The sequence below is a fragment of the Indicator indicator genome, chromosome 15, assembly GCF_027791375.1.
Source record: "Indicator indicator isolate 239-I01 chromosome 15, UM_Iind_1.1, whole genome shotgun sequence".
Lineage (NCBI taxonomy): Eukaryota > Metazoa > Chordata > Aves > Piciformes > Indicatoridae > Indicator > Indicator indicator.
This window is the reverse complement of record NC_072024.1, coordinates 13869008-14008695: the sequence shown is the minus strand read 5'-3', so window position 1 is coordinate 14008695 and position 139688 is coordinate 13869008. Positions and strand designations below refer to the sequence as shown.

Genomic DNA, 139688 nt, shown 5'->3' with positions numbered 1-139688 from the left:
TCCACCAAATGGGTCTCTCCTGAAATGCAGCTCAATGACACCACCAGTGTCCCACAGACGTAGCCCCGTGACAAAAATATCTTCAGCACGGCTGGGAGGTGGGGAACAGGATGAAGGCACTAGCAGAGCCCACAGCCCTGCATAGATGGCAGTCAGAGTCAGCAGGGCTAATGGGGACCTTCAGCCTTCTCCATCAAAATACAGGTCTGGGAAATTGTGGACACTGAAAATCCTGGCAGAGCCTGAGATGGCCCTGATCAGGAGCCCTTCAGTGCCAGGGATGTTCACTGGGTTAGCAACTTCTGCAGACTTAGAGGTTCAGGGGCTGTGATGCAGCTCCTATCCCCAAGGTGCAGTGAAGTCAGTCATATACTTGGAAATTACTCTCAGCAGAAGGCAGGTGAGGTAAATTGCAAATGAAAGTCAAATATTTACAGCTTTCAGATTAATGTTGTAATCTGCTGGGCTGGGAACCTTGTGTCCAATTGATTCCTACCTCACACAGAAACGCTGACAGGCTGGCAGCTTTGCCACACCCTGGTCCTGCCACCAGAGTGTGGGTGGACCCAGCTGGCCTTGCTTCCCACTGCTGCCCTCGAGGAATACCACTTCTCTTGTGTGTTTTTGGTGCCAGTTCACCATGGGTGAAGGTGCTGTGGTGCACAGCCAGGTTTTTAAGGCCAGGAAGAACAATGACCTCCATTTAATGGATCCACTACATAATAGGGACTATGTCCACCCTCACATTCCTCGGTCACCATTTGGGTGGTTAATTACCCTTGCTCTTAAGTAAACAGATAATTGTGCCTTACTGAAGGGTTGCTGTTGGAAGAGACAAAAGATGGGGTGTGGGCTCTCAGACACATTGCTGGTGCCAAGTCTCTTGCACGGGGCTGTATCTCCAGCCCCTGGGCCATTGCTGCAGCTTTGCCCTCAACCTTCTCTGACACTTTGAGGAGTCTGTCTCCATGGATCTGGAGTGATTTTTTTGGTGAATTTACATGACTCAGTGAACAGGGAATTGGTCACTTGCCAGCAAAGCTGGCATCACAGGCCAGTATAAGTGAGATATGATAGGCACAACAAGTATTTATTAAGGAGCTGGCACTGAATGGGAAGGAGCCCTGGGGAAGAGGATGGGACTGGAGTGGCTGGGTTTTGTGGCAGATTTAGGCAGCAGGATCTAGGAAGCCTCAAGCTGGTGGAAGCAGAAAACCTCGTTTTCATGACTACTACCATGCTGTGTTCTCTAGTTTTTCTTTGCATTGATGGTCAGAGACTTAATGGTTTTAACATAAGAGGTGAGAAGCTGGAAACTGCTTCAGCAATAAGGAACCTGTCAGGCGAGGGATGTGTGAGCACACACTGTGATGTCCTTAGTTCTCCGTTTCCAAAGCCCTCAGTGACAAGAAAGGAAGGAAAATGAAAGAGCCACAACTTGCACCTTGAAGAGCTTCTTTATTCACCTAAAACAAAAGAGGAAAAGAGCCTAAACACATTTTTCACCTTCCTTGGAGCAACCCACACCAGTGAGGCCATCTTGAAAATGTACAGGTAGAGATACAGGATTTAGGACTCTGCAGGTGTGTCAGGAAAACTCTTCTGGACTGGATACCTGCACATCATACTAATGCAGCTTGGCTCTGCTTGAGAGGTCAGTGAAATGTGGCTCTCCTGCATGGCATTGGTCATAGCAGGGTGGCATGAGCTCTGCCCTGAAAGCAACAGGGCAAGAAAGGCTGGAACTGCTCTGAGGGAGCTGCAGCCCTCACTGAGCAGCACAAAGCACGTTCCCACAGGGTGGCAGTGGTAGCAGGTAACAACAATCCCTGCCAGCTGTCAATGGAGGTGCTCTGAGGACTTCACAAGCAAGCATGAAGTGTGCTTCTTGAAACCTCTGTGAGGTTGGGAAACTCAGCACGAGCCCTGGTCAGCTCCTCATGGTTCACAGCACGTGTACTCAGCACTGGCCTCGTGCCCCTGCTTCAGCACGGTGCCAAGCTGCCTGTGATGAGGGAACCAAAATGCTGTGGCCAGGAGGATTTTGCAGGGTCTTTCATTAACCTTGGCCCAGATACAGTTTGATTTAATAATCCCTACACAGATTGCCCAGATCAGGGCACTGTTTGCCTCATCTCTGGGATGAAAGACAATGATTGGGAATGTTTTTTCAGATAACTTCATCAGCTCTAACCCCACTGACAGGTTTGGCCTAGGAAGGGGGGACAGAAGCCTTTACTCTGTGCCAGACAGAGGTCACATTTCTCCCATCTCTAGCATGGCTGCTGCACCCACTCTGCTTGTGAGCCTGCCCTGCTTCAGATCAGCTCACAACATCTTCGATTTTGAGGTCAGTGACAGCTGCTGGCAATCCTAGCCTCACGCTGTGTTTACTTCTTAAGCAGCTTGATGCAAACAAAATGAACAGCTTCCTTGGGCTGCTTTAACTGTTTCCTTATTCCTGCTGGAAAGCTGAGAATGAATTATCACGGGGCTCTTGGTCTCCACACAGCTGAAGCTGTTTGCACCAGATGAGGCTTTGGTCCTTCTACTTAATCCTGGGTTTGGTTATTGAGCCTTCACAAATAACTGCTTTGCACTGGGCTCACATATAATCTGCAGCATAACTCTTGTTACTCCTTTTCCCTTGGAGAATGGAGGCGAACTCTGCAGCTCTCTAGTGACCTTTTGCTCCCTCTTCCCTCCCAGAGATGCACCCCCTGCCAGCCCTTCCCCAGCCAGAGGCATCAGGAATATACTCTTCAGTCCTCCACCGGCCAAACCCTCCCACTGCCTCACTGGGAGAGCCTTGGCCCTTTGGTGACAGGCAGCTGAGGAGTGGCGGGAGGCCAGCAAGACGTCATCTCTGTGCTGGGAGCACATGCTGTTCCCTTCTGCAAATGACTTGGGAGGAAGGAATTTAACTCAGAATTTCCTCCTTAAAGCTCCGGCTCTTGTTCTGTGCAGAGTCTTTTGGGAGAGGGATTTTGGCTGGGATTCAGGGGAAGGCAGAGGGTGGCTGTGGGGGCTGCAGTGCCACAGGGCAAGGGTGCTCAGCCAGCTTGCCTCATTTCTGCTAATGGCTTCTCAAAGGTTTCTGTAGCCCCTCTACCAGGGAGACTCAGAGATGGAGATGTGGGGAGGAGAGAGGTTAGAACTTCATAGTGGCAGTGTCATTGAGCTTAGGGAGGCACGTGTAGCATTTGCAGCCTCACAGGCATGCCAAGCATGTCGAGAGCTCCCTTCAGAGATCCCCTGCCTCTCCTTGCTGCCTTGGGGCTGCACAGCTGGACTTGTGCTAGCTGCCTGAAGCTCTCCAGCCAGGGGCTGCCAGGACCATGTGTCTGATGCACAGCATCTTTGGAAAGAGGTGCAAGAAGAACCTTCCTCTTTGCCACGAGGCAGTTCATGCCATCTCACAGCCTGAACGACCCTTCCACGTGGCCAGTCAGCACGTGAATCACTCTTGCCCAAAAGGAAGATCCATAAATAGTGACCTCCCAGCAAGAGCAGCACTCTCTTACTTGCCCCAGAGCTGTGATGTTCAGCTTTGGCTTGCTGCTGTTTCAGCTCTGCAGTGGTCTGGACCCTGGGAACAGCCAGCATAATAGTGTTTTTGCTGTCACTTGCTCTTCATGGACATTGAAGCCCTTTGCAATTTTTTCTGTAAGAAGTAGGTCAGCATAAAGTCTGCCATTGGAAAGAGGAGAAGCACGAAGGATTAATTAACTTGCTTGGTATTGCACAGCCAGGCAATGGTAGTGCTGCTGGAAAGCATCCCTGGCCCTGGAGGAAGCATAGGGCTCTGCTGGTCGGGCCCCCTCCTCCCTGTCAAGCAACTGTAAAATCAGGATGCTCTTTGTATGCTCTCCCAAACCAGGCTCCATCGGGCAGCTGGCAGGTGCAGCCTGCTTGTTTGCTGGCCGAGTGATAAAGTTCCTGGCCTTACAGCCCTGCAGCTTGCAGTTGCTGATGACTGCATGTTTGCAGCCAGTGCCTGTTTCAAAGCAGCAGAAACTGGCAGTGATGTAATCTAGAACTAAAAATAGCCCAAGGAAGAGTTCCTGAAGCAGCGGGAGAAACTGCAGGAAAGGGATAGAAGGGAAGGCTGAATTCACAAGAAATTACATTTCCAATCAATGATGATTCAATTCATCCTTTTGGTATTTCCCTCAGCATTGGTGCTCCAGGGGCAATAGGCCAGGAGCATTTGCCACTGCTGGCTCCCTAGGCCCTGGAGACTTGATGGAGCAGGTTCATCACAACTGAGAGAGAGCACTGCTTCCTGACTCTTGTGTGGGTCTTCTAGTTTGCACCCTTAGCCATGGAGAGCTGATGAGGAAAACTATAGTCAGGTGGTGGGCAGGATGGTGTGAGTCCCTGCCATGGATGCACAGGGTACAGCATTTTGTGGCAGAGGACATGTCTGCTACTGAGGGGAACAATCTGCTCAGGAAGTCCTTCATGAAATAACTGTGAAAACCACAAAGGCTGAGCCCATTCTTCCATGGCTCCCATCACAGGAGGCTGAGCTTCCCCCTCATGGCCATAGCCCCAGGGGAATATCTGCAGCACAAGCCTGTAGCTATTTGGTTGCTGCAGGCAGGGGACAGAGTGTGGATGAGTCTGTGCTGTCACAAGCTGGAGACATGTTTGGTGTCTGTGATACTTCCTTCCTCACAGAAAGAGCCTGCCCATCTGCAGTGAGATAGGTGACGGTGAATGAAGCATCACAAGCCCTTTCCTTCCTGCACAAGAGGCACCCTCTGATGTGTGAAAGACGCTCCCCTCCCAATCACTGTTTTTGCCAGGATTTGACTTTATTGGTGCAAATTCTTGCAAGCATTAAGTTTCAACAAACGAGAAGTTTTCTATAACCAGTTCTTCACCCGGGGGGCCTTGATTAAGGATGTCTGCAGCTGCCAAGCCAAAGTTTCTGACCTTCTCTCACCCACAAATGCCTCCCAAAGGATATGCTGGGACTGGCTCTGATCCCACAGATATGCAATGGGAGCAGGACTTGTGGTGTATCCCTGGGCAAAACCAGGCTGGGCAAAGCGGCCACAAAACAAAAGTGGAAATAGAAATCTGGGGGTGGCAGGTTTAAAGCAGCTGAAGGACAAGCTGACTTATTTTGATTGGTATTTTTATCTGAACTGGCTTTTCCCCGCCCTAAATACTCCGTGCTGCACTGACCAGTACCAGAGACGTTTTGGCAGTGCCAGGCAGGTGGGTGTGGCAGGGTGTGTGCCCATGGGATGCCAGCCAAAACCCAGTATCACCTGGCTTGAGAGGTTCCCAAAAGGTTCTGCAGAGGAGTTTCAGTTCTGAGTAGTGCTTCTCTCTGCATGCTAGGGAGTTGGAGCCGTTTTGCTGAAAGCAAAGCCATGAAATTGTGACTGTATAGAGAGCAGAGCAGTGCCTTGGGATAAGCAGATGAGCCGCTTCATGATGAGGTCTGGGTGCACCAACAAAGACTGAGGGTCTTAGGGCGAAGCCTGGAGTGGAAAGTGCAACTCCAGACATGGTAGCCTGGCCCTAAGCACCACCATGATAAATAGAACTATTCCACAAATAACAATACAAATAGAGATAATGACTTCAGCCTACTAGAATGGCCCTTGTGCCACTGTGCCACCCTGCGGGATGGGAAAAGGAGCAAGGCAATTTGTTCACCAAGGAGTGCCTGAAGGAGGCTCAGAAATAGGAGAAGCAGATTGTGAAGCTGCAGGAGGGCAGGTGCTGGGGAACTGAGGTGCCACAGCCTAAGAGCACAAGAGGAAACTGAACCTGCCAGCCCTTTCCAGCTTCAGCTGTGGTGGGATGTTTGCCCACAGAGCATGGCAGAACTGACATGGAAAGCAGGAGCAACAGGCTGACCCAAACCTGTGGATTTGGATCTTCACTCTGGCTGTAAAATCTGCAGCAGGACTAACAGCTGCCCCAAACACTCCCCCCAGATTCCCAGCACGCTCTCCCAGAAGAGCTGGAAAACCATGTGTGGGTGATGCCACCACACCAAGGCAGCCATGGCTGTACACCATGAGCATTATTGGTGTGCACTGGGAGGTGAGGTCCTGCCTGTGCATTTAAAAGTTTTGCCTTGCCCCTCAGGAAAACTTAGAAAAGATTATATGGAAAAAATCCTTTGGCCTCTCTTAACCTTTGGCACTGGCTATCTATGCATTGTTCTTCTTGTATGTTTTTTGGCAAGTGATTGTTTTAGCCTACAATAGCACACAAATTCTGCTGTGGCAGCAGTTCATTAGGAAAGAGAGAGTCCTGCACCAGAGTTACAGCCTCAGCAGACAGCACTGATGAAGGCAGGAGTGTGAAGGTACACTGCAGTAACTGGTGTTTTGTTATTGGGAGTCGAAGCAGGACCTCTACTAGCAGCCCACGGACCCAGTCTCCAGGGCTCAGTGTGGCCAAGTGGGCAAATAAGGCTTTCTAGGGCTAGGAAGGCTCACCTGGACCCCCAGCAGTGGGTCTGGCAAGAGTCCTTGGTATCTTCAGAGTCTGAAGATCACCCCAGGATGGGCCAGGGAGTCATTTGAATGTGTTGCTGTCTCAGAGGCAGATCTTCATTGCTGCCCTGTTTTTAAACTGTTCTCTTTCATCTTCCCTGGGCAACAGAGCTAGCTGCAGCAAGATGTGAGTACAAACAGACTGTCCAGGGCTTCTGCAGAAACTCAACAAATGTGGGCAGGCTGGCCATGGCATTCAGCCTTTTCCCAGCAGGTAAGCAGACTGCATGGCTGGGCACTGCCTCCATCTCCATTTTCAGCACACTGTAGATCATGTGTGCTCCCCACCTGCCTGAAGCATGGCAAACAAATAAAACCCTGAACCCCAAGCTACAGATTTATTGCTTGTGATTCCTGGGTCCAGTGAGATTAGTTAAAAGGAACTTGGGGTGCAGAAAAATCTTTCTATTAATCAGCCTTTCACAGGAAAGCATGAACCCTTCACCTGTGATCCTTGTGCCCTGGCTTTTCAAGTAGCAGCTGTCAGCTCTCCATCTCTGCAGCTCTTGAGAAACACCAGAGCTGAGCTTCCATCCCAGTAAACAAAGTCCGGTTGTGTTTTATTTCTGTGACTCATCCATCAATTCGTAATTGCTCAGGAGTAGTAGAAAGTGCCTGGCAGGGGAGAGGCCTGCCCAGTGGGTGGCTGAACTGTGGGGCTCAGGCAGCTGGCTTTGCTACACAAAACAACCCATCATTATCCTTCCTCTTCCAGCTCTGTTCTCATAATTATTGTTTTTTGACTCTGAGAGGATTGAGAATAGAGCATGGAATCTATTTCCGTGCAAGACATCTTTAAAGCATGACATTTCCCTGTTACTTCATTAAATTAAGTGCTGTCCTCCTTTAGTGGCCTGGCATTTTGAGTCCTGAATCAGAGACTGTCTGATGAAATGTTTTGCAAGTAAATAATAACTAGAACCATGTGCATTAATTTGAACTACCACAGGCATGGGGAAAATGGCACAGACCACACCATGCAGACAGAGCACAGGATTAAAATTGTGGGTGAGAACTATGCAATTAGAAAAGAGTATTTGGCCCATCTGGTGTGAAGTGGCTGGATTTTGGGGGTTCACATTTTTTTTGATTCAGGGTCTCAGTTTTCATATTAATTAAATTTTGCAACCCTCATTACCACAAGAATAATATTGAAATAAGGGCTTTCATAACAGTCCTCTGCTCTCTGTAAAAGGAACAATTCTTAGCAGGGGAGATTAAAAAAAAAGTTAATATCTGTGAATTTTTATCATCTCAAGGGTGTTTAATTTCCTTTGGATCATGGATATGACACAGTCCAAGACAAAAAAAGTTTGCTCTGTTGCTTTACTATATTGTACCAGTTCCATAAAGTGCTTGTTCCTTTAAACTGTCAGGCTGGCACTTTAAAAATGTGTGTTTATATGCATACATATATAAATAAATATATATATATATATATATATACACACACATGTATATAATGTGCATATTCAATGCACACAAGAGGAGGGTGTTCCTGAAAGCGGATGTTAATAGCCTATTCATTTTGTGAATAATTTTGGCAGTGGGAAAACCAGGCACCTTTCTGACTGCCTACATGAGCAGATCCTCATCAGCCTGAATGCTGAATCTCCTTTGTCTTGTGCGGAGGAGGAGGGTTGAGGAGCGTTGCTATTGTAGTGACTCCTAGAGCTAAGCGTCTTATATTCAGCAGCCTCATGCTATTGCTCAGGGTCAAATGTTCTCAGGAAGTAGTGTGGGGTCAGCTGGAGTGCCAGGCAGCCAAAAGATTAGCCTTGCCTGCATGTCTGGGAGCATGAATAGCTGGAGGTTCTTCCTAGAACTGCTTCAGTGTGGGGCTGGAAGTCTAAGTGACCATAAGCCATGTGAGGGCAAGGGCAGCGAGGGAATGAAAGGCTTGCTAAGCCCAGCACAATGTTGACATCTCATTACAGGCATGAACTGTATCAGAGAAACTGATCTCGGGGGAGGTAGGAGGTGGCTGAGTGACTCCTGTAGCCTGGAATTGCTCACCCAATAACTAAGAGGAATGAAAAGAACAGCAAAGAAAAAGGTCTGAGGAAACCAAATGCTGTTGTGAACACGTGGGAATATTCTCAGCCTCTGGACAGATTGTGCAGCCACCCACTGGGGAAGGATCTCATGAGGTAGCACCTCAGCTTCGCCCTCCCCATGGCTGGGGAATATAAATCGGACATGAGCCCTGGACCAGCTCTGGGATTGCAAATGGAGTTTAAAACTAGTAGCCTATGTCGGTAATATCCAAGTCTCTTGAGTAAATTACAGACCTGCTTTCTCATGACCAGTTTCAGCCCAAAGAGGCATGGATTCAAATTTAAAATCTTTAAATATCCAAGGGAAGTCAGCAGTTTTAAATGGTGAGAGACACACAGAAAAACAGATTTTGAAATTAAGATAATCATGATGGTGTCAGCCAGATAAATGTCTCTCAGTAGGCAGCCCTGCTTGGCTTCAACAGTCAGCCTGATGGACAAGAGAGGCACATTTTAAGCAGTGAAAACCAATGGGTATAACTGTTTTTTACACAAGACTGTATACGTGTTTGTACTTTAGAACAAGGAGAAATCAAAGATCTCTTGCTTTCCAAATCTCTTTGGTGAACTGATGCTCAACTCTCCAAGCTGAGGAGCCATTCCCGAGCCTAGTAAGCCCTGGGACCATGCAGAGGTGGGCAGTCATGGAGGAGAGGTGGGAGGTTTGAAGAGATGCTCTGTGTATGCAGCCCTGCCTTGGCAGATCATGGCCAGAAAGGCTGGGTCCCTTCTGGAAACAAAGAATGCCTTTTGTTGGGTGTGTTATACAGCAAAAGTGTGATGGCTTGTGTGGCTTTTAGCTCTCTGACCTTTATTTAAATGAAATGCAGAATAATTTGTACCTAAGTGGAGTCCATCTCATTAGTGTGATTAAATAGATTGCAGAGCATTATTAAGTTCATTGCCAGAGAGACTGTTGCTTAGTAATTTAAACTGCGTTAATCTCATTATTCAGTCTTTTTCCTTAGAACGAAGGTGGCTCTGTTGTTACTGGCACATTTGTGGGCTTGCATGCAAACCCTGATGACTGCAATGGCATTTAAAAACATAGGCCACAAGGCTCTGGGAAGTCATTCAGGGTAAAGCTGAGCAGGGGGAGCTGCTGGGACTTTGTGCTGTATATGACTCAAAGGGATTTTTGGTGGTATAGAAACGCAGAACAAATGGGTGAACTCAGGTATAAGGCCCTCTGTGACCCTCCTCTGCCTCAAAGACTAGACAGATGCTCTTCCTCTACCTCTTCAGTGGGGCACACAGCCAAAGGCCCCTGTAGTCCCAGTCACATCAAAACTAACAGCACTCATTGCACACAGAGGTAAGCTGTTTTCGAGCAGGTACTGAGGCAACATTAGCAAGAGCCCTATCATACGTGGAAGCTGCAGTCTGCCAAGTTAAGGAGGTGTAACTCTAAAGACTGTTCAGGTCACAGGAAGAGGAAATCCAACCTGCCCTGCATCAGGCTGGGGGTGCTTGGGTTGCAGTTTGAAGCCTGAAGACAGGGTCAGCTAAGGCAGAGACATTCATCTCACAAAGGCGAAGACCATGTCCTTCGTGTGCCTCACAAAGGGGGGGGCGATGTCTTTCGTATGCCTTTTAAAGCTGAGGCAGGTCCTGTGCTGAGACTGGGAGCCACAGAGGGACAGCTTCTCCCCGTGGTCCATCCCCACCTCCTCGAGGCTTTCGTGGAAGGGGTGTGCAGAGACGCTCAGGTGTACACCGTAACGAGGAGACTGTGCCGGACCAAGCGTCGCCCAGGCCTGGAGCACATCAGTTATCCTCCCCTCCTCCCTAGCAACAGCGGCGCGGGCGGCCGCCCAATCAACGCGCGGCGGTGCGGACCGAGCCAATAGAGAGGCGGGCGGGAGGGCGGAGCGTGCTGGGGTGGGGGAGGACCGGCTCCGAGCCGCCATTTTGACTTCTGACGAACAAAAGAAGCGAAGCTGCAGCCGCTGCTGCCCTGACAACAGGTAACGGGCTCGTCCCACCTCTCTCTCCGTCCTGCTGGCTGGCCCGCTTGGCGCCGCGGACTAAGAACCGAGAGCCGCCGACCTTCCATCCCGCCTTGGGGAGGTCGGTTCTGAGGTGGGGGTGTGGGGAGGTCTGATCGGGGGCTGCGGCTTGCATTTGAGGTACGGCGGGGCCCTGCTTCTGCAGGTCCCAGCTCCGTCCGTCGTGAGAGGCCGGTGCCTGGCCTGGAAGAGGCAGAGAGGAGCTGCTGCTCGACTTCTCGCTGAGGATGCTCTGTGGCAGCCGGGGACGTAGGGCGGCGGCAGAGGGAGGGGCATTGCCCAGGCTTCCTCTCGTGGAAGAGGAAGCAGGGCTCTGGCCAGGCATCACCCCGGGGCGATGCGGGTCTGGTGTGGGATGGAGCGGGGACGGCAATGTTCGCGAATCTTCCCTGCTCGCACCCGGTATTCCGCTTTCTGCCGAGCTTTGCTCTCCCCGCGGGGCTGTGCAAGGCGGCGGTGGGGATTACCGGGGCGGGATGCTTTCGGCAGCTCTGGCCTGGCGCAGCGCTGGGGGGGCCGCAGCTATGCCGTCCTACGTAGCTAGGTGACCCCGGAGCAGGTTGTCGCCCCTTGGGGTTACTCTGCAGTTCTCATCTGCTTGAATCATAAGACGATGGTTTTCCATTTTGCTTGAATGATGGATGTGCTGGAGGTTTGGCGGCTGTTGCTTCGGGATGCGTTGCGTAATTGGACGTGCTGCTCACGACTACCCTTCTCTAGTGTAAAACGGAAATACCGGGTGATGCCTTGTCATGAGCTGGTTTCAGCATCACAGATCTTGTAACGTGGATTGAGTACCTTAGGCTCTTAAATAAAAACGCGGCGGAGGCTTTGGACATCGGCATTCAACTTAAGAAAATAAAAGTTATCATTGTTGATAGAATAACAACTAGTTAGACCCCCATATGCCCTTGGCCTTAATTGCACTGTGGAAAGCACATGTATTTACCACTGATACCTTTCCTGATATGTGCTGGAATTTAATTACCTTTGCTTCTGGCCTTTTTTTCTTGACACAGTGCTATATGTGTTCCATATACTCAGGTGTTTAATAAAGGCATCCAGTGCCCACAGGCTTGTTTAGACTCAAGCATCTAAAGGAGTAGTTCTGCGTCAAATACTGTAATTAGAATTTTGCTTTAATATTTAGTTCTCAGACATTAAAACTTACGTTTGTTTTAACTTTTCAGTCAGATGAGATATGTTGGTCATCATTCAACATGTAACAATGAAGTGAGAGTAGAACAGTTCAAATTGGACACTTGAGAACAACAAGGTCAGAGTTCTTTTGACTTAAATTCTTAAGAATTGTCATCTTTGCCCATAACTACATTTATATGAGATAAAAGGTATATGTAAAATGGAAAATTGTCTTTAAGTAAAAATGAATTTGTATATTTTCAGGATTTATGATAACATTAAGGAACAGAAGCTGGGTTTTTATATGTATGCATCCACATACAAGTTTTTGTATGTGGAGGCATACAATTTTTGTGCAAATTGTTATAGTGGATTTATTAATTTGTTTACATTTGGCCTGTTGAGCATCTTCCAGCTTGCATTTTTTCCTTCATCAAAGTATATTACTAAATAAGGAAGAACTCAATGATTTAACTGCCAGAATTCAGGAAAATTTCTTCAGAAAAGAATAATCAGAAGCGATTGCCGGTTACAGGAAGGATTTCAGGAAAGATTTTAGTCTTTTATATGTACTTGTTTGTGAAAATCTGGCCAGGTAGCTTTTCACAAGTGTATATTAATTCATTTAACTGAAAAACTGTTTTCCTACTTTTTCTACCTTTGCACTGCTTTTACACTTCTGAAGTAATCATCTGTTGTCTTGCCTGTGGTACTTTGGTCATACAAGTAATGTAATCATCATGTGGCAGTTTCTTCTTGAGGAAAGGTGGGTTACAGCTGTCATAACCATAAGGTATGGTATCTTGGGAAGGAGCTGGAAGAACAGATTGTGGCCAGTCATATGAATGCTGGCCTTTGTGCTCTTAAAAATTCTTTCCCTATCAGTTGCTTGTGAGGAAGACTTCAGACTTGTCAGGCATGTGGTTTTGAAAAAAAACCCAACAAAACAGGATGACAAAAGTTGTTAAAGAAAAAAACTTTGCTGCCTGTCAGTGAATAGATTTCCAGCTATGTCATTGGTATGGTGATACTTTAATCAATCTCTGATCAGCTGAGGAATATGGGAAGATATTTGGGGATTTTTTTTTTTTTTAAGGGTATGGGAAGGGTGTAAACCTTGAGGCATTAAAAGTATCTCAGTCTGTCAGCTGTGACACTAAGGACACAAATGTCTGCCCTTATGATTTAGGAATAGGTGGAGGCAGGGAAGTGTATGCTGTCATATTGATGGTGGAAGACCTGCTAGACTAGTGACAAATTCCGCAAGGATCTTGTATCTAAAGGAGTAAATTCAATGAAACTCATTTTAAAAGCTTTGATTCTTTACTATCTAAAGACTTCCAGTGAACTGAATTGGATAAGGTCTGGGGAAATTCTGGAGCCACTAGGATTAAGTGTCATTTACTTTTCATGATTCTTTTCTGAAGGTGTTTGGAAATTGGAAGACAGCTGAGGTGTTTCTCTGAGAAGTCAGGTCTGGCAGCCAAGTTGGTGCCTGCCTGAGGCTGGGAGCTGTTCTGGGTCTGGAATAGGCAAAACAAGTCTCTCCTCAGTAATGCTTCTGGTGCTGTCTTGCTCAGAAAGATGGGCTTCAAGTAGGAAGGGGTAGGGGCAAAGGCAGTTTTTTGAAGTGAAGCGTGATTTAATGTGATTTTTAATCCTAAAATGAGGTGTAGCTGCTTCTTTTTTGATGTAATTCATTGGCTTCCTTAATATTTCTGCACCAGTGTTTAAATACTAAACCTGTTTAATGGGTAGGAACATATTCCAAAAATTCGAATACCACATCAAACGAAATTAAGTTGTGACTAAACATCTTGACTGAAATACAGTCTACTGCTCTAGCTATACCTCAAAGTGTGGAGGTAAAAGCTAAGTACAATGGAGTCTGAGCTTTATTAGGCTGAGGTTTTCCATTCAAAATAATTCTTGTGTATCTAGTCAGCACAGGCTAGAACCATTATCTGAAAGCTATCAGGTTTTTTTTATACTGGTGTGTGGAAAAAACTTGCTGCCTTTAATTCAGTTCATCCGTTTATCAGCTGTTGAATTTGCTGATGCTTAGCTTGTCCCTGTTGGCAAGAAGCTGCAGCTGGTCTCCAGGCAACGCAGGTCCGGCTGAGCATCTCTGTGCTTTGCTTGAAGAGATGAAAATTTTCCATTGCAGGGAAAGGATTTTTCCTCTCACTAATTCTTTCTGTCTGGCTTTCTGTCTTGCCCAAGGTTATTGTATCTTTGAAACAATGTAGGAATAGTTTTCAAATATTAAGAGGCTGCATTTTATATTTTTAAGGTATAATGGCAGGTATGCATTTCTATAGCTTTTGTTAGAAATACATCATTAGAATTTTATTTCGTGGGCTTTGATAATAACTATTCTGTTTCAAAACAATTTTTTCTTCCTTCCTTTTTGCAATAACTGTTTGACATAATATCATGTGCTGTAAGTAGAAATTTCTCCTTCTGCAAAGTCTGAAATATTGGAAGACTGGAAGAAAAATTGTTCAAATGAAGTTCTAACATTGGTTGTGTTTAATTGAGAGTTTAGAAGGTGAAATCTGCATCTTCTTGGTTTGTGTAGCACTAAGTCTTTGAAGTGCTGACTGTCTCAAAGATGGGCTGTGTAATGATAATCTTGGTAATAGTACAGAAAGTACTCGTTCACTGTGCTGGTTATCAGATACTAACCTGCTGTCTTTGATGCCTCTGTGTCTGGATTCTTGGTTCATATGGAGGATTGTCTGTTAGAGGTAATAGGAAGCAGTTAGTGCCCAGTTTTGCATTGTCTTACTGGAAAAACAAGGGCTTGGCCGTAAACTGTTTTTGACCACTGATGAAGACAAACTGTGCTTGTGCCATGATGGTTGGGCAAGAGACAGCACAACCAGTGACCGCTTTGGAGCTGTGTATGAGCTCATCAGCCGATTAATACCCCAAATAGAACACATAAGTACAGAATTCTGACAGTAGCCTGCCAACTGTACAGCCTCTGGTTCCTGTCTTCTGTACTGCTCTGTTAACATCCAAAAAGTTGGCAGGAACTGGAAAAAAATAATTAGATTATTTGCAGAAGCTGGATAATGATGCTGCAGGTTGTTGGGATTTGTAGTGAGCAAGCTTGAGGACAGAACATACGATTACTTAGCAATTTTTCGTCAGGAAATCACACTTAAAAGAAGCAAGGGGCTTGGGGATATTTATGCCAGAATCTGTACTAGAAAGATCACAGCAAAAAATGTTGATTTTATTTCTTGAAGCATGGGGGGCTTTGAGCATATCCAAACTGTTGTTCAGTGCTGTGATGCAGAAATTTTCTACAGTGCCTGAAACCTTATCAGGAATTGTGGGTGCTGCCTAATTTCATGCTTATTGAAGATGACTTTTTTTCTTCTAATATTTGTTCTTTTCTTCATCTATTTATTTTCTAAAAAAAAAAAAAGTCAAAAAAGAAGACTAATTTACTTGTGTTTTGGACATGCAGGGCAATATGAGGGCAGTAGTTGTTTTTTTTTTTTATGGTGTCAATTACGTTAATGTAGTTCCTTGTTACAAAGACGAAAAGTGAAACTGCTGACATGGTGTCTCTAAGGTGTTAGCTCTTTCAGAAGAGTGACTCAGTTTAACTGGAGAGAGGTTAAATTGATGGGTGGATCTGTTTGTACTGATATAACTAGTATTGTAACTAGGAATCTGTTGAAGCTAAACTAAAGTTGTCCCACTACGTTGCTAGTAAAACTAGATAGCTTCTGCATCATTTAATGTATTGCAGCCTGCCAGGGGATGAGAGCTTTGCAGGCATTCCTTTTATATACTGCTAATTTTTTTTTTCATGTGACTTTGTACTACTGTTTGAAGATGTAAATGGTATGAGATTAAAATGGATTAATTCCTTGACAATGATTATTACAGTGAGCCTGTAATTTGCCCCAGATGGTGTGCAATGAGATCACTGAAAGATGAAACATGAAATACATAAATAATAATTAATTTTTTTTAATACAGCATTTTTGAAGTACCATGCAAATGTACCTGTACATTAGGTCCTTGCTAAGTAGAAACTGCGCTGGAAATGAGTTACATTTACCAAGGGAATGTCAATGACTTTCCCCTTGGTTTTGTTGTCCCACATTAAACACTTATCTTGTAAGACTTCTCTCCTGTCTTTACTTGGTCATGTCCAGTCTTCTGCAGTTTAGCAAGAAGCACAGCAGAATTATTTTTTATTTTGGGGGGGTTTGAATTTCTATAACTGCTCAGTCATCCCAGAAGGAGCTATATGTTCAAGGTCTAAGAGTTACGTTATTTCATAACTCTTTTTAGGAAAAGAGTACGTAGAGGTTGTAAAATCTTTCCTTTTAAGATGTGAATATGGGTTGTGTTACTTATGTGAGATGTTTTCCGTAGGTCAAAATGTTTTGAAACAAATAGAGTTTTCAAAGAGATGTTAAATGTCTGATGAAATTTGAGTTCTTGCTCTAAAGCAGCTCATCTTTCATGATAATAAAAAGTAAAATCTTGCAACCTACACTTGAAAAATTATAGTCAAAAGTGTAAGTGGTCATTTCAAGTCTGACTACATTATTCTGGGCTATTTTAGTCCCTTTTTGTAGAAAATGGTTAAAAACTTTATGTGATGTATGCTTATGGTATAGATTAAAATACACATAAATGGGATGCATGAAATATATAACCATGTGTTTTGAGGGCCATTCTTCTTGTAGTGGTTTACTTATAGATGATCTTTGCTTTAGGTTTCTCTGGAAATTTTTGTTCAAGGAGTTACGCTGGATAGTGAGATTTGAGCATCTATGCTTAAATTTAGCAGCCTTGTCGTGAGGGACAATAGTGCTTATTATTTTAAAAAAGTATTAGGGATTGGGATTTCTGAAGGGGGAATACAGAGAGAGAAAAATCTGTGTAGTTAATTGAATGTGACCTTTGAACAGGACTTGACAGTTGTCCTCTTGATCAGTTTACAGCAAATGGGTCAAAACTTGAGCGCTAGTCACAATACCGTGTTCTTTTATTGAGTGGCTAGAAATACAGTTCCCAGACTGCTAAATGCATGGTGGTGAGAAAGGCATAGCCTGCATTTATGTGGTGGGTTTTTTTTTTTTGTTGTTGTTTTTTTGTATCTTGAATAACACTTTCATGTGTGTAATCCACACAATTCAGCTCTTGCTGTCTTTTTTTCAGAAGATTAAAGGCTGGATGCTATTTGGGTTTCTCCATGACAAAGGACAGTGTTGTCTTATTATAGCAACTGGTGGTTTTAGTGACTGGTGCCAGAATACTGTTTTAAGATGGATCAGTTTCTAAATAGGAAGTTTAAGTAGCTTAGGTTTTGTGGTTCAGGTTTCTTAAGTTTCCATAGCATTTTTACTTGAAAAAGAGGCTGGTTCTTAAATTACACAATCCCTGGAAAATCTGCATGGCTCGGAACTGCATGCTCCTTTCTGGCTAAATATGCTTAGTAACCTGTAACTTGGTTTTGGTTTTGTTCTAGGGAGATGAAATAGCTTTACTTGAGAAGTAAAGTTCTGGCATTTCTCCGGAGTTTGGTAATTGTTAACCTCACAGATTTCAAAGGTGTAGTTAACGGTGAAAGCTGTTGCTTTTGGGATCTTGAAATAATTGTTCTACTGAGCACACAAACTCCTTGTGAAGGTTTAAGAAATTGTAGTTCCTGTGCATGCTTCTGTTAAGAAAGAGCTAGAAGCTCTCGGAGACTGCCTTGGTTACTTGCCTTGTTTTTCCAGACAAAAGGATTGGGAAACTGGGTTTCTCCTGGTAATGGTAGAGCTGATTTAAGGAAGATAGGGATAATGATTGTGCATGAAGAACAATAACAGAATGTTATGCAACTTCAGATGTTTTTGATTTATAGTTTGCTCTCTTGTTATGCTTAATGTTCCATAATCCTTAATTTAATTTCTAAAGTTGTATTCCAAAGCCTTTTTGGTATTTGCTACAAGAGGCAGTTTTGCAGCTATGACGTTAAATTTAAAATGTAAACATGTCCTAACCTGTGTGGCAGTGTTTATTTCTGGTAGTAAATGTTTGGGTTATATTTAAAGGAAGACAAAACTAGAACTCCATGTTTAGAGAGTAAAACGAGATTAAAAAAAAATATTGTGCTGAAAGAGTGCATCTTTTTGTACATTTTTTTTTTTTAGCATCTCAGTGCAATGTCTTTCCATAGTCTAGACAGTTCTTAGTGGATAGAAAAGGCTTAATGCTTTTGTTACAAAAAAAGAAGCTCTCTAAGATGCTGGCTTAAACTGTTGTGAAGTTCACAGCAGAACAGGATCTTGAGTGTAGCATTTGAGTCCTTTGCCATTGTAGGCAGTGTTGGACTATCCTTCCACCTTTCAGTGGAGGGGGAAGAGTCTTGAGGTCTGTTACTGTCAGGTGTGAAATACCTGACCTGAGGTCCTCAGAAGAATCTAGGGCATTTCAGGAGGCTTTTCTGTGGTTTTAAATTGACTAAAAATAGTCAATAGTTTTTAAAAATAGTTTAGTGATTTTGAAGATATGGTAAACTGGTAAATGTTTACAAAAATGTTTGAACATTTTTTTAAAAACACCAACTATTTCAGTTGTGTTTTCCTTGTCATGTGCCAGGAACAGATAAGCTCCATCACAGAGCATAATTTTCTTAAAATCTAATGCCAGTGGGTATTCTTTAGTTTTATTGGTAAATTCCTCCAATAATACAGCAGGAAAGATGTATGGGATTTGTTACAGGGAGCTGGTGTAACTTGTGTGGAGGAGAGCAGGGGCTGCTACTTTAATTTATTGACGTGATGAATAGATATTTTCCACCCAATAATAAGCATGCATTCTTTCTTGGTGGGAATCTTTTGTTCACAGTCTGGTGTTAAAAATAGGGTTGCCCCTCTACCTTGATAGGCCAAGACTGCTATCCCTCTGTCACATTCCCAAAGGGTTTTGTAAACATGTTTCGAGGCAGCTTTGTGCATGAGTTCATTTATAACTCTGGATTTCTAGCTTCAGTCTGGTTTGTGTGATTAAGTAAATTAATTAAAGGTAGAGGTTTTTTTTTTGTTTGGTTGGTTCATTTTGTTTGGGTGGGTTGGTTGGTTTGGTTTTTGTTGGGGTTTTTTGTTTGTTTGTTGATTGGTTTGGGGTTTTTTACTGTTTTTATCTGAAGTTCTTTCCTTTTTCCAGACTACGACAATTTGATTGTGCAGTCACCAGCCCTTTAGTAAAAGGCAAAATTACATTGTATCAGCACTTTTAACAAGCAGTTGATTTCTTTTACTGGTCTAGCCCTACATTCAGCAGGAAGAATTTGCTCTTTTTTGGCTTTTTATATCTGTCAGTGGTTATGATATTCATCACTATAGTGCCTGACTCCCATCATCTTCATTCAAGATTTACCGGCAAAGGTTATAGCAAAAGTATTTCTGGTTGGAAAGGAAATGCACATGTGATCTCAATATGTAGGTATAGAGAAGTTGGTATTTCACTCTTGGATTTGCAAATGTTCCTGATGACTATTTTTACAATAGAAAATCATAGGTCACCATCTTGCTGCCTTTTGTCATATTTTTTTTACATTTAGGGAGAACAGAAAATGAGACAACTTAAAAGCAATATGCTTGCCGGTGTGATGTCTTCTTCATCAAGTGACCCCTACTTGATGCTGTGGCACAGCCCCTCTTCCCACTCTGACACTGAAAGCTCTTAAGTCTGCTGTATTAGATTTACATTACTTGCTGTTTAGGAGACAATTTTTTGTTTACATTGATGATGTCAGTGCACTCTTGTATTGAAGATAATATTTTTCCTTAAGATTAGTTACCAGAATAAATGTTTGCTCCCTGTAATCCTGCAGAATTTAAGGCTGCTCCTAAGGCTTTTTCTGGAACCATAGACTCTTAGAAGCACATTATTATGCAAGACTCTGCATAGGCAGTAACCTTAACGAGATCTAAAAGTTCCAAACCATAGCTTTTATTACTTAAAATTAGTTACATTACTGTCTGAGATACAAAAGACTACAAAACATCCGATTGTGGGACTTGCGTTGTTTGGAGAAATCTATTAAACAGTCGTGATAAATGAATGCAAGAGGTCTTCTTGCTGGTAAGAATTAAGAACATCTGTTGCATAGGGTTTGTCCCCAAATTTCTATATAGGTAATCTTTAAAATGTAATTTTCTATTTCAAATATTGTTTTAAGGCAGCTAATTAGAAACGAGCGGATTTGAGTATCTCTATTCTATGCTTAAGAACTTCTGGAGCAGAACACACTTCAATTCATGAGTTAAGCAGCATCTAAAGTGAATGTTAGAAGCAATTTCTCACTGATGATAAACTGGACAAATTTGCTAATAAAATAGTGTTTTGTGTAGAGGAATGGCATGGGGCTTCATTAAAAAAAAAAAAGTCAAAATTGTGCAAGACCTTTAAGCCTTAGCATGTTTAATGTATCTAATGTTGTTAATATTCTGATATTGCATCTTCCGCTTCCTACTATGTGTTCTTGATTCAGGTAACATGCCTTGCTCTTTGTAAAGTATCAAGGTACTAGTAATGGAAAGCGTATTTATTCTGCTTCAGTCATGAAGGATTGTTCTTTTTGCCAGAATGTAATGACTTCAGTTTTGTCCACAGAACAGGTTCTCACAACCAGACCATACGCTTAACGCATTGATACTTGCAATTCCTCTGTCATTTCTCAGCTGATGCTCATTTCCTCCTGAGCAATCTTCACATTGAAGCAGCTTTCTCTTTGGCATCTCTAACAGGTCACTGATGCTACTCTTTTCTTTTTTTTTTTTCCTCTTCCTGTTAGCTGGCTGTGCCATTCCTCCATTTCCTTGGAAGCTAAAGAAAGGGATTAGCTTTGCATGGTTAGGTGGGCTTATAGTGACCTGCAGCAGCTGTACTCTGCAGGTAACTACCCCTTTAGCTTTCTCTTTGAACTACCCAGTGAACTGAGGAAAGGACAAGCACAAAGCTTTGCTGCCTTGCTATTTCTGTCACTGTAAAGCTGATTTACAGCTGTTTGAAGGTGCAGGTACTGACCATGCAAAGTAAAAAGCATGCACTTGAGAGACTAAAATTTTAAGAGATTGGTTAGAGTAGCTCTGCATCAGTAATACTGCTATTGCAGTCTTGGGAAGAGGTGTTATTTCTAAAGATGGTTATGAAGGAAAGAGCTGCTGCTTAATTGGGAGCTGTGCTCTCCAGAGAATGTTTGCTAATGCAATTATATATGGGAAGTAAGAATCTAGTGACATGAAATACCTTCCAAAGATTAATATTAAAGGTGTGAAAAGATGAGCTCATTGTGATACATTTTCAGTGGTCATTGTCACACATGAATGAGAATGTCTGTGTATGTCACTTCTTTCTTTCAGATTTGGGTTTTAAATATCTTTTGTTGCTGACTGTGAGAATGACATTGCTCAAGCTGTTGTTACTGTGCCTAGGCAAGTTTTTATTTGCTTTCTTCAAGTTATGTCAGATTTTTCTCTTAAAATACTTTACATGTGGAGGAACAGTACATCTGCTTTTTTTTGGCTTACGTGTCCTTTGAACAAAAGATCTTAGCCAAAGGCACTGAAAAGCACATTAGGAGGAAAAGGGCAGGGTACACTGAGCCTGTGTTTAGTATCTGGGAAATTTGCCTAAAACCAGCTGTTCTGGGCTCTTTCTTGCCCAAAGAGCATTGAAAACAAACTGGGTGTAGAATCAGAGGAAAGGCGGTAAAGAACTGCATTGTGCTTATGCTGGTCAGCATCAATGCCACTTGAAGCCATTAGCCTTTGGATTTCTGAGGATGTGCCACCAATGTGACGTCCTGATGAGATTGTTATGGAAGTAAAGTATTTATAAACGAATCAGTGCAAAACTTTTCTGGTGGGCGTTACAATTGTGCTCCAGGTCCTGTGGTTAATCCGAGTGGCAAGATTCCCATTGTTAAGTAGAGCCAAACTGACAAACAAATCCTGATGATTGTAGTGGTAATGTTAAAGCATGCAGCAGAAAAAAGATCTTACTCATAAACTGTTTGCAAGGGAGATGAAATTTATTGTATGAAAACAAACTGAGTTTACTAGGTAAACAGTGCTTCTTATCTTGAAAGGCTAAAATACATTAATTGTTCAAAGTGCAAGCTAAAAACCTCTGGTTTCTTTAAAATCTAATTATAAGATTGTGAGGGCTCGCTCTTGCCTTCTTGAGCATAGTTCCTCTGTTCAAATCATATCTGTATTATAGATTTATAAGAAGGCAGTAAATCGCACAAATGAGTTTGTTTGAAGGCTATACAGCAAGGAACTTCTTGCTGACACTGTTCTGCAGTCCTGTTGCACACAGTTTTCTGCTGCATAGCTGTATTAATACAGCTTTTTCAGCAGGGGCACGTTGCCATGAAAGTCTCGTAGAAGCGGAACATGTGGGAGTTACACTGAGGCTTTGGAAGATAAAAACAGGAGGAGAGCTTACTAATAATACAGACACAGGAAACACAACTTGCATGAATTTCTCCCTTTGGTAGATGTACATTTGCCTTGTCACGCAGATGGAGTGCACTGTGTATAACTGGCTTCCTTACATTTTCTGTTTAAAAAAGCCCAACCCTACCTAAATATTTAATGAATGATATTTTTATACTATGAGAGCAATAAAAACCTTGCTCTGCTATCCCTTGGAATGGGAAGTTACACCGTGTGATGTGCTGCCAGATCTTACTTTTCCAGGAAACAGTGAAGTAGCATGAGTAGCCCTGTCTAGTCCTTTGCCTAGCAGTTCCATTGTTGAGTGAATGTGGTGCTCCATGTGCAAGTATTGGCTGGACCACTGGCGTTTGTGAAAGCAAACAAGATGAGCTGCTACTAATGAGCTCCCTGAAGATGTGTTGGATTAACAAGGTGTTGTGACATTGTTCATGTTGAAGGTGCTTCTGCTACAGAGTCATTCCTATAGCATAGGTGTTTACAAGGCTGAAGTCCTGATGCAACTTTGCTCCAATGCAGTAGGACACAGCCCTAACTAGGTGTTTGAAGTTAAGGGATGTTGAAAAGTACTTGCACAGTTTGAACTGCTGCAGCTGCCAATCAATGTGTCTGCGTTAGGGGTAATTAGAAAAGCAGTCACAGAATGGTAATGCTGTCTTGGAAAGAGTGGATCTTGCTGTGGTGCTGTTAAAAGTGCCTCTTCCAGTCTAGGGTACTGTCACCACTGGATCTTTTACATAACTGTGCCTCCCAAGTGAAAGCTGTCACTCTTCTGACTTTCCCTGGGACATCCCAGAACACTGGAGTTGGTGTTGACTCTAGGAAATAATGATGAAAACTCTTGAGACTTGTAAAATCACTGGTGTGTTACACAAACAGACTAATGCTTAACATTTCTAATAGAAAATGGAAACAACTCTCAGTTACAGCTTACTCAGGAACTGATGTGGCTTTGCTAAGCATGTGTTTGGTGAAGGGTTGAAGTATGTTAAACATCTGCTGGTAAGCCAGCTTTGAATCTGAGGTGAAGAGCAGTGTGGCCTTGCATAGAATGGGGTGGTTCTCTGGGGAGCCATCAAGAAAATATGTGGCTGTAGAGCATTGACAGTGCCACCTTCTGATTGCACCAGTTTACAGTGGTGAGTTGGACATCCTGATGTTCGAGGTTAGGCTGAGATAATGCATCTGGGCACCACAGTAGGGATCAGCTTGGCTGTTGTTAAAGAGATTTTTGGAAATAGCTTGTGTCCTCAGTGGAACTTGAGATGCTTTTACCTGTGTGTCTCTGAGTTGCTGACATTGAGGTAGATGAGAAACTTCTCTGGGCAGGCAGTAGCTGTATTATGAAAAGTATAGGAAAGTAGTATAACTAGAGATGGAAAGTTTACTAATTTTTCTCTCATCTTAAAATGTAAACAAACTCTCAGAAGAGAGTATTGTTTCTGGGAAATAATATTCCAGATTAAATTTCACATACTCTTGTCGAGGTGACCTGAGTTTTGTTTCTGTATTACATTGTGTGTGCTTGTTTTGCTTTTAAAAAAATGAACTGGTATGTAGTGAGTAAAACTATTGATCTGTTATCCTTAGGTGCAGTAAACATTCCAGGAGCTGGAGTTCAGTGGATCGATCTGTTGTTTCTTTAAGCAGTTTAGTTGTTTAATTCATTTAACGCCCTCAGGTACAGAGCATGCTGTAGGCGGTTGTAGTTCTGTTAAGTGCCACTACCCTAAGCCCACAGGTCTGTGCGTTTTCAGTTAATGTAAATCTGTTAAATATCTAAGGAGGACAAACAAAAATAGACCTGTGACCTGGAACACTTTGTAGTCTCTTTGTATTAAGTGCATTATTGTTCGTGTAATGATCTTCAGAGAAAATAAGTACGAGGTTGTTTTTAGCTGCAAAAAGTTAATCATTAAAGCTCGGGTCTAAAATTAGAGCAGCTGAACTTAAATTTTTTCTGGAAGGTAGAGCCCAAGACAGTCATGTTTTGTGCTTTACCTTTGCTCCTTTGCATATTGACGTGCAAACTGCGTTAAACTGGAGGCCGCGTGTGTAGCCACAGGGGTGCAGCAGCAGGTCCTTTGGTTGCCGGTGGAACCCCCCCTCTCTGCCTGCCTTCTGCTCTGCTCGCGCAAAAATCAGTTCGTGGGAAATGGCTTATTAGCATTGTGGTTTAAACTGAAAAGTTAGCGTCTGTGTCACATTTTAAATATCTGACACGTCATCATAAATAAACTGGTGAAATAAGTGTCCAGCCTGAACGTCGGCCGGCTTCTGTGGTTGCTGCCCTTGTCTGGAAGGCAGGAGTTGTAAACGCGGTGTTAATTGCGAATTTCTGGGACTGGCCCGGCGTGTGCTAATGCGCCTTCAGCCAGGGCGGGATCGCTGGCAACGCTAGTGCGTCTGGCTTTGGGACGGACGCTGGAAGGCGTTTGGTGTAACTCGTCGGGATTTATCCTCAATATTTTTTTAATTAGAAAAAGAAACCCACCCCGACCCCAGCCAGAGCAGCCTCCAGCGCTCCTCAGCCCCCGCTGTACCTGCCCGCTCCCAGCGCTGCCCGTGCGTACGCGTGACTGGGCGGAGCGAGCGCCCGGAGCTGTACGGCCCGCCTCTCCGGGGCTCCCATTGGCTGCGGCCTGGGGAGGGCGTGGCGCGGCCGACCTGTTTGCCGGCTCCTCGCGCGTACCCCCAGTCGGCCGCGGAGTGAAGCGAGCGGCGGTTGTTCCGCCCCATCCCGCTTCCCTCGGCTCGCTGTAGCCTCCGCCCGCTTTGCCAGCCAGCAAAGCGCTCGACCTTGCTCACCCAGACCCCCGCGTGCGGCGAGACTGACGGCTGGGCACTCTCTTGTGTTTTTTTTTTTAACAGACTTTTGAACCGAAGTAACACACTCATAGCTCGGTGGCTGGCGGCTCTGAACTGCTTCACGACTGTCGCCGCCTTCTGTCTAATGTGCTACAAGGATGAGCCCAGCATTTGGAGCTATGGAAGTGGAGCACTATTCCAAGGGAGTCCTGCTCGAGCCTTTTGTTCATCAGGTTGGAGGACACTCCTGTGTCCTCCGGTTTAATGACAAGACCATCTGTAAACCCCTTATTCAGAGGGAACACCAGTTCTATGAGACTCTCCCAACAGAAATGCGTAAATTCACTCCACAATATGAGGGTAAGTTACCAAACCTTAGAATGGGGTTGGATTTTTTTTTTTGTAAATACAACTGTGCTATGTTCTCTGTCATCTCTGAAATCTCTTCTATGTGGAAGAGATTTTGGGGTTTTCTTTTCATGTATTTTGATGTTGTCTGAGGCAGGCTGTGGAGATGCAGGGTGGAAATGCTTGCCAAGTTGATGTTTGGGCTGACTAACAGCATTAGAGTAGAGCAGCTCTGCTGATGATAGCCCATGTATCTCCCTTAGGCACAGGTAAGTAGCTAACAGCTTGTGAATGCTTTCAGTAGTTCTCTGCTGCCTTTTTTTTGTGTGTGTGTGTATTTCAGCATAGTTTTTTGCCACTTGTTTAATGTCTGTTTACAAGAATTTGGTAAGATTGGTTAACAGTGTTTTGTGCAATCTTAGTTGTGGTTTCTTGGTTTTGGATTTCTCCTCTGGCTCTCATTTTGATCACAATAAATACATGTCGGTAAGGTGTATGGTTCAATATTTGCCATGGTGTTTCTGCCGTTAAGGAAATGAAAATTCATGGCATTTAGGTAGGCAAGGATCTAGTAGCCACGATGAGGCTGAGTCAGATGTTATGTAGGAGTGGAAATTCCAGTTCTCCAAAGAATTGCACTAGTTAACAGAAGCACGTTTCTTTCTCTTTGCTATTCCATCATCTACTGCCTGATGATTAATAAATATGTCTTAAACGCTTTTAAAAATGGAATTGCTTTTTAGAGCACATTAATTTTAACCACCATAAGGGTGATGAGGTTATGTTTAATGTTTGTGAAGCTGGCAGAAGACTTCAGAGGAGATATTTCAGAGTTAATACTCGCTGCACGCTTACAGAGACTTTTTGACATGTCTAGCTGTGACTTCTGTTGGACTGGAAGAAAATGTCTTTGAATGATGCTTCTGAAATTGTAATAGAACAATTGTACTAGTGTATATGGCTTTCTGGGGAGTGTGGGGGAGGGATTTAGGGGTAAGGGGCTTCATTTGGTCCGTCTCTGTTATTTTTTCCAGGATAAAGCCAAAGGCCATTTTCTAGCTGGCTTCCCCCTTTTTTCCCTGTTGTCCTTCCTTTGTGGCAGCAGGACTGTCAGTCAGAGCTTCTGCATATCCTGCCCCAACTACTGTAGGTCTCGGAGCCGCCTACCCAGCTCAGAAGTACCAATCTCTCGCCAAGACCTCTCCCCTCTGGCCTAGTGATGGGCTTCAAGAACTGTGCAAACTGATTTGAGAATAAAGAGAGAGGACTACAAAATGAATTTAAAACCAGTTCAGACAATTGTTATGGTTTCTTCATTAACCATGAAACTTGCTAAGGCAGTACTGAGCGCATCTCTGTCAGAGTGCTCTGCTAAGACACTTAAAACACAATGCAGTGCTCTAGAGACTCTTGAAGGGAGGATGAAAAAAATGCTTTCAGAGTTCACCATGTTTCTGTACCACAAACAGATTTGTTTTGTATCGTATTTTTATCACTTATTTCACAAGATTGCTGCATAACCAGTATCAATAAAATATATTCCAAAAAGGAGAAGAAAATGTATAATTAAACGTGGTGATTCAAAGTGGAAGCTTTTGGACTAGTTTCTGTTGTAATGTGACACTTCTCTCATTTTGATCTACGTGCAAATCTTTTCCCCTGGGGAATCTATTAACCAAATCTTGTTTGGATAAGTGTTTTTTTTTTTTTTGCTGTCATGCAAAACTTAAAGCTTTTGGTGTGATTTTTTTTTTTTTTTTTTTTGTATGCAGGTCACTTTTCACTGCAAGATGTTAACAGATGTTTTACATCTCACTTAGGGTCAGACCAGTTAGGCTTTTTTAAATTAATAAAAGCTTTGATTAATTGAAATTGTCTCCTGTTATTATTTAATTGTTACTTGACTGCATCAGAGAAACAAAAGAACATTTTGTACCATTGTTTTGTCAATATGATCAATTGTCTTTTGCGAGGTGTCGTTTTTGTCTAGATCTTTTGATATTTGTTAGGTTGGCAGATGAGTTTTGGCCTGTGGCAAGATAGAAACTAAGGACCAGGGTAAGAGAAAAAACTAAAAGTTGCTATATTCATAGTGTAATACCATGCATTCTCCAAGGCTTGCTTGTCACTTCAGCAGTTCATAACTGTTTGTGTCTTTTCTCTCTTCAGGTGTGGTGTCAGTGAGCTTCGAAGAGGATGAAGATGGAAATTTATGTCTAATAGCATATCCGTTAAATGGGGACCACGATAACTTAGAAAACTTAGATAATTCTGACTGTGAACCCAAAAGCAAGTTGTTGCGATGGACTAACAAAAAGACAATGTTGTTAGAAAATGAGAAGATATCTAAGGAATGGGTCCGACAGCACAGGAAAGAGGAAAAAATGAAAAGGTAGGTTTGCTAGCTGGACCTGGAATGCAGAATGCTGTAGCATAACATTTTATGCTGTCAAATTAGGATCCGGAGAATTCTCCAGAACTCTATAAACTTTCATTTTCTGTTCTTTTCTTATTTGTTTTTCCTGACATCTTCGGTGCAGACAGGTTCAGTTGTGAAATTAGTATGTGCTCAGCCCAGTAGCCTGTTGAGTCATTGCTTTCTTTTGCTTTGGTCTGTTTGGGTTGTTTTTTGTTGGTTTGTTATGTTTTGTTTTGTTGTGTTTTTTTTTTCTTGTGGTCAGTTGAAAAAGGTTTCCCAATGTTACTTTTGAAGCTTAAAAAAAACCACAAACAAAAAAAAAACCCAAACAAAAGATACTCACAAAACAAGCCAAAGTAAAAAACCCCACACACCATTGCATGAATCCTGCTTTATGCCTATTAGTGACATTTTTCCCCTTGTTCATTTACGTTAATTGTGCCCACTTTGAGCTGTGATGTACTGTGCAAAAAAGTGACCTTAGCAAAATGATAAATCCCAGAGCATATTGCTGCTACTTGCATGACTTCTGTGGAAGTTACACAGGTGAAGAATCTATAAGCAGAATTATTACGTGTTTTGTAATATACTTGACTATGTGCCAGTTCATGTTAATAAGGAAGTGGCTTTATAAAGTTTGAAACTGATGGGCAACTTGAGCACTAAGCAAAATAAAGCTTATACCAGCTCTTAGTGAAGGTGAGCAAAGTAGTTTGTAAAGTTAAATCCACTGACAACCCCTTTAAAGTGTATGTTCTTCTGTTTGATATCTAATTTGCTGTGTTGCTGTTTTGCTAGTCACAAATTGGAGGAAGAATTTGAGTGGTTGAAGAAATCAGAAGTCTTGTATTATACTGTGGAGAAAAAAGGAAATGTCAGTTCACAGTTTAAACACCATAATCCTTGGAGCATGAAATGTCACCAGCAACAGTTGCAGCGGATGAAGGAAAATGCTAAACACCGTAATCAATATAGTATCCTTTCCTGAAAATACTTCATAACAATGGAATGAGTAGTGCTTTGGTTTTTATTTCTTGAAGATGCCAGATAAAAGTACAGAGCAGGCTTAACTGCAGTTCAGAGAGACTCTAAAGCCATGATCTAGTTGGTGTCTTTGAAGGGGTTGCCAGCACTTTCTGGAACACAGGCTTTTACGGCATGTAATAAAGCATTTAGGCTGGGAAATTCGTATACCTAAATTCAAATCTACAAATTGTGGTTTAATGGCAGGTTTTACAGCATACTGTGCTTGGGATCTTCCACAAAAACAGTTTGCTAGTGAAAGCTTTCAAAGGACAAGATTTTTGTCACTTCTAGTCACTGTTTTGGTGTTGGTTATCTTAAAAACTAGCATCATCTTTCTGGTTTCAGAAGCTTTGTAAATATGGAGGATATTCAAATGCCTTCACTTGTCTGGTTCTAGTAGTGTCTTTTTAGTGACCCTTTTTGATAAAGAAAAGATTAATATAAACTGCCATGCAGGATTAGAGCATGAGAAGAAACAACAGTGACCACATTCATGAAAGCTGAACCACATTAGTTTTGTGTTGTGGAACTGTAGACAAAGATCTCTATCCTCCACATTCTGTAGCGAAAAGATCTTGCTGTGCAGGCTTGGATGCAACGATACATCCTGGAAAAATAAATAATGCTATCTATATACTTAGGTAAACATTCCTCTTGTGTGAGTTTTGGTGAATGGATTACTAGAATGTTTCAAATACACTGTTCAAAACAATGGAAAGCATTTAACAGCTGGTATCCTCACCGTCTCACTGTAGATGGTTAAATTACCTAAGTTAGAGAAGTGTGTGGTATTTCTGGAACACTTGCTACAGATGTTTTGAAGTGCTTTTAACTTGTGTTTTAGAGCTGGCGTGAAATTATTCTCTGTTTTTGAATGGTAATTGAAGCACACAGAATCTTCATTTCCTAACCCCAAAAAATCCCTTACTCAATAGGAAATACTTGATAATTCTAAGCCTGCTGCTGGATTATATTTTGATGTGACCTTTGTTTGTTTTTATTTAATGTGGAAATTCACCTGTCTAGAGTTCTCTAGAGACCAGTGAAAAACCAATGAACTAGATACTCACTCTGCTTTATGCCAAGTTTAGATAACTGTAGTTTTGGATAGACTAAGATACACTGGGCATGCTTTGGGTATGCTGAAAGTTAAGACTGTGTCACTGTGAAATCTCTGATAGTGGCTTTAAAACCTGTATGCCTCCTTGTGAAGATTGTTCCTTAACTAATCAGAATTCATTTTGCTGGAAAACCTAACATCTCGATATGAAGTACCATGTGTGTTGGACCTTAAGATGGGAACCCGACAGCACGGAGATGATGCTTCGGAAGAGAAGAAGGCTAATCAGATCCGCAAGTGTCAGCAGAGTACATCAGCTGTCATTGGCGTCCGAGTTTGTGGCATGCAGGTGAGGGGATAATGGATGTGTCAGACTTGCACTGATTCTTCTTACTGGAGGGGGTTAGCTTATGCAGACATCCCACATGTTGCTCCTTGAAATGCTGTGCTTTTGCTTCCTTCAGTGAGGGGAATGAGGCTTTTGGGTATTGCCTATCAGTTGAAGGTGGCAGTATCTGCAGGAGCAACCTGCTGCATGTGCTCTGCATCAGTGAAGGTGTTCTCTGAGCACAAAAATAGTCTCCTGCACAGTAGCAGCAAATTAAAACTGTGTAGTAAAATCATTAATTCAATCAACATTTCAGCATAGCATAGGAAACAGTTGAAAAGGGGGGTCTGGCAGTACATGCATTTTGAATAAAATGTGGAAATTTGCCAGAGTATTAAGAAGCAATCAGTTCTGTCTTGTAGGCCCTGAAAAGCCATAGATCCTTCACTGCTTAAAGTAGACTTACTGCAAAGTACAGACAAGAAGTGGCTTGACAAGACTTGTGGTCAAATAAGGAGATAGAGTTGCGTGGACTTTCACCCGAGTGTTTTGTTTACATGTTTCTGCATTTCTAGAGTGACAAATAGGAAAAAAAACTTGTTTGTTTTTAAGGCTTTTCTGAAGCCTTTCCTCCCATCCAACAGATTCCAGGAATGCCAACAGTGTTTGCTGGGACTTGTTCCACAGTATGATTGTTGGCATGTTTAGTGTTCAGATCACTGTTTAACTTCGGGGAAAAGCACAAGGCAGAAAGGGAAGTGTGGGGGCTGCATTTCTAAGCAGAGCAGTGAGTTGGGCCTTCTCATTGTTCACCTGCCAGACCTGTGCTGGAAAACAAGGAGGAACTTTGGAGGCACCTGCAATTCTCACATGACCCAGATGTTTAGGTATTACTAAGGTGTGTGGTGTATAGACCAATAGGAAAGAATCTTCCTGTAGGAGTACCTCTGGCTTCTTCAGATGCAGGGAATAAGGGAGCACACCTTGGTGTGTTTACTGGTGTGTATAGGAGTGTTTACTGTCACTTAGTGCCCAGCATTCTGGGAATCAGCTGGTAGGCTTGTGAGCAGGGGCAGGGCAGGGGCTGAGCGAGTGGCTGCACTGTAAGCTGTAGCTTGACTTTGGAAATCTTGGATGCAGTTTTCCTAATCTCACTTAAACTCATTCTTACGTTCCTGGTGGAAATCTAAACAGGGATTTTCCATTTCCTCCTTGTATCAGGAGTTCCACAGACACTGCTGGATCTCTTGTTAGCAACTGTAACTATGCAAGAGCAATTTGAGTCTTACATCACCTTATAAAAAGCTTTCTGTAGCATGTTTGTTTTTTTTTCCCTCAAGGCTTTAAGTCACTATCACCAGCCATTTTAACTATTCCTTTTCTTTTGTGTTTCTATACACAGGTCTACCAGGCAGGCACTGGCCAGCTAATGTTCATGAATAAATACCATGGAAGAAAACTCTCAGTCCAAGGATTTAAAGAAGCACTTTACCAGTTCTTTCATAACGGCAAATACCTGCGCAGGGAACTCTTTGAATCTGTTATTAAAAAACTGACTGAACTGAAGTCTGTCCTAGAGAAACAGGAGTCTTACCGTTTCTATTCAAGCTCCTTGCTGATCATTTATGATGGGAAGGAAAGACAGGAAGTTTCTGTTGATTCAGACCCAGAGGACTTGGAGGACCTTTCGGAGGAGTCATCAGATGAGTCAGCAGGAGCCTATGCCTACAAACCAACTGCTAGTACTGTTGATGTCCGTATGATAGACTTTGCCCACACAACCTGCAAGTACTATGGAGAGGATAGTGTGGTGCATGAGGGCCAAGACACGGGTTATGTTTTTGGACTTCAGAATTTAATAGATATTATTAAAGAAATAAGAGACGAAAGCAGTGAATAAACAGTGTGACTGCACATGAGTAGAAAGCACTATTTTGACTCTTGGTATTCCAGAATTATTGGCCACTTTCTGGTGGTAGGAATCTTTACAGGCTCTGGAGGAGTGGACCCATCAGAGTCAAACTTGTTTGGAGGGCATTTACTTACATTGGTGCTGGACCTAGCACTGGCAAATCTTGGTATCCTTATTTATTTTAACTTTCTTAAACATTCCATATTTGATTACTTGGATACCTCTGTTATCCCTGTGTGTATACGTTCCAATAAAATTCTTTTTGTTCATTGTAAGCAATGCTTCTGTTGTTGCTGGTGACAAAGAGGTGACACTCAGAACTTTCAGGTGCTGTAGTGCAGAAGCAGTTTATAAACAGCAAGGCTTCCCTGCCTTGGGATGCTGCCTGTGGAGCAGCAGTTCTGTTCTGGGCCTCCTGTCAAGAGCGATGAGCAAGTCCAACAGAGAGCCACCATGGTGGCCCTTTGAGGAGAAGCTGAGGCAACAAGGCCTGCAGGGGGCTGGAAGCTCCAGAGGTGCCTTCTAGCCACAATGATCAGACTGGTAAGAGAGAACTTAGTCTCTTAAAATCTCCTATTTCCTAAACTGATTTCCTGTTTCAGGGTCTCGTAAACTAGATCTTGTGCTATGTAACCCAGTTCTAGAGAGCTACTGACGTTCTTAATCTACAGGATTAGCTGCAATGGCAGTGACTAGGGGAGAGCTCTCGAGCCTGAAAGGTATCCTTAATCTTCCTTGGGACAAATGGGCAGAAAGGAATTGTCAGAAAGTGAGAGAACAGTGAATAACTGAAACAAAGAGTAACTGCAAACCACTGGTGGCTCTCTTTAAAGAGGAACACTATTTACCTAACAATTTCTGGATAAATTCCTTTCCCCACTTTGTGAAGCTTGAAAGTCATTGTGATCACGGAAAAGAAGTGCTGAGGTAAGTGTGGGGATGTTGTTGCTTGTCACAGTTGCCCAGGATTGAACTTGAAGTTTACGTAGAAATGAAGAGTTTGGGGAGGCAAGTGCTGCTTTCGTCATCCCCCTGGCCCATCTTTGTCTTCAGGTGTGCTTAGCAAAGGAGAAGTGGATTGTGATGGAAAAGCTGAAGATCTGCTGGTGGAAGGTCAGCCTTTCTATCAGCTATAGCCCTGCAGCTTTTAGTTTCATATTCCCCGGCTGTTGCTATCAAATTCTGATCAAAGTCTCTCTGGTGGCTGTCCTGGGCACTTTTGTACTTTTTGAAGAGATTGTTTCACCTTTGCCTCTTACATTAGCTTGTGGTTGGTTGGTTGGTTTTTTTTTTTTAGTTGTTCTACAGTGCTCAGGCACAAACAGATGCCAGTATTAAACAATAATATCTTAAATTCACCTCACTATGCCTGCCTGTGTGGGCTTTCTTCGTGAAGTAGGCCTCAGTCCTTATCTGGCCATTTGTTGCTGCTTCATGAGTCTCTGGTGCTGGGTGCAGATGGTGAGGACCCCATGAGCTGCCCCTAAGCTACTGTAAAATGTCGGGCAGGATGGAGCTATTTATTCCTGGCACTTTCAATTGCAAAACGCTTTGGGCATTGACCAAGGATGCTTCCTGCCACTGTCCCCAGATGTGCCAAAGGTGTGAGTCACAGTGCCTGGCACAGGGAGAGGGGCCATAGCTGCAAGGTGACAATTTTCTCTTTTTCTCTCACTAAGGATGTGGTGCCCTGTATTAAGGAGATGATGATGAGCTCCTTGGCAGGTGCCTATCACTGCTGCTGCATATGAATAAGGCTGCCTGTGCAGACTTATCTGATTGACTATTTGACTTCGAAATTAGCAGGGATAAAGTCCTCTAATGTACTTGTGTTATGTGGGAACTCTGGAGGGAATTCATACAATCCAATGAGAACAATCACATTTGCTGTGATGCAAGCTGCCTCCAGAACAAGTCCTCTTTGTTTTGCTGCCTGCAGACAGGGCCCTGGGTACAGGCAGGGAGCTGCCTTGTCAGTAGTGCTGCCAACGGCATAAGCTTGGGTCTAGATGTGCTCACAGACCAGTGCAGTATCAGCAGCCAGACCTGGAGCAGCTGGGGCTGCATGTGTAATAACAAAGCCCCAGGTGGAATCGGTGCTGCTGCAGGAAGGCAAACCTGGCCCCTACAAACTCCTGCCCTGTGCTGCTACAATCCTTCTGCCAATATTGTCTGAGGATTAGCAGAGGCTATGCCAGCACTGCAAAGCAACAAGGTGGTTGAGAGCTTCCGGGGCTTGCAGCAGTGCAAGGATGGGAGTGGAGAGAGGGGGGGGAACCTTTTTTATTAGTTGCTTTAAAAGCTGGAAGAGTTGAAATGTCAGAAGGAAAAAAATCTCCCTCAAATGTATGTTGAACTAAACTGCAGACATCATGGCCCAGACTCTGTCCTTCAAGGGTTAAAGAGGGGGTGACCTAGATGGCACTTCCCTCTGAATGACACATTATCTCACAAGTTCAAGAGCAGGTTTGTTTTCCTTCCATGGTGTTCTGCACAAATTCCTTGGAGCAGTTCCTTGTGTTTGTGGAAAGGCAATTGTGTAAGTGCTGGCCAGGGACACAGAGGGGTGGGAGCGGGGCTTTGCAGCCCCCACCTGCAAATGGCCATGCCACTTGTCACCTCTGCCCCTGGGCTTCTTGGAGGACAGGACTGGGATGAGCAGGTTATAGGTCTCTGTCGTTGCCATGGGGCCTGTAGGTCTCCTGCATGCTGGAGCAAGGTGAAGGACAGAGTGAATAATAAAAGAAGCAGAGGGCTGGAGAAGGGACTTTTGAGGACTTTTCTGTTACTCTTTTTTTCCTCCATCCATGCTGGGCTACTGCTGGCAGGTGGCACCAAACTGGTGTCCTTCCTGCTTGGAGCTGGCTGGATGATGACAAAGTAGCCTGACCTCTCTACCCCTGTGAGAGAAAACCTGTAGCAAGCTCCAGCATGTGTGCACTCTGGGAACTGGTACTTCTGCAGAAAGCATTTCTGCTGCAGGATTGAGTCCTGCCCTTGCTGGGTGTACTCTGAGTGTGGTTCCCCACGGCTCTGGTCATGCCTAGGCAGTGAGCTCTCTGCCTGCAGTGGTAGGAACACTGGGCTGAGACAGCCAGGCTGGCTCCCTGGTGTGTACTTGGGAGCACTGAGCTGCTGCAGGGACATCCTGTCCTGTGGTGCTGCAGCCTCTGCTTTGGGGAGGATGATGCCGAGTGCACCTCCCTTTTCCTCATGGCTCCCCTCTGTCTAGTCTCCTCCCTGGCCACTTCCTGATGCTTGAGAGGACCCACCTTTTCCTGCCAGCCCAGCCCCAGCAAGGCCATTGCCCAAGGTGGCTGCAGTGTGCCAAGGCTGACCCTTGTCAGCCTTGTGCCAAGGTGTGTCCAGCAGGTCTAGGGAAGGGAAGTTCTTCTATTTCTCTACTCTGCCCTGGTGAGACCACACCTGGAATACTGTGTCCAGTTTTGGGCTCCCCAGTTCCAGAGAGACAAGAGACCTGCTGGAGAGAATCCAACGAAGAGCCACAAGGATTATTAGGGGACTTGAGCACCTCCCCTGTGAAGAGAGACTGAGATCCCTGGGGCTATTTAGTCTTGAGAAGACTGAGAGGGGATCTGATCAATGTCTATAAATATCTGAGGGGTGGGTGTCAAGTGGTGGGGGCCAGGCTCTTTTGGGTGGTGCACAGTGATAAGACAAGGAACAATGGTTTCAAACTAGAATATAGAAGATTTCACCTCAACAGGAGGAGAAACTTCTTTACAGTGAGGGTGACAGAGCACTGGAACAGGATCCCCAGGGGGGTTGTGGAGTCTCCTTCTCTGGAGACTTTCAAAACCCACCTGGATGCATTCCTGTGCAGACTACCCGAAGTGATCCTGCTCTGGCAGGCAGGTTGGACCTGATGATCTCTTGAGGTCCCTTCCAACCTCAGCTGTACTGTGATACTGCGACCCTGTACCCAGTGCTTGGCAGGGGCTGGGAGAGTGGTGGTGTGTGGTCCCCAGGCACCCACAGCTCTGCTTCCCCACAGCTTCCTCTGCATGATGCTGCTTCAGGTGGCTGAGGCTCATAGGGAGGTCATGTTATATAAATAGGTCACTTCTATCCCAAAACTATGTGGCTATTGGGAATCGTCATGAGTCAGCTGGACAGAGATGAAACAGATTCCTGTAGCTGGCACTGGCTTCTCTGTTGAACTGAGCTCTACTTTGACAACAAGGCACTGGGAACCAGGGCAGGTGGCTGCGGACCCACTAGGACACTTGGGGAGGTAGCCTCCCTGTCATTACGGCTGCACAGGGTAGACACGAAGAGGCAAGAGACAGACTGTGGCCCCCCTGGAGGAAAGGCCATCTCTGTCCCTGCACTGTCCACATCCTGTGCTGTCTCTTGAGTAGCTGCTGGATTTCTCCTCCTGAGCTGGGTCCATGCCAGTGAGGGAGTTACATAACGGCATCTATGGAACAAGATATTTCCTTGTGTCTGGGCAGCAGTACCCCTGCAAGGCAGGAGCCTGATAGAAATTACTGTGGCCCCTGCCCAAGGGAGAGTGATGTGTTCCACTCACCCCAAGGCCCTGGGCCTGCAAAATGTTCAGGCTTCAGCAAGTCACAGGACCTATTCTGCTGCCTCAGGTCTTGCTCAGGGTACGGGGGCTCTCAGTGCATGGAGACAGAGGGACTCTGTGTTCTCACAGCTCGTGTGTGGCATTTGTTCTTTCTGATGGTGGTGGGGTCAAGTTTGTGGAACTAAATGCCAATAAAACTGTAAAGCTCATTTTAAGCCACTATGGTGATGCCACAGTGGGGATGGGCATCTGTCTATCCTGCATGCAGGACCATTCAGCACAGGGCACCAAGGGTCCCATACTTCCACTTGGCCAGCTGCAGTACCCCATCCTGGAGCCACACAGGGCAGAGTGCAGGGGACAGGGAAGGACTGGGAGCTACTGGATGCAAAGCTACCTTTCCTGAGTTGTATGGACATTAGCATTGGCTAAGGGGTGCCCCGCAGCCTGCAACTCAGCTGCCTTTGTGAGGGCAGAGCAAACCCTAGTGGGGTGCCCAAAGCGAGCTCCCACCACACAAAGCACCCTGCTTCTCTCCTGCCAGCCAGGGCATCCAGCACCTACTCCCCTGCCCAGGGCTCCCCCTCAGGTGGGGACTGTAAGCAGGGATATGATCCCTCTATCTCCCACCCCAGGAAGAGTTGGGCAACCTCGTGGAACATGGGCTGATGTCCACCATGCCAGGCGTCCAGCTCCACAGGCTCTGTCCTCTTTACTTTCTTGTGTTTGCACCATAACAACGTCCCCGTTGGCTGAGCTGTGACAGGGCGTGCTGGGCCCACCGCTCCTTTGCATCTCTCTTTAAAAGGGAAGTAGGGAGCTCCTTCGAGCCTGCAGGGCCGGGATCTGCCGCTGTGCCTCCCGCAACCCTCCACTTTGCAGCTCTTTCCCAGGCCAACACAAACACAACAGGGTAAGGATGAGAGAATGTGAGGGGTGAAATTGGGCAATGCAGCATTGGATTGCTTAGAGGCATGAACCCCAGAGCGTGTCTCCTTTGCCCTGGCAGTCCAGGGGGAGGAAGGAGGGCATGAAGAGCCTGGGGTGTGGTGCTGCACATCGCGGGGCGCTCTGCAGTGCTCCCCTGAAACAGCTGTTCCTAGGGCACGGTGCTGCAGCCTTGGAGAGCTGGGAAGGGGCCGTACTGGCTGACAGAACATGCGGGTGGGCAAGGGGCTCATCAGATCAGGGTGTAAGCAGGGAGCTTAACAAGAACAGGGTGTCACTGCACGAAGCCCAAGAGCTTGTTTTTCCAAAGCAGAGCTGCAGGGTGGGCTGGGCTGCGTGCTGTACGCCTTGCAACCTCAATCCTTCCCGCAGCATCCCCCCAGTCCCCCCCGCTATCCCTCAACTCTCCCGACCTTCTGTCTTCTCCATTTCCAGGAAACGCAGCTGTTGGCTGCTCCTGGCCGCTCCTTCCTCACGGCCGCGGGAGGGGCCTGGGCCCCCACCAGCCCCGCTATAGGCTTTCTGCAGAATGAGTTGCGCAAGGGGGCGGTGCAGACGCCCGGACCCATGAGCAGGCAGAGCAGAGAGGGTCTCAGAGCTACTCACACACACAGGCACACAGAGACACACACAGACACAGACACACACACACACACGCGCGCGCGCACCCTTCCCCGATGGCTCCAGCTCCGATGTCCATCGAGTTCTGCAGAGGAGCGGCCACCAGCAGAGCAGCCCCTCGCTGGGGGTTTTGGGCACAGTGAGAAGCACTGTGTGCCCACAGCAAGAGACGGTGGCAGGGCTTACTCCTGCTGGCAGAGCTTACTCCTGCTGGCAGAGCACCCTTCCTTGTTGCTGGTAGGCAGTGCTGGTTTGGGGGCTTCTGCCCTAAGGAAGAAGATACGTTTGGAGGGGTGAGATCTTTAAGTGATGCCAGGGCAAGCCAGATACAGGGCTGCACTCCTGCCCTCCAGCTGCTCCAGCTTGCTTAGGGTTGTGCACATGGCACAGAGCTGCCCAAACCTGTCTTTGCCTCCTGTGTAAGAGCTCAGCTCCACATCTTTCTTGAGTACAGGGACAAGCATGTGTTCTGAGTGCAGCCACCATGGCACAGCCACCCAGACCCATGCAGTCACCAGCTGCCATGTGCACTGTGGTCTGAGCTGGCCCAGACATGGGTAAGCAGGCAGAGTGCAGCCCTGTGCCTCGAGCAGTTTGCCCTCCTGTTCTGCTGCAGAGGTGCCTCTGGTCCATGGCAGTCTTGGCAAGCTCTCCCACCCGCAAACCTCCATTCTGAGAGGAGGTGGGCAAAGCAACTTCCAGCAGAGCTGTGGGAGCTGCTGACAGCATCCCTGGAGCAGATAAGGGCACTTGGCACAGCCTGCAGAGGGGCTGTGGCTGCTCCCACCCTTCCAGTTATGCCATGCAATTGCAGGAACGAGACAGGACTGCCCCTCCTGCTTGTGATACAGGCAGGTCACCGTCCCCTCCCCAGGTGGCCTGGCACTGCTCAGCAGGATGGCAAGGCTGAGGCTGGGAGGTGGGCGCTCTCGAGGCATCCAGTTGGGAAGTGCTATCTACTGCTTTTTAGTGGGGTTTTCCAGGAAGGAGGACTGTGCCAGGACATTGGGAAATAGGAGCATGCCCAAGAGACATCTCGATGTCTCTTTGTCCCAGTGATGGAACCCCCATTCCCTGCAGGACCCACTGATGCTGTTGTCCCTAGAGCCATGTGCCCTGGGTCCCCTCAGTGCCTCCCACCTCATACGACTTTTCACCGAGAGAAGGCTGGTGGGAGTACAATAATATTTGTACACCTAAAAGTAGCAGGATTGATCCTGCTGCCGTTTTGCAACGTGTTGACGAGCAGGCAGTGCTGAATTATGTAAGCGTACATGGAGCTGGCAAGTTTGTCCTTCAATCATATGAACGCTGTTGTGCAACGCTCTTCCTCTGCAGCCCCGAAGGAAAGGGAGTGTGTGGAGCTGCTGGTGCTCCAGCAGAGGTTGCCATGCACGCGCTGAGCCTTTCCAGTGCTCGTCATGATCCTGGTCCCCACAGCTCTGAGGGCAAGGAATGCAAGTGTTATTATCTGAGGTCTCAAGTTTGGCTTTAGAAGTTACCCACAAATGACGCAGCACGATCCTCGCTCATTTCCCCTCCCTGCCCAAGATAAATGAATTGCAATTCGGAGCTGATTCCTCAGCAGCAGGAATCCATCCTGGGCTCCCAACACCCTCATAGGCTCTTTGCCCCTGCTGCACTGTACCCAGGTGCAGGAGGGTTTACTTAATCCTTGCAGAGGAAATCCTAGCCACTTCTCAGCCACTGGTTGGCAAAGCTGGCATACCATGCAGAGCAGAGGCTGGGATACTGCTGCTGGCTGTGTGAGAGGTGAGTGCCTGTGTCCCCTGTGGCTGCCTTCACCTCCCAGCACAGCCTGTGCTGCAGAGTTCATGGAAATAAAGCACCATTATCCTAGTGCAAACAGGAGCTGGGCCCATGCCATGGAGCAGGGACATAGCTGTGAGCAGACCCTAATGTAGGGCACACATTGCATCTGAAACTGGAGCAGGCTGGGGTGCCATGGGCAGGGCATGAGCAGGAGGAAGGGGCCCAGCCACACTGGATCCAGGTACTACCATGAGTAGTAACCCCACAACAGGGAAGGTTTGCCCTCCAACAGTGCTGCTCCCTGGCTACCCAGCCCTTGATACCATCACAAAGTGCCCCACCGGACATCTGGAAAGGACTGTGAAATAGCCCAGACCACAGCATGCTCCTGTTGAATCTCACAGCTCCCCTTCGAAGCACCCTGTTGCCTTTCCAACCTGAACATGCCTGGTTTCAGCTCACTTCCCTCAGTGGATTAGCCTAGGCAATCACTCACTCCCAGTCTATTCTCCACCCTCACCACCATAACTGGGCTCTGCCAGAATTACCTTACTGACAGCACTGGGAAAAACAGGAGGGTTGTGCTGTGAGCAAGTGGGGGCCTTGGCTGCTACAAGCCAGGCTCTTATTGTATAATCGCTAGCTGGATTTGGTTGTTGATGGTTTCTGGATGCATTAAATTCCACCATCACTGGAAGCAGAGGTCTGTGGACCATTTCATCTCTGCATCCATCCATCCTTGCATCCTGGCTGGTTGGCAGAGGTGGGCAGGATGGGTGAGGATTGTCTTTGCAGTGGGCTCTGTTGCAGAGTCATGTGTAACACTCACTCCTACTGGGTTGAGGCCTTGTTGCTGTCAGCCCCGTGCTGGGCTCTCAGTGCTAGCTTTGCCAGGAGGAAAACTCTTGTACCTAGGCCAACACAAAGAGGGCCCTGGCTGGGGCTGAGGGAGGGGAGCAATGCTCTGCACGGCTGCCACCTTCCTCCTGAGGCAGCAGTAGGGGCTTGAACCTCCAATAAGGGCAATGGGAGCCTGAAGGAAGCTGTTGATGTCTGGAAAGGCTCAAAAAGGGGCTTGGACTGCTTGGAGTGATGTCCCAAAAGGTTGCTCTCCTGAAATGGGGTGTCAAGGCACAAAGATGCACAGGTCTGGGGGTGGCTGCATCCTCTCTAAGAGTTCCTGGCCTGATGTACAGTGCATCTGTGTCCCCACTGCTCCATGCCAGGTCAGTGTGCCTGCCATGGGGCATGGTGTGGGGCCAGGTGCCTACTCTGACTGTGGCCCATTTTCATGACAGGGGGAAAGGACTGTCCCTAGGGTCCACGGGAGAAGCCTGCTGTGTGCTGGGAGCAGAGCTTGGTGCCCAGGGTAGGAGCTGGCTGGCACATGGGGACTTTGGGGATATAAGAGCACTGCTTGGTGAAATAAGGGATGACCAGAGGAAGGGGCTTCTTCGGGGGTACCCAGCTAGGCAGGGAGGAGTTTGTGGTGAGGGCGTGATGTGCTTGGCCAGGGTGTGGACGGGTCAGCAATAGCAGCTGCTTAACATCTCCGTCTGCAACAGGCCGGTGCTGGAGGGACCTCGGCGCCTAGCAAGGGGACCCATCCCCGGGCTCTGCCCGCCCCGCCCCGCGCAGGCCCGGCCGCTGCTGCCCGGCGGAGCTCCGCGAGCCGCTGCTGCCCCCTGCCGCGCGGAACTCGAGCGCCCGGGCGGCGGCGGGGGGCGGGACCGCCCTGCCAGTACGGCCGGAGACGGCGGTAGGGGCGCCGCCGGGCCGCCAGAGGGCGCTATGGCGCAGGGCTCTGCTGGGGCGTGATGCGGCGGTGACGTCGGGGGCGTGGCCCCGAAGGGGGAGGGCCGGGCCGGGCCGGGCCGTACCGAACCGGGCTGTTAGAGGTGTCGGTGTCGCCATCTCCATCGCCATGTACCGGGCTCTGTACAGCTTCCGTTCGGCTGAGCCCAACTCGCTGCCCTTCGCCGCTGGCGAGACGTTCCTGTTGTTGGAGCGGAGTAACCAGCACTGGTGGCTTGTCACGCGCGCCGGCTCCGGCGAGACGGGCTACGCGCCGGCCTCCTATCTCCAGCGGCTGCAGGTGGGCTGGGCGGCTGCGGGCTGGCGGACAGGCGGCTGTGCTGGCGGACAGGCGGCTGCGGGCTGGCGGACCGGCGGCTGTGCTGGCTGTCCTCTGCTCCGCCGGGAGCTGGGCGGCCCGGAGCCGGGCAGCTGTTCCCTCCGCCCCTCACAGGCGGGTGGCGTGCCGTGGGGTGGGCGGCAGCGCTGTGGGGCAGCTCGGGGCTTTCCTGCTGAGACCGGTCCCAGTCTGGGTTTGTGCTGGGACGGGCGGTGAAGGAGCAGTTGGGCGGTCCGGAGCGACCCAGCGCGCTGCTTTGGGAGCAACACCGCACCTCCCCAGTCCCTTCTGTGGCTCCTCTAGGAGAACTGGGGTCTGTGGTTCTTGTGGATGTGATTACCCACTGCAGGGGACTTTCAGCACACAGGAACCTTCTGGGCATCATGTTCTTTCCGCGGTGAGAATCGAGAGCTTAGAGGGAAGCAGGAGACATCTTTTGTGGGTGACATGTTTGGAGAGCAAGGTCCAGGGAGCTGAGTTTTGTCCAGAGAAGATGGGCTAGGGAAGGACCCCTTGGGTGACGACTGGCAGATTAGGAGCTAAGAGGCTGGTCTAGGTGATAACCCGGGGAGATAGTGATGGGGATCCTCCCTCACAGGAGTATGCATAGCTACTAGATAACCCTGAAATCTCCTAATTAGCAGCCCTAGTTGGCATAAATAAGTGCTTGTGTGTGTATCTCTGTGCCCGTTGTTCAGCCATGGGAGTTTCCATTTTCATGGCACCCCAACACTAAGAGGGCAGAGAGGAGAATCACCTTCTGCTTCTACCAACACACCATGACATCCATAGCAGATCTGTACTGTCTTGAAGGCTGGGGGAAGCCACAGCAGCTGCCTGTGATGCTAGTAGTTACAACCAAGTTGGTGATAATAGCAATTGCAGAAAGTCCAAGCAGGCTGTAACTGGGGTCAGAAGAGGGGGGGCACCTCTGGCAGCTGCAGGTGTGAGCCCTGTGCCTACGTGGGTATCATGGGGAGGAGGTTGCTTATGGCTTGTGCATTGCAGGGGTCTATTTAGTGAAGGCTTCTGAGGTACGACGTGGTTTCTGAAGTTAAAACAGGCCTTCGTATAAGGCTAATTCATGGAAGTTTTATACTTCTGGGTTTCAGGGGATAGCTGTGGAAACTGCGTGCTGAAAGCTCTTTGCATCAGTGAACAGCTAACTGCACACAAATGCATCTGAATGGTACAAATGGATCTTTTAATGTCTGGCTGAAAATGGTGACAAACCCCTTTACTTCAGTGTGCTGCTGAGGCTCCTTGAGATGCCATTGAATTTCTGATTAGTGGTAATTCAGCCTGTACGTAAGCGTGGGTGTGTGCTTTGCAGAATGCTTCAGTGAGACAAGTGTTACCTGGGGAGTGAGTATGTGTGTGTGTGTGTTAGGGCAGTGCCATGTCTCTCTGCCAGCTGCTTGGATCAGGAGCTATCCCACCTGTGAGGCTGGGGCTCCTCTGCAGCCTGACAGGAGGGGACATCTTGTATATCAGTAAGCCCTTAAGCTATTTACAGGAGCTATTTAGTTACAGAGCAAAGACCTTATTAAACTACTAGATTTTAAAACCCCTTGGTGGCATTGCTCCAGGCTGCTGCTCATGAGTTTTCTCTCTGCAGTACCCTACTTCATTTGCTGGTGTGACATGACGTCTTCTCGCTGCTGTGGGTGCGGGAGCCTTCTGCCAAGCTGCCTTCTAGAGCAGTCTTCCTCTATCTCTCCACCTTACTGTGCTAGTTTCAAAATCTTCCAGGGAAAGCATTTCTTTGATGACTTTACATTAATTTCTGAGGGTATATTTTGCTATGGCTCTCCAGGCTGCCTCCTGACAGTCTGCAATGCACTCATGTTTAAGCAGCGTTGCTGGTAACTTCCTGAGCACTCTCCTCTAGTTCAGATGTAACTTTTGCAAATGCCCTTGGGCCTGGTAGCAGGAAACAGTAGAACCTTCCTTGCATCCTCTCATCTTTTTTTTGGCCACTAAGTTTCCGGCACCAGAACTTGCCTGAGGATGCATGAGGCAGCAGGAGCCAATTTGCTGTTCTGCAGTTGCAGTAATGCTCTGTGTCCCTGACTTACTTTCCACTGTTGCATTCTGCCAGCTCCAAACTGCTGATCTGAAGTCTGAATCTTCTTTTATTAATGGGAGAAGGCATCTGCTCACTGAAAGCTTGCTTGAAATTGTTTCCTGAATGTCCAGGATGAGAGTACAAACAATTTGTCACCCCGTTTTGATTTAATAAGGGCACTGATACTAATTTGTAACAGCCATTTGGGAAGCAATTAATGCTGCCTCAATCACAACAGAGAAAAACCACAGCTAATGATTAGTGTTACTGTGCTTAGCAGGGAGACAGAGTGGCCAACAGGAGTCACCATTGTAAAAGTCAGCCTTCGACTTTGCTAGTGCAGTCAGGTTCCAGGTGAGCAATAAGTTGCACAACAGTTGCAAATCTGAAAGCTCCTTGTAGCAGGCTGCTGAGAATATGCTCACAGGAAAGGCTCAGGCTGCTGTTGCTTCTCTGCTATTAGAAACAGTATGTTTCTTCCCAGCTCCTCTTGGTTTTCAGGTTCTTTTGCTCAGTTTTCATAGATATGGGAAATTCATGCCTTGGCCTCTCTAGAAATAATTAAAAAAAATCTGTTTATCATTTAAAGCTTATTCTTGGCTAGTGCCTTCTTGCTGCAAATGCAGCAGAATTTTGTATGAAATCCTTGTGACTCAGTGTTGCTATTAAAAGAGGGTTAGTTGTAGGGGGTGGAAGAAAAACCACAACAAACTCTTCTAAGAAACATGTAATTCCTCTAAGAAACAAGCTAGGGCCAAGCCAGGGCACAGAGGTGCAGTTAATTTGAGTCAGTTAGAAATGCCCAGCTTCATCTGACTTTCCTGCTAATTTTACTGTTCTGTAGCTCTCCTTTAGATCTGTTGTGGGTTATTAAGAGGCAGGTCAAGTTGAGTGCCGCTCTGGGTATACAGAGGCCATCAAGCAGCAACATGGGGCGATTGAGCCACATGCTGCTGCAGGGGGGCAGGTTTTGAGCTGCTTGCCAAAGTGCTGGCCTTGCAGGTGGCTGGACCCCAGCTCTGCACGCCCACGGCAGAGATCTGAGCCGTGGTGCTGGCAGGCATGGCGGTACAGAGCAAAGCCGTAATGAGCTGGGGGCCTGGCAGGTGCTGCTGCCAAGACAAGTGAAAACGTGTGCCCAGCGCTGCGCCAGCCACTAGCAGCACGTAGGATATTTGCCTCCAGCTATTGGTGGAGCAAGAGACAAATGCTCATATCTAATGCCAGGCAAATACTGCTGCAGTGAAGCTGTCGGCATGAGTGCTGTGGCTTCTGATGGAACGGAAAGGTGCCCGTCGGTGTGAGGTTGGGCTTTTGTCTCTGGCTCTGTGCTGATGCTTAAGTGATGTGGCAGAAAAATGCAGAGGTTAAATTGGAGCTTAGGGTGTCCTCTGAAGTCACAGTCACTGCAGAAGGCAGGCCTTTCAAAGCTTTGTATGGAGCAGTGAAAGGTTCAGTTTAGAAAGCTTCCTTAGGTTCAGCTGGCATCAGGAAGGGACAAATATGAAGTCTAGTAAACAATAAGGATCTCTCCTTTGGGTAAAGTAGCCCATAGGTTGCTATTGTGGTGAGGAGACTTGTAATTTCATTACAGGAGCCTGGAGATAGTCCAGGTTTGGCTGAAGGCTTGAGACTGTACCACAGCAACACAAGGAGTGCGATGTGGACTGCTGTCCTTGAGGGTGCTGAGCTGGGGGTGACACTTGGCCTTCTACGAAGGCTTGTCTGCTCCGCTCCCCGCAGGGCACAGGCTGGTTCCAGTGGTCTGCTGCTGGCTATGGGACCCACGTATGGGAGCAGCAGTTTGCTTCAGCTCTTGCCTCACCAGGCCTGGTCTTGCCTCATTTCTTGCACTGATCCAGGCTGTATTCCCCATCAGTTCAAGTGTTAATATTGCACACCAAGGAGGGGAATAGCAGCAATAAAATGCTGTATTGCCAAATGTCGAGGGTGCAAAAATAAACGCTAACGTACATTTCCTGGTGAAGTGGGAATGCTTTAGCATGTTGGCTACTGCAAGTTAGCTGCTTGGCTCTGTTTAGCTGTTAAGAAGTAGCTTTGAAATTACTAATAATAGCCTTTTCAAATTTACTTAACATGTAATTGGAATAATTGAAAAACCTTGTGCAATGTGGATTTAGAATCTCTGCTCAGCTGAGGCCTTCTCTGGTTGGTCTTGCTTTCATGTTTTACCTCTGGAGGAGTAAGAAGGGGGCTGTCTGGGTGTGAAGGGGTATATGCTGATGGCTAAGAAGCTTTGGACTGCTTGCAGAGAAAATGGACTCAGCTGAGAGTACAACAAGCATTTTGAGCATGCCGTGGATTGCTGTTTGCCGTATCTACAAGAATAAGCAAGAATGTCTACACGAATAAACAGGCATGTGATAAAAATGACAGGCTGCTTTGTGCAACCTAGCAACAACAAATTCTTCAGCATGATCAAATCCACAGAGCCAGGGTGCAGTTAGTGTCCTGGTAGTTGCCAGAATTGTTTCATCCCCCAGGCTGCAAAGAGAAGAGAGGTTTCTGTGAAGGAGTGAATTTTGAGCTCTGTTTTCAGGAAACTCCCTTATCCTGGTTCATGTTGTAACTTTGATAAGGGTTCAGGATTGGAGCATGTTGTGCAGTGTGGGAGCTGCCTTTCCTTGCAGTCTGGGGCATGCTGGGGCTCAAAGCATGTGTCTGACAGCTCTTTGAGCCCAATCCCACACCCTACACCTGGCCCCATGCTCCAGCCCTCCCCAGCACTGCCTCTGCCCTTGTAGGCCCTGTTCTCAAAAATTCAGTTCACTGTTTTGCTGGAAAGCTCTTTGTTTCTAATCTGGTTGCTTTTCTGCCTGGATAGCAAACTCATTGGTTCAGTGATGGAGCAGCACATGCCAGCATAGGGCTGCTGGGGAAGCAGTGAGCTGTGGTAGCTCAGGTGCTGTCAAACCTTTCATGCTAGCATGGAGATGATGATGGTTGTGGAGCATGGAGTTGGTTGTATGGTATCAATCAAATTATTAGATCACAGAATCATTCAGGATGTTCTGATAGCAAATCCCCAGTCACTGGGAACTGAGCTTTGGCAATTGTGCTTTGCTGCCAGAGTTTCTCCCTCCATCTACACAAAATCCAGCTTTAAACTTAGTCCTGCAGACCTCTGGCAGAGTTCCTCTTGTTGCTCCTGAACAGAAGGTGATGATCATGCAGACTGTTGGATGGACCATCTCCTGCCCTGAAGCCTGCGTGGTTAACTGTCATCTGCTGCAGATTTGATGGAGCTTTCAATGAGCAGGAGAGCTTAATCGCAGTACTCACACAGATCCTGAGTAAGTGCTGAGGCTAAAAATAAAGTTTTATTTTGGAGAATAAGCAGCTGGTAGCGCTTTGCAGCTGAAGTTGTGTTTCTTGACACATGCAGGAATCTGAAAGAAGGAGGCATTTTTTCTCTGGGTATCACAGTAACAGATTCAGTCATGTCAGAGCTGCTAATGCCTGGAGATGGAGGTTTATTCTTGAGACTAAATGGCACAGCCATGAGAATTGTAACGATTTCTAATTACTGTAGCTACAGACTTGGCATTTTAGCCAGAAGTTCTCAGTCTTTCACAATTCAGAATTATTAAAGTAGAAATACACTAATGATCTTTAGCCTCTGTTTTTGCTCACCTGTGAAGATGTGTTCTTTTCAGTTTTACTCTGATTAAAAATAATTAGGCTTTCTGATATCAGGTGAAATTTGCCTATGTGACCTGGATGCCCATGTATGAGCAATAATCAGCAGCTGGGGCCCAGGGGCTTCACTTTGGATTGGAAACGTTAAGCCTGTTTCAGGGCTGAACACCACAAAGGCTGTCTTGGCCAGAAGTGAGCAAGCAGCAGGGAGACATCCTAGAGCCCATGTCTGCTCTTGAGTGATGTGGCTGCAGTTCTGCTCACCTTGGAGGAAGGGCAAGGTGAGGGGGCAGACTGGAAAGAAGAAACTCCTGCTAGACAGGAGAGACACATCCTTAGAACTGATAGACACACTCTGATTTCCAGCTTCTCTACAAATTTGTAGTATTTACCAAGTCATTTGCACTTCTGCTTTCTAGAGCTGGTCTTGCTATGAGCATTTCACTGTGGTGCACAAGTGAACACCAGCCGGTATCTTGCAACTGTACTGATCAAATTTGTGACTTTTTTTTTTTTTCTTCCTGCTGTATGGTTTTTGAATGCTTTTCATCAGAAGATGACCAGACTTCTTTCCCCGTTTTACATCTGGAAAACGATCAAGTTCTCATTGCAAAGGGAAGAACCACCAGTTTTGATCTAGGAGTTTGAGCAGTTTGTGAACTGTTAAAAATGGCTGGTGAGGTGCTGATGCTGGAGAACAGCAAATGCAGATTGCTCTTGTCCCCCTTGCAGGAAAAAGCCTTCAGTAACAAGTGACTTGTGTATATTTACTGAGCAAGGTGCTTCTGTCATAAACATACAGGAATCTGGAATCTGTTCACACCTGCCACCAGCTCACTGTGGGACTCCATGCAAGTGGCTTTCTTTGCCAGACCTTCTTCCACTGCCCATAAGTGAAAATATGGGTGAGATGCCTCATGGGAGGGTTGTGGCTTAGCTGAATTTTTCATTAACATTGAAATTCAATTGATATAATCTTAAGCTAATTAACACTGCTGTCAGCCTGTGGGAAAGTAAATTGCTGACTGCCCAGCAGCATGGGTACATCTGTCTAAGATAACAGTGCTAACATCAAGTCAAGCTGGTTGATGTGCTGCACAACAGGTCTGCTGAAGGGTGTCCCACCTTCATCTGTCTTCTGAAGTATCAGAAGATCAGTCTTATGCTATCCTCACCTTGAACAGGGCACCAACAGCTTGGCTTAGGCTGTTCTTTCTGAGCTGAAGGGGTTTGGCAGTTGTCTTTGAATGTGAAGTTTGAATGTCTTTGGGTTTGCTAAGCCGCACCTGCTCTATGCTTGTGTTTGTACATCTCTCCTCATGATTCCACTCTTGTGTTTCCCACCAGGATTTCCAGCATCCCATCAAGTGAACTTGTAGTAGAAAAATAGCAGAGGAGGAGAGATTTGTACAGAAACCAATAAATGAGAAAGTTCATGGAAATGGATTTTGTTTGTTTTTTGTTTTATTGTGATTGTTGTTCTGTATGAAGTACAGAGGAAGCAAGACACTGAACAGCAGGGAGGAATTTGTGTTTCTTGTCCTTGGAGAAAAATGTTCTCATGCTAGTGATGATGGGAAAATAATGTGAAGAGTCCTCCTCATTGCAAGAGAAGAATAACCTGCATGCTCAGGGCAGCTTAGGAAAGGCTTTCACAAAAGCAGGTTATGCACCGTTGCTGGCTGACCTAAGAAGATCCCTTGCAAGGTCTGGAGCATATTAATACCCATGGGGCAGGTCAAATCCCATGGTGCAAAATGGGTGTTTACATCTGTCAGTGGGTGAAACATGGGAAACAGCTGAATCTGTCTGGTGAGGTGGTTGTTAGGAAAGCTCTGGTTCTAGAACAGAAGCAGCCTCCTCTTTTTCTTCCCTTATTTGTATAGCTCAGATGTACATAAAAACAAACAGAATTTTTAAGAGCATCCCAGCTTCACTCCCTCATGAAGAATTTAAACTGTGTCATTCCCAGCCAGGATTATGTATTCAGCATATGAGCTGTCAGTCTGGGCTCTGGAAAAAGGATTAATTCCAGAAGAGGCTTATGAGGAGGAACATACAAGCAGCCATAGCATGCAGCTACAGCATTAGATAGTTTGCAAGAAAATTAGACTTTGCAGATGCTGACATCCAGTGCTATAACCAAATTTTACAAGCCACAGGTTGTAGCAGAGTTCCAAGTGCAGAGCTTTTTAAATTAAAAGGCATGTGCACTGCATTTCTTCCAGTGACAAAGCCTTACATTGAGGCTTTCTTCTTGGCCATGGCAGTAACAATTGGCTCAATTTATTTCAATGAAGAAATGCATTTGTATGTGGGCTTGTGAGGGCTGGAAGTGTTTGCTGTTGGGCTGGGAGATCAGCCCAGTTCACAGGCTCTCACAGACCTGCCCCAGTTTCTCATGTCTGATCTCTTTCTGATGTCATGATCCTGGTGCCTTGCTGAGGGAGCTGGGGCAGAGCTACCTGTGCTGCTTGCTGCCTGCACCAGATGGTGCTTGGTGATGAGTGGTGGAGGCTGCTATAGGGCCACTGGAGAGAGATGCTGCTCTGTCTGAGCTGACAATAGAGTGCTGCTCCAGCTTGCTGCTACCTTTGCTGAGGCTGTGTGTGCAGATTACTGTGCCCAAGGGTCCTAACTTCTGGTGGGGAAGGGGGTCCCATTTCCATAACTGGCCTGATAAGTGGAGATAACAAAGCTGTGTCACAAGCCCCAGGAGGAATAATGGAGCTCGGTGCTGAGGCTGTTCCCAAGTGTTCCTGCTAGTGGCCCACAAGAAGTGGTTTGGTCCCTGTGCTGTGGCGGAGAGGAATGGATGCCAGCACTATTGGAGGTTAGCAGTTTGTGTTTTTTCTATGAGTTGGAATCTGGAGCTGCAAAATACTTTTTGTATTTAGAGGAAAAAATATCATTTGAAGTTACAGTCTGTTTAGGTCCACAAGAAACTCTTTCTGTGGATCCTGGCTGCCCTCATTGCCTCTGGTCTTGAGCTGTGGTGCGTCCTGGTCCTGCTTCTGGAGAGCTTCCCAAGCCAGTGGCTCACAAAGAAAGTGTTGACCTTTGCAGGAGGAACTTATCAAGCCTACTATTTTTTTTTTTTTTTAATTTTCAGCACATGGCAAAACCTTGGGTTTTGAAGCTTGTCATGTGAGAGGTGGAACAGAACACAATTCATGACTGCATCTGTTTCTTTCTGCTCCGTTTCATCCCCCACCACTTTTCTCCTGTGGAAAGGGTGACCACCATTCTGGGCAAAGCTCTGTCAATGCTGACAGAAAACCAGAGTTGTTCCAAAGACAAGACCCACCACCCTGCAGCTGGAGTGGAAGGTTAGCTGCATTTCAACTACTCTGTCCACACCCTGCAATGCAGAGCTCACTTGGCAGAGCTATTTGCTTCCCTTGCAAGGGAACAAAGCACTAATACTTGCCCCTTTTTAGCACGGGGCTTAAGCAAGAACAAGTAAAATTGTGGCAGTGTGGACTTTATCTTTTTAGAATGAGGTGTAAAGTTTATGGGTTTGTTTTTCCTGGTTGGTTGTTTGCCTGTTGAAGTTGTTTAGAAGTTGTCACTCCCTTCTTCCTTTGGAGGCTTACTTCTTGATTGCTGGGTTGTGAATGAAGTCTGTGGCCTTTCTGTCCATCTGGTACAGCTGAAGAGGCAGCTGTGAGCACCATGAGCCTATCCCTCCAGCTCTGACTGCCTTTCCTACTAGCAAGATGTGCTTTTTTTTGGATAGTTATCTATCTTTGCTGTCATGCTAATGGGGTCCTATCTACACTGCTTCATCCCTCTTTCCTTCTCAGGCTGGAGTGGTGTGCATGAAGGTGGTCTGCAAGATGTTGACTTTTGTGCCTGTAACCTGGAAATGCCACCAAAGGCTGGTATTTTTGGTTGTTTAGCTGCTCAAGGGGTTTAATTTTTAAAAACCAATCAAGCTGTTGGACTAAGCATGCTAGATAATTCCAGGCTGTGGGTTGTTTCTTGCTAAATCTCTGGTTCCCAGTTCAGATTAGATCTTTTCTAAGGAATAGCTATTAATTATTTCTTGGGTTTTTTTTCCTAGCTCAAGTGGGGACAGTGCCTTGTAGTACGGAAACCAGAGGGCAAGCACCAGCTCCAACCCTTCTGTTATATTGAATAAGAACTAAGGGATGAGGGCGAAGATGAGGCAAGAGCTGCAAAAATAGACACTCGCCCACAAGGAGGAGGGAATGGCCTGGAAGCTGGGATCATGTCTTCATGAAAGGATTTTTGAATGCCTGTCCATGGTGTTTGTGCCTGGGGCGATACCTCCACAGCTGCTAATGTCATTGGGGTGTTACCTTCCACTGTTCCTGCTGCCTGCCCCAGCTCCATTGCCCTTGAGCTCACTGGCTGAGAGGCTGAGCTCAGCCTCTGAGTGGCATCCTCCTCCTCTGGAGGTGGGAAGGAAGCCTTGATGAAGCTCACATGTGGAGGATGGAAATGGTGGTGGACAGGTTTTCAGGGTGAAAGACTCTCTGTCAGTTGAGTTCAGTGCAATGTCTGTGCACTGTGATTGTTGTACTGAGAACTGTGGCAGCTCCTGGAAGAAGCAGATGGCTGCCCAAAGAGATCAAGTTGAAGCTCCCAACTGAGCAGACAAATGCAAACCTCCATGCATTCTCAGTATGATGTGGTGAAAATGCCTTTTTGGGTAAACTCTCTGAATTCTGAGGTTTTCCAGGGTGCTTGAAGTTACTCTTTTTCCCTTTCCTCCTGAGGAAGGGATGTCTGATTGCAAGAGGAATATCAAGGTTTGAACATAGCGCGTGCTGTGCATGGGTCATAAACTGCTGAGCAAAAACCTTCTCCCAACAAAACCACTGTTGGCAATGGTTGGTCTCTTGTGACTCTTCAGATGTGGAGGGACATCCAAACCTCTTGTAGCTGGGCCATGGGGAGCACCAAAGAATGATCAGGTCTGCCCTTGAATTTTGGGGAGAAGGGCAGGGATGAGAGGCATGGGTCGTGCAAGCCATACAATTTCAGAGTTACTATAGCCCCTTCCTTGCTGTCTGGCGGTTTCTTCCACCTTGTCTGTCCTGTGGTGACTTTATATATCAGAGGGGTCCTACTGTGGATCTCCTCTGCACAGTGGCCACCAGCTGGGTGAAGTGCAGGTGAGCTGTCCCCTTTCCTGTGGGATTTGTCCCACTGGAGATGGTCTGTGAGGATTTCACTCTTGCTGATACTATCGAGCGAGGTGGATGCTGACATGGGTGAATGTGGCATGTGAAGAGGTAGGTGCAAGAAATTGATACTGTGGTAAGACACAAGTTGGGTGGAAGTTTTGTGCATGAGAAGTGAACAGTCCAGTAAATGCAGCTTTTTTGCTCACTGCCTCAGGAAGTGAGGAAAACAGGATTATGGCTGTTCTGCTGTCTGTAGCACAATGTCCTGAGACAATATTTCTCTTCTGCCCCCATTTCTTTGTGTTTTCTGGGAAGCCTGTGCTACTCCAAGCTGTGAAAGGAGATGGGATTATAACTTGCAGCTAGAGCAGCAGGCTTTTTTCTTCCCCCTGCAGATAGTGTGGGGCACTAATGAATTGCTTTTCTTCCGTGACCCACCTCTTGCGTCCTTAAGGGTGAAATGTCAGCAAATCCAGTTGAACCCCTTAATCTTTTCTTAAGGTAAAAAAAACCCACCAAACAAACCCAAGAATTTGTTCTTGAACTGAATCTGGTGATACCAGCAAGTTAGCCTCAATCCTCTGCTAAAACATACCTAAACTTGCAGTTCTCAAGTACTTTTGTAGGTCAGTGGAAACTGTCAGTCTGTCTAAGTTTTGCAGCACAGAAAAATCATGTGCTGTCCGTTCCCACTGTCTGCCAGTCAAAAAGCAACTTGGGAGGCTGCAGGGTCTTTAGTTCACAATTTTTCTGGGTGTTTTTTGGCTTATGCTCTGTCTTTATGATCACACCTCTAACAGTTCCAACACACTGCTACAGATCTCAGTCATGTCTTTGTTTATTTTGGGCCATGAGCTTTATCATTGTCCCCACAAGCTGAATTGCGTTGACTCCCCGGATTTGGTGAGTGCCTGGGTGCTGACTGCTGCAGCAGTAACATCCACTTTCCCAGAAATAAATCTGCTTGCACATTGGTATACTTGGCCAATTTTATCTGTGGCCCATTTGCATGATCTACCTCTTGACAGTGCAGCCTGTGTGGAGTATTTCTGCCCCTTTGATGTGATACCCCCTCCCTTGTTGCCATGCACCTGTGCCCTCAACAGATTTCACATGTCTGTAATTAGCTGGCACACCTAACTTCTTGTAACTTCTGTGTGCAGCAGTAATAAGCCAAAAGCCTGAATGGCCCCCTCTGTTCCTGGTGCTACTCTGAATGTATGGAAATGCATAGCTACCAAAACCCATGGCTGGGAGGGAGGCAGATGCCTGCTTGCTTTCTGGAGGAGGTGTTGCTTCTTGTCTGAGCTTTACAATAGCCTGCCTGAAAGGAAATGAGCATTTGAGGGTTATCTTTTACTGGGAACCCAGCAGTCATGCTTCTTCTTTCCATCCCTTAATGAGTGTATTGTACTCAGGTTAAAATCATAAAGGCTGCTGGGAGTAGGAGGCTGTTTGGGTGGAAGTCTTGTTTGGAGTACTTGCCCAGCACCAGGGAGCTGTCTTTCCTCTGCACTGGTGGGAGTTGGTCTGTACGTACTGAAGATGCTGGGGAGGAGCTGGTTGAGTATCCTGGGGTTTCCTAGTACTGGTACTTCAAATGCCTGTGACCTGGGTAGAGTGGGCTGTGGGCAGTGGGGAAGCTTATTGGTGAGATCTGTTATGGAAATGTTGTACAGAAATGAACTTTTTTTTTTTAAGGGGTGCTTGCTTTGGAGAAACTTTGTAGGTGTGCTTGCTCTCTTGGGTCCCTGTCCTGAAACATCATTAGCAGGAGCAGTCTTCAAGGATATCTTGGTCTACCTGATGTGCTTTGGAGTGTGTAGGGAGAGGTGCATCCCTTTACAGCAGAAGAGGTGGTGTTTACTCTGCGTGCTGAGTCCAGGAGGATGTAGGAGAATAATTTTTGAGCCGGACTGTTAACAGATCCTGCAGCAAGCAGGCTGCCTTTGATCATTCTGACTGAAATCATTCTTGTTTGGGGAGAACTTTGCAAGGCCTTTCTCAGGTTTTTCATGGTAATGCAGGGCAGGTTCTCAGCTTTGCAGGAAGGAGCCCTGGCTGTGCTGGGCATGGCAGCTCTGATCTCCCTGCTGCTAAAAAGATCCTGGGGCTTTGTCTGATTTACAGCTTTGTGCAATTTACATCTGTGCAGGAATAAAACTAGCTGATGACTTCCCTGTGTTCCCCACCTGAGGATGGAAGCTCTTTTCCCTCATTAGTGGCTTTAATAAAGTCCATATGGCCATCCATATAGTGGATACCAGAAAGCAGCACTTATTCCCTGCATGGCAGACTTGAATCATTCATGCCCAAGCCAACAAGTTCTGCACTCCCTAGAGTGGTGACCTGTTCACCCTTCTTGCCCCATCTCCTTCATACCTGTTTCATTGGTGTTTCTGGGTTGTGTGCCTGTGCCCACTGCCTAGTCTGCTTTCCCATGTTCACTGGAGTCAGGATTTCAGGTTGATTTTCTTTTCCAGTCTCCCCTTTCCTGTTAAGTCAGTAAGAGATGCTTTACAATCTGTGAGTTGGTTTGGGTCTGGGCAACGTGGTAAATATGCCCAAAGAGAACCATAGCTGCAATTTGCCACCTTCAGTCCCTTGACAGAAGGTTGGTCACAGGAGAGGGAGGATTTTGGAAGAAAAGCTGATAAATCATAAATTCCCTTGCAAGATGAATCACAATTGATTACCTTTCTCAAACATGTAACTACATGCTGTTAGATCAGTGGCAGTCTGTGGCATGCAGGAGGAAAGTCCCTTTTGGTTAACATGTACATACATGTTCTTCTCTTGCATCTGTCTTTGTGCATCAGTTGAATTGTTAACTCACTTGGTAGCTTTTCCTGCCTGACCCCTAGAGACTTTATTATTCAGTCCTCACATTGTGGAAATGCACTCCAGGGTGGAGGTGAATGGGAACAGAGTGAGGTCATTTGGATGTGGCAGAACTTTAAATTTCTTGGTCCTGCCCCTCATGTGGCAACTTTTCCCAGATTTTGCTACAATTTCTGCCACAGACCTTGTTGTTTTGCAGAAAAACAGACCTCCCTTCTTGAATGCCAGAAGAGGAGCCAGAACTTGCACAGTTTCCCAGACTGATTTCTTCCTCTAGGCTCTGTCCTTGTCTCTTGTCCTGGCAACACTTGGCAAACCTGATTAACAATGAGAAGTATTTCTGCAGCTGGGTTTGCAGCCCACATCCATGTTTTTGCCAATTCAGTCAAAGGAAGATGAGCTGATACTAGAACCTTGTAGTCTACCCAGCACTCTGGGAAATTAAAATCCATGGTATTTTTGGTCATACTTAATACAGGGGCTTTCTTAGGCACCTGTGGTAATTCTGTGTGAGTGATGTAGGAGCTGTACTGAATCTCAGTGAGCAATGGGCATCTCTAGTGGGTTTTTTGGGGCTACCAAACTGAAGACTGTGCAAAGACTGACACAACCCCTTCTGTCAGGCTTTTTCTGCAACTTTGAATGCTAATATGTCAAATTTCTAGAACAGCTGCTGGCACTTCACTGCATCATCTTTCCCTCTACCTTGGTACATCCTGGGTCATAATCCTGAGCTTTCATCAAAGAAGAGGCTCTCTGCAGTTTTCTTTTTTGGTTTAGATGGTAGGTCTAATGTATATGTGTATGCATAGCTTTTGTGTGTATATATATATATATAGTTTATATATAGTGTATATATAGTATATATATAGTTTATATATAGTATAGTATATATATAGAGTGTATATATATATATATAGTTTATATATATATATATAATATATATATATGAGTAGAAACATGTTTCCCCTGCACAGATGCAGTTTTGATCAAGTTAGATATTGTCTTGGGTTTACGATTGTGTGCCAAAAGGGTGCCAAACACGTAATCCTGAAGGGAGGGTCAGCTGTGGTGTGTGTTCACCTGAGACAGGCTGAAGGATCAAGAGCAGTCAGAATTAAGGCAGCAGAGAACAGCAAGATATGTAAGTATGTGTTGAATGCTTTATTTTGAAAACTTTGGTCTCTGCTTTTATCTAACTCTTAGAGTGTTTGGGTTTGAGAGATGAGTTCTGGTAACTGGGGGGTGCAGAATTAAGAGAAGGAGGAATCAATGGCCAGTTCTGATCATTGTGGCCAGTAAATGAGGTCTGAGTGTGGCTGGAGACCCAGGATGAAGCATTTCCACCCTGGGAAGTACAAGTGTGCAGTGGTGGTTTGCATGCATTCTGTTGTTCCTCGGTGTTCTTTGACTCTGCAGCTGCCTGCTCCTGGGAGAGAAATCACTTGAAGTTTGGTTGCTGTGCATCCTTCTGCTGCCTTCAGGGTTTTGGTAATTCTGAATGCTACTCGTGCCTGGGCTGTCCCTAGTTAGTGTGTCTCTTTATTGGGAACTCTGGCTTTGCTTTGGCATGATTTGCCTAACCTAAGTCTTTTCCCCGGTTATCCTTTCTCTTCGTTCTCATCCGTGCAGGCTGTCCTCTCCGGCGGCTGCTGTCAGCGCTCGGTGGAAAACCAACACCCACTGCAGCCTAGCAGCAGGGATTCCCGAGCTGCTTCTGGGCTGCCTCTTTGTCAGGAGAGCTCAGCCACGTCTTTCTTTGTGCTCGCTAGCGAGTCAGTGATGCTGCAGGTTTGTTGGGAGCTTTTCTCATCCGATTTGCTCAGTAAGCAGGACAGTTGGCCATTATTTCACTTGTGTTTGTATTGTGCGTTTTTATGTGCTGCAAGGCACAGTATCTCCCTGCTGGCAAGAATAAGCTAATGCATATCTCTTAGTCAACAGCACAGGGACTAAACAATTCTGATTGGGGCTGCAAAAAGGGGAAGAGAAAGGAGCTGAATTTCCCACAGCAATGCAAAAAAACCAAAACTCAGCCCACTCGTTTGAGCCATGTGGTTCAGAAGGGGGAACTCATACCTAGCACGTTGATCTGCTGTGGACAAAGCCGAGCTGCTTTCTGTAAATTGCTGCCGTGGTCATTTACATCTGGAAGGAATCCAGCCCTCAGGCACTCCGGCGGTGCCTGGGAATGAACGGCGTGTGACCGAAGAGGTGGCATTGGTCTTTGACTTGAGTAACAAAGAACCAGCCTGTGCCTGTGTACACTAGTGGGATAAATATCCTAATTTCAGCAGTGGTCCGTGCCAGTGCAGCTGTGTGAAAACTGAGCTGTCACTGGAGACAAAACTTTGTCTGTCTTTTGTTGTGGTGTTGTGAGAGAGGGAGCAATGACACGAGGGTGAAAATCAGCAGCCCTGCCTGGGCATCGCTGTGGCTGCAAAAGCAGGTGCAAAGGAATGAGGGCACCGATTCCTGCATATGCAGAAGAGCAAGCACCCTTGATCACTAAAAACTAGGGAGGCAGGATGAAAAGTAAAGTCATGTTTTCTTGGATCAGCCCCCTGCAGAGGCAAAGAGCAGTCTGCCATACGTTAATGGGCCACTTTTGTAAATGTGGGAGTCTGAAAGACGCAGAGTGGCTCAGCCTGTCTGTGCTGATGCAGCTGTCAGCCTGTTTGTCTAGAAAATGCTTTTCTGAAAGGTGTGATTATTCTAGACTGTTGAGCAAGTTCTTCTGTGTGAGTTCATTTCAACAACACCAGCAGTACATGGGGAAGGACTCAAAACAAAGAGGGAGGAGAGCAACATTTTGGGTAGCTCTGGGAGGGCAGGAAAGGCCCCACTGCCTGTGCAGCAGGGACACCAACAGTGTTTTCTGCAACTCTCAGGTCTCTCTTCAGCCTGTACGTGGGAAAGCAGAGGCGTGCAACACGTCCTGTGCATGTCTGCTCTCTTTGGGGAGACTGCTCGTGGGGCAGTGAAGATGAGAGCCATGTGAGCTGTGGGAGTGGATGCATTCCTGCCTGCACCTAGCCATGCCCTGTGCTGGCTGTGCTTGGGTACTCGTGAGACATCCTTTGAGGGATGCCTCTTTAATGCTTGACTTTGGTGCTGGGGAAAGCATCCTTCCTCACCTGTTTTGGGAGAGAGGGGCACACACAACACCCCAGGGCAGTGCTGAGGTCTGATTCTGTCGCTGTCAGGTGGAAGCTCCCCTCCTTTGGACAAGGGCAAGAGGAAATTGGCAGTGGGCTCTGGGGAAACCCTTTGTTTGCTCCTGTTATTAGCAAGGAGAGAGGAAATAATGATTTATTGATGCTTCTGTGATTCTCCTACACTGGCCTATGAAGGAAGAAATTTCTTTCCTGTCTGATATTCATGGCTCTAATTGAGCTATAACTTATTCCTGCAGGTCAGCTTGCCTGCAGGGTGCTGGCAGTGCCCCTAGTTCTCTGATATGGCACCCCCTCAGCCAGTTTAATCTGTGATTGTCAAGGATCACTGCTCTGCTCTCCCTCATGGTGTAGCCAAGCTGGTCGTGACGGTCTGTTTATAGAGCCCAGCATTTCTCTGCTGCAGTGTTTTATTTGATTAAACCAAAAATATCTGTTAGGAGTGGGTGGCAGCCAGTCCTTTCTGGGGTGAGATGCATGTACATCAACAGCTCACCTACATACTCCTCTATTGTCACAGTACATTGTACAGAAGATGGTGTCCTCTTGGTGCCTCTGGGCTGCAGCCTGGTAGCTGTGCCACCCTATACTGACCCAAGAGATGTCTGCCTTCACCCTGTGAGGGCAGGCACACGTGATCAGTACCTTCCACCACCATCGCTGCCCTGTCCCTGCCACCTTCTCTGCCTTTCTGGAGACACTGTGGCTGTGCCACTGGTGAGCTGGTAACTAGTGAAGAATTTAGTTAACAGCTTGTGTGCTGCAGTGCTAGCTCAGGGCTCTGCCAGCCCCTACCCATGCAGATAGCAGCACAGCTTCAGTAATTCTGCTGAATTCCTGGGCTTTACTGGGTATGTCTCCTCTGACAGCACATGGTACAGCAACGCTCTTTTCATGCCCTCCCCTGCTTCTTTGTGAGCCTTGGCTTAGCCTGCAGTGAGCAGGATTTCATCCCTGTATCCTGGAGCATGGGTGGGGGCAGGGGCAGTGTCCTGGCAGCACAGGTCTAGTGCAGCACTGGTGAGAGCAGACTGAGCACCAACCTTTCCTGCCTGAGCTCCAAGGCTCTGCTCCGTTACCTTGGTGCCAGTCTGTGACCCCTCTCTTGCAGGCCAGCTGTGCATGGCCAGAATTGGCAGTGAGGGTGTGGGAAGGCATGGACACGTGCTGCCTGGCTGTACCGCCCAGGATCTCTGCTGCCTGCATGCCAGCTGTGAACATCCCCAGGGATGGGTGCTGGGCATAGGCAGGAATCCCCTGCCAGTGCTGTGGGGTGACTGGTCCTTCTATGTGGCATGGCAAGAACGGTGAGGGACGTGCATTATCCCAAACTGTTGTGAGCAGGTAACCCCTTGAGTCTGAGGGAGAAGGAGTTTGTAGCAGGGACAGTTGCACGTTTGACTTTTGCCCCCATGCAACCCATGCTCCTTCAAACTGCAATGTGCTTTATATGTCCATCCTCTTCAAACAAAGCAGTTCCATTCTGGTTAACCTGAGGAGCATGTGGATTCCTTCTAATCATGTAATTTATCCAGGAATACTGGTTTCTATTTTTTAGGTTTATGACTATAGTGCAGGGGATCCCCAGTGCTGGGTGTCCTACAAACCCTAAATGTGAGGGAGCCCATGTGCTGAAGATCCTGCTCCCTGACCAGATCAGCTGAGCAAGAGAGGAGGAGATAATTTATGAGCAGCATCAACAACGTCATAAAGTGCAAGTGGCAAGTTAATGCTGCTTTTTTATTCCAACCCTTTTGACAGGGCCCTGCTAATGGAGGGTTGGGGAGCAGAAACAAAGGAAAGAGCACAGCAGCTAAAAGCACTGCTGCATTAGTGTGAAAATACTGTGTTTTGTCAGAAAAGAAATGCCCTCTCCATTGCAAATGGCACTGCACAGTCAGTAGCAGCTCCAGCCCCTGGATTCCTGTGGGCTGTGAATGATGTCAATGTGCCCTCTGGAAGAGGGCAGATAGGCTGAGCTGTTCAGCAGGATTCAGCATGTTCTAATGTGACCTTTTCTGGGAAAAACAGACTGAGAAGGGGTGGGCACCCACGTGGGTGAAAGCCTGGCACCCTGCAAAGACACTGCAAAGGAGTGTGTCTTGCAGAAGGGATGGTATTTGAGGTGGTGGTGAATGTGGAGGGGCTACAAGTGGGTGTGGCAGTTTAGGCTGGGTGCCCCCTGCCACTGCTGCATGAGATACACCTCTGGTGTCCCAGGTGCCCACCCAATAGGGGTGGACACAGGAAATGGCGTATTTCTACCCATAAATCCTGTGCCCTATAAAGCCATCTGCAGAGTCATTCTCTTCCTCTTTCTTCCTTCTCTGCTCCCATGGGAGATGTCCTCTCTTATCGGGTAATGCCGGGGGAGTATCCTCAAGGCCTCTTAGGCCTGACTAGACCTAATGCCAGGAGGAGAATGGAGGGGGGGCAGTCTCAGACCTGGCCAGCCTGAGACTTGCCTAGCAGCAGGAGAAACAGGGGGGAAGAAAGAGCCCTGGGGGTTTTGGGTAGACTCTCAGGTGGGAGGAGGGAAGGATTGGGAAGCCTCTTGGGAAGAAGGGAAGAACTGGGAAGCTTTGGGAATTATGTAACAGGCTTTGGGATGTTCTCTGCCACTGTGCTGTATAATTTGTAGTTCTCTGTAGCTTCACCAATCGCTTTTCCATTTAAACTTTCCATCACTCTCCAATCCATTTGTGTGAGTCTCATTCTTTTGTCCCTTTCGGGACAAGAGACGATTTGTCTGGCCTCAAACCAGCACAGTGGGGAATCAGGGAGCGTGCCATGGTGGCTGTTTGGAGGCTGTAGCAAGAGCTGTGTTGAGTTTTGGGGTGAGGAGCTGACCTGGGAGCAATGTGAGGGTGGGTGGGCTGTGCAGAGGGCAGGGATCTCCAGTGCTTAGAGCAGCACTGCCATTCTTCTAGGGAGAGCAGTGCTGGAGACTTCTGCACTGCTCCCCTTTCCCAGAAAAAGCATGCAGCTTGCTGTGATTTTCTCATCTCTGTCAGAGAATGAATTTCATTTTCATACCTTGCCTTTCCTTCTAACAATCCCTTAAATGTGTTCAAATGTGCTTTGCTCCATTTCCTTCCTTAGAGCTGCGGTTACAGGTGGTGAAATGTTCCTGAGGCCATATGGGGCTGCTTGGAGGCTTCATCCCAGAGCTGGGTTCTGAGCGTTGGTTCTGTGTGGTAGATGTATTTTAACACACCTGGGTTTATTTTAAAGTTTTTCCCAGTTGTTTGCTTCTGTATCTGTCTTTCTTGGGAAAAGAAACCCAACAAAAAACATCCTCCTAAATATTTCTTCTTCAAAGCTGAGTATTGCAGAGAGGGCCTCTCATCTCCACCTTGTTTGGAGGTGGTTTTCCCCCCCCCCCCCCCCACAGTCTGCAGTAGCTGTTAATTCACATTTGATTTAGCAATTAATCAGAATATAAATAATACATAGCACGTTATCAGAAAACCACATGCCGGTGCTATGGAGGCAGCCACTTCGGGGCCTGGCAGGGAGGGCTTGCCTTCTGCTGCTCTGCAGCCCCCAAAGGCCAATTAAGGTGCATCCTTGATGAGATTCCAGACGTTCCTTGGCTGGATAAATGCTTGTTCTGATATGGGAGGTGGGGGGCGGGGGGGTGAAGCAAAGCAAGTGAAGATGAAGGGAGTTTTAGTTTTCAAAGAGCTGCAATGAGCGCTGGAGTCCAAGTGCTCCCCTCCTCCTCTGTGTGTATGGGCTGAAGCCCCCAGTGGTGCTACTGAATGGATGGTGCAGGCATCACTGGCAGGTCATGGAGACCTGTGGGTCTGCTAGATCCAGAGCGAAGACTCAGAGGAGTAGCCTTTGCCTTCAGCCTTAGTTCTGAGAAGGTCTCTTCTTCTGAAGGCATGTCAACTGTTGGTAAAGCCTTGAATGTCCCAGATGTGGGAAACCTGCTTTACCTTCCTGTGCTTCCTCATTATAGCTCTCCCAGTCTCTTGGGTAAGCCCAGAGACTGTTGTCTTTGGTACTTCTTGTTTCAAGGCTGGTGTTTATTTCAGCTGCAGTAATGAGTGCTAAACTGACTGGCAGGAGGAATAAATGTTGCTATGACAGTTTGGGTGGAGATTTGGAAAAGGCACTTCAAGTTGCAAAACAAGTATAAAAACCATCATGAAAAAGACAGCAAAGATGCAAACCCAGAGCCAATGGACTCCGAAGGACCTCAGATTTTGTCTTTGTAACATTCACAGCTGTGTATCTGCTCCGCAGTAGGGCAGCAATAATTGAGTTTGGAGTAAGCTGGATTTTGCAGTGGGATCTCAAAAGCTCCCTGCAGCAGGCTGAATATTCAAGGTTGCTGTGTTGTCCAGAAGCTCTGTCCCTGTTGGATTTTAGTGCTTATAACAGTGACTTTATTTTCCAAACATAAAACTTGACTGGAGAGACTCAGTTTGAAGCACAGCTTCAGAGATGTTTCTTCTGGAGGAAGGAGGGAAAAGTGAAATAGTTGTGAGGTAGGGTTCTGATCTGGGAGCTGTTTATTGGCAATTTGGCTTCTGTAGTGCCTGCTCTGGAGGTTTCCTGTACTGTGATCCATCCTGCCCTGAGCTCTGGTGCACAAGAACTGCAGCTGAAGCAGAGCAGTAACATGTGGGATGTTGCATTTCTCAGGTGCTGGAGCAAGATGTGGTTCTCCAGTCTATTGACCGTGCCATCGAGGCTGTTCACAATGCAGCAATGAAAAATGGGGGAAAGTACAATCTGGAGCAGAGAGATGTCCTCCAGTAAGTATGACGGGCATTGGGAGAGCTGGCAGATGGGGGGTGGTCAGTGTGTGATGTTTGTGTCTTTTCTATTCTTGGGGGTCAAGTTGGAGGTCTTTGATTTGAGTCCCTGTGCTGCAAAGTGCTGATGCAGTCAGAGAGCTTCCCAGTGTCTGAGCTGGTAGCTGATGCTGCTCCTCCTTGTCAGCTGCTTCCAGCAGAGCAGTGCTTTGGTCTTCCCCCTCTACCCTTCTGTATGTAACGAAGAGGAAACTCTAAGTTGCTTTGTAGGCTTGGAGGAGAAATCCAAAACATTTCTGGATGCATTTTCTGCTCTCTATCAGCCAGACATTGTTGGCATGTGGCACAGGGTCCTTAATATGTTCTCAAATAATTGTCTGTGAGAAGAATTTTTGTTGTTCTCTGACACCTCGCACTCAGTGCTAAGGCATGCTGGTTTAATCTCCCTCGAACAGCAATTCTAAAGTGCAGGCAATTTCTGAAGCTTGCAGTGCAATATGTGACTCTCCCCCGAGGAAGAGGCATTTTTCTCCAGCGAGCTGATGAATAAATCATGGGCTCTCACAAAGCCTCTTCCTTCCTCCCCCAGAAGTGCTGCCTTAGTTGTTAATGAAACCGGAGTTGGTGCTGAGAGTAATGTAACCCGTTCTGGTGTGTACGGCCCAAACGCAATAAATCACTTAAAAACATCATTTAAACGTGGTGGCACTGCTGCTCCCTGCCTTTAGCTTTGCTGTTCCTGCTGCTGTCGTTCTGTTTCAGGAAACTGATCCATCACCGCAAGGAGACCGTGTCCCGCAAAAGTCACTCCCCCACCCCGCAGGGGATGGTGATGACGCAGTCCTCCAGTGACCACCACCTGGATGTGGCACGGCAGCCCAACGGGGTGTGCCGGACCGGGTATGAGCGACACCACAGCCTTCCAAACACTGAGTTTGAGGAGGAGGACGAAGGGCTCTATCAGGTAACAGCAGGTGGACACTTTCTAGGTTCCTTCTCGGTTGGTATGCCATCACTTGCCCTGCTTATTAAATGCCATTGCAGCTGAAGCCACAGGTGAGGTGTTTGTACCGCTTGTGGGTTACAGCAGTGGAAATTGATGTGAGAAGTCTAGAACAGTCCCTCTGCCTTTTACACTTGCGATGCATTTTGGGATCCTCAAGGGTCCATGGTTTTATGGTGACACATGAGAATCCACTCTGTGTTGCCTGGCTGTCTCTTGACAATTTTTTAAGAGTTGCAAGCTCCCCAGGGAGCACTTTGAAACACAGTTTTGATGTGAGCAGCAGAACTCCCTCCAAGTGCTCAGCGCTGCTTTGTTTCCCTCTTGTTGAAGCTGCACAACAAAATCTTTGGTCCTTAAACATTTTATCTGCTGCGGCTGCTTATTTTTACTACCCAAAACAACAACAGCAACAACAAAATAAAAATCAAAGATCCTGCTGTGTCTGAATGTTCCTTGTCATGATGAATTAAGAGTAAATTGCAGGAAATGTGATTGGAGCAGATTTTTTTATCTTGGCGGCGCACAGTTCCAAGGCTACTGTGCGGCCCAGAGAGACTTCAAAGAGGTAGCCCCGGACGTATGCAGCGGTTGTTGGAGGTGAGTGATGTGGCTGATTACACTGTGTAGTACAGCCAAGCAAGGATGAGCACAGGGATTTTTTTTTCTCCTACAGATGAACATGTGCACTGTAGTTTTTCTTCATCTCTCTAGGTAAGTGTTTGGAGGCAGTGTTTATGAAGTACTGATGTGCTGTCATTCCTAGCAGATGAGGCTTGTTTTACACTTGAAGAACTGCGAGTCTGCAGAGATGAAAGGTAGCTCTGGCTCATGCAGAACATGGCAATCCCTACAAACCCCATTTTAGTCCTTGGTGTTTGTTTTCTTTTCTGGGCAGCCAAACTGGCTCCCTTCTCAAGCCCCTTGCATTATGACCTAAGTGAATGGAGCACCTTACAGCCCATTCTCCCTCCTGATTTCCTGTCTATATCTGCTCTGTGGTTTAGTCACTTGCCAAAAAGGAGCAAGCCATACTCCTTGACTGACAAAGAACTGTTTCTGTGTGGTGACACTGAGGATGCAGTCAAAGAGTTTCCAGCTTAGCCCTGTTCTGAAAGGGCTCCTTGAGATCTCTCAGCTTGGCTGAGGGATTTCCTATGTGCTTTGAAGTACAAAATGGAGGAAGCAGTATTACTTTCTTCCACTGGTTGTGCAGCTGCCTAAGAGGAGACCTGCTGAAATCCAGACTTTCTCGTTAGCTCCAGAGAAGCAGAGGTCCTGGGATATGCTTTTACCTGCTTGCAATTTTCATGTGCATTCAATGTTTGCATCTGAAAACTTAAGCAAAATTTGAGGTGCAAATTTCCTGTGGGTGTATTTGCTCCCAGAGTTGAACTGGCTGAAGTACTTGGTGATGGCACCTATGCTGAGCCTCTCTTCTGCTCCTCTGTAGTTAGCATAAAGCAGGAAACTGGGGATGGGACTGTTGTGGCTGAGTCAGTCTTAACCAGTGCAGGGAACAGAGCCTCTGCTAGCAGTTGCTGTAAAATGGAGGAGAGGAAACACGTGTAAAATCTGTGGATTTGGGGAAGTTCACAGCCCCCTTGTAGAGGCCTGTGGAAGGGGAGGCTTTCAACAAGTGTTTAGGCACTTCTCTCTAGACCTTTGGTAAAGTCTCTCCTCCCTTCTAGACATGGGGGATCTGAGCTGCAGGGCCTCCTTCATGGTCACTTTCCCTGCAGTAGCCAGACAGAAGATGTCTTATCCCCTTTCCTTGGAGGATGTTTGGTGTTCTACGTTGTCCTCCTGGCCCTACACAGCATCTAGGATACAGGATGGAGGGAAGGGATGGTCATGAGTTACTCCTTGCAACTCCTGACCGTGTGGCAGCTCACATCTTGGGCAGGCACCAGCATGGGGAAATTCATGTGATGCTTCACGTTCTTTGCTGCTTGGACTGTGGTGTGTGGTCATCTAAATGAGGCTGGCAGGGCTCTGAGCTAACATTAGCTCTTCATCCATTAATTTAACCACTAGTCTGTGGTAGCTGTGTTAAACTTGCATAGTAAATTTGGAAGAGATAATGAAGCTATGGAAATACTCTGGAATGACCCAACCCTAGCTGTCTCCAAATAATGTCAGGCAGCTGCTCTGAGCTCTGAGCCTGCCTGTCTGCTAAATCCCACTGCTTTGGTAAGCGTGGCCGTGCCATGTCAAGCAGCTCTGACTCGTGCTGTAGCTCTGTTGCTCTGCAGAGAGGGCTCTGCTCTTAGCACAGCTGAGCTTTCCAGATTTGGGACCAGCCTTCCAATCACACAATGCAGAGAACCCTCCTGATCTGTTTGGCCTCTCTCAGCTGTGCAATCTCTCTTTTGGATTAACGTGGATCATTTCTGAAGCTGTATGCAGGTATCATATAGCATTTTACTGGGAGAACAATGTGGAATGGATTGACAAGAGCAGAAGAGCTCAGGCTGGCAGTCTGCAGCAGGGAGTCTCAGCAGTACCTTGTGCTAATCCACCAGCTGAAGGCAATCCTAAAGAAGTGACTCTTTATGTGACATAGTAAAAGATTGGCTGTATTAGGTGATGGGTGGAGAAAAAGACCAAGAGATCCCTTTTTAAAAGGCTTTGTAAGCCATACAAACTTCTTTGTCTTCACTTGTCTGGTAGGGTGCAGACATGGGCTGTGAGCTCTCTATTGTCAGCTTTTGGCGTTGACTCTTGAACATTTGAGGTGGCTCCTGAAGGCCTCTTATTTACAGGAATTACTTTGCTCACATTTCAGAGGAGGTTTCTTCCCTCCCTGAATCCTGGGGTGGGGGGGAAGTACATTTTTCACTGTTGTTGTGAGGTACTTACGATAGAGACCTCTGAAGAGGTTTCTCTGCCTCAGTTTTGTCTGTGGGGACTGGCAGCGCTCTCTGCCCTGTGTGGCTGTTCAGCACTGACAGGTCACAAAAAAACTTCTCATTCAGGGCTAAGCAAATGTGGAAAATTGACATTGTGTGATGGCCTGAATGTTACTATAGATTCCAGCTGGCTTCAGCCTGTGCTAATGGTGACATTCAGGCCATCACCTCCTTTCTCATGCTGCCCTGGGTGTTTTACTGCAGGCAACGATTGCAATATCCCATAAAAACAGAAGGCTCTGAATCACAGAAGTCCTAAGAGACCCTGAACCAAGTCTCCTGGCCTTGAGCTGCTGGGATGTGAGGATCAGAGTATTGATGCAATGTGCTCCTATCTGGATTGGCTGCTGTGTTCAGCAGTGTCCTGCTGATCAGAGGTTAACCCTGAGGTTACACCTCACTGCAGTAATTCTGGGTGAAAATGATGTCAGTTATCATGTTGTTTGGATCTGATGGGAAAAGGTGAGTGTAGGAATCTGGATCTTGAGCTCATATGCTGCCAGCTTGGTGTTTCCTAGGAGAGGAGACTTATGGGAGAAACCCTGGATATGTGGACAGTTAATTCAACTCCCTGGCAAAAAACTTTTCCCAGCAGGTAGCATAGGACTGCTCAGAGGGTCTAGCCCTACTATTTCCCTGCGTGAGCAGAAATAGTTCTTGAAAGCATTTATACATCTCCAGTCCTTGGCTTTGTCTTTCTGCAGGGGTATTTGTAGCTGATGTAATGGATCTCTCCAGAACAGTGTCTAAATACATGCTCTGTTTGCAGCCTCTGTGGAGCTATTGAGAGTAATGTGGAGTCATGGTGAGTGTGTGGGATCACATTTGGAATAAAGGAGGAGTAAATGCTTGACAGGTCTACACGACATATGTGCTGTGTGCTGCTGAACACAGCAATTAAACAAGGGCTGCTTTGCCTGTCACAGGGAGGGGATGAAGCCCGCCCGAGTCCTGCTTTGTTGTTCTAGGAAGCTGCCTATTAATATCTGTCCTCCTGAGAAAACTTCCCTGAATGATGAGAGAGATGTAAGGACAAATCTACACACGCACGCGAGAAAGGTTTCATAACAGGGAATGTCTTTATCGTCAACCTGCTTTGATTGCTCTGAAATCTTTCCTTCTAGATCCCACCACAGGCCCGGCGTGCAGCTCCCATCACCCCCCCACCTCCCGAGAAACGCAAGAACGCACAGATTGCTGCTCCTGGTAAAAGTAAGGACGAACCTGGGCACGAAACGGGCACTGGGCGGTGGGACAGCCGTGCTGCCCAGGTGCTTGTGCTTTGTGCTTCAAAGAGCATCCTTACATAAATCCTAAACTTCTATAGCTTTTAATGCTAATGATCATGAGGTGTTAGCCAGTGCTCTCTTCAAGCCCACTCTGATCTGGGAGGATCTGGCCAGTCTGGCATTTGTGGGTGGCTACCAGGTACCATCATCCCAGTCTGCTGGTGCTGGTGTCCCTGGGAAACATGGTGCTCTTTGAGGAGCAAACTTTCTTCCTGCTCATATGGCTAGTCAGGCCAGTGCACAGCATCAGTGAAGTAAGATCCTTGTGAGTGTTTTTCTCCCACAGACATCCTGGCCATCTCCCAGCAAGGCAGAGGGAGTTTTCCCTGGCAGTGCAGAGTGGGGTAGTTCACCAGGGGGAGCTCACTGGTAGTGCTTTTGGGACAGGCTCAAGTCTTGCTTTTGGCTCACACAGTCTGTTGGACGTTTGCTTTGTAGAGTGTTCAGGTGGGATTTCCATAAAGTCAGTAGCTGGTGCCTGAAAGGAGCAGTAACAATACCAGGGGCACAGCTGCCTATGTGGTGCTCACAGGCAGGGGAGCAGCTAGTGTGGTGCACTTCACAGCAGGACCACAGATGGGGCTAGGGCAGGAGCTTCTTATCTTTAGCACGTCTGGGCTGGCAGAGGCAGTGGTCATCTTGCTGAGCTGCTGTCAGCTTTCCAAGTGCTCTCCTGTGCTGTGACAATTAAGCTGTTAGTGACACACAGCCTGTCTCAAGCCCACTCATGTCTCCTTTCGAGGATCAGGACAGAGATGTTGACTCGCAGGTAGCTAATTGAAACTTGGCCACCAGGTTACTTAATGGTGCTTAATGGTATTGAGCCATTTTCACCCTGGTAGTGGGAGTTCACAAAGGTCAGTTTTCTGATTTAATGAAGCATGGTGGGAGCTATGATTCATGAATGCTTGTCTGTGAGGAGGAGGAACAAAGAGGAATGCTGAACCTCTGTGGGAGGGAAGGGTCCTGTTTTCACGCCTATCTTGTGCTTGTCTTTGGGTGACGTGGTAGATGGAGTAGTAGAGGAATTCCAGGGCCAAGGGGGCAAGAAGGATTGGAGTTGCTTGCAGAGGTGTAGCAAAGGGATTTCCCATGTCTGTCTCACTTGACCTATCTTTTGTTGTGGGGGAAACTGCCTTCCTTGTGAGCTGGGCTCTCCCACGGGTGTGCTGCTTCTCTTCCAGCACTATCACCACCGTGTTTGCCCAAATAACTGTTGTCATAGTCAGGGAAGGACTTAGATACGCTTCTGGCCCCTAAAAACTAATGGGTAAGATTTACCAAAACCATGTATTAGACCAAGTTAAAGGATGGAAAAATCTTAACATAATTTTGCTCGTAGTGGATTTTTTTTTTGTTGGTGGAAGGTGGGACAGCTACCACTGCTTAGAGCTAGTCAAAACTAGAGGTAGGTGTGGAAGGGAGAAATGCAGCAAAGCAGATAATGTGGAGGCTTGTGAAAGTGGTGAATGCTAATAGGGCTCATGATCAAACGTTGGAGAGTGCTGAAAGGGAGACACTAGAAGTGTTGTCAGCCAAATGTTTCCTCCACCACTGGTACTAACCGAGGTGTGTGCAAGAGGGAGGCGTGGGCTGGCATGCCAAGCCTTTGGTGTCTTGCAATTCTCAGGCACCATCATTCAGGAGTGAGGGCTTAGATCCTGAACACAGAAAAAGACCCTTGCTAAACCAAGAGAATAAGACTTTTCTGTCCCTTAATCCTGTTTCCTCCTTCCCTTCCGTAAAACACTAAGCCCTTTGAAGGGTATTCATCTCAATAGAGTAGTTTTCTCCTTTTTAAAGAGGTGATTGTGCAGGAATGCTCCAGAGAGAACTGGTACAATTTTGCTTTGAGATAAGTGAGGCAGGAAGAGCAGTTAAACTGCTCTGGTCGCATGCACAATGAGCCTTTTAATGGGCTGTGCTGCAGCAATTTTTTTTTTTCTTTATTCCTTTGATGCTGTTGCTAAGGTTTTTTTAATTGTTCCCTTTCAGACACTGTTGAAATTATCACTGGGTCAGCTTCTAGTGCCTCCTCCGTGAGCACAACATCCTTGGATACCTTGTACACTGCTTCTTCTGCATCAGAGACCGCTCTCCCAACAGCTACCTCCAGTCCTGCCAACACCCCACCCCCTGTCCCGAGCCGCAGCGTCCACACCACGATCACGCGCAACCTGGACAGTGGCTCCGTGACCCACTCCCGCTATGGGACGTCCCCGAAGGACAGGGCCAGCAAATCTCCTCAGACCAAGAGGGCTGCCCCGGCGCCACCAGCTGAAGGAGGGACCCAGAGGTCCCACACTGTCGATGGGGAGAAGACTTCTCAGGTGAAAAAAGCTGCCCCAAACCCCCCAGCAGGCCTGGATGCCTTCAACAACCTCTGCCTAGAGGATAAGAAGGCAACTGCGGTAGAGCCAGTGCCACCAGAGCCCAGCGGCCTGGTGGCATCCGTGCCCAAGACAATAGGTGCTGAACTGATCGAGCTGGTGCGCAGGAACACCCACCTCAGCTACGAGCTGTCCCGCGTGGCCATCGGCGTGGTCATTGGCCACATCCAGACCTCCATTCCAGCAACCAGCAACATCATGGAGCAGATTCTCATCTCTGTGGTGGAGAGTAAGGTAACGTGTGGCACTGGGCTGGGGCGGCTGCTGTGAACCACCTCCTAGCATCAGGCAGGAGGTGCTGAGCTCCCCTAACGTTTGGGATGGCAGAGCGCAGTTTGATCCTAAAGGAAAGGGGAGAAGTGCTAGATAGGGGTAAACGTCTAGCCAGGGGGACCAAGGATTTAAACCAGGTCCAAGTCCTGGTAGCAGGGAAATGGCAAACAGGTAAGTGTTTCCCCAGATAAGCTGTGGGTTGTACAGCATAGCCTGGAGTTTGGGGCTAAAACCAGCTGAGAGGGCCCTTGGCACTGGGAAGCACTGGTAGGCTGTGGTGGAGAGGTGAGTGTCTCAGACAAGACTGTGGCTTAGAGAGGGTGTGATGTGATGTGATGGATGGCACTGAACTGAACCACACAAGCTCATCAAGTGGGAGGTGACAACTAGGGACAGCTCTGGTGGCAAAGCAGGGTGGGAATGGATGCAGTGGGACTGGATGAGCGCTGAGAAACCTCTGATGTTGAGTTGTTGACCACTTGATTTTGAAGGCTCACAGAGAACTATTGTGGCAGCATAAAATCAGAGAAGGAAATGAAAGGTGACTTTTTAACAAAATATTTTTTGTTATGAATGTGGCAAATAGAAGGTAAGGAAAATAGGGACTTGGCAAGAAGTTTCTGCATAGAAACCTATAAAATAATGTCATTATCTACATTTGTTTTCTTCTGTGGTGCTTTGGCTACACTATGTAGCTTCAGCAAGCCTATGCATGCCATAAATCTGCATGGATTCTTGACTCTGACGACGGGGCAACCAAAACTTCTCAATGTCTTGCTTGATCTTTTATCAAAATGATGAAAACTAGTTTTCTGTAGCCGTGAACCTCTCTTCTAGTCCACACTTCAGCCCTGCTGCTTGTTAAACATCATGGAAGAGTACTTTTTCAGCCACTGGAGGAAGAGCATTATCTTGAGCACGTTCCAAATAAACCCTATGTCCAAAAGACTGGATATTCCTCTTTCCTCTGCTGCAGACATGCAAGAGGGGAAATGAAAGGATGTGTCTTGCAGCAGTCATTGAAATGGTGAAGTGCACCTGAGCAGCCCTGCGCCTTAGTTGCAGGGATAATAATTTTCAGCTCCCGCTTGCTAAATACAGCCCCAAGGACTGTTTCATATAAACATCTAAGATTGGAGTTCCATTGCTAATGGCAAGATTATAATGAACTGTTCAGAGGCATCTGAATATAGGAAGCTAATGGCATTCAAATTTTAGATCAAATCATAATCTAGTTAACTGTGTGCCTTGAATAGAGAGGGTCCTATAAGCAATCTCCATTTGTGGCTGTAACCCAACAGTTAATTGCTTCCTCCTTCAGGAACAATCCCATGTCAATGTGCAATCCAGATTCAGCACAAAAATTTAGCTGTTTCAAGCAAATGCTCTGGCTCTGACTCACAGGCTAAGAACTTACATTTTCTGTTATTTGAACCTGGGACAAGATTTGAATATTTTTCTCTTTAAAACCTGTTCTCAGGATACAATAAACATAATTCCACAGAAGTCATTTAGTGACAGCTCTCTGCTGAGGGGATTTGAAAACTTCGATTTTGTGGCCATTGCCACAGACCAGCCTGAAAAAGATGGGAAGAAACTGTGATGTTTGTGCAGGGATAAGTGTTGATCTTCTTGTAAGTATCTGTCATCTAGGACATCCACTGGGCTTACAAATGCCCAGTTCTGTATGGAAACACAGCAGAAAGTCCTGTCCCATCTCTTAATACCTCATCATACCTATGTTGAGCAGTCTTGCTTTCAGGAGAGCCTGGCTGGGCTCGCACAGTGTTCAGGTGTAAACGTGGTGGTGTACGTTTTTCCTCAATGTCCCACGCAGATGACGTGGCTCTGCCAATACCTAGGTGCCTGGTGATGGATGAGGTTGTTCACCTGGTATAGGAGACAGCTCTAACAGTTGAAAGAGCAGTCGTGTGGGTGGCTGTACTGCCGTGGCTTCACGAGTGCAGTTTAATGGTACAAACCACTATTGCTGATTTTGTATTGTTCATTACACAAAATCATTCCAAGATCTCAGGGGATTTGTGTAGAGTTGTTGCTGAGCCATCAGTTCTAGCTTAAGGGCTCTTTTTCTTTAATTTGTAACTTCTGAAATCCCTCTACAGTCCAATCCATGCAAATGTGGTCAATTCTTCTTTTGCATGTTTTCAAGGTTTTTCTTCCACCTCCTAAGACAGAGTGAGAGATCAGCTTTGATTTAAAGCTTTGGTCTGTTCCTTGTATTTATCACACCTGCTTCAACCCTTTGTATCATATTCTTTAATTAGTTTTATCCTGTCTATGCCTACTCCAGTCTTAATTTGAAGTCACATCACTGGTTTACTAAATCAATTCTAGAATCCATTACCTCGCTTCTGTCCCCAGTGCCTCCTGAAGGTTGAATTGCAGTGGCATTTCTCTCTTATTTACCTTGCTGCTCCTCCAGCATGGAGTCTGCCCAGGCACATCTTTTCAAGAGGACAAAAGACCCTTCTTCTGGGGCAGCATCATGCTGCTTTTAGAGGGGACGGTCCTGCTTTTAGAGGGTTAACATAACGCTACACTGGGGGAACAGCAAAGACGAGGAGGGTGCTGAGGTGCTCATGCTTTAGGAAAGATGTTTCAGAGGTGCCATACTGCTTGAGAAAGCGTGATCATCAAGAGAAAGTGTGCTGAGTTGGCTCCTCTGTGTCAGGATTTGGCCCAGCCTTAGACATGGCTCCTATTTTTGTCCTTGAGCTGGTTCCTGATGAGTGGTATGGTGACTGGGCAAGATGTGCAAAGGGAAATGAAACCTATTTCCAAAGGCATTGCTGCAGTGTCACAGTGTCACATCTAAACTGGAGCTGACTTTCATGGGGACTTGCTTTTGAAATTTGGGTATGACTACAGATATCTTAGATGTTGCTTGGTTTTCAAGCATCTAGAGAGCCACTTGGATTAGTGTGTATTGGTAATATGTGATTGCCTTCAGCTGTGGTGAATTAGATCCCATCTGAGAGCAGAGAGCTGTACCATAGACATCTTGTCTGGGGAGGTTGGTTTGAAGATTTATTAAACTGAGTCTGAGGCAAGCAAAATTGCTTAATACACAAGCTAGCTACACCTGCTCTTAACTACATTAGCATTGCTGGGTTGTGCTTGTGACTCAGACACACCACTCATCGATTGCCTTAAATTTAAGCTTAGAAACTGCTGGCAAAGATGTGTCATTCAGTTTGGTCTTACAGCTCAGCCTCGGCTGCTGGATGGGGTCAAATGGTTCTTGGGTGTGTCAGAAATGGAGGAAATTAGAAGCTGATGTGGGAGGTGATATGACTATGTGTGCTGGTTTGGGGCCAGACACAGATCCTCTCTTGCCCCGAAAGGGACAAAAGAATGAGACTCACACAAACGGATTGGAGAGTGATGGAAAGTTTAAATGGAAAAGCAATTGGTGAAGCTACAGAGAACTACAAACTACAAAGCATAGTGGCAAAGAGTATCCCAAAACGTACAGAACCCCTCACAGAATTCCCAAAGCTTCCCAATCCTTCCCTTCTTCCCACCTGAGGGTAAACCCAAACCCCCCAGGGCTCTTTCTTCCCCCTCCCACTGCTAGGCAAGTCTCAGGCTGGCCAGGTCTAAGACTGCCCCCCCCTCCATTCTCCTCCTGGCATTAGGCCTAGACAGGCCTAAGAGGCCTTGAGGATACTCCCCCGGCATTACCCGATAAGAGAGGACATCTCCCAGGGGAGCAGAGAGGGAAGAAAGAGGAAGAGAATGACTTTGCAGATGGCCTTATAGGGTGCAGGACTTATGGGTAGAAATACGCCGTTTCCTGTGTCCACCCCTGTGGTGGGCACCCAGGACACCAGAGGTGTATCTCATGTGGCAGTGGCAGGGGGCACCCAGCCTAAACTGCCGCACTATGGAGGGAGTTTCCCTTGTAGTGCTGGGCTGTGCCTTGCTCCCAGCTGCCCATCCCCAGTGTCTAGTGGCTGCCTGTTGTCCCCAATGAGCCTTGACAAACCTTGTGGCTGATGTGGCTGAGCCCTCTTTCCCCTGAATCCTTGCGAGCTGCCTCTTGCTCAGTTCCTGTTCATTCACTAATTCAGCTTTGCTTAAAGGAGACTTGCTTTAGACAAGACACAAATACTGCTCTGGAGCTCAGCTTTTCCCTGCAGGAGCTTTGTCCCTCTGCCTGCTGGGGACAATAGGAAGGTCAGCAGAGTGATTGCTTTCAAGGCTGAGTCGTTTGGCTGCGCTGTTGGCTGCCTTCAAGAGGCTCCTCCTTAGTGAAATCCTGTAACAAAAGTGAATCTGGAGGATGGGAGGAATGCATTAGAGCTTAGCCAAGTCCTTTGCACACTAATTGCTAGGGAAGCCTTTGTGAAGGCCTGTGCCAGAGTCTTCACATGCATCTAGCTCAGTTCAACTGTAGATGGGCTATGCTTACCCAGAAAGAGCTGCTGTTGGGTGCATCTGTGGAGCAAACATGCATTGAGCTGCAGATGGCCAGGACACCTGAAAAGCAAAGGCTGCAGAGACCTAACTGAGGCACAGTGGTTGGAAGCTGGGTGCTCCTGTCTCTTCATGACACTGCAGGTGTGTGCACAACAGGAGCTGCAGAGGCCACCTACCCCATGACCTGGCTGTGTCCCTGTGGTGCCCCTCTGGGAGCAGACTTGCTGCCACCGAAAGAATGCTGAAAGAACGCGTGTGAAAGGCCTGTCCTGGAGAGCTTGGCTGAGCTAAAGTCAGGCACCTCTCTTCACTGTGTTTCTTCTGGGTTAGCGGTTGCTGAGGGGCCTGGCAGTGTTGACAGCAGTGCTACCAGGCCTGGGGTTTGCAGATGGTGCTGTAGTGGGAACAGTTTGTTTCCCAGAGGAGAGGGGAATTCCAGAGCAGTCCCCTGGAAAGGTGTTTAGAAGCCTGCTGTGTGGTTTACTCAAGGCAGATCTGGGCTCATCTGGAGGGAAACTGCTGGTAGATGTGTGAACCCAAGGCACTGGTGATCCACCATGCTTGCTGATGTGGTGGTGGGGAAGGAGGTATGGGAGAGGGAGAGCTCAGCAGAACAGTAACTGAGCTTACATGGCATCTTTGACCACCTCTAAGCAATGTGGATACGATGAAATTCCCAAAATGTTTCTGGGATGCTCAGGAGGTACAAAATCCCTGCCGCAGTTCCTTCTGCTAGGCTGGGGGAAGGGAACTATTGAAGCAGTGAGATAATGCCAAGTGGCATTGTTAGAAATACTGAAACCTCCCCCTGCTTATAGACTCCTCAGCAGATTCCTGGAAACGACCATATGATGAGGCTGCAGGTTGAAGTAGCTGCCAAGATGTTTAATAAACAGAACCCTGACCCTGGTGGGCGGGCTGAGAATGGTGCTGAGAGTGCATTAAGACAGTGCATAGTGTAGTTACATCAGTCAGGTTGAAGAGCTTGTTAATGGATTGATCTCATCCAAGTCCATTAGAAGCTTGATGCTCAATGGAGTCATAAAAGCTGCAGATAGAAGGATTGGAGGAAGCAGATTAGTGATAAGAGGCTGAAGAGAGTGATCATTAAAACGAGTACTCATTAAAATGCCCAACCAAAAAGATGTTCCAGCAGTGGACTGAGGTAGGACCAGCCCTGCTGCACTGCTCTGGCAAGGAGGATGTGAATAAGATATATACATGGAGAACCTGGTCCCAGGTGGCTGGGATACACAAGGACAGGCAGGGGACACTGCAGTGTTGTAGGTTCTTCCTAAAGAGAGAAGGAGGTGGCAAGACCAAGCAAGTCTCTTAACTAACATATTTACTTGTGATAAATCACCACTGACTGGGAGATTCTGTTGTGTTTGTGCTCAGCTCCTGAAAGCTTCCATCCTCTGGTTTTCTGCTAGGCCATCCACAGCTTATGGTGTTAACCAGCATGCTCCTTCCTTTGGTATCTGCTTGACAAAAAATACATCCTGAGAAGTGACAATAAAAATACTTTCTTATGCAGTTGAAGCACTGAAGTCCTGTTAGTTCACACCCCAAATACCCTGACCCAAATTAACAACAATTCTGTCTCTAAGGAAGTGGATGAGACGCTCCTGTTAAACCTGGAGTGGTTTTCCCAGAAAGGGCTGGAGGGTGGAAGCCGTGCAGGAAGGATGCTGCTCATGCCATGAGTGTGCAGCTGTGACATCACCATTGACACAAAGTGCAGGCTCCTGTCTACCCACAAAATTGTTCTGCTCTGCTTCTATGTGAATGTCTGCTTTAAAGGCTTGCTGCCCTTGGCCACACAGCCTGCCTGTTGGAAGGAGCTGTGCCAGGACAGGGCTAAGCCTTCTCCAGGTTTCCAGAAGATGCTGTACAGTTGCAGGTTGTCCTGGCTGGTAGCAGGCATTTCACAGTGAATGACCATGGCTTGTCACTGTGTGCTGCAGGACAGCTTCATACAAAAATTAAGGGCTTGGTCTCAGTGAGAAGGTTTTCCCTGTTCAAATTTTTCATCTCTGTTTTCTTCCAGCTTGCTGATCTCTTGCTGCTTGTTGTCACTGCTGCCAAACCCTTGTGTATATAATTTAAGTTCTGCAAATTAGTGTTTATCTCTCTTAATGGTGCCTGGGCTCATCACCTGTAATCAGCCCAGTTCTGTGTGCTGGTCCCTCCTTTGTTGCCCTGCTTTCTAGAAACCAGGTAGTTCATATGTGATATACTTGAGAAGGTTATCCTAAACTGCCAACCACAGCAGCTGTTGGAGCAGGTTAGCTGCTGCCTGACTTCTCCCTTCCCTTTCTCAAAGGAGAGGAAAAGTGTAGGATAGACAACTGAAGAGTGGAGCCTTTGTGACAAGGGTTATGTGTGAGGCAGAAGTGGTGGGAAAGCAGATGACAGCAACTGGAAAAAGGAGGATGTGCAGTAAGATTTGCTGAGTTTGCATCGTAGCTACAGGCTTCAGAGCTGCTGTGATCAGTGGTTGACATCTGCTGTTTGGAATAAAGCAGAACCAAAGCAGCCCAAGATGAACTGATTCCCATCCTTGCTGCAGAAGATGGCAGACGCAGTATTAAGCATTTGGCATGTAGAGTACTGTGCAAGTATTTGCTCTTGAGTCAAGGGTTAAAGGAAGATCTGAGGTTTTTGAGCTGGAGGAAGGGCTGAAGGAAATGTTTCCTTCCTGGAGGTAGTTCTGCAATATGGTGGTTTTATGTCCCAGGACACATCAGTTTTATTGGAAGTGATCCTGAAGCTGTGCTCAGCTGCTGCCTGGCAGCAGTCCTGGCCTGTACAGGCTGCTTTATTTTTCTCCACTCTGAGGATGATTTTCCTACAGTGTGTCCTTTAAAGGGCTCCTGATGCCTGCACCCAGAAGGAAACCAGCACTTTACTCGTTTTGTGGGGAGGTAATAGGGCTCTGAAGTCTGATTCACTGAAGTCAGGTTGCCCTGAATTGCTTTTCTGAAAGCTGCAGTGTGTTTGACTGTCTTATGGGTAGGACAAATGAGGGTTTAGCTGGCACAGTGTAGTCGTCTGGCCAAGAGTTTTGAGCTTTCCTTTGAGTGTGCTGAAATGTGCAGAGTGCTGTGGTCATCTGAGTTGGCTTCTTGCCCTAAGTTCCTCTCTTACAGGAAGTGGGAAGTGTCCTTACCTCAGCATTTGTCTGCCTCAGGACAGGCTGGCAGTGGTCTGCAAACACCCTCTGGTTTGCTCTGAAGGGAAGTGGAGAAGTTAGTGGTGTGCATGTGTGCTAAGAGGTTGCAGTTATGTGACCTAGGAGAGACTGAGGTACAAATTTCCATGGCTTTGAAAATGTTGGTTTGTCTGGATCAGCCTTAGCTTACTGAAGCAGTAAGGAAAAGAGGTGTAGCTTTCTGTCAGTGAGGTATCTTGGGTCCTTCAACATCCTCTAGTAGGATGGTAGCAGCTTGGATTTAAAGACTTTCTGACCATGCACTAGTTCTGGCACCTATTGTGATTCATTCTCTGCAGTAACTGTAGCCTGATACAAAGGAGAGGAGGCAGGAAGAGGTCCCAAAAGTATGAGAGCTGAAATAACATATCTTAAACTTGCTGGCTTTTTGCTGCCAGCTCTTGACTGAATGAGGCCAACTGTCAGTCCTGAGACAAAGATTAGAGGAAACAGGCACCCAAACCGCAGTTAACTGCCAGGACCCCACTAACCAGTGGTTTTGCTGTCGTGCAGAATCTGAGCGCAGGGCTGCCCTCAGGACAGATCTGCCATGATGAGCAGAGGCTGGAGGTGATCTTTGCAGATCTGGCCAGGCACAAGGACGATGCTCAGCAGCGCAGCTGGGCGCTCTACGAGGATGAGAATGTCATCTGCTGCTACCTGGAGGAGCTGCTTCGCATCCTGGTGAGTAAATTTCCTTCTTTATAGACAGAGCAAACGGTCCCAGTGAAGTTGCTTTTCTCTGACCTCCTTCACCCCCCTGTTCCTGTTGGGTCTGCTGTTTCAGGAGGTATAGGTTTCTTGTGCACCCCTTACTGCCCTGCCCTTCTGTGTTCGGTCTGCAGTGCTCTTCATCTGCTTTACACTCCATCCTACAAAGCTATTTGGAGAACAGTTACAGAACCATTCTTCGTGGTAGCTGTGATATTTACCTGTCACAGGAGAATATAAGTCCTCACCTCTAAAACTAAAATCTGTCATCCTGCAGCAAACCTAGAACTTTGCTGTGAGTGTTGTTGCACCCCTAGGCCCATACAAAAATTACTTCCATTTAAAACATCTTGCTCAGAAGTACTTGTGGGGTGAGGACTGTTAAATGTAAAGAAACCTCCTTGGTTGTCTTGAAAATGTCTTCAAGTGTCTTCAAAGCTGCTTCTGTATCTCTCCACATCTGTGCATACAGGAGAGGTACATCCCCGTAGTGAGCAGCAGCAGGAATTACTGTCCCAGTGCTGCCACTAGAACGTGCAAGCCCATCTGTGTATGGGGAGTGTGATGGTAGGAGAGCTGCCACTCAGTGCAGTGGCATGGTCTGTGTTATGGGTGCCAGTGTGGGGTTTTCTCTGGCAAAAGCAGAATGTGTTTGCTCTGATATAAGCAGAACATGGGTTTTGTGTAATAAACACCAGTGTCTTTGTAACTCAGTGTAAGACCTGTACTGCCTTGCTGTGGGCCTGCAGGGCAAGGCAGAGGGGGAATTTGTGCAACCTTTTCCTCATAGTCTGGGGGTGGGAGGAGATGTACAACACTTCTCAGGATGAGAACAGTGCTGGAACTGCCCTGTGTAACTGCATGGTGCACTCGTCAAGGTGCTGCTCAGGTCATGTTTTTTTCAGCTGATTTCAGCCCAAGACATGCTGTGTGGCAGAGACAGTTCTCAAGAATTTCTTTTGATGCAGAACCTGCAGGGTGGCCATTATTGAGCTGGTTTTGTGCTCTGCCTTCGTTTTCTTTGTGAGATGGTTGGGCTGGTGCTACTGAGATCCGGAAACAGCTGGCCTCCCTTGAGGTCACCTTGAGAGCACCTTGCAGCTTTGATGTGCCACTGGTCTGACCTGTTAATTCCTGCTTCCAGACAGATGCAGATCCAGAAGTTTGCAAGAAAATGTGCAAGAAGAATGAGTTTGAATCTGTTCTGTCCCTTGTGGCATATTATCAGATGGTAAGGTGGCAGAACGCATCAAATCTTCCTGAGTTTTCCCTGAAGATGCAAAAGAGCAGGGTTGCTATGATGAATGTGTGTGAGGTATTCCCCCTGGATAGGGCAGTTCTGTGAACTCGATGGAGCACATCCCTTCTGAGTGCTGTCTCAGTCAGTGCTGTGCTTCAAGTTGTATGAAGGAGCAGAGGATGGTGCAGACTTTGAAGCAGAAGCTTGCACTGTGAAGGGTAAAGCTTACTGCTTTTGTTAGCTCCATTGAGGGACAGAACTGGCATTGCTAATATCTAGAGGAAGGATTTCCAAGGATGCCTTGAGAAAGCTGACAGGCTGTAACTGCTCCTCTTTTAATCAATGCACTCCTCTGCATTAGTAAATAGCTTTGCTTAGGAAAGTAGGTTGTGAGTAGAAGCCTTGGGAGTGAGGAAGAAAATCAGTATTCAGAACAAGAAATGTAAGTTTTGCCTTCAATGCCTATGTGGTGTTGCTTTCCCCTGCTCCTTCCTGGAACGTGCTCTTGTAGGACTCTGTGGGGTTGGCAACTTCTCCCCATCTTGTCCCTAAGTCGTCCCCAGCTACAGCACATCAAGCTTTGTGGCATTTAGCTTTGTTCTGGCACTTCTGTGTCAGAACCCAAAGCTCATCATCAGGAGGCTGTAGTGTATCTGGCAGAAGTGGGAAGGCAGGCTGGGCATAGTGGAGGTTGCTGGCTTTCACTGCCTGCTCTTGTCTGGCCAGGATTTCAAGGAAGCCTGATCAGGTGCAGAGAGAGCAGTTGAGTTTCCTGTCTTGGCTTCTGTCGTGCCCACTGCCAGGGCTTGGCTCACTTCTGTTCTTTGAACCCTGGAATTGTTTGCTGAGGCTGGAGTCTGAAGGTTACCCCAGTGCCAGAGCTTCCATGTGGGAACCGCAGGTTGAGGATCATCATTACTGGAATCTCTGCATGTCCCAAAACTTTCTGGTTATGCTCCCAGAACAAACCTGACAGCTTCATGGTGCAGGAGCTGCTCCCATCAGATGCTGAAGAGGGTTTGCAAATATTGTGTTGTCAGGAGATCTCCTTCAGAGCAGCATTCACCACTGTATTCAGAGAATCCTGGCTAGCCAGCAAATTAAATCTCTCTTTGCTGGGGGTGGGTATAGTTTCTTGATGGGGATCATGCTCAGTGGATTCAATTGAGCATTTCAGATCTGAGCTCTGGCTGCCACATGTCCTCTGACCACACATGCCAACAGCCTGTAGCCAGCCCAGATGTGAATGTTACTGTAAAACAAGCCCTATGGTGTTGTTAAAAGCTAGTAGAGCTTCTGGGTTCACTGTCACCCTGGGAAGGTCTATGGCTTCCCAATAGTGGGAACTTGTAGCCAGTTCTGTCTCTGCCCTCACCTGGGACATGGTTTCATCTAATAAATTGTTTTTTCAGGAACACAGGGTGCCCTTACGGCTGCTGCTGTTGAAGTGCTTTGGAGCCATGTGCAACCTGGATGCTGCAGTCATCTCAACACTTGTAAACTCTGTGCTGCCCATGGAGCTGGCCCGGGACATGCAGACCCACACACAGGGTGAGCCAGAGCTGCTGTACTCAGCTCCCTAGGAACGTGTCTGTTCACAGCAGCACCGCTGCCTCCTCACGGCCTGGCTGCTCCACGTGCCCACTGCTCTGGGGAGAACGGTGTCTGGGTTTAAAGTTATTCAGTTATACTACAGCTCTGAGTGGAGAATGCACAGGAGAGGATCTTTCAGTCCAACAGTGCAAGGGTTAGTAGCTCTTGAATGTGCCGTTAAGATCTGCAGCACTCCTTGCAGATGTCTTAAAGCACGTTTTGAGCTGTTCCAGTTTTGTTTCATGATGCTGATAAGAGACACATGCAGGAAGATCTCTGCAGCTTCTTGTAGGCAGGTTTTCTCAGCTGGCTACAGCAGGTCTTTGTGGTATTTCCTGATAGTGAATGAGATGTGTGCTGATTAAAGGAAAGGTTTCCTCTCCACCAGTGTACTAAGAGAGATGGTAGTGCTGTTAAAGTTGCAGTCCTGGTCCTCTGCAGGTTAGTGCCACAGCCCTACTTCCTCCACCAATTTGCTTCCCATACCCAGGATTTGCCTTCATGTTCCTTCTACTTCAGGCTCCTGCTGCCTTTTGCTTTGCTCCCTGTTTTGAAGTGAGGCAGTAGGCCACCAGTGCTGGCAGTGACATAAACTACTCTTTTCCTTAGGGGGATGTTGAAAATCCATCGTTTGTGCTACTTGTGACCTACAATTGAAGTAGCTGTTGAGTGACCATGTGGATCAGGTCAGAAGAGCCCCAGAGTACGGAGCCTTGCTGCCCAAATTGCAGTCTGCAGCCTCTTGGTTTGCTGTGGAGGGTGTCACGGAGCTGTGGAGAAGTGTAGTTTGGTGATGATGGTGTAGGGATTGACAAGAGTGTGCAGAACAGGAGCCATCACACCCATTTCATGTGAGCCAAGTAAATGTTCAAGATGGCCACTTTGGACATGCATAATAAATGTCTCTGTTTGCAGCATCCCTCCAAAAACTGTGGTGGCTAGGACTAATGGGGCTAGTCTGGTGTCCAGAAAGTGCCATGAGAGAGGAAATCAAGCAGGAGGCTTTGTGCTTATCTTTGCTTAGAGGCTGTGAAGTTCAGGCATTTTAAAGGTAGGGAGTGCTTGAAAAATCAGTCATGTTTCAGGGCAGGGCAGGGCACAGCACCAGTGCTGTGGTGCAGGACTGAGATCATTGTGCCTGTGCTGGCTACCCTTCTTCTGCTGCTGCTTATCAATTCTGTGCAGTGAACTTATCACACTGTTGGTGTTTATCTGGTTATGCATGAGATGCTGCCTCTCTAGGCTGAGGTTTTACTGCCCATGAACCAAAAAAACACTTGGTTACACTGTGGCTGTGCTTCTGTGGTGATGTTAGTCACGATTTCGTGCTGCTAAAAATAAACTTTGGCGTGTATCCATCACTGATTCATAGAGATTGTCTCCAGTTGAGCATCTTCTGCACCATGCTTGAACAGGCTTCAGTCTCGTGCTCTGTTCTCCATGATGCCTCTGTGCAGGCAGGGTGAGCTGGTCACCCTTGTTACTCCCTCACTGGTCACAGTATTGCTGTCCAGGGCATTTTGCCAGGAGCTGCATCATCCTAGATAGCACTGCCAACAGCCTCTTGATAGGATGGAGCATCAAGCTCTGATCTAGGTGACTCCTGCACATCTTTGCTATCTCCATGTAGCCCTTCTTACTGAAGCTAGCCTATCTCCCCACAAGTGCTAGCTCTGCTTTGGGGACCTGAAAAGCATTGCAGTGCATGTTGGTGGAAAAGTGGCTCTGCTATGTCCTTTGAATTGCCAATCTGCAGCATCTCTCTGTTCCCTAGCTTGGTCTCAAGGTGTGGGGCTTTTCCCTCCTTGCTGTAATTACATGGGCAATACAGTCAAAGGGTGAAAGGTTCTTCCTTTGCCAATAGATTGCTTTCGGTTACAGGATCCTCCATGTCCTGATCCTGTGCTACCTTCCTTGTGCTAAGCTCATGGCAAACACATGCAGCATCCAGTCCTCTTGACCTTCACAGCAGGGCTGCAGAGAAGTAACCATCCTTGACCCAAAAGTGTCCTTCAGGAGTGTTTTAGGGCATTGGTAGTTCCCTCCTGTTTTTCTCGTGTTTACTGCTCCATGTCCTGCCAGCAAATGGCAAGCAGTGCCTTGTGTGAAAACATGACCTTGAATCCTAGAATGGCTTGAGCTTATTTTGGTACCAAAACCTGGAGAAGAGCAGCTGATCTGTGACATACTGTGGAATAGCTAATCCCTTCTGTGGATGGCAGGGACCAAAGCAATCGGTGCCAGCACTAAGCAGCTGGGGAGTGCTGAACTGGCTGCAGTAGCTCTGTGAGATCCCTTCTGGCTTGCTACTGATGAGCAGCAGAGGCAGAAGCTCTGTGCATGGATGCTAGGTGCCTTTGATGAGAGAGCACTTTACCCTGGAGCTGGTGCAGGCATGTTGGCTGCAGCCCAGTTCTTCTGCCAGATGTTTGAATCTTACTGCTTCTGGACAGCCACTTCCCTCTGCTATGGCTAGCCAGCACATCTCTCAGTGTTAGAAGAGCTTATAATAAGCCAGAGTGAGGCAGAATTAGCCAGAACAATTCCAAAGAAAACAAAGATAATCCAGTCTGTAATCATGACTTTCTCCCTTGTTGCAGCTCAGTGTGTATGCAAGCCAGCTCGTGGGCTCTTTTCATTTCACTTGCAGACAGTTGTTTCTGCTTCCAGTGCCTAAGTTTTGCACTGCTGTGTTTAGAGGTTGGAAGCAAGGTCTTTGGAGGTTTCTGAGAGATACCTTCCATACATAATGGCAGTTTTTTTACCAGTATCTCAGCACTCTTTGGCAATGCTGGTTGGTGAGCAAACAGCCACATCTCTCCTGCCCTTCATGGCCACTTGAGTGATGCTTATGAGTCTGTCGTTAGCAGAGTCTGTGCTTCAGGAGAGTTGTATTAATGCTGTTTACTCTCTTGCAGCCATTGGTGCTGCTGTAGAATTAAAAAAAAAATAATAAAAGGTGCTTTGTCTGGCAATTACTCTGTTCTTTAGTATGGTATGTCTAGGATGAGTCTTGCTGCAGCTGGGACATTCCAAGAGCTTGTGGTCTGTGCTGAGTGGGGGCACTTGGGTAACTCTGGATTTGCCCCAACTTAAGCTTTCTGCCTGGTTTCAGTCTTCTTTGATTTGACATCCTTAGGCAAATACACGATTAGCCACCTAGCAGTGAAGTCTGCTGTCAATTCAGATGGATGGACATCACTTACTGGCAGATGGGACAAGGATGTGTAAAACTATCCTCCCTCTTCCCACCTCTAATCTCTTCGTCCATATTAGCTGTGGCCACACGTTTATCACTGGCTCCTGGTTCTCACATCGTTATTTCATTGTTCCTGATGTCATGAGAAAATATTTTTGTTCATTTAATCCTTACTAGGAACATGGGAACAGCAGGTCCCTACGTTTGCCTACTGCAGTATCCTGCCTCTGATACACAACTCCTGAAGCTGCAGAGGAAAGAATGAAGAAATCATGTGCTGAACAGTTTGGTTTTCTGCCACAGTGAGCTTTGGTATCACTGACACCTTATAGCTGAGAGCTTCTTATATAAGTATGAATTATATTTAAGTCATTGAATATCCTCCCTCTCTGTTTACCAAGAGTAAACAGCAGCTTCCAGCTTTCCCTTGTTGCCATATGGTCTAGAGTGTTCTCTTACAAACTCTTAATCTTGTTAATGCTGTAGTATCTCTGGTTAAGCCCCAGATGATCTATTTTTTTTACTCAGAGTATTTGCTACTTGAAAACCCGGGCATCTTGTGGAACTTTGACAAAATCTGCATGCTCTTTATCTGTAGAGGCTTTGCTCACAGAGCTGTTTTCCAGGAGCATGAGGCTGGAACGATTTGCTAGCATTTTTTTCTCCTGTGCTAACAGTAAATTTGAGAGCTGCCAAGTGTTGCAAACCCTTTGGCCAAGTCCAGGAGTATGGAGTGACAGCAAAGGCATCAGCCTGTGGCCTCAAAACAAAACTGCAAGCTGCAGGTGCTTAGAGATTTGTGCATAGAGAAGTGAAACGTCTTAAAGGGTTTGGAGGGGATAGCAGAACCAGCACATACTGTGAAACAGTTCTGTGGGAGAAGCATTGAAGGGGCCTTTTTTCTTTTCTTTTGGTCTTTTTGTTTTGTTTTACAAATGCAACTTACAACATGCACCAGGTGCTTTCTGGCAGATGTGGTTGAACTTTGTTTAGCCACCACGTGTGGTAACCTACTTGATAACAATAATGTTCCTTTTCCTATCGTCTTCAGACTTGCTGAACTGGAAAAGAGGCTACATTTGATGATGACACAGATCCTATTCCATGATTATTTCCTTTTATTCAGCAAATGTGTGTTGAGGTGTATCCATTAATTGAAATTCAGGAAAGGCATTGGCTGTGGTTCTGTGGAGCATAACTACTGCCAGTGAAAATCGTGTTGGACTAGCAGGTTGTGGGATGTACTAATGCTGGAGACATGTGTGGCCTGGGAGGTGGGCAGATGCACAGCCCCAGTCATGAGCAGTGATCTGATCTCCCCAGAGACCTCTTGTACCTCCAGGCAGAGCTGAAGTAGCAAAAGTGGAGCAGTGGAGGGATGGTAACAAGCAGCATAGCTGTCTGGGGGTGGTGTTGGTTGGAACAGGCAGTATTTCAAGGTGGCCAGATGGATGCTTTTTCTGGGTTCAGTAATTACATAACTATGGGATGTGTCCTGGGACTGTGCAGGGGAGGTGGTTAATTATTCAGATCAAGTTTTGCCAGATCATCTTAAGTAGAGGAGATAAAAATCAAGAATTCTTCTTGTGATTATTTATAAATTGCTTTGGTAATGTATGGCACAAAAGGCATGGGAGGTGCTTAAACAAGGGGAACAAAACCCTTACAGCTCAGTAAACAGGGAACAAGGAGCACTCCTAATCGGTGTTACATGTCTGTATTAAAAGTGTGACTTCCTAGCTGCTAGCTGTTGTTCCACATCCTCAGAAGAGCTAATGGCAGGACCTTTATCTTGCAGATCATCAAAAGATGTGCTACTCTGCACTGGTGCTGGCAATGATGTTCTCCATGGGGGAGCCCCTGCCATACCATCACTATGGTAAGACCACCTTATGCACAGGGCTTGATAGAACAGCAGAGCTGATGTTGGGACCTCTGGGGCATGCTAGCAGACCCAAGGAAGGGACCTTTCCTGGTGGCCAAGGTGGGGACAACTAGAGGAAAGTCCAGATGAGCAGGGCAAGAGTAAGGTGTGCTCTTCATCAGTAGTCTGGCTGCCAAAACACCAGGATGCAATGTCAGTCTTCCAGAGAGCAGCACAAATCTGGGTTAGAGCAGTGGAGGGCTGATGTCATGCTGCACAAGAGGTGGATTTGTCCATCACTGTGACTAAGCAACATTTTGTTTCACCTCTGCCCTGCATGGAAGCATTCATCTCTTACTTGCCTTAGAGATGTTATGTCTGCTGATGAGCCTGAGAGCCCAGATCACTCCATGAACAGCCACTAAAGCTGTCAAATGCATGATAGGGCTTCTTGCTGGTCTTCCTTCTAACAGGACAGTGCAGCCCTGTGCATTTTAAGCCTTTAAGGAAAGTGGAGATGATTAAGGGTGTTGCAGTCAACTGGGAAGTGCAAACATTGTGCCAGATCTGCCTGTTTTATCTGCTGTCCTTTCATTCCAACCTTCAGCCAGAAAGCTTCTTCCTCAGGCCATGGAACAGGTTGCCCAGGGAGGTGGTAGAAGCCTCATCCCTGTAGGTTTTTAAGGCCTGGCTGGATGTGGCTCTGAGCAACCTGATCTAGTGTGAGGTGTCCATGGCAGGGGGATTAGAACTAGATAGTCCTTGAGGTCCCCTCCAACCCTAACAATTCTATGATTCTATGTTGTGTTCGCTATATTTGGGAAACTCTGAGCTCATTTTTCCTTGAAATGCAGTAGAGATTTTTATAAGCTTCTCCTCAGCAGGTTTGCTTTACCACCCCAGTAAACACATACAAGATTTAAGCTGCTGCAGTAGAGACTGTGGAATGAGCTTCCACACCTCCTGCTTTTCTCTCCTCATGTCACCCTAGCAATTATTTCGTGCAGGTGGACTTATTTGCATGAGCTTCTCTGCTTTCCTAATGGCTAAATTGAAAAATGTGTAGTTACTGATGATCTGGGTGATGGCTCTTTTTTAAACAGATGGATTAAACCAGTGGTCAAGAATACAAATCCCTTCCTACCTGAAGCTTTCATTGGCAGTAGTACTGCTGCATCAACAGCTAAAGCAGGATTTGGTGTTTTATTTACAAAAACAAAAAAAATTGCCAATGGGGGACCAAGTTTCAGTATTGCCCTCCATGGTGGATAGTTCTGTGAGCCACTTGTCTCGTGCACAAAGACACTTCAGTGGTCTCCCTAATCCACTTGCAGGGTTGTTCGTTCCCTGGAGACTGACACTGGCACTCCATTAATAGGCATAAAAGCACAGAGAAGTGGCTTACATGGTCCCTTGTTGCATGGTTTATTTTCACTGTGCTGTAAATGCCCTCTTTCTCCTCGTGCAGAACATCTCAACTCTCAGTTTGTGCAGTTCCTACTGGATGTGATCGAGGATGGGCTGCCCTCAGATACCACAGACCAGCTGCCTGACTTATTTGTCAATGTCCTCCTGGCTTTCAATCTCCACATTCCAGGTCAGTTGAGTGCTGCTCTGCTCTACCTTGGCAAGAATTCAGTGGTCCAGAGCAAGACTGTGAAGAATGGAGAGAAAGAGAATCTTACTGGGTCTTCATGGGACTGTCATAACCTCTCTGGCTCCCCTAGTCTCTTGCAGTGCATTGTGTTTAAATATTGTGCAATACCCTTGAACATAACAAGGTCTGAGAGACCATGTCCAACCAACCAACTGACTCTCTGGGGCATAGCAGCCCAGTGGATGTCTCTCTGTATTTCCACACTGCTGGGTTGCACTTGGATATGATAGAATCATTTTATTGGAAAAGACCTCTAAGATCATTGAGTCCAACCATCATCTAACTCTAGATAGTCTGGTGCTAAACCATGTCCCTTAGCACCTCATCTCTGCATCTTTTAAATGCCTCTAGGGATGGGGATTCAACCTTCTCCCTGAGAAGCCCATTCCAGTGTTTGATAACCCTTTCAGCGGAGAAGTTTCTTATAATACCCAGTCTAATCCTCCCCTGGTGTAAGTACAGGCCATTTCCTCTTGTCCTGTCTCATAGTACTAGGGAGAAGAGACCAACAACCCACCTCCCTACAGCCTCTTTTCAGGTAGTTGTAGAGAGCAGTAAGATCTCCCCTCAGCCTCCTTTTCTCCAGACTAAACAATCCCAGCTTCCTCAGCTGCTCTTCATAAGATTTGTTCTCTAGACCCTTCACCAGCTTTATTGCACTCCTCTAGACCTGCTCCAGCACCTCAATGTCTGTCTTGTAATGAAGGCCCTAAAACTGCAGAGCACTTGAGGTATAGCCTCACCAGTACAGGGGGACAATCACTTCACTGGTCCTGATAGTGACATTATTCATGATAGAGGCCAGGATGCTGTTGGCCTTCTTGGCTCCCTGTCAGTCAACACCCCCAGGTCTTCCTGTACTGGGCAGCTTTCCAGTCACTCTTCCCCATGTGTTGCATGAGGTTGTTGTGACTGAAGTGCAGAACCTAGCACTTGGCCTTGTTGAATGTCACAGAGTTGGCCTTGACCCATGGCTCCAGCCTGTCCAGGTCCCTCTGTAGAGCATCCCTACCCTAAGGCAGATCAACACTCCTTCCCAGCTTAGTGTCATCTGCAGATTGTGCTCTCAGTCCCTTTGTCCAGATCATGAGTGGAATTAACTTACAGGCACATCTGACTGGGGAGAGAAAATGCTTCAGCCGACAGTTCCCAATACCAGTCTAGAAAGAAAATCCTCTGCCTTCTGTAGGTCTTGCCAAACCTTATGCTTAGCCTTCTGCAGTTCTTGAAGCTCAGTCAGTGTCAGTGTGTTGGCAGCAGGCTTTTCAGTGTTGGCTTGAGCTGCACTCTCTCCTGATTGCCCTCAGTTACTGCTCAGCTTCCTAAGAACAGACGATACTTATGGTCCCTGCAGAAGGGCGTTTGCCCTCTTGATGCCTGTGAGTTTTGAAGTGTTGGCAGATTGGAGAGTAGCTCCAGGTCCTGCTAAGAAAGGCCACTCCATAACTCAGAATCTCCTGTTGTTCCAATTGTCTTTAATTACTTCCTCTTGTTCTGCTTCATGGCTTTATCCTTGGCTTGATGGAGAGAGGGGAGGATAAAGCAGCAAGGACGTGTCCAGTAATTTACCTGTAATTTTGAGTTGCGCTTCATTAAAATTTATATGAAAGTTTCTAATTTCATGTGAAAGCTGATTGCACAGAGACTGATTAAGTGTATGTCTGCTGCTTTCATTCATTACCCCTCTCACACTTGCCCATATACTTCCTGGCTGCAGTAATTAGGCAATAATGCATGACAGGCAGTGCACTTCTGGGCGATTACCGCCTGCCTGGGGTCTAGCCCAGAGCGGGGACTTGTTCTCTGAACACGTTAAATGATGTTCAGATTGCTTACCAGTGGGTTGAATTTTTTATTCCTCTGCAAGATTCACCTATCATACGACTTGGTGGTGCAGCATTAGTTCAAAAACTCTCCTAAAAGCTGCTTCTATTGGCATCCTTCAATGTAAAGGATGCTGAAGCACTTTGCAGCCTGTGGAATATTGCAGGGTTGCCAACACCGTGCCACAGGAACAGCCATACTGTGCTGTTTGGATGCTTCTGAGTGTGCACACAGGCATACATAAGGTCTGTTAGGATGAACCAATTTTAGTTAGAACAAATCACCCTCCAAGCAGGCTAGGGGACGTTTCCTAGAAGTCTTCAGCCCCTACACGTGCACAGCCTGGTGCTTAGTGCTGGGAGTAAGAACTTTTCCTTTCTGGCATGCCCCAGGGACCTGGTTGTCTCTTCTTATTAGAGCTTGCAAAGCAGTAAGTTCCAGTGAGTCACCACTGATATGAAGCAAGAAGATACCAGACAGTGGAGCTCTTGGCTTGAGAGCAGACATACTGTTCAACAAGACAAAGCCTTTGCAAGGTATTTAAGAGTACTTGGCTGACAGGACTGGAGCCCATATGTGAACCAGCTGCACACAGCACAAAGTCCCAAGTGCTTCATGTGTTATTTCAGATTTATTTCACCTTCTCTCTCCCTGCCCACCCCCTCTGTGGGGCTGAAACTTTTCATAGCTGTGGCAGACTATGGTTCCCCAAAGCTCCCTGCAGCACTGATGTGAAATAGGAGCCCTCCACTATTGACTTTTTATTGCTGTGGCCTTCAGGAAACAAAGGGATGTGCTGAACAGGTCTCTTCCTTAGTTCCAGAACACAGCGTGATCATGACCACAATAAGCAAGCACTCAAACGTCAAGACTTTCACAGAGAAGCTGCTGCTGCTGCTGAACAGGGGAGGTGAGTGTTTGTGGCACTGTTATGTGCCTGGCAGGGGGTGCAGCTAATGGTGACCTGGGGAGATGAGCCCAGTGCTTGTTAAGGGATGAGGCGCATTGGGGATGTAGGTAGCTGAGGAGCTGTCAGCTGGGGCAGGATTTGCTGCTTCCTGGTGAGTTTGTGAGGGTGACAGGCTGCGTTGCTGACAACAGAGCAGCACAAAGAATAGAGTGATGCTGATGGCACCTAGGAAGAAAGAGGCCTCTGGGCTGCCATTTCCTCATACTCTAGGCCAGTTCAGCCACGTATTGCAGCATGGCCAGCTGCAATGTAGGCAAGATCTTATCTGAGCCACAGCCAGGACTCGGCGGTACTGTCACACAAACCTCAGCCTGTGCTGGCAATCAGCTGCCTCAGGGGACAGATCCACAGGGAGGTCTTACCTTCCAAAATACTATTTAGAGTGGAGCTTCCCCTTTCAGAATCACCAGCAGAGTGTTAGTTTTGTATCTGCTCCAGGCATAGAGTGAAATCCACTGTACGTGTAGAGCTTTTGGAAAGCATATTGCTGGGAAGCTGGAGATCTCTGCAGGAAGAGCTGTGCCAGGTATTTCTGTCTGTGCCACATGCCACTATTGTGCTTTCTAATAATGTCTGGAGCACACGGGCTTCGCTGCCTGAGTTTCATTTTGTTGACTTGCTGGTAAATAACTCATGTTGTGATGCTTGCAGCTCATCTTACTCTGGCTTTAGTTCTCTTTGGGGTTGCAAATCACTGTCTCTGCACTGTATCAGCTTGAGGGCAGCCAGCCTCTCAGTGCTCTTCTGTCTGGCCTCCTCCCAAAGCCTTTGTTTAGCCCTTTCCCTGCAGGAATCACTTTACTGCAAGGGGCTGGAGGAAGAAAAAGGGAGGCCACAAGCTAAATGAAGATGCTTTCCTTTTGCCTGTCTTCCTGACAACTGCGTGGGGGGCTGCAGTGTCCCAGAGCCCCCCTCTTGAGTTCTGCAAGGATGTGTTTTGAAAGACAATAGGATATGGTGGCTCATTTAAACTTGGAAGTGTTTCTTTTTTTACTGCTGGGATAGTTCTAGCCTTGTCTCTGTGGTGAAAGCTCATTTCTGGTACAGGATCTGATGGGATTTTCAGAGGGATCATTGGACCAGACAGTAAACTGGGGAGAAATTTGGTGGTTGAGCAAAAAGGGGAGGCACTGTTAATGAGCTCTCACCTGGGATCATTGGTGAAACATAAACAATAATTAATGTTAATGCTAATGAGTTTGGTCTCAGCTTGATACCCTGCAGAGCTGCCATCCTGATTACACTGCTTTGTGCAAGACACTAAGGTGTGCTGGCACAAGAGCTGGCCACAGGCAGGGAGTGGCTGACCAAGGCCAGGGGAGCCTCCTCTCCAAAGCCTGTAGGGTCTAACAAAAGGATGTGCAGTGAAGATGGAGGAAGGGGGCATGTAGCTTAGCACAATTTCTCTCTCTCCCCCAGATGATCCAGTTTGTATCTTCAAGCATCAGCCTCAGCCACAACACTCAGTGCTGAAGTTTCTGCAGGACATCTTTGCCAGCAAGGATACAGCCAGCATCTTCTACCACACAGACATGATGGTCCTGATAGACATACTGGTGCGGCAGATTGCTGATCTCTCTCCAGGAGACAAGGTGCTCACAGTAACCCACAGGCACTGGGGAAGGGAGTGCAGTCCTAAAGAAGTTTGCTGGTGTAGGCAAGAATGAGTCCTGGGGTGGGCATGGTGTTTCTGGGTGCTCAAATGAACCTTGGGAGCTGAGGAGGAAAGAAGGAATTATCCTTCCCAGCACACAGCAGTAGTATAGTGTGTTTGAAGAATGATCTGCCAGGCTTCTGGTGGTCTGCATCTTCCCATCCAGGGACCCTTGGGAATAGGGACCCTCTGTGAGACATAAGCAGGAGGGATCTCTGTGTTTTGGTATGGCAAGAGACAGGGTTATGCATGTTTGAGAGCTAGTGAAGAGCAGCACTGTTTTGCTGTGGGAAAAGCAGAGTTTTCCGTAGCTACTAATGAGCCTTAAGGAAAAGCAGGTGCCTCTGGAGTCGCTCTCTGGCTGGTGCAGCAGCAGCAGCTGTTCCTGCACTCATGCTGTAATGGAGGTTGGCGAGCTTGTTTATCTCACTTTAAACCTTTCGTTGTGCTCTGTTTTGTCTCCCCTCCCACTTGGCAGCTGAGGATGGAGTATCTGTCTCTGATGCACGCCATCATCCGCTCCACACCCTATCTGCAGCACCAGCACCGCCTCTCTGACCTGCAGGGCATCTTGCAGCGCATCCTGGGGGAGGAGGAGGAGGACCAGCAGTGCCAGATGGACAAACTGATCATCTTGGAGATTTATAAGGAGTTCCCAGAAATCTCTCCTAGTACAAGCTAACCACCTCTCAGCTTGGACTGGAATTTGAACCACTTGGATTGATGGCGTCTCTTGTTGACACTTCCTCCCCATTCCCTTCCAGTACAGCTCATACCTTATCTCCTTCCATGCGAGGCCTAAGGCTGGGACAGCATTCACCAGCCCTTCAGAAAGGCAGGCAGCAGAAGGGGCGTGGGGTGCCCCCGGGGCCTGGTGCTCAGGGGAAGTCGGAGCTGGGTGGGTGCTGGCGCTGTGGTTTGCCTGCAAGACTCGGGCAGGAGGTATTTAGGCAGCTGGTGTTAGTGGGAAGGGCAGAGAGCTTGCAAGGGACTTAGCAGGCAGGGTGGGAGGGTGCTTAGCTGCGTTGGTGTCCCGAGGTCCCAAAGAGAAAGGCCTTTGCCTTAGAGTATCACTTCTTTTCCATGTGCATCTCTCTCCCTGCAGTGACCAAGTGGAGTCTGCTGGTGCTTGGAAGAAGCTTTTGTAACATCTGTTTTGTTTGCTGCTGCTAGTGCCAATGTGCTGCAGCCCTGCCCAGGGGAGGTAGCTTGCTCGCTGTCTAGCGCCTTGTCTAGTGAGCCTTTCGCTCCCTCCTGGCCCTCTGCTTTGCCTCTGGGTAGCAGCCCACCTAGGGTCATAGAGGTCTTATGCCAGCAGTTGCTTTTTTCGATCTGCTTTCTATAGTGACGTTTAAATATGAATTTCTTGCACACGGTGGCAGCCTAGAAGTAACTACCACATGGGTGATGCTGCCCTTAGGAAGCCTTTGGGCTAGACACAGCAGAAAGATGTGTCGTGCCAGGTGAAAGCTGCCACTTGCCACCTCTCACAGCTCTGCCCTGGGGCCCCGAGCGGAGGGGCTGCGTGTGGGCAGGCTCGCTCTGTTCGTGAAGCGTGTGGATTTCTTGCCTTGAGCTTCATAGTAGCTCTGCCTCGCTGCTCTCCCTCTCCACGTGGCAGCACTGAGAGGCAGCGTGAGCCTGGTGTCCAGTAGCTGTTTGTGACTATGCACGAGTGTGGGGAACCCTTATTTATATTTCCTCTAGGTTTCTAGAAACAGGATTAACCTCCTTCCCTGTAACAGATAGTCACACTAACGTGGGTCTCTTAGATATTCGTGTGCACAGCCTGGTCACTCCCTGTCCCCAGCTCTTCCTTTGCAGTATTCAGTGTAGGAGCTATTGGAAAGTGGAACTGGAAATACTGAGCACTGTATTTTGTTTTGGGTTTGTTTGGTTTTTTTTTTGGTTTTGGGGTATTTTTAAGCTTGAGGTAATGACAAAAGCTCTGCTCTGCAGGCCTGAACTTGGCACTGAGGCAGTGGTGCTTGGGAATGGAGCAGGTTAGCCTGCCAGCCAAGGCAGGGGGCAAGGTCCTCCTGAAGTCAGCCTGGAAATGGCCAAGCTTAATAACCACCCTTGTAGAAAAACCTATTTTTCCCTTGTAAAAATGTATGAATGTCAAAAGGGATCCTGTATTTTCTTAAACACTAAGTGTAACATGCAGAAGAATAAAATGTCTTAAACAGACTTCTGTGAATGTAACCCTTTCTGTCTTGTCAGGGAAGGACTGAAGCAGTGGGAGCAGCTTGGGTGCCTGCTGCCTGCTAAGGCAAAGCTGTGGCTGCTGATCTTACAATAGGAGCAAGGCAGTACTTTTCACACACTCAGCTTCTTGCATTGTATTTTTCTACCATGTTTTTGGCAGACAAGGAGCGGTGAAGGGCAGCAGCCCTTGCTAGGGGCACAGCCATCACCCCTGTGAGTGTTGCTGCTCTGGATCTGTCTGGCAGATCTGGACTCTGCAGTTCACTTCCTGCAAGGCACGTGCAGGCTCAGCCAGCTCCCAGCAGAGCTGCCAAGAGGCAGCGAGCCTGTGAGGCAAGGGTTTAACAGTCTATGCTGAGAGCTAATGAATCCTGCTTTGGCTGCAGATGTCTGCTCTCAGTCCTCAGCCCCAGACATCCTGCTTTGGGTGGGTATGGTGGGAGGGCAGTGGCTGCTTGGTAAAGCAGTGAATAGGCAACAGGGAAGCTGGTCTCCACTCCTGGCTGCCTGCTAGGGAGCCAGCAGCCAGTGGGCTGCAGCTCTGGCCATGAGTAGGGCTGTGAATTCCAGATGCAGGCTGTGCCCCTGCACCCTAAACATGGGGGCTGCAGCAAACAGCTGCCTGCAGAAGTGGGGCCAGGGCTGTGTCCCAGCTCCTGCCTCTTTGGCCAGTATCTCCCAAGTGTCTGGACTTGTGGCCTTGCCTTATCAAGCTGCACTTTCTGGAGGAGAGTCACAATATGTATGGGCTGTGAGCATTCAGGTTGCCCATCCTACAGTGGCTCTCCTGTGCCCCCTTGCTCCATGCCACAGGAGGGCACAGGAGCTGCACATACCCCTGATTCAGCCTCAGGTTGCCTCTGGGTGCTGCTTGGGCTTGTTGGCTTGTGCCTCGCTACAGTGGTGGGATTTTCCTCTGGCACTTGCCCTCAGTGACACAGCTCAGGCTTTGCTCTGCCACAATGGAGCAAGCCCAGAGCCCAGCAGAAGCTCAGAACCCATGGCCCTGCTAGGCAGGAGCACATCCTGGACAAAGCCCTTTATGACTGTCCTGCCTGCCATGAGAAGCTAGCAGAACCCTGGCTGGGCTGAGCCTGAACAGACAGAGCCAGCAGCTCCCTTCAGCAACCCTGAGCCATTGCCACCACTGGGAGCTGCTCACACCATGCACTAGCTCCACAGTGAGTGTCACCCCTTCTGCACCATCACTGTGCTGAGTCTGTAGCAAGGGCTGAGGGCTGCAAGGGCTGGGGGCAACCTGACGTGGGAGGTCCTGAGGAAGAGCTGCACTTGCTGCCCAGAAAAGGCCTTTACACATGCAGGGAATCAAAGCACAGCCTGTGAAGTCATTGTCCCCAGCCCGCTCTGGGTTCTGCTCGGCGTGTGCTGACAGGAGCAGAGCAGGCACGTTCTCATTAGCCCTAACAGTAGGCTGTGAGGGCAGCATCGCCTCCTATCGGGGTGTGTGAAGGGTGCTGGGGGGTGAGCACAGGAGCAGCGATGTGCTGCCTGTGACCTGTGCCTCTGCTTTATTGTCTGGAATGATTCAATTACAACTATTCTCTGGCAGTAATACCCTGACGATTTTCTCCTCCTCCCCTGAGCTGTCAGCTGGGTAATTAGAACAAATAAACTTGAAAGCCTTCATAATTTTTTGAAGTATCACCTCTTTCCTGATTGGGCTTCGTGGTGGCAAATCCCCAGTTCGAGGAGGTGCCAGGTATAATCCAGCCAGCAGTGGGGGCTCGTGTGAAGCCAGCATGTTCCTGTCGTCTGGCTGCTGTGCTGCCCTTTGTTGGATGAGGTTTCTCAGGGGAGCTGCATGGGTCCCAGGGTTGCTCTGGCAGTGTAATGGTGCTTGGTTTCTGTGTGTCTTATGGTGGCGGGAGGGAGGCACCAGCCCAATACAGAGCCACTGGCCATGAGAATGGTGCAAGGGGTTTGGGAACTGGCTGGACATGTTGCAGACCCTGCCTTGTGTTTGCTTATTTTGCACCCTTGGAGTGGGAGCCTGCTTGCAGTCAACCCCCAAGTCAGTGGGCAGCATGTGCTCTTCCCATCCTCTCATTTACACTAACAATAATTGATAGGGGACCATCTGCCACCATCGCTGAACCTGAAGCCAAATCAGAGCTGGTGGTGGTCGTGGTCAGTGGGGGAGCACAGGAACGTGGGCCATTGAGCAGAGGCAAAGTGCTGGTGACACCAGGATTCAGCACTGTGGCAGTAGCCTGTGGGATGCCACAGCCCCATCTGCAGCTGGTGCAGAGGGCAACGCTGTGGTAGTGGCAGCTGGATCCCCTTGCGGTCTCCAGACCTGCTGTGTCCTCTGACCTTCTCCTTGCTGCGCAGATGGCTTGTGCTGTCCAAAGCAGTGTGGATCTCCAAAGCAGCCACTCAAATGTCTGTCCAGGGACTGCAAGACCTTGCACAGCCTTCTTGGGTTTCCTGTAGGGTGGGAGCATGATCACCTGCCCAGGGCTGTCAGAGTGCATGGAGCGAGGGCTGAGTGAGCAGAGAAGTCCATCTGCAGTGTGAATCCATCCTGCTGTTATCTCATGAATCTCCCCCACAACATCATCCTCTCTAAGTTGGAGAGAGATGGATTCCGTGGATGGGCTGTTCAGCAGACAGGGAATTGGCTGGATGGTCACATCCAGAAGGTGGTAGTCAGCAATGTGCACTTGCAGACCAGGTGGACAGTAGCATCTTGGGCTGCATCAACAGAAATGTGGCCAGCAGGTCGAGAGAGGTGACTGCCACTTTATTCTGCTCTGGTGAGACCTCACCTGTAGTGCTTTGTCCAGATCTAAGGCCCTCAACACAAGATGGACGTGAACCTGATGGATCAGGTCCCAAGAGGAGGGCCACAAAAATGATCAGAGGGCTGGATCCCTTCTCCCACAGAGAGAGGCTGATAGAGCTGGGGTTGTTCAGCCTGGAGAAAAGAAGGCTCCGGGGAGATCTTATAACGGCCTTCCAGTACCTGGGGGCGCCTAGAAGAAAGCTGGGGAGAGACTGTTTACAAACGCATGAAGCACTAGGACAAGAGATGGGTTTAAACTGGAGAAGGCTATATTCAGATTGGACATTAGGAAGAAGTACTTTACTATGAAGGTGGTGGACCACTCAGGTTGCCCAGGGAGGTGGTGGAAGCCCCATCCCTGGAGACATTCAAAGTCAGGCTTGATGGGGCTCTGAGGAACCTGATCTAGTTGTGGATGTCCCTGCTCCCAGCACGGGATTTGGACTAGATGACCTCTAGAGGGCCCTTCCAGCCTAGTGCATTCTATGATTCTATGATCTTTGGGGGAGCTACATAGGGGCTGCACAAGGGGCTCTGGTGGTGCCCAGCCTGGATACTGTGTTGGCACAGGAGTTCCCCTGCTCCCCAGCCTACCCGCTCTGAACCACTGCTCATCCAGCACAGCGGCACAGGTGCTGTTGCAGCCCCCCTTGGAGCCAGGTGTGTCCTGTGCACTCCCTGCCTTTCCTTACCCCATCTTAAATCTCCCCATCTCCCAATTTCCTCTGTTTTCCTCCCCAACATGGCTCTTTCTTCCCTATTATGCACTCCAGCCACTGTGCCTCAGGCTCTCCTCTTCTAACAGGATGCAGCCAAGGATGCCTCCCCTCGCTGCGGCGCACTGAACGCTAATGAGGACGTAAAGCCCTGTTATGCCTAAACCTATTACAGGCTTCAGTGGATTAGGCTGCAATATTAGTTGATTGAGATCAAACTAACAGCTAAGTTGCAAGGCTGATGTGTTAATGAACCTTCCCGATACAGCAGTCCCAAACTAAATTTTCTTTGGAAAAGTGGTGTGTGTCTGTGTGTTGTGGGTTTTTTCATGGGTGCTGGAAGAAAGCCTCAGAAGTTCTTCCCCAGTGTTGATGGCTCAGCTGGAGGGTGGGGGTGGCTGAGGTCTGCATCAGAGCACAGGAGCAGGCCAGCTAAATCCCTGACACATGCTTGAGTGCCCACGAGTGGCTGTGATGCTGCTGCAGGTGCCTGGGCATCACCTGAAAGAGCTACTTTTCTGTGGCACAGGACAAGGGGAAGCCCCTTCTCAAACGTGCAGTCAAAAAACAATCCCTGGGGAAGCAACCTTGCCCCAGGGATACCAGTAGGGGCACAAAGATTGTGTTTGCCTCCTGGTGCACCAGCAGTGCCACAATAGCAGTGTCAGTGGCTGTAAGCAGAGGTGTGCATGAGGATCGGTGTCCATGGGGCCTGGGACCCCTGTCTGACAAACTCTTCTAGATGGGAAGCTCTGGGATGCCCTCCCCTGAGATGCATGGGCAAGTGTCCCTGTGGCACTAGGCAAGACGGATGAAAAGCTGGACACAAGCCAGCAATGAGCATTTGCAGCCCAGGCCAGCCATGTCCTGGGCTGCATCCAAAGCGCCATGCCAGCAGGTTGAGGGACTTGCCTTCTGCCCTGGTGAGATCTAGACTGCAGTGCTGTGCCCAGCTCTGAGTCCTCTGTATGGGAAAGACATGGGCCTCTTGGAATGGGTCCAGAGGAAGCCACAAAATGTGATCTGAGGGATAGAACACCTCTCCCATGAAGAAAGATTGAGAGCTGGGGTTGTTCAGCCTGGAGAAGAAAAGGCTCTGGGGGAGACTTAAAAGGGGCTTACAAGAAAGATGGGGACAGGCTTTTTAGCAGGGTCTGTTGCAACAGAACAAGGAATTATAGTTTTAAATTAAGAAGTCTGGGTTTACAATGAGGGAGGTACAGCAGAGGATCGGGTTGCCCAGAGATGTGGTAGATGCCCCATCCCTCGAAACATTCAAGGTCGGGTTTACAGGACTCGTGAGTAACTTGAGCTAGTTGATGATGTCCTAGCTCACTGTAGGGAGGTTTGACTATCGGACCTTCAAAGGTCCCTTCCAACGCCTTGGGGCTGGCTGGGATGCAACCCCTGACCGCATCGCAGCAGCTAAGCCCTTGTGCCTGGTGTGCCGACGGGAGGCCGGGCTCTACTACTGGCAGCCATGACTCGAGCTGGCACCGCTGGGCTCTGCGTGCCTGCAGGGCAGCCAAGGACGGAGGCAGGTTGTGCCTGCAGGGCAGCGAAGGACGGAGGGAGGTTGTGCCAGCAGGGCAGCCAAGGACGGAGGCAGGTTGTGCCGGCAGGCAGCTCGCCCGCTGCCCCCTGCGATGTATTCGGACACGTCCTGCCCGGCATAGCCCGTGCCTCCAGCGAAGGCTGCCGAAACTCCCGAGCGGGCTAGCGGGTCTCCATGGGGTCGGGCACGCCTCTCCCCGCGGCAGGTGTACCGCACACGGTGGCGGCCACCCCACACAGTGAGGCCAGGGGACACGACCCTCACATGACATGTCACTGTACGGTGCCCGTTTCCCCCCTCACCGGAGCCTCGGCAGGCAGCACCGGGAACGCGGCACTCCAGCTGAGCAGGGACACGGCCACCAGCTACCTGCCCTCCGCCAAGATGGCGGCGGCGGGGCGGGTGGGGGCGCGAGGCGGGGTGGGGCGGGGCGTCGGGAGCCATGTTGGGGCTGCGGGCGGAGCCGCCGTCGCTGCCAGCCCCGGTAGCAGCAGCGGCACAGCGAGGCAGGGGGTGGCCGTCGCCGCCGCTAGGCGGGGGCGGTGCCGAGCCCAGCCGCCGTGCGCCCGGGCCGGGCGGCGGCCGCCGAGGCACCATGGCGGCAGAGGAGCCGGTGGCCGCCCCGAACCGCCGCTGCTGCTGCTGCCGTCGCCACCAGCACCGGGGACCGCCTCCGCTGGTGCTGCCGTTGCTGCTGCTCCCTTTGTTACCCCCCGGGCTGGGGGCTGCCGCGTCGCCGCCGCTGGGCTGGGGGCCGCCGGTCCGCGGAGGCTGCTCCGCCGCCGTGCCGTGCTGGCCGGTGGCGGTGCCTCCGGGGCTGTCCGCGATGCCGCGCCGCCGGTTCCCGTGGCGCTGCTCGCCCCGCGCTGCCCCGCTGCGCCCGCTCCGCTTCCCGTCTCCATCCCCGGGGCGGCGGGGCCGGCGCGCAGCCCCCAACCGCCATCCACTGTTCCCCCAGTACAACTACCAGGCGGAGGTGGCAGAGAACCAGCCGGCGGGGACGGCGGTGGTGACCGTGGCAGCGCAGGACCCCGATGGGGGCGAGGCGGGGCGACTGGTGTATTCCATGGACGCCCTGATGAACAGCCGCTCGCTGGAGCTCTTCAGCATCGACCCTCGGGCTGGTCTTATCACCACCACGCAGGCCCTCGACCGCGAGAGCATGGACCTCCACTACTTCCGTGTGACGGCCGCGGACCACGGGACACCTCGGCTCTCTGCCACCACCATGGTGGCCATCGCTGTGGCTGACCGCAATGACCACGACCCAGTCTTTGAGCAGAGCGAGTACCGGGAGACCATCCGGGAGAATGTGGAGGAGGGATACCCCATTCTGCAGCTGCGGGCCACCGATGTTGACTCCCCACCCAATGCCAACATCCGCTACCGCTTCGTTAATGAGCGGGCTGCCCATGCTGTCTTTGAGATTGATCCTCGCTCTGGCCTCATCACCACTAGCGGGCCAGTGGACAGGGAAAAGATGGAGAGGTACTCCTTGGTGGTGGAGGCCAATGACCAAGGAAGGGAGCCCGGACCTCGCTCTGCCACAGTCAGGGTCTACATCACAGTCCTTGATGAGAATGACAACACCCCTCAGTTCAGCGAGAAGCGCTACATCGTCCAGGTGAGAGAGGACATACGGCCCCACACTGAGATCCTGCGTGTCACTGCCACAGACCTGGACAAGGATAACAACGCGTTGGTTCACTACAACATCATCAGCGGGAACAGCCGTGGTCAGTTCTCCATTGACAGTGTCACTGGAGAGATACAGGTGGTGGCCCCACTGGATTTTGAAGTGGAGCGGGAGTATGCCCTGAGGATCCGGGCTCAGGATGCAGGGCGCCCTCCCCTCTCTAACAACACCGGCATGGCCAGCATCCAGGTAGTGGACATCAATGACCATGCTCCCATTTTTGTCAGCACCCCTTTCCAAATCTCAGTCCTGGAGAACGCTCCCCTCGGCCACTCCGTCATCCACATCCAGGCTGTGGATGCAGACTATGGCGAGAACTCACGCCTGGAATACAAACTGACAGGTGTCTCAGCTGACACACCCTTTGTGGTGAATAGTGCCACAGGGTGGATCACAGTCAGTGGACCCTTGGATCGGGAGTCGGTTGAGCACTATTTTTTTGGGGTAGAGGCTCGAGACCACGGTTCCCCGTCTTTATCTGCCTCTGCCAGCGTTACCATTACTGTCATGGATGTCAATGACAACCGCCCTGAGTTCACCCAGAAGGAGTATTTCATCCGCCTGAACGAGGATGCGGCTGTGGGGACCAGTGTCCTCAGCGTCACGGCGATTGACCGAGATGTGAACAGTGCCATTACCTACCAGATCACGGGCGGCAACACGCGCAACCGCTTCTCCATCAGCACGCAGGGCGGCATGGGGCTCATCACTCTGTCTCTGCCGCTGGACTACAAGCAGGAGAGGCGCTACGTGCTTACTGTGACGGCCTCTGATCGCACCCTGCGTGACAACTGCTATGTTCACATCAACATCACTGACGCCAACACGCACCGGCCCGTGTTCCAGAGTGCCCACTACTCTGTGAGCATCAATGAGGACCGACCCGTGGGCAGCACTGTGGTAGTGATCAGTGCAACAGATGATGACGTAGGGGAAAACGCCCGCATCACATACTACCTAGAAGACAATGTCCCTCAGTTTCGCATTGATCCAGATTCTGGAGCCATCACTCTTCAGGCAGAACTGGATTATGAGGACCAGGTCACATACACATTGGCTATCACTGCAAAGGACAACGGGATCCCTCAGAAAGCGGACACCACCTACGTTGAAATCATGGTGAATGATGTTAATGACAACGCCCCTCAGTTTGTCAACCCTCATTACCAGGGCATCATCTCTGAGGATGCACCTCCCTTCACCAGTGTGCTCCAGATCTCTGCCACTGACCGAGATGCCCACACCAATGGCCGAGTGCAGTACACCTTCCAGAATGGGGAGGATGGGGATGGAGACTTCACCATAGAGCCCACCTCAGGAATTATTCGCACTGTCCGCAGGTTGGACCGCGAGAATGTTCCTGTCTACGAGCTGACTGCGTATGCTGTGGACAGGGGCATCCCTCCTCAGAGAACTCCTGTCCATATCCAGGTTACCATTCAGGATGTGAATGACAATGCCCCTGTCTTTCCTGCTGAAGAGTTTGAGGTCTTGGTAAAGGAGAACAGCATTGTAGGCTCTGTTGTGGCCCAAATCACAGCCATCGACCCAGATGAGGGCCCAAATGCCCAGATCATGTACCAAATTGTGGAAGGCAACATCCCTGAGATATTCCAGATGGACATCTTTTCTGGGGAGCTCACAGCCTTGATAGACCTGGATTATGAGACAAAACCTGAGTATGTGATTGTAGTGCAGGCCACCTCTGCCCCTCTGGTCAGCAGAGCCACAGTCCACATCAAACTCATTGACCAGAATGACAACAGCCCTGTTCTCAAGAACTTCCAGATCCTGTTCAATAATTACGTGTCCAATAAGTCTAACACCTTCCCTTCGGGGGTCATAGGGAGGATCCCAGCTTATGACCCAGACGTGTCTGACCGGCTTTTCTACACCTTTGAGCGGGGAAATGAACTGCACTTGTTGATTGTAAATCAGTCAAGCGGGGAGCTGAGGCTGAGCCGTAAGCTGGACAACAATCGTCCACTCGTGGCCTCCATGCTGGTGACTGTCACAGGTAGGGTGTGAAAATCATTAAACCTTTGGTGCAGTACCTTCGGGGAGCTCTGCGTAGTCCCTCTCAGAGAGCCCACTCTACATCAGGTGGGCAGGTTGAGGACTGGCAACAACGTTTGTATTGGGAAGGGTGGCTGTGGAGGGCATGGTGCTGGGGAAGGCACTGTAAGGGGGCTGAGGCTGGAGGTGGATTGCAAGAACAAAGCATCGTTACTCAGCTGTGAGGATTGCTTGTAGCTGCTAGTGAGACCCCTTTGGAGGGGCTGGCACCAGTGAGGCTGTGATGTACACCATAAGGTGCTGGCCAGGCAAGCAGCTGGTTTCTGGGGTGGCCAAGCTGCTGGTCCAGAGGGTGGCACACCACTTCACTCCCAAGCCTGGGTGACTCTTCTCCCTGCTGGGACTGAGCACTTCCTGGCTGTGCTCAGGAGGGAGCAATTGAACTCGATGTGGAGGGAGCCCTCTTAAAGATGCCCATCCGTTGGTATCAATGCTGCAGATTCAATCCAGATTCTGGCTGTGGCACCTACTGACACCTGCATTTTGTGGTGTGGCTTTTAAAACCTGGTACCACCTTTCTGCAGCCTACTTAGAGTTGCAGGGCACAGCTGTGACAGACCTCAGAGCATAGAGCTTAAAATTCTCACTTCACGTGTGTTGCCAGAGCATCCAAATGCAGATGCTAGCAGTAGCTGCCTTTGACTTTGGGGAGTGTTGCTCTGGCCAAGCTGAGAGCAGGACAAAGATGGACCTATGGGTTTGTCTGTGAGCAAGCAGGGTCTGGACTTGGAGCTCCCCACTGCCTGAGCTTTGCCTTCACCATCAGCCTTTCTTTGCTTGTGGATGCATGAGCTGAAATGGAGGCATCTGTCCATTGCTGAACCAAGGAGCAGCTCTGAGGAAGGGAGGACAAGAGCCTTTTTTGGGGAGGCCAAGCACCGAATTACAAGAGTGCCCAGGGAGCCATTTGTTAAATCATGATGCTCCTCTGACCCTTGGCTATGAGCTGCCTTTTCATCTTCTCCCTTTCTCTGTCTGGCTTATTCAGTAAGGAGGGGATTTCTTTTTAAGTGATGGAGTGAGGGCTTTAAGAGGAGACCTGCTCAAGGCAATTCTGCATGACCAGCACCAGCCCATCATGGATTTGGGTTCTTTGAGGGTTAATTGTAACTACGGGGCTGGCTGAGAGTGGGTGCAGGCACACACATGCCGGTTGCTGGAGGTGTGGGGGTAGTTTTGACCTTTGCAGCTTCTGCCCCAGTGTGTTTATGCAAGCCCTGCCTCCTCTTGCACTTAACCCTGCACAAAGGCAGGAGACAATCACATCCCCAAGTCCTGCATCGAGCTGCCTCGCGGCAAGGGGGCCTTTGCAATTAGAATGTCGTCATCTTCCAGTGGGAAGGGAAACTGGGAGAGGTGTGCTAGAGGAGGGGAGAAGATGGAAGGCAAAGAGCCATAGCAGGGAAGGGAAGTAAGACACTGGAAAACAGGCCTTTTGTTGGCTTTGGTACTGGCTGTTGAGGTCTGTTTTGGGTTTTTGGTCTTTATTGTTTGAACCCCCCTGGCCAACTGGCAGCCCCACTGGCTCCACACTGTTGCTGTGTGCAGGGGCAGGGTGGGAGGGCGGATTTGCAGAGCTGTCGGCCAGGACATTCAGCCCAGGCTGCATTGTTTGCCCCCACGCAGCATCGGCAGAGCACCTTCCTCCTGCAGTAAGGCAACAATAGCTCCTAGATGGCAACTTCTAGACAGTCAGCATCTGGGGAAGGAGCAGCTTCTCTGGCTGCCTGTGCGCTTTATGGTCCCTTTGAGAGAGGCTGGATCCCTTAAATCACAGGGCAGCAGGCCCTTCTATCTGCCTGTGCACTGTGTATTCTCAGCTCAGCCCCTTGTAGCAAGCAGGGAGGACTTGAGCTATCACAAACCAGTGCCTTTCCAGGGGGACTGACAGCCTCAAAACTGACCCCATCTCCTTGCAGATTCATGGACATCTATGGCTGCTAAAACCTGCTCTTGGCTGCTGCGGATGTGAGACTGTTGGGTGGTGAAGCTGGGTCTGTGGCCAGCAGCACAGTGAAATTGGAGCACTGTAGAAAGCTATCATCTTGTTGATTTTGATCCATTCCAGACTGGTTTCACTGGATTTTTGATCCCATTTGGGGAACAGTCTTAGAGTCATCTTAATATATTTTAGTCTGTGTCTTCAGAGCTGCCAGGAGAGCGACATTCATACTCTGATAAGAAATGTTCATCTTACCCATACCTGTATCCTTTCCTGGCTTCTTCATCGGGAGATGTTTTACTTCTCAGCTGCAAATGTGAAAGCTACCCCTGTCTGCCCCAGAGCACCCTCACCATTCAGGGTGTTACAGACAGAGCAATGGCTTTTTGCTCTCTCACCAGATAGCTTTGCTGCTCAGAGGATAGATGGTGATGCACCAGAACCTACTTCTGAGCTGGGCTCCCCAAGTGAGGGATAGGGATGCATCCCCTCCTGGATCAGGTAGGCTGTTTGAGCTGAGCTGCCCTCTTCCCAATCCCTGGGCAAATCACTGAAAGGATGAATGCCAAACTGTTTGCTGTAGGGGAAGAGGATCTCTGCTAGTTACTGCAGGCTCTTGGGGGTGGGACTGTTGGCTGGAGCGCATGCCTTGTACTCTGTGGCAGGCTGAGTTGTTGCCCAGGGATCCTGAGAGCCTCTGGAAGCACTGGGGGACAGGAGAGATGGGCTCTCAACTTGTCTGACTCAGGAGGCCGTTGAGCAATGATCAGCAGCCCTGTTCCCCCTCAGAGGTTACCAGAGAGTAGTCTTGGAGCTCCATTCTCAGGCTGACACTGCAGCTCTCCAGGCGCAGTCTGCTGCCCATCCTGCTCTCCAGCTGGAGCTCTTCTTTATATAGCTTTTCTGCTTTTGAAACTGTTAATCGTCAGTCTTGGAACTGCAAACATGATGACCTAGTGCTGCCCAGCATGGGGGTTAGAGCCCCTCATGTCCCTTCTCCCTGCTCCTTTCCCTGTAGGCATGTTTCCAGGGCTCCTCACTGCTGTATGAATATTCACCAGGCACCAGCTCTCCAGCCACAGGATTTAATCAGAAAGGCTGAGCATTTGTGATTAAAATGCTTCCCAAGGGGGTCAGCGCCTCCAGCCAGCTTTGAGCTTTCTTTTGGTAGCCTTTTTTTTTTTTTCCCCACCCATTTGCAGCAGGTCATTCTCTTAACCATCTGGGTCCCCTTGCACAGAACAGAGGGAGGAGGCAGCCCTGTGTGTGATACTGAGGTGCTACAGGGAAGCTTACCGAGGAGGCGTGTGAGGCCAGGGCTGGCTCTGTATTGCTGTGGGGAAACAGAAAAAGGGACACTTGGGCTCTCATGCCATGGGCTGGGCAATGCCAAAGGCACCAGGCACCTTGCATCCCACCTTCTTTCCTGACCACAGGGAAGCATTGTTGGCCTCTGACCAGTCCTAGGACTCAACATTGCATCAGTCAAGACCTGCTCTGGTAGCGGGGTTGGACTCCATGCTTGTTTGAGGTCCCTTCCAACCCCTAACATTCTGTGCTTCTGTAAGAGCCATAAGTAAGGCAGATGCGTGCGTGCCTGCCTGTTGCTGGGTGCTGAGCAGCCCTTAGGGAGAGCAAGAGCTGTCCTGGGGCCTCGTGGCTGCTTCTGGGTGAGCCATGACCTAGAGACAGGAGAGCTGGAACCAGGTTCCTACTTTTCTTGACCAGAGGAGCAAACTGAGAGGAGCACAAAGGGAGAGGAGAGGGAGTGGGAGGGGAGCTGGTATCAAAGTGGTGGCTTCTTGGGGTGTAGCCTCACTGAGTGGTCTCTCAGGGAGGGATGCCAGGCTGCTCATGACTTGGGGAGTATCCTACACCAAAAGTAACTGAGCCAGGCTTGTGGCTTTCCCCTCACTCCTGCTTCCCCAGGGCTGGGTGATCTTGGCAGCCCATGAGCCTCTTGCAGAGAAAAGGTGCCTTGAGGGACACAGGTGACAATGCTAGTTCCTTGTGCTGAGCCCAGGCAGGTGTACAACTCCAACACATCTAGCCAAGTGCTGGATGGATCTGTTTGGTAACCACTGTTTGTGCTGCCCTCCATGTCAGAGCTGGCACAGTGTTACATAGAGGGGTGGTTTCTCACCTTGTTTCCGTATGAAGTGGGAGCAGTTTGATTTCAGAGAGAAGCAACCCCTGCTTCCTCCAGGAGATTAGCTCTTGGGTGACTGTGCTGGCATCACTGCTTCCCCAGCCCAGTGTGAGCCTTATCTCCAGAGCACCAGCCCCAGCACAGAGGCGGGTGTTTGTGCTGGAATTTGCAGGGCTGCCAGAAAGCTTTCACCTTCTGAAGAGCAGAAGAGAGAGAGGGGGAAAACGGGAGGCGTTTCAATCTTTAAATCCTCCTGCACTGCAAACTTCAAACGGGGCTGAGGGAAATCAAAAAGCTTTGTAGTGCAGCAGCCATGGGAGGAGAGGTACTGTAAAGGCAGATTTCTTTCCACGTGAGGTTTGGAGTTCAGGGCACAGATAGGGAACCGGAGGCTGGCATTTACACCCCTGGTCCTCCAGGACTGGGGCTTGACCTGGGTGCTGAGATGCCTGCTGCCCCTGGTGCCACCTTGCACTGAGTTGTGGGAGATGAAGCAGTGCTGCTGGTTCTGGCTGGCTTTGCCAGGCTTGTTTCACATGTGGCCTTGGCACAGGCTGGCCAGGGCTGCCTGATGGCAATGGTCTGGTCAGAGAATTGTTTGGGTTGGAAAAGACCTCTGAGATCATCGAGTCCAACCATCAAGACCAGGCTGGAAAGGGCCTCCAAGATCATCAAGTCCAGCCATTTCAGTCCATTAGTCTGTCCTGGTAGTGGTGCTCATTTGAGCAGCCACCCAGGTTACATCAGAGTGCCAGAGATGTGCCATGTGGTTCTGTCCTGCTGGACAGGATGGGCAGGGAAGCTGTGCCTTTGCATGACTGAGGACAGGATCACCTTTGAAGATGTGGGTCCACAGTGTGAGTGTACAGCTCTCCTGTGCTCGCACCAGGAATGCACTGTGTGGAGGTTTTGGGCTCTCAGATCGTTGGGAGGTGGGAGATGGGAACAGTAGGTGATAGCTGTGTGCTGCTGGCGACAGGTAGGGAGATGGATTGCCCCATTTCACCAGGAGCAGTGAGGTTCTTGATGAGCCTCCCTGGGTGTTTCTGGGACCACAGAAGTTAGCATGGCCCTTGCTTCACCATGCTAAAGGTTAGCTCTGCCTGCCAGAGCCTGTGCTAGGGAGTGGAGGACCCAGAATAAGGAAGACTGGAAGAGAGGAGGTGTCCTGGAGCAGCAGGCAGGCTTCTTCCTATTCAGTGCCCCATCCAACACTGCTAGCAAAGGTGCCTAGGGTGGCATGAGCGAGGGGGCCATTGGCAGTCTGCTTTGTAGGGATACTTCCTGGCAAAGCCACTGACCAGGGGCACATGCAAAGGAGAGTTAGTGACTGAAAAATAAAACCAATGCCCAGACTTGTGCCTGGACAAAGAGAGGAAAGAGCAGCAGCTCCAGCAAAGGGGCTGGTAGCACCTCAGTGTGCCTGATGCGGGGTGAGATGCCCCTGACAGCCAAGGTCCTGGGAGATAGCAGGTGGGCACAGTCCCAAGTGTGTGTGTGTGTGCTCCTGTGTTCGCGTCAGGGAGATGGCTTACATGATGCAGTGTCCCAGGGGAAAGGAGTTTATTTCTGAGCAAAATAAAGATTAAAGAGAATTAAACAAATCAGAAATGAGCTGAGGGAGGAAGAGATGCAGAGCAGATGGTGGAAAAAGGGGAGACAGGGAGACCAGCACAAAAGGCATGGAGACTCTGGAGGAGAGAGGAAGGAAATGGCAGGAGGAGAGTGCGGAGAAAGGCATCGTGGGGAGGCAGACAGAACGCAGCAGGGAAGCAAAACACCCCAGGCTCTGGCATCACTCCTGTGTTTGCCCAGCCTCCTGCTGAGACTTCCTTCTGCCCGAATCTCACCAGCATCTTTGTTCCTGAGAGCTCAGTTTGCTGCCAAGATCCAGGACAGGGAGGAAACCTGAGAGTTATCTCAGTGGAGAGCCTGAGGGGAGGGAGAAGGTGCAGCCACACCAACTGCTCCCCTTCCAGCCCAAGTGGCCCCCACTAGCCCACGGGGCTGTGGCTCCAACCTTCCTTGGCCAACGACTTGGGCCTTTTGGGGATTACGCTGGGGTGTAGGGCTCTGCCTCAGGGTGGGAAGGAGGAGATCCTCCAAAGCAGCAGGCAAAGGCCTGCAGCGTGTTCCTGTTCCTTCCTGCAGATGGGATCCACAGTGTGACAGCCCAGTGTGTCCTGCGAGTGATCATCATCACAGAGGACATGTTGGCCAACAGCATCACAGTACGGCTGGAGAACATGTGGCAGGAACGCTTCCTCTCCCCACTGCTGTCCACCTTCCTGGAAGGGGTGGCCACTGTGCTGGCAACACCCAAGGAGGATATCTTCATCTTCAACATCCAGAATGACACAGACGTGGGTGGCACAGTGCTCAATGTCAGCTTCTCGGCCCTGGCGCCGCGGGGTGGGCGCTACTTCAGCTCAGAGGAGCTGCAGGAGCAGCTGTACATGAAGCGCATGGCGCTGACAGGTGCCTCCATGCTGGAGGTGCTGCCCTTTGATGACAACGTCTGCCTGCGGGAGCCCTGCCAGAACTACATGAAGTGCATCTCCGTCCTCAAATTCGACAGCTCAGCTCCCTTCATCGCCTCACCCTCCACCCTCTTTCGGCCCATCCACCCCATCACCGGCCTGCGGTGCCGCTGCCCCCAGGGCTTCACCGGGGACTACTGTGAAACGGAGATCAACCTCTGCTACTCCAACCCCTGCCTTAATGGTGGCATCTGCACCCGCAAGGAGGGAGGATACACGTGTGTGTGCCGTCAGCACTTCAGTGGTGAGTGCCCAGGGCTGGGGACTGTGGAGGGATGAGGGGACAGATGAGTGGGGCCCTCAGCATTGATGTCACCCTGGCAGAGTACTTTTCCCAGCAGGGTGGGGGATGTTGGAGTCTCTGTTTGTCCACAGAGGTCCTGCTCTGCTCCCGGCTCTCCGTGTTTCCATGGCACTGGATGTGCAGGGCTGAGGTTGCCATAGAAATCTGGCTTGTAGGGAGGTGACATTGAGGGCTCTTGGGGACTCTGGCCACCACCTCCTAGCCTTTTTCACAGAGCAGGAGGATCAAACTGGACCACACCAGGCTGGGACATAGGAGGCTCCTCAGCCCAGCTCCATGCCCATGAGATGATGGGCTCTGGGACCACATAAGGAGCTGGTTTCAGCTAGTCTGGCAGAGGTGTAGAGTCCATGCTGGCCCCATATGTGGTGGGTGAGCTGCTGCCCACCCAGAACAGAAGGCGAGGCTGGGCCTAGCTGCTCCACCAGGCAGGAACCAACCCAGGCAGATCTGTGGGAGGAATCCCTTAGCCAGCCAGTGTTTTGTTGCCACAAATAGTCAATAAGCTGTGGAGACCTATGCCTGGCCACTGGCAATTGTGGGTGAGGGAAGGTGGTCTGTGGCTGCTGGGTAGGGAGCCCCTGTCTTGTGTGGCAGCAGATGGCTGCCCTGGAGCTGCTCTGCTGTCAGTGGCTCCTGGTGAGATAAGCGGAGTCAGTGGTAATTAACCCCCAGCATTTGAAGCATGAACAGCCATTAGCAGAAGGGTTAATGAGCTCATTTCCCTGTCACTTCGCACTATCTCCCCACCCTCCTTGCATGCCACAGAGCAAGTAATGGGCCTGGGGCATAGGATTGAAGCTGAGTGGTTCCCTTCATGCTGAGGAGACACCATGGGAAAAGGGGCTGGCCAGACCCCCTGCACTGTATTGCTGAACTGGCTTAGGGTGTCCCCATTACCAGTGCTACAAGGTGCCCCTCATCTGGTGGGTTTCCACTTGGCTTTTGTTCCTACGTCAGAGCCTGCATGCAGGATTATGAGGCTCCTGGTGCTGTGGGTGTGACTTTCATAGCTTTTGGCAGGGGAGTGCAATGATACCAGGCTGTCCCTATGCCCTGGAGCCTGGACTGTGATGCTTGTCCCAGGCCTGTGCAGTGGCAGTGCCCAAGGAGGCACTCTTAGCATTGCCAGGATTTTCCTGGTTTGTCCTTGTCTCTCTATCCTTAGGACTGTGCAGCCCAGCTGTGGCCAGTCCCCTCCTGTCCCATTCCCATGCCATCCAGGGTCCAAACTTGCCTCATCAGCCAGAGCTGGCATCCCATCCAAACCAGCGGCTTGGGCGGCAGGGCTGATCATGTTAGTTGTCTTGCTGACTACTGTGGGGGACACCTGGGTGACACTTGGGTTGTCACATTCTTTGCCTGCCCCCAGCCACCCCACAAACAGCTGCCCCGTGGCTGCCCTGCCCAAACCTGTGTCGAGGTGTGCACTCCCAGGGCGAGAAGCAGATGGGTGGCTCTTGTGTGCACATCCCCCAGCTGGAAGATGCCCTGAGCCTTGGGTCTCACTTCCTGCAGGTGAGAACTGCGAGGTGGACAGCCGCTCGGGGCGCTGCGTGCCCGGCGTGTGCCGCAACGGTGGCACCTGCACCAGCGGTGCCGACGGTGGCTTCCACTGCCAGTGCCCAGCTGGTGGCTTCGAGATGCCCTTCTGTGAGGTGTCCACACGCTCCTTCCCCCCACGCTCCTTCGTCATGTTCCGGGGCCTGCGCCAGCGCTTCCATCTCACCCTTGCCCTATCGTGAGTGCCCTCCTTCCTCTGCTGGACACCAGCACTCACTGGTTCACCTGGCCTGCTCCAGTGGCTCTTGTGTACCCTGGGCCTGTCCAGAGGCTCGCTGATGCTCTCCAGACCCTTACGTTACCAGCTTTGCCTCACCACGGGGCTGCCCTGGCACCTTTAGCCAAGGGAATCTTTGAGTCTGCACGGGCATGTCTCTCTTGCTTATGCCTTTCCCTGCTGCCAGGTCTCTGCCTCCGTGCCAGGACCTCATGCTCCCAAAGCATCTGCTGGATCAAGCTCCCATCCCCTTCTCAGCTGTACTTGCACCCAGGCCAGGCCCAGGTCTCACCCTGTCCCTGTGCTGGAACACTGGTGTGTGCCATAGGGATCTCCACATGCTCCTTGTGCACATCCTGCCCTCCTGCTTCTTCCCATGCCCCAGGTTCAGCACCATGGAGCCCAATGGCCTCCTGCTCTACAACGGGCGCCTGAATGAGAGGCATGACTTCCTGGCAGTGGAGATCATCCAGGGACAGGTCCAGCTGAAGTACTCCACAGGTAGACTTGGCCCTGCTTGTTGTGGGATTTGTGCTGTGGGATTTGCGGGGAGAGCAGACTGCTGCCCTGGAGGGAACTGCTGCTGAGGGAAACGGCATAGAGAGAGGTGTTGGTGAGCATCAGTGGATGGCACAGGGGATGGCTGTGTGTCTCAGGACTCTTGCTTGGCTTAGGAGTGCAAGTGGAGCAGGGGGGTTGTGAGCATAAACCAGGAGAAGCCCTTCTGGGGTCTTTGCCACTGTTCTGCCCCTTTGTGTCACCAAAAGCTTCACTTCCTGCCTTGCCCTGAGCTAGTCTGGAGGAGGAGGTACCCTCCTGGGAGGCCTTGTGCTATTGCTGTGTCCATCCTGCTCCCAACCTGCCTGCCCCAAGGGGTGTCGGGATCAGCTGCCACGAGCACTGTGCCCTCATGATAACAACTGGGGCTTCCCTGGTGTCCTGGATCTGGCACTCCTCATTGCTCACCTGCACAAAACAGCTGATGGCCAGCCTGCTACTGTTCTAGTTGCAGTGGTCTCTCCAGGCAACCAGATGGATGGTACCAGGGTATCCTGGCAGTCAGCCTGGACAGAGGGGCCATACTGGGATACTGGCTGCCAGTCCTAGAGCTGTGATTCACCCTGCCTCTGCTCCTTGTGCAAGACTGCAGCAAGCAGAGGCTGCTGTGCTGAGACTGTTTCCCTGAAGCCCTTCTCCATTCCCATGTGAGGCCGTCAGCAGCATGCTGGGCTTGCTGCCTTCAGGAGGAGTGGGCACACTCAAGGTCTGTTCAGCCTCCCTCAGTGTTCCATCATCCCTGTCTCCACAGGGGAGTCAAGCACGGTGGTGAGCCCCTACCTGCCAGGGGGAGTGAGTGATGGACAGTGGCACACACTGCAGCTCCGCTACTACAACAAGGTACTTGTGCCCCAGCTGTGCCCCCAGTGCATGTAGGGCTGTTTCCCTGAGGCATGAGTGAGCAGCTCTGGCACTGCTCCATGAGGGAGAAGGGTATGGAGAGAAGGTAGAGGTGGATTTCAGCCCTTGGGGATGGGTGCAGTGGAGCAGACAGACAGGTGAAGGGGGAGATTGACCTCAGGACCTTACTTGAATACTGCAGGAATACACTCCACGCAGTGTCCTCGCCCATGTCCACCTCTGGAACTGCTTGCTGGGCTTGGCTGGAGACGTCCCTCCTACTTTACTCACCTCTCCAGCAGCACAGCCATGCTCAGGCCTTTTCCTTGCCGTCGTGCAAGCCCTTGGGTGCCTGGGCCTGGGGTCATATGTGTTACTAACACCCTGCCTTTGGTTTCAGCCCAAGGTCAGTGCCCTGGGGGTGGTGCAGGGTCCATCCAAGGACAAGGTGGCCATCTTGACAGTGGATGAATGTGATGCCTCAGTAGCCCTGCAGTTTGGCAGCGAGATTGGGAACTACTCCTGTGCTGCAGAGGGTGTGCAGACCAGCTCCAAGAAGTGAGTTCTTTGGTGGTTGCTGGGCACTGCTGCAGTGGGGAGGGGAGCAGGGCATTTGAGTCCCCTGCAGAGTTAGCCCTTCACGTCTGGGACCTTGGCTGCATATCAGTTCCTGAGGATGTCTCCTTCCCAACCCCTTGTGCTGAGGACTCAACTGGCTAGCCTTAAATCACCGTGATTCTTAAAGCCCTGGGCTTCTGTCCTTGTAGGTCCCTGGACCTCACAGGTCCCTTGCTCCTTGGAGGGGTCCCCAATCTGCCGGAAAACTTCCCCATCACTCACCGGGACTTTGTGGGATGCATGAGAGACCTATACATCGACAGCAAACGCATTGACCTGGCCTCCTACATAGCCAACAATGGAACTACTGCAGGTACCAGTGCCTCTGCTCCTCTCAGCCCCTGCCCTGGGAATTGCCTCTCCTGCTCATGCAGCTGCACTACCAGGCTGTAATGGTGTAATGGCAACACAACTGGCACTAAGCAGCTTCCCATCTGAGAACAGGGGCCTCCAGATCTTCTTAAAAGAGCTAGTTCCCACCCTAAACACTCTTCTGAGAATGTACCCTGAACCCAGATGTGCAGTCTGTAGCGGTGGCCTGTCTGGGAGATGATAGAAAGCTCCACGGTGTCTTTCTTCTGACATAAGGAGCAGTGACAGCCTTGACCCTCATCCCTGGGCAGACAGAGTCCATGTGGAGAGACTGAGTGGCTGGGCTTGCCCTTCTGGCAGCCAGGGAAAGGGCTGATGGGCAGCGGTGCCTCTCCATATGGGCTGAGGGAAGGTGAGGAGTCAGTTGAGACTGATGTGGGTGACTGTGGTACTTCCAGGCTGCCATGCCAAGCACAAGTTCTGCGACTCCAGCCCCTGCAAGAACGGTGGCACCTGCTCTGTCAGCTGGGGAACCTACTCCTGCCTCTGTCCTGTTGGCTTCGGTGGCAAAGACTGCCGCCACGGTGAGTGAGTGGGAGCTTCTGGGCATGGGCAGGGGGGACGTGCAAGGCTCGCTGGGGTTACGTTGGAAGCAGAGTAAAGGGGCCATGTGAGACGAGCTAACTCTCTTGTGCCTGCATCTGTTGCTCCCTGCGTAGTGCCTATGCCTTCTCCTCATCTGTCTTTCCTTTCCAGCCATGCACCATGCCCACTATTTCCAGGGCAACAGTGTCCTAACCTGGGACTTCAAGACAGATGTAAAGATCTCGGTGCCCTGGTACCTGGGGCTGGCGTTCCGGACACGTCAGACAGATGGGGTGCTTCTGCAGGCTCACGCTGGCCAGTACACCACCCTGCTCTGCCAGGTACAGCCTCAGCTGCAACACTGTGCCCCAGCCTCTGCTGCTGTCTGCCCCAGAGGAGCAGGAGGACCCTGTCTTCCATGTTTTCTCCACCCCAAGCAGAAAGTGGTTGTGGTGTTTAGCAGGGCTGTGTTTCCCTCTCTGGGCTCAGAGGAAGGTTAGGCTGGAGGCAGACAGAGTTGATTATGCCTTTGCTCACTGCTGCTGGTTCTGGTTTCCTGTCTGCAGCTGGCTGGGGGCCTGCTGTCCTTCATGGTGAGCAGAGGGTCTGGGCGTAGCACCAGCCTGCTCCTGGACCAGCTGCGGCTCAGCGATGGGAGGTGGCACGACCTGCAGCTGGAGCTGCGGGACATCCGCAGCGGGCGAGACTCGCGCTACATCATCACCCTTACCCTGGACTTTGGGATCTACCAGGTAGGTGCTGCTTGTCCCAGCACTAGGACAGGAACTGGGGGATGCTGCTGGGGCAAATGCAGGCTGGGCTGGGCCTCCACATCCTCAGAGAGGACTGGGGTAGGGCTGATGCCAGTTGTTCCATGTTGCTCCTTTTCCTTCTGCAGGATACGGTGGTTGTTGGCAATGAACTGCATGGCCTGAAGGTGAAACATCTGCATGTTGGAGGGGTCCTGGCTGCTGGCGAGGTGCAGAATGGGCTGAGGGGCTGCATACAGGTGAGTCCATTGCTTTGAGTCTTCCCTTTGCAGCGGGTCCATTATATGGATGGGTGGAAAAACAGGGCTGGCAGTTGCTGCCAGCATCTGTCCTGCTGGGGATACTCTCCCTCTGAGCGTTCAAGGCTCTGAGGTGCTGTAGGGCAGCCATAAATCAATACGGTAGGGGTGATGGGAGGTGACTGCCCCTGGGGTTTGTGAAGGGCAAGAAGACTGGAACCCTGTGTGTCTGTCCTAGCTTCACGGTGAATTTGTTGCCTGCCTTGCAGGGTGTGCGACTGGGTGACAGTGTCACTGGAACCCTCCTGCCCAAGCCTAGCCACGCTCTGCGAGTGGAGGCTGGGTGCAGTGTGCCAAGCCCTTGTGACTCCAGCCCCTGCCCAGCCAACAGCATCTGCAAGGATGAGTGGCAAAGCTACTCCTGTGTCTGCCATACAGGTAGGGTCTGCAGAGCCCTGCCATCCATTATGCTGCCTGTGCCTGTCTGTCTTCACTCCCCCTGTGACTCCCTTGTGGCCTGTGACTACTTTCCTATCCTTGGGAAAGTCACATCCCTTTCAGACACTCACTGACTTTTTTTTTCTGAAGGGCAGAATTTCCTGAGCCCTCTGAATCCACTCCTTGGTGCTCTGGCACCTCTCAGGGGCGCTCATTTTACACTGTGCTCTCTGTTCACACCTCAGGGTACTATGGAGGGGACTGTGTGGATGTGTGTCACCTCAACCCCTGCAAGAACAAGTCAGTGTGTCGCCGCAAGCCAGGCTCCCCCCTGGGCTATGTCTGCGAGTGTGGAGGGAACTTTTTTGGGCAGTACTGTGAGCACAGGTGAGATACAGGACATGGGACAGGGCATGGCCTTCATACCTGGCTCTGTGCTGCCCTCTTGTCCTGGCTCTGATACCAGGGACCTCTCACTTGGCTCCTTGGAGCCACTGAGCAGCTGGGTTGATAGGAGGAGAGGAACTGGGGGATTTGGTGGGAGTAACAGCAGATGTATTTCTCTCTAGGATGGACCAGCAGTGTCCGAAGGGCTGGTGGGGGAACCTCACCTGCGGGCCCTGTAACTGTGATGTGAACAAAGGCTTTGACCCTGACTGCAATAAAACCAATGGGCAGTGCCACTGCAAGGTGAGGGGCAGCTGTGCACCCATGGGAATGTGGCCCGTGGCTTGACAGAAGTCTTTGAGGCTGTTCCTTGTCCCCTCCAAAGGCCTGGTGTCTGCACAGACCCTACATTGTGCACCCAGTTCTGGGCTGAATCCCTGCTCAGCTCTTCCGTGCAGCCCTCTTGCCCAAGCACGGTGACAGAGGGGTGTTTGCAAGTCAGGAGGTTCTAGCCCTTCTCTACCCTGGCTCTGGTGGTTCCCCAGGCACCCCAGCCTTGGCTGCTGTTCGGACAGGCTGTGATGTCTGTCCCCTTTTCCTCCCAGGACTTCCACTACCGCCCCAAGGGCAGTGACACCTGCCTGCCTTGCGACTGCTACCCTGTGGGCTCCACCTCACGCTCCTGTGACAGGGAGACAGGACGGTGCCACTGCCGGCCTGGCGTCATCGGGCGCCAGTGCAATAGCTGTGACAGCCCTTTCGCCGAGGTGACACCCAGCGGTTGTGAGGGTGAGTGTGAGCACAGCAAGCATCTGGTGCTGTGGGGATTGGCATCAGGGGCCTCCCCCTGTGACAGGCCCCGTGGGGTGTGTGTTTCCACAGTGCTCTATGATGGCTGTCCCAAAAGCCTGAAGGCAGGTGTGTGGTGGCCCCAGACTAAGTTTGGCTTCTCAGCTGCTGTGCTGTGTCCCAAAGGCTCCTTGGGTGAGTAGGAGATGCGATGGGGAGGGTGCAGCCTGGCTGTCTTGCTGTGGGCTGTAGCAGTCCCAGTAATATCACTCTGTTCTCGTGCTGTCCCAGTCCCATTTAGCTGGGCGTGAGAGCTGAGAGAAGGAAGTTAGAGGACAAAATGCCCCAGCCTGGGGGAGAGCAGAGGTGACTGGCAATGGGGCTGGAGCTGGGAACAGGCTGTGGGGTCCTAGGCCCATCACCCAGCCCTCAGGCTGTGCTGTTCCCTCAGTCCCAGTCCCCACCTTCTTCCTGCTGCTTTTTTGTTTCAGCAGGCTTGAGGCTGGGGTTAGGCCTGGCATGGCAGCTCGCTGCCCACAGCACCTTGCTGTAGCTCCACTGGCCCTGTCCTCAGTGGGTGCTGCCAAGGGAGCAGGGCACAGCATGCCCTTAGGTAAGTGCCTCAGATAGGAGTCAACATCCCGAGCTGGAGGAGGCCATCTGCAGTGATGGCAAAGACACAAGCAGGGTTTCTGGGACTGTAGGGCAGCACAAGCCCCAGGGGACAATACAAACCCTGTCCTTCTCCAGCCGTTCGCCCCAGGAGGAGGCAGGTTCGGCTCCTAACTGTTGTCGCTTCTCTCCCCGGTTCTCTCGCCCTCCGTGCTCAGGCTTGAGGGGTGCAGGTAAGGTTGTTCCCATCTCCTTCTCCCTGTGCTGTAAGGGCTGTGCCATGTGGCTTTCCGTCCTTGCTCCCTGCCTGGTACCCTGCACACCCCTGCACTTTTCCCACTGCTTCTGAAGCTGCCGAGTGTCTTCCCACTGCTTTGCCTGGCCTCACTGCTCCGCCATGCTCTTCCCTGCTCCCAGCACACTAACCAGCACAAAGCTGGCTGCAGTTGCATGCAGCCCCTGACACCCACTGTTCTGAGCCTGCAGTGCTGTCTCTGGGCAGGTCCACGCTCTGTTCCCCAGCTGGGATAAATGCTGGCTCTCCTGGGCTGCTACCTGCTTGCTTAGGATGGGGGGGGAAAGAGATGGTGATGAGCAGTGGGTAGTGAAGCCAGGGAGGTCATGGAGGAATGGCTGTGGGGCGGAGGAAGAGAGTAACTTGTTGAGCAGTGAGCAGTAGGATGGGGGCAGGAACTGATAGGCATGTACAGCACAAGGTCCTGTTCCCTCTGGCTGGCAGGGGCAGGCAGAGGGACCCAGGGCCCAGATCCTGCCCAGATCTGTAGCTGAGCTGATCTTGGTTCTCTTTCTCTGCTGAGGAAAGCCCAGCAGAGGGGGGGTTTCTTTGTTCTCTCTGCTCCCAACTGCAATGGCACTGGTTCCTGTGCTTCTGCAACTGAGAGAAGGTGACTGGAGAGGACAGCAAGGAGCTGGAGATAGTGGGAAGGGGCGTGCTAGTCACTGGGGCTTTTCTGACCAGCAACTGGAGTCTATTTCAGGCTCCCTTTCCTTTCTCTGGTGACGCTGCTGCCTTCTCCCAGGCACGAGCACCTGTGTAGGCTTCTGTGCCCTTGTGCCATCTCCAGGAAGACCTGGTCCACAAGTCCTGCTGGGTACCCTGAGGTTGCCCAGGTTCCTTTTGCTCAAAGTATGCATGGTGATAGTCCTGGCCCAGTACACTGCTCTCAATGTCAGCTTTAGCAGTGCTTCTGGTGGTGGTGAACAGCTGATCCCTTTCATTGCTGATAACTCCATCGCTGTGCAGTAGTGCTTGGGCCCCAGCCAGGGATTGTGTACTGAAGTTGTGCTTCTGGATGGGAGTGTCCTCCATCCCACTCCTCCATCCCACCTCACTGCAGAGGTTTTTTCTGGGGTAGGTTTGCCAACCCTGCAGCAGGTGTGTTGTTCCCTTGGGATAACTTTGCCTTTTAGAGAAGGGCAGGACCTCAGGAGGCATTGCAGTCTGTCAGTCTGGGGATAGCCAGAGCTGCATGGTCTTCAGTAGTTTGGGGACAGATGTGCCTTGAGGACACAGACATGTCTCCACCAGAATCCAAGGGCTTCTCCAGCCTGAGCCCTGCCAAGTCACTTACTCATCTTTGCAATTCTGTGTGATGGCACCTGGTATGGTGAAGCCCAGGAACCCAGCTCCTAGGAGGAGGGGATGGCAGCAGCTTGTGGAGGTGATGCAGACCAAGGGTGGAATGGGTTGCAGTGGTGCAAAACAGGAGGATGGTCCTAGGGTGTTACAGGCCCTCCCCATCACTTGCCAGTGCTGCTCTTTGGGATTAGCTGGTGCAGAGGGTCCCTGCTGCAGGGGACACACATATCCTGTGCTGAATTTCAGACACGCCCTTCCTCCTGGATTTAGGTGCAGCTGTCAGACATTGTGATGAGGAGAAGGGTTGGCTGGAGCCAGATCTCTTCAACTGCACTTCACCTGCCTTCAAGGAGCTCTCCAAGCTGGTAATCCCCTTTCAGCTCTGCAGTCCTGGCAGGACAGGAGCCATACAAACAAGGGCTCACAGCCAGGTTTGAGGGTCTCCATGGGCACATAGGGTAGGAGAGGGCTTTGCCACAGTGCTCAGCACCTTTCCTCATCCCCTTCCCCGAAACCCACACTGTGGGAGTACTGATCTGAGCTGAAGTTCACTTGGCTTTATCTAATGTGGGTTTCCCCATCAGAAACAGCCTGTGTTCTGCCTCAGTATGTAGGAGGAAAACAAATAACCTGAGCAGGGATGGATTGTTTGATTCTGGCAGGGTGTCTGTCCCATGGGATGTGTGTAGCCACCAGACCCTCCAGTGGCAAATCCCTTTGAAGTTTATTGAACACTTGTATCCCACCAAGGCCAGGACAGTTTCCAGGGAAGTATAACAGGATGCTTGCCCAGTCCTTTCATCTCCTTGGTCTCTGCCATGTACAGTACTGGGTTAGCTGGGCCTTTCCCAGTGCAACCCCTGTTGTGTTGCTGGAGGCTGTTTGTTTGCCAGAAATGTTTCGTGTTCTAGTGACCACCACTGCAAGTGTCCGTGGTTTGTGATGTGCTTTCAGAAACATCTCCGCATCCATCAGGGTTTAATTGTTTAATCTACTCCTTTCTCCCTGCTGGCAGCTGGAGGGCTTGGAGAGGAATGAGACTGAGCTCAACACAATTGAGGCCAAGAAGCTGGCCCACCGCCTCCGTGCTGTGACAGACCACATGGACCACTACTTCGGCAACGACGTGCACATCACCGTCCGCTTGCTGTCCCGCCTCATGGCCTTCGAGAGCCAGCAGCATGGCTTTGGCCTGACAGCCACGCAGGATGCCCACTTCAATGAGGTGAGGCCTTTGCCCATTCAGAGTGGCTCCTGATGCTGCTTCTTTGCATCAGCCGACCTGAGCCTGGGGCTTTATGGGGGTCAGTGATGTTGTGAGATCACACCAGGAGTACTGGTGCCCCACAGACGTTGGCCCACAGGAGCAAGACCTGTGTGGCTGGGGCTGGAGCACACAGTGGATGAGAAGAGGCAGGGGGTTGGATTTTCTCAGCCTGGGAAGGTAAAGGGAGGTCTTATTGCTGCCTGCAACTCTGTCATGGCAAGGGTGCAGGGAATATGTCTCTGTAGGACACTATTTGACGAGCCTAGAGAGAAGTTGCCCACTGTAATCCTCCTTCCCAAGCCCTTGTGCAGCAAGCTGGGCAAAGAGCACAATGCTGCACCTTGAGGTGGTCAGGACAGGACAGGAAGGCTCTGCTTCCTTCACCCCTACACCCATATCTCTCCCATGCAGAACCTCCTGCGTGCAGGCAGCTCTGTGCTGGCGCCAGAGAACCGGGATCACTGGGCCATGCTGCCACACAGCGAGCATGGCAGCACCAGCCTCATGGAGCAGCTGCGGGACTACTCGGGCACCCTGGCCAGCAACATGAAACTTACCTACCTCAACCCCTTTGGTGTTGTCACCCCCAACATCAGTGAGTAGGCACTGGGTGGTGGTGCAGAGCCACTCCTCCGTCACACCTTGTCCCCTTCTCACCTCACTGCTCCTCAGCAAGGGTGCTGAACAGGCTCTTCACCTCTTTGGTGGCTCTCTCAAACATGGAGAGGTGTTGTAAGAAACATCCTGTTCCCATGCCTGCTTGGAATGGCAGACACAGTCCCAAGAGCCAGCAGAGCCCAGAAGTATGCCTCCCTCTTCCAGTGTCCCAGTCCAGCCTGACTCTCTAGTCAAAAAGCCACTGGTCTCATCAGCAGAAGTGTTCTGCCCTGTGGCAGAGCAAGAATCTGGGCTGGGAAGGAGCACTGTAGATGCTGGGATTTTGTGTTATGCCCAGCCACAGGATGTGTCTACAATCAGCCTGTGCTCATGACTTCAGACTTAGGGTGCCCTGGAGCATGGTTGCACTCCAGGTGGCCATCCTAGAGCTGTTTTTCACTCTCTTGCTCCTCTGTAGTGCTGAGCATTGATCGCATGGAGAACCACTCCCACATCCGCCGGCGCTATCCTCGCTACCACAGCAGCCTCTTCCGTGGCCAGCCCGCCTGGGACCCCCACACCCACGTTGTGCTGCCACTGTCTGTGCTGAGCCCCCCAAAACCCGAAGGTGAGCGTGTGAGCATCACTCAGGGAACAGCGTGGGTGGGCATGGCTGACAGGGAAGATACAGAATCATAGAATGGTTTGGGTTGGAAGGGACCTTTAAAGGTCATCCAGTCTGCATGTACCCCTCCTGCGACCTGTCTCTGTCAGAGGTCCACAAGTTACCTCTGAGAGCTCAGAGTTTGACTCCACCACATCACTAAGGCCTTACAAGTTGCCTTCAGAGCAGCATCTTTGTGTTCTCACCATCCCTTTGTGTGCCTCAGCTGCTCCCACAGCAATGCCAACACCATCTGGGATTGAAGAGAACTACACTGTGGAGAACTCTCCAAGAAAGGTGCTTCCAGAGCCTGAGCCTGCTCTCACTGTGATCATCCTCATCATGTACCGCACCCTGGGGGGGCTGCTGCCTGCACGTTACCAGGTGGATCGGCGCAGTGTCAGGTACCTCCTCCCCCTCTTTGCCCTTCACAAGCACCAGTGGAGAGAGGCCTGCTGGACTCTGCTTTCTCTGGCAGTTGCTGACTCTGTCTGTAATGACTTGGGTTTGGCTCCCAGCCAGGCTGTCTGTGGTTCTCTTCCTGTTTCTCACTTTGGTGTTGCTCTGCCCCATGTTTCCCAATCCTTTGGTGTGTGCTGGGCAGAGCTGTTCCTTCTGAGATGTCAGTGCAGGGCATCCAGGAAGTCTGCAGAGAGCTGCAGCTGCCATGCATGATGATGGTAGAGCTAACTCCCATCACTCCTTGCAGGCTCCCCAAGAATCCCGTGATGAATTCCCCCATTGTGAGCGTGTCTGTGTTCAGCAATCACACCTTCCTTCGGGGACCCCTGGATACCCCTCTTGTGCTGGAATTTAGCCTGCTGGAGACTGTCAACAGGAGCAAACCTCTCTGTGTCCAGTGGAACCACTCTAACCCGTGAGTCAAGCACAGCTGGGCCACTCTCTCTGAGATGTTTTCCCAGGTACCACCTCACTCTCCAAATCTCCCTTCCTGTGACAGGCTTTATGCCTGGGCAGCACAGGGATGTTGGGGTTTCCACCTTCTCCCAGGAAGTTCATTCTTGCTGGGAGGCCACAGCAGGGTCCCTGCAGGGCTCTGTCTCCAGTACTTCAGCTGTAGGAGTGCAGTTGCATCTGCTGGTAGAAAAGCCTTGCCAGTCTCCACTCTTCTCTGAGGTTCTTTCCCCACACACCACACTCATCTGTCTTCTCTTCTAAGTGTGCTCTGCTTTCTGGTGGATGCAGGACCAACCCCTCTGGCTTCTGGACAGCGAGGGACTGTGAGCTCGTGTACCGAAATGCCACTCACGTCCACTGCCAGTGCTCCCAGTTTGGCACCTTTGGGGTTCTGATGGACAGCTCACATCGAGAGGTAACCTCAGCATGTAGGGCTGTGGCAGAGGTGGTGGAGTGTTAGCCACTGGGTCTCAGAATAGGCAGAAAAGTAGTGTTTGAGAGCTCAGCAGATTTTCCACATCTCCTTCTAACACTGCCGTTGGCCTCTGTTTTTTCTGCTGATGCAGCAACTGGAAGGTGACCTGGAGACGTTGGCAGTTGTCACCTATTCCTTGGTGTCTCTCTCCCTGGTGGCTCTGCTGGTGACCTTCTCTTTCCTGACCTGCCTCAAAGGCCTGAAGTCCAACACACGTGGCATACACTCCAACATATCAGTCACCCTCTTCTTTTCTGAGCTGCTCTTTCTCCTGGGTATCAACCGCACCGAGAATCAGGTCTGTGAGCTTGAACAAGCACACCCATAGAGATGGGGGCAAGGTGTGGGTGATGCAGTTAGCGCTGGCCCAGTGGGATCACCTTTGGGTGGCTTTTGTCTCCCCAGTTTCTTTGCACTGTGATTGCCATCCTCCTCCACTGCTTCTTCCTCTCCACCTTTGCCTGGCTCTTCGTCCAGGGCCTCCACATCTACCGCATGCAAACTGAAGTCCGCAACGTCAACTTTGGGGCCATGCGCTTCTACTATGCCATCGGCTGGGGCGTGCCTGCCATCATCACTGGTAAGAGCTGCTTGTCCTACAGCCATGCCCAAACTGCCAGCTTTCGAGCAACCCTTGGTGTTGCCCCATGGGTAAGTGCTGGCAGTGAGCAGTGCTGTGGCAGTCAGCTGGGGATCATATATCAAGGGCTGTTGTCTTGCCTCCTGGGGAGAAGTAATTCCCTAAGCATCTCCTCGTGTCTTGTTCAGTGGACATAGAGCTTCTGCTGCCCCAGGGCTTGTGGTTAAGGCTTTCTGGTTTCCTAAGCCTGCATGCTTGCGTGACCTGTTGCTGGCAGTGAACGCCTGCTGGGCTGTGTCAGGGATGCCTGGAGAAAGATCCTGTGCTGGGAACTGTGGTCCTGGCTCTTTCCCCTGTGGCAGGGAAAGCAGGCAGGGAAGCCTGCGCACAGGACAAGAAGCAGCGAGAGAGCCCCTTCAGTGCTGGGATGGGATGGACGTGGCTTTGGCAAGTCCAAGACTGCTGGCTCTGCACCTGACCTCTCTCTTTTTTGTGCAGGGCTGGCTGTTGGCCTGGATCCTGAGGGCTATGGGAACCCTGACTTCTGCTGGATTTCCATTCATGATAAGCTGGTCTGGTGCTTTGCAGGCCCCATTACTGTCGTCATTGTGGTAAAACCCTGTCCTGTTTCACCCACAGCCCTCTCCTGCCTCCCTTGTCCACACCATGGGCACTCCTCCCTTCCTTGGCTGCTCACTGCCTGCCCTGTTCTCTGTACTCTCCTTCCCCAATTCGAGGCCTTCTTTCTCCCCTTCTTGCTCCAGCCAAACCTGGGGGAGGCCATGGCTCGGGTGTGAAGGGGAAAGGAGGGAACATTTGCATGGCCCTGGCAGATGTGGAGTATGCCCATGCTCTGCTCTGGGGATGTCAGGTCAGAGCTGGCTTTTGGCACAGTTTCTAATCAGTGCCAACGCTTTCAGATGAATGGGGTCATGTTCCTGCTTGTGGCCAAGATGTCCTGTTCCCCAAGTCAAAAGGAGACCAAGAAGAAATCGGTTCTGTGAGTATTAGTGGCCAGACTCCCAGCAGAGCTCCTGTGGTTCATGGACTTTAGTGTTTTCAGTGACCATCCTCCCTCTTCTGCCATCACAGTCCCCCTCTGTGCATCAGTATCAGCCTTGAAGCCACTCTCCTCTCCCATACCTGCCAGTGACATTAACCCTTCCTAAACTTTGTCCTTCCTTCTTGTTCCTGACCCCATCTCCACACTGTCCCACTAGCCTGTCTCCTTTCACCACCTGCCCACACAGCTTGGATTCAACACTGCCCATGTCAGTTCTGAGCACTTGCTTCTTCCTCTTCTACCTGCTTCTGCTAAGATGTTTCCCACTCCCTCCTGGGCCAGCCCTGCAGCTTGACTGAACTCTCTGTGGCTCCAAAGGACCTGTGTCCTTTGGGCTCCTGTGTTAGCTATGTGTGATCCAGAAGGGAAGGCCTGGGAGTCGGGGGAACTGAACCACTGTGCAGGGGCATGCCTGCAGTGCTGGGGGCAGCAGGGAGGGCTGGGCAGGAGTGTGCTCTCCCCTCTGGATCTCTGTCTGTAGATTAACAATAGGCATTAACCTCTTGGTGTGTGTCTGTGTGCCTGTCTGTCTCTCTCTCTCTCTCCAGCATGACGTTACGGAGCTCCTTTGTTCTGCTTCTAATTATTAGCACTACCTGGCTCTTTGGTCTCTTGGCTGTCAACAACAGTGTCCTGGCTTTCCACTACCTCTACACTGTCCTCTGCAGCCTCCAGGTAACTGCTTGGCCTTTGCCAGGGGAGAGCATGGGTCAGCCCAAGAAAGCATCCCCATGGTCCCCACACCATCTGCTGAGAGCAGGTACTCTGTGCAGAGGCCCTAGCATCCTGCTGGTCTCCTTGTCCCTTCCACTGCCACCACTGTGACTCCTGCCAATCCTCACTGCTGTGCCTGCGGTGAGTGGTGGCACAGAGCAGGAGGTGGCTTCAAGGCACTTCATTCAGAGGTGACATCCAAGGTCAGCAAGGACTATCTTTGGAGGAAAGAGGCCTTGGTGCTCTCAGAGAGCAAAGCAAGAGAGTGGCCTTCAACAGAGGTGTTGGACACCCCGTATATGACTGCAGACCTCCTGCCACCACCATGGCTGCTGCTACTGCAGGGGCCTCTGCCAGCCACTCCTTGGCCACTGCTAGCCAGGAGGACACCCCACCCTTTCCTCCCTTGCCCATGGCCACCATAGGGATTAGCAACAATTGGTGCTGGGGGGCTTTTTGGTGAATCTCAGTCCTAGTAGCCACCAGGGCCAACGTTCTGGGCTCTGAAGGAGCCAGGGACTGTCCCAACGCTGGCTCTGTGGGAGAGCAGGTCAGCCAGCAGCAAGAAGCTGTCTCTCACAGCATCTCTCCCCACAGGGCCTGGCTGTGCTGGTCCTGTTCTGTGTGCTGAATGAGGAGGTGCGGGAGGCCTGGAAGCTGGCCTGCCTTGGCAAGAAGGGGCAGAGTGAGGAGGCCACAAGGAGCACGCAGGTGGGCGAGAGCAGGAGCAGCCCTGGAGGCTGGGGGCAGGCTGCCTGCCAAGGACGGGAGCTGATGGGGACACCCTTGTTTCCCTGTGGGGGGTGGCAGGTGTGGGTGGGAAGGCCATCCCCTAGGCTGCTGTGTCATCTCCTTTACAGGGCACATGCCCTCTCTTCAACCTCAGCAGGGCCCCAATGCCTACAACAACACAGCACTGTTTGAGGAGAGTGGTCTGATCCGCATCACCTTGGGAGCCTCCACCATCTCCTCCGTTAGCAGCGTGCGCTCTGCCCGCACCCACTCCAGCCAGAGAGCTTACCTCAGGTAGGGAGTGGTGCGGGGCTTTGGGGTGCCAGGAGTGGGCAGAGCTGGGGGTCCTGCCACTGTGACTGTTCAGGCCTCCTGTCTTTCAGAGATAACATGACAGCACGTCAGGGCTCATCCCTAGACCACAGCCTGCTGGCTCATGCTGGCCCCACGGATATTGACGTGGCCATGTTCCACCGTGATGCGGGGGGAGGTAAGGCTCAGCCCTGTACCTGGGCTTGGGGCTGACCCCGTGCTTCCTGAATTACTTCCAGGCTCAAGGAAATCCTTCCCTGTGCAGGCTCTGTCTGTATGGTTACATCCTCCACCCCTTGTTCAGTTATGACTTCCAAATGCTTTGCAGGGAAGGCAGCAATTGTGTTGCTTAGCACAGCTTCCTCCTGGACAGCTGGCAATGGGCATGGCCAGCCTCCAAGGTGCTAGAAATGGAGAAGGCAAGAGAGAAGGTGTGGGCTGTTGCAAGGTCCTTGGAAATGCTGGGCTACCCAGTACAGCACAGACAATTGACTCGCTGGAGTGAGACCGGCAGGGGCTGCAGTATGGGTCAGGGGAGCAGAGACTGAAGGAGATGTGTTTGCTCATCCTGGAGGAAGAAGGAGATGAGGGGGATCTTATGTCTATTTGCAGCTGCGTTATGGGGAGGTGCAGCAAGCTGGAGGTGGGCTCCTCTCATGGATACCCAGTGATAGGGCCAAGGAGCAGGCACAGGCTGCTGCGGAGGGAAGGGCAGCGAGGGGTAAGGCAGGCAGTTGTTCTCATGACAGTGGTCAGCTCTGGGGTGCTTCTGTCTTCTTGGCCCTACCGCTTTCATTCCAAATACCTCCCCAACACACACTGTGTCCTTACAGACCAGGACTCAGACTCAGACAGTGACCTGTCCCTGGATGAGGAGCGTAGCCTCTCCATCCCATCCTCAGAGAGCGAGGAGAATGTTCGCCTGCGGGGCCGCTTCCAGCGCCAGTTCAAGCGGGCAGCACACAGTGAACGCCTCCTCACTAACCCTACCAACACCACTCCCAAAGGCAAGTCCTGGGGGCTCTGGCAGGGGAAGGGCTGAGCTCAGCCTGGCCTGAGGACCAAGCTGTGTTTTTTGATGGCTTCAATTGCTGCTCACAGAAATATTCTCTCCTTCTCTGGGGCCTGTTTCTCCGTGTCCTTCACCAGATGTGGATGGCAATGACCTCATGTCATACTGGCCAGCTCTGGGTGAGTGTGAGGTTCACCCCTGCTCCTTGCAGAAGTGGGGCTCTGAGAGGAAGCTGGGATTTGACATCAACAAGGATGCAGCCAACAATAATCAGCCAGACCTGGCCTTGACCAGTGGGGATGAGAACTCCCTCACCCAGACTCAACGGCAACGAAAAGGTAATGACCTGGAGCAAGTGGGCAGGGGTGGCCTTGCGTGTCTCAGGTTGATGTAGCCCTGAAGGCTCAGCAACACATCTATGCAGTCATGTCCCTGGGGAGGTATGGGTTACGTCCCCCAGCTTTTGTACTGTTTTTACTGTTATGCAAAGATTTGACTTCTCCTTCTGCCCGGCGCAGGGATTTTGAAGAACCGTCTCCAGTACCCTCCCACTCTCCAAGGGCTGCCCTCCGTTGGCAGGATGCCCAATGAGCTGACGTGGTACAAGACCTCCACGCTGGGTCACAGGGCTGTCCCTGCCGCCTCCTACGGCCGGATCTACTCTGGCACAGGCAGCCTGTCGCAGCCAGCCAGCCGGTACTCGTCGCGAGAGCAGCTCGACATGCTGATGAGGAGACAGATGTCCCGGGAGCAGCTCAGCAGGCACAACTCAGGAGAGTGCTTGGAAACCGTGCCCAGCCGGCATGGGTCCAGGGAGGAGCTGGACACCATCCCCAGCAGGCATGGGTCCACCGAACACCTGGAAACCATCCCAAGCAGACACGGGTCTAGGGAAAACTTGGATCTGCTTGCTGCTAGGTCTAGTCAGAGAGATTATGGGAACACGCTGCCCCGAAGGCAAGGCTCCAGAGACCACCTTGAGACCTTACCCTGCAGGTTTGGGTCAAGAGAGCAGCTAGACTATGGGCCAGTAAGAGAGGTCTCGAGAGAGTGGCTAAACACATTGCCAAGCAGGCAAGTGTCCAGAGACCAAATAGACACATTGCCAAGTCGAGATACTTCTCGAGAACAATTGGATTTGCTTTCAAGAAGACAGCCTTCAAGGGACCAGCTAGCATTGGCTAGACAAACTTCAAGAGAGCAGCTGGACTTTCTGTCCAGAAGATCCAATTCCAGAGAGCCTCTGGACACAGTGCCTAGCAGGCATCCGTCACAGGACAACCTGGGAAGCCTCTCTCGGAGGCAGCTGTCTAGGGAAAGCCTAGAGCCACTGTCAAGGAGACAGCCTTCTAGAGAGAACTTGGAGGCCATTCCTAGCCGACATCCTTCTACTGAACAGTTAGATATCCTTTCTTCCATCCTTGCTTCTTTTAACTCCTCCGTCCTGTCCTCAGTGCAAACTTCCAGCACACCTTCAGGCCCCCAGACCACTGCCACACCCTCTGCTGTGCAGACTTCAACACCTCACTCCACCACCTCCCACAGCATTTCGGAGCTGTCACCAGACTCAGAGTAAGTGTGTGCCTTCCTCAACTGCGCCTTGTTCAGCTGGTCTTGTGCATTGTCCACCTGCCTAGCCTCTTCCTGAAGGTTTGGGGAGAGAAGGCTGTGGGAAGGTGAGCCCACAGAGTGAGTGGCAGGTGTCTCCTGGTCCTGAATAGTGACCATGCAGGGAGAGCCCTCAAGTGTGACAGCTCTGGGTGTTGGCAGTGCAGCACAAGCAGAAACATCAGTGTATCTGCGTCTGCCTGCTCTGCACGAAGTGATGGCTGCCCTCACTTGTGGCATGTAGGGGCTCAGGGTAGATGCTTTGTGCAGCCAGGCTGAGCTGCTGGCTGTCTCAACGAGCAGATGTGTGTGAGGGCCAGGAGATGGATGGAGAGGAAAGGAGACCCAAGTCCTACCTAATCCCTGCATACCCACCCCTGACCTTTCTACCCATGGACCCTGTCCCAGTCTGTCATTTCTTCCTCTCCAGCCCTGCTCTCTGCTGGTACTGCTGCCATCCCATCCCATTGTATCCCTCCTTTCCTCTTCCCTGAACTCAGAGACTTGGAAACAGTTGATCCTGACGTGATGCAGGATTGGTTTTCTGCCCTGTCCCATCTGGTGTAGCTGGGGCAAGCAGCTGGAGCCCAGGGGAGATGCCATAGCCTAACACTGTTTTTCTTTCCTCTGAGAAGAGTAACAAGAAATGAGGGCCATTCCTGAGGGGCTGAAGCTGTTCACAAGAGAGACCGAAGAAGCAGGGCCCTTCACCTAGCCAGGAGCTGCCAGCTGAGGTTTTGTGTCCACAGGGGGCAGGTACCAGAACTGATGGTGTTCAGAGGCCCCAAACCGACTCTGCTTTCCCCTACCCTCAGAGCTGAGGGGCCAGCAGCCCACACCACCCACTGCTGGGAGCCTCTGGGCCCTTGGTTGCCACCGTGCTCCCCATTGCCTGCCTAGTGTGACAAAGCATGGCAGGAGCCTGCTTGGGCAGGGGTGTCGACATAGAGCCCTTCCTCTGTGAGCTGTTGGTATGTGGGGGGGATGGGGTGTGGAGAGTGGGCAGGGGGATGGAAATGGAGCCCAGCAGGTGGGGGCAGGGGAGGGTTTTCTACCTTTTTGTATCTTTGTAATCAGAGAAGAGAAATTTCTATGATTATTTTTACGGATGGTCTGTTCCCAGGACCTGGAGCGTTTGTTTCACCAACAGCCCTTTGCCACCTTCCCTGGGAGTAGCAGGGACCACAATCCCAGTGGACTGGAGAGTCAGTGCTAGATGGCCCCTCCAGCTTTGCCAGCACCACTTTGTCCTGTCCCCGTTGGAAGACAGCTGGCCCCACTGCCCCTCGCCCTCCCACCCTGCAGCTCCATCTGTCTCAGTGCAGTCTTTCTGCCTGGTGTCCCTCAGCCCCCCACTGCCAGGTTCCCCTCTGCCTCCCCTTGGGGCTGACTCCTGTCTGTGAGCCAGTGAGAGTGCAAGGGAGCAGGTCAGAAAATCCAGCAGCAGGGACCCACTGGGGGAGGAAACAAACTTTGCTGTTGTGTCCTGTCCTGCGCCAGAATGGTCCTGCTCCTAAAAGGGCTGGTTTCCTCTGCCCTAGGAGCGCTATGTTCTTACCCACTGCATGTTGTGCTCTTTAACCAGAACAAACCTCTGTGGTTTGTGGGTCCATGCAAGGAGCTGGATGACTTTAGCCCAGCTCAGCAGCAGGCTAGGCTGTTCTCAGAGCCAGCACTCACCCTGTGGAGGATTAACATTCACAGGAACATGATGTGGCTCCCGTCTCAGGGTCCAGCACTGCCCACAAAACTATCTAGCTGATTCCCTGGGGGCTCTGCAGAAATATGCACATCCCTATACTCTGACTGGCAAAGGATCCCAGCTCAGAGTGGACTGGATTTTAGGAGATGGAGATAAAGAGCACTTTGCCCTCTCTGGAAATTCAGGCCACCCTCAAGGTTTCTCTGCTCAGGCAGGGGCCTGACCCTGGGCTCCCACTGGCTGTGAGACAAACATTCCTCTGTGCCTACCCCAGCCTTGGGCCAGGGGCCTTTGCTCAGGGGGGCAGCATGCTCCCTTTCACCAGCTGAGCACGGTGCCTCTACTCAGCTGCCACCATGGTGCTCTTGGAGCTGCACAACAGCACCGCTCCGTTACTGCCTTATTACCACACTGCTGTAGCATTTCACTGCAGCCCAGCCTGACATGTTTACAGGAAAGGACTTGTGCCACTGTCCTCCAGGCCTCTGTGTTTCATCCCCCAGTCAGCAAGGAGAGCATGGGAGGAACAGAAGGGCTGGGTGACAGGGGTGCCATAGGCCTGGTGGATCTGTTGGCCCCTGGCATAACCTGAACAAGGCATGCTGGCTGCCACCCTTCTCGCAGGGTTGGGGAGGGAAGGCTCACACACAGGGAAAGCCTGCTGGCTCTACATGTGGAGAGCAGCCTGGGCCCTGGGTGCTGCCTGTCTTTGCCTTGGGGGAGCATACTTGTTTACATGTTTCTCTCCAGCTGTGCAGCGCTGGCATAGGAGTCCTGGGGTCTGTCCCTGCCCCCCTGTAGGGCTCATGTTTCTGCCCAGTTGGGCACAGGGGCTCTTTGTGCTGGCGCCAAATGGAGAGCAAGTGCCAAAAAGAAGAGAGCAGCAGAGCTGATGGCTGTCCCCTCAGAGCCAGGCTAGCCAGGAAGCATGAGTCAGTCTGCAGCTTGGTCTCTGATTGTAGTATTGTGGCCTGGGCTCTGGTAAGCATCCTCCTTGGGTGTGGGTTTGTTTCTTGAGGGGTTTGTTTGTCTGGATTTTTTTTGTCCCTCTCTCCATTTCCTGATGCTGTGGCCAAGGAGCAGGGAGATGCCTGTGCCCCACCCCCTTCCCCACCAGCTGTGTAAAAGTGTATCATGGAAGCGCCAGATTTGGAAATAAAAGTCTATAAAATGGTGCTGTCCTCTCTGCTGTCTCTCCCTGTGCTCAGGATCCATGGCTGGGGCTGTGGGTGCAGTGCCTGGGGTTGAGGTCATGCTAGGAAGGAACTCGGGCAGGAGCTGGCAGCCAGTTCCTGGGCTGAAGTAGAGTGGCTGTTGCTGGGAGTGAGGTGATAGGTGCCAAGGACTTCAGGTGCTGCCAGTTGCTTGAACTTGGCTGTGTCCAGTCCAGTTCACCCAGAGATAGGGTCCAGCTGTGGTGCTGCCCAGTGGTCCCAGCTGTCAGGTCTGCAGTGCTGCAGTGGATGTGATTAGCCATGGGCCCCATTCCTGTCCAGCAGCCAGCAGTCCTGGTGGGTAGCCTGGCAAGGGCCAAGGAGAGAAAATCCACTGTTCAGAGGTGGTGTGACCTCACTGGGGCTGATCTGGGCTGCCAGTAAGGAAAGGGAAGCGTAAGGAGGAAGAAGCTGAGCATGATCCTGGTGCCTTGTGTCCCTCCCTTTCTTGCTGTTGGAATGGAAACAGCAGGTGAACAAAGGGCAGAATTGATCCTTGGCACCCTAAGCAGGGACTGTCATCAATCACCATGCTGTGGTCCCTCACAGGCTCCATCCTGAGCACTGGCCTGAGCCTGACCCATTCCAGGGCAGTCCCTGGGCACTGGTGGGTGCCAGACTGATGATGGAGGCTTCTGGGGAGTGGCATCGGCAGTGCCAGGAGCTGCAGTCCTGCCCCACAGCCCTCCCAAGGCTTCCCTGGGTGTGAGGAGCCAGGGAGAGCTGGCAGGAGTCTGGGGGAGACAAGGGAAGCCACAGGCAGAGCAGCCAGCCTGGGCTGCAGGTCAGAGGCTGGAGTGCAGGAAGCAGCAGCACAGGGTAGAGACAGGGAGCAGCAATAAGAAGGCAGTAAATGGCACACAGTGTTATCAGTTGCTACTAAGCAGGAGCCCTGTGATGGCCTCCACTTCGGTGCCAGGTGAGCAGATAAATGATGGGGAGGCAGTACGTAGGTATTTCTGTCAGCACTGGTGTCCCATTACCTCGCCATGGTGAGACTGATGGGCAAGAGGGTGCTACAAGGATGTAGGAGAGACGGAGGGGAGCATGTTGAGCCCTGATGCTGAAAGGCAGCTGAATAGCCTGAATGTGGCTGTGGTGGACCCTGGGTCATGCTGACCATGGGGAAAGCCAGGGTGCCCACAGGTTCCCTCCCCCACAGCCAGCAGCGATGGAAACTGACCTCAGAATGTACTTCTGGGTGTTATCTCTTGTGTCACTCACCAGCCTCATCCCACCACCCGGGGCACCTGTGTGCCCTGCCCTGCTGTCATGGAGGCACCCACAAAACAGACAGCAAGAACCACTGAAAACTGTGAATTTATTGTAATGAAATCTGCTCTCCTTTCGACAATAAAACCACAGGTTCGGGTGTCAGTAGGGAAAATCCTGTTGCACAACTGATGAAACTGCTCATAGAGATGAACCAAAACATGCATGTTCGCTCAGAAAAGGAGATTCTCCACATGGACACCCAGGATTTGTATCTGTATCTCTATACTCACCAAGGAGGGAGGTGAGGTCTCCCTAGGTTCTGTTCTAAAGGGGAGAAGTTCTGAGCTGCCCAGGCTGCTTCTGTGGAGAGTGAGGGAGCTCTCCCCTCCCTAGCAGAACTCCGTTTCTACCCCTGCGGGTTTGGCTGTGGTTAGTTTGTTAATGGGCTGGAAAGCTGGGTTCTCCAGGTGAACACAGGAACCTGAGACCTAGAGGCACCAGAGACAAGGAGAAACTGATCTTTATCAGCTTCTAGCAAGCCTCCACTGGAGGTCTGTCAGGACCCTGCTCTGGCAGGGGTAGCTGTACCTGCCACACCTGCCCACTGGCTTCATTTCACACGCTGGCACCAGTCAGCCCAGCCCACGAGCACCTGGATTTCCACTACTGTGTCCCCATCAGCCTAAGCAAAGCGTGACTCGGAAATGCTCTAAAAGCAATGGCAATTACCAGGTCATGGTGGAATCCAGGAAGGTGTCATGACTTCTGAAACCTGGTGCCCGCTGGGGACCTTTGGAACAAGATAAGGCCTGGGGCTGTGCATGCTGTGGGAGACCAGGGCGGTCCACAGGGCACAGAACACCATTTTCCATCAGGTAAGCAGGGGGCAGGGGCTGTGGAAAATACCCTGGATGCCTTGGCCAGCAGCTGTAAGTAACCCTCCTTACCCCAGGCACAGCTCCTGCTCCAGGACGTGGAGCAGGGAGAGGACACCCATGGGAACCCTGGGGATACAAGAGGGTAATGGCAATACCCCGAGCAGTACCCTGAAGAGGTGAGCGCTGTTAGCATAAGGTTGGCACTAGGATGTGCCCAAAAGTCCTGCTCTGTGCCTGGTGTGGATGCTGAGGCACTGCCCACAACAGGGCAGCAGACCATAAGCTGAGACTGATCAGTACAGTCCCCAAGATGGGGTGGCTCTGGAGACAGTGGTAACAGTCCTAGGCCTGCCAGAGCTGAGGAACCCAGCACAGCAGCATAACAGGGGAACATGAAGGGTGCTGCACAGCAGTGGGACTGGGAAGTGGGCAGCTCCTCAATAGGGCAGGAAGGAGGGCAATTGGTAGGGAGCGGTGTCTCAAAGATCACAGGCTGCTGTTAATAAATAGGAGGGAGCAGAGTGTGCACCTGGCTGCACCTGGCTGGCAGCACCTGGCCAACTTGGGCACAACAGGTAGGAGACCTGGAGTCAACACTGGGAGTTGGGCTGGCACAGTTCTGGGTACCTTGTGAGTGGCTTGTGGGTCCAGTTGCAAGTGGGGGAGCCTCTTGGGGACCATCTATACCCACCAGCCATGTAATGCCAGCAGGATGGTGGCAGCTCTCAGCTCAAAGCCCAAGGAAGGCCAGCCTGTGGGTCTGTATGGAGATGCCACAGTCCCACCATCCAAGCTCCATGAAGGGAGAGATTCTAGCCCAGCCTCATTCTTCTGTGCCCATGGAGTCGCCCTCACTCTGCAGTGCAGGGGGCTGGGGAGGGCGCCAGCAGGGAGATGGTGAGCTTGTGACATGCGCTGGGGGTTGACATTCCTGGTCCCCTCATGTGTAAAGGGACAAAGTCTGCAGACGGGTTGTGGGGTGGCCAGGCTTTGTTTGGTGGCTGTGCTGGTCTGCTGCCCTGGCTGCACTGTGGTACGTGGAGGAGAAGGGTGGTTGGCACCAAGGTGAGTCCCACATGGGCAGGCAAAGGGGGAGGTCCCCCACCAGGGCAGCTGTGCTGGCAGCTCCCATCTGCGTGCCCCTGTGGGGCAGATGGGACTGGTGTGGAGCAGGAACAGGCAGAGCCAATTGTGGGAGCCTCCACTCCTCCCTGCCTACACACCAGCTGCCTGCTGTTCTCCATCATGAGTTGCTGCCACTGTTTCAGGACTCCAAAATCTGGCTCACATCTGGCCTCGGCAATGATCCTGCACACTCAGCTGGAATGAGATGGCTCTGAGCAGCGAGTTGGGGTGGAGGAAGGGCTGCAGGGTGGGTAGGGTGCCAAGTGCCTATGACCATGGGCATGTAGATGAGCTGTGCCTTGCCTCCCTGCAGTGGACTGGCACGTGAGAGGAACATAAGAGATGGTGCTGAGACACCGGGCACCCCATGAGGTGCTGAGTGAGGCTGACCTTGAGGAGGTGGCACAGCGGAAACCCCCCCCAGAGCTGTCACTGCACAGCTGTCTCCATAAGACCAGGTAAGACTGTGCTGGCCACAGGGATGTGCCTGGACCCTACCAGAGACCCTGCACCCCAGCCCCACTGCCATGAAGAGCCTGGCTCTGACTGTCCCTATCCCTGTGACAGACATGGTGCAGACCTGGGGATTGGTTCTTCCAAGCCCAGACACCTCTGTCCTCCTGTCCTCCTCTGGATGGAGCTGGGGTCTCACAGGATACATTGCTTCCAGTGGGGTTCCATCCACCCCTAGTGATGTTCCCAAACCTCTGCACCTGTGCTCAGCCCCAGCTCCTGCTTTTTCCCCACCAGATGCTCAGCCTCCACTGCCAAGTCCCTGCTCTTTCGGTTCCTGCCCTTCCTGCACTGGCTGCCTCGCTACCCAGTCAAGGAGTGGCTCCTGGGGGACATCACCTCAGGATTCAGTGTGGGCATCATGCACCTGCCCCAAGGTGAGTGATGTTATACCCAGGTTGCTATGACATCCCTGCAAGTTGGGAGCACCAGGGCTTGGCCATCCATGGTGTGTCTTCCTGTTCCATCATGTCCAGGGCTTGCCTATGCACTGCTGGCTGGACTGCCACCCGTCACCGGTCTCTATTCCTCCTTTTACCCTGTCTTTCTCTACTTCTTCTTCGGGACATCGAGGCACAACTCTGTGGGTGAGCATATGCTCCTATGGGTAGGTGTGGAGGGATCAAGGATAAGATGGGCAAAGCTTCATCTGCAGCACAGCACTGCAGAGGGGGATGTTTTTTTGCCTCACCAAGAAGCTGGTTGGCCAAACCAGAGCCAAAGCACAGGGGTTATGATTTGAGCCTGACCCAAGGGGACAGTTGCCTATGGACCTCAGAGAGGACCTGGTGCTGACCTTGGGCTCCGTGCCCACACCCTCCCTGTCCCCAGGCCCCTTTGCTGTCATCTCTGTCATGATTGGGAGCTTGACAGAGTCTCTGCTGCCCAGCGAGAACTTCCTGGAGTCTGTCAATGGCAGCAACATGACAGTCAATGAGGAACAGTTGAACGCTGCCAGGGTGGAGCTGGTGGCCACCATCACTGTCCTGACAGGCATCTTCCAGGTAAGGGGGCCCTAGCCTAGCTTGGCAGGGAACAGAAAGCTGTGACACCCTAGGGCCACAGGCTGTGGGTTACTTCAGCCATCTCTCCTTCCAGGTGGCCCTGGGCCTCCTGCAGTTCGGCTTTGTGGTAACCTACCTCTCAGACCCACTGGTGCGTGGCTACACCACTGCTGCCTCTATACACGTCCTCGTCTCCCAGCTCAAGAATGTCTTTGGGGTCTCTGTGGGTGAGCAGTCAGGACCACTTTCAATGTTTGTGGTGAGTGAGGGCTCGCTGCTGCCTGTGGCCTCCTGGGTATTCACCTGTGGGGCACATAGAGGCCCCCCAAAGCCTGCTGGGGGGCATCTGCTTTTCTGACCTTGTTCCTTCCTCCTGTGTCCTCTAGACTGTCATTGAGCTCTGCAAGAAGCTTCCAGAGACCAATGTGGGCACACTGGTGACAGCCATCATTGCCATGGTGGCCATCTTCCTAGTGAAAGAGCTCAACCACAGGCTGGCTGCAAAGCTGCCCAT

The 139688-nt window shown here is 49.9% G+C and overlaps 4 protein-coding genes across 4 annotated transcripts in view; all 4 read left to right on the top strand.

Moving 5' to 3' along the window:
- Positions 1-25018: 25018 nt before the first annotated feature.
- Positions 25019-32370, top strand: IP6K2 (inositol hexakisphosphate kinase 2). The gene is made up of 5 exons (XM_054387184.1): positions 25019-25394; positions 27552-27774; positions 28600-28775; positions 30061-30236; positions 31618-32370. Exons 1-5 carry the CDS (start codon positions 25193-25195, stop codon positions 32113-32115), a joined length of 1275 nt encoding a protein of 424 aa, XP_054243159.1. The 5' UTR covers positions 25019-25192; the 3' UTR covers positions 32116-32370.
- Positions 32371-41945: 9575 nt separating this feature from the next.
- NCKIPSD (NCK interacting protein with SH3 domain) lies at positions 41946-94780 on the top strand. The gene is made up of 13 exons (XM_054387614.1): positions 41946-42116; positions 63713-63825; positions 64588-64789; positions 68865-69000; positions 71052-71653; positions 79863-80033; positions 81205-81291; positions 82713-82851; positions 87891-87971; positions 89425-89553; positions 92255-92347; positions 93827-93999; positions 94540-94780. Exons 1-13 carry the CDS (start codon positions 41946-41948, stop codon positions 94741-94743), a joined length of 2301 nt encoding a protein of 766 aa, XP_054243589.1. The 3' UTR covers positions 94744-94780.
- Positions 94781-102286: 7506 nt separating this feature from the next.
- On the top strand, positions 102287-132186 carry CELSR3 (cadherin EGF LAG seven-pass G-type receptor 3). Its single transcript, XM_054387488.1, has 36 exons — positions 102287-105059; positions 111361-111993; positions 113572-113794; positions 114219-114334; positions 115143-115231; positions 115632-115789; positions 115999-116162; positions 116620-116745; positions 116918-117087; positions 117313-117498; positions 117645-117755; positions 118025-118193; positions 118439-118580; positions 118763-118883; positions 119186-119369; positions 119463-119564; positions 121852-121946; positions 122597-122806; positions 123260-123443; positions 123924-124073; positions 124348-124513; positions 124819-124986; positions 125316-125442; positions 125594-125800; positions 125908-126082; positions 126581-126693; positions 127003-127082; positions 127694-127820; positions 128457-128570; positions 128746-128885; positions 128975-129081; positions 129737-129910; positions 130053-130253; positions 130434-130722; positions 130840-131487; positions 132159-132186. The coding sequence occupies exons 1-36, from the start codon at positions 102413-102415 to the stop codon at positions 132184-132186; spliced, it is 8844 nt and encodes a 2947-aa protein (XP_054243463.1). The 5' UTR covers positions 102287-102412.
- Positions 132187-137999: 5813 nt separating this feature from the next.
- Positions 138000-139688, top strand: part of SLC26A6 (solute carrier family 26 member 6) — a 5101-nt gene continuing 3412 nt past the window's right edge. The window contains exons 1-6 of the mRNA XM_054387613.1: positions 138000-138115; positions 138408-138547; positions 138647-138757; positions 139002-139174; positions 139269-139433; positions 139561-139688. The exon at positions 139561-139688 is cut by the window's right edge and continues 25 nt beyond it. Of these exons, the coding sequence (XP_054243588.1) occupies positions 138000-138115; positions 138408-138547; positions 138647-138757; positions 139002-139174; positions 139269-139433; positions 139561-139688 (833 nt within the window). The remainder of the gene's footprint in view (positions 138116-138407; positions 138548-138646; positions 138758-139001; positions 139175-139268; positions 139434-139560) is intronic.

Excerpts from the sequence above, each read along its gene's own strand:
- CELSR3 (XM_054387488.1), top strand. The coding sequence starts at position 102,413 with ATGGACGCCCTGATGAACAGCCGCTCGCTGGAGCTCTTCAGCATCGAC. Across the intron at positions 118,194-118,438 it reads CTCCTGTGTCTGCCATACAG|GGTACTATGGAGGGGACTGT; the intron begins GTAGGGTCTGCA and ends TTCACACCTCAG. Across the intron at positions 126,694-127,002 it reads CCATTACTGTCGTCATTGTG|ATGAATGGGGTCATGTTCCT; the intron begins GTAAAACCCTGT and ends CAACGCTTTCAG.
- NCKIPSD (XM_054387614.1), top strand. The coding sequence starts at position 41,946 with ATGTACCGGGCTCTGTACAGCTTCCGTTCGGCTGAGCCCAACTCGCTG. Across the intron at positions 87,972-89,424 it reads CCTGCCATACCATCACTATG|AACATCTCAACTCTCAGTTT; the intron begins GTAAGACCACCT and ends CTCCTCGTGCAG. Across the intron at positions 94,000-94,539 it reads ATCTCTCTCCAGGAGACAAG|CTGAGGATGGAGTATCTGTC; the intron begins GTGCTCACAGTA and ends CCCACTTGGCAG.
- IP6K2 (XM_054387184.1), top strand. The coding sequence starts at position 25,193 with ATGAGCCCAGCATTTGGAGCTATGGAAGTGGAGCACTATTCCAAGGGA. Across the intron at positions 28,776-30,060 it reads TAAACACCGTAATCAATATA|AATTCATTTTGCTGGAAAAC; the intron begins GTATCCTTTCCT and ends TTAACTAATCAG. Across the intron at positions 30,237-31,617 it reads TCCGAGTTTGTGGCATGCAG|GTCTACCAGGCAGGCACTGG; the intron begins GTGAGGGGATAA and ends TTCTATACACAG.